Source organism: Pinus tabuliformis, chromosome 3_1 (assembly GCF_031772625.1).
Source record: "Pinus tabuliformis cultivar Carrire ecotype Pingquan chromosome 3_1, CPIR1, whole genome shotgun sequence".
In the NCBI taxonomy this organism is placed as follows: Eukaryota; Viridiplantae; Streptophyta; class Pinopsida; order Pinales; family Pinaceae; genus Pinus; species Pinus tabuliformis.
Window position 1 is genome coordinate 312,712,825 of NC_142301.1, and position 144,179 is coordinate 312,857,003.

General features: G+C 40.7%; 1 pseudogene; it reads right to left on the minus strand.

Moving 5' to 3' along the window:
- Nucleotides 1-34,943: 34,943 nt before the first annotated feature.
- On the minus strand, nucleotides 34,944-116,170 carry LOC149187030 (GDT1-like protein 5 pseudogene; annotated as a pseudogene).
- Nucleotides 116,171-144,179: the final 28,009 nt, after the last annotated feature.

Consider the following 144,179-nt stretch of genomic DNA (forward strand, 5'->3'; position numbering starts at 1 on the left):
CACTTGGGAAAACCAAGGAAATGTTGTGGGCCAATATTATGGACTCCGTCAAGGATATTTGGCCCTCAATTCAAGTTATTTTTTAACAAACAGATTTAGTAAAGATAGCTACATAAGTTATCCAAAAAGTGAAGGAGGAGTTGGGAGATAAGCCAGAGGATGCCAATAGACTCATCCACTTCCTCAACAACAAGAATAGATATGAACTCCATAAGCTAAATATAGAATATAGGACTACGACCATTTTAGAAATAAGGAAGGTCCTCTCCAAAAGGAACCTTATGCTTAACTTAGAAGAAAAGTATTACAATATGCAGGTAGCCATTGATAGGTTCATGGCTAAATTCCAGATTTTAAGGGAGAAAGGTCTGCCTAGTCCTATGGTTATCAATGAAAAACTCATGACATAGTTAGACTATGATACCAGACTCAGATAGTTCTCAAAGGAGCAAGCCAGATCTTCATCCATAAAAGCATTGCCAATAGGCAAACTTCTGTACAACACATTTGAAAACTTGTTTTTCCTGGAGCATGAGATCAAACATTTATTCCTCACCAAGCCCAATTTTTCCAAATATACTGAAGCTAATAAAATTTACAGGAGAATGATGAATTTAAAGTTACTTGATGCAGAATTGTGGGGGACAATGACATATTTACTGGGATAAATTTACTACACAATAAAAACAGAACAACTAGGTAAAACAGGTAAAAACAACACATCAGGGTTAAAGGGTATTGGATGAAAGTTAAAAGTTAAATAAAAATCCAGCGTGAAACACTACAATGACAAGCCAGCATAAAAGGCTACACTTCAACAATAAATGCCAACACAACCATAATAAAAGGAACAACATGAAATAGTTCATTAGCTATCTCTATCTTCTTGCAAGAAGATATTTGTATTTCCTAGATTAAATATCAAATTGTTTTGAGATATTTTGTAATAATTTTTTGTATAAATACTTCACAATTTGAAGTATGTGGGGTGGATTCCAAAACATTTCTATAGACTTCTTGTTCTTAAGTCTGAAATTTTATTGTACTAATGGCTGGATTAGCTAGCTAGATCAAGGAATAAAGATCAGATATTTCACTAGATTCTTGTGAAAAGAAAAGTTCAAATAAGTATTCTCTCACGTTCAATGTTATTTTTCTTTAAGTTTTTTCCACAATCATACGTGTATCTTTAAAAATCTGAATGCTATAACATGGAATGATATCTCAGAAATTGCTTAGTTGCACTCTGTTTTGACTATTATGCATATTTAATATTTTCTTCACTAATCTAAGTTAAGGAATTCTTCATTGCTCCTTGGTTTAGGTAGTTCCTTGTGATCTATAGCAAAGGATTATTAATTTTCCTTTGTTCATGATTATCCTTTGTTCTTCATCTTAACCCCGGTCTGAGGATTCTTAAGTGCTCTCTCACCCTGGTTAGGATCATTTCACCCATTCGACCTAAAGATTTGTGCTTTACTTTGCTATCCTGCCTTGTGAACATTCCCTTTAATGAATTGATCCAGTTCTGCTATCCATTTGTTGACTCCATAGCCCAATGGCTTAAAGACCTTTCTTTATTCATCTATTCTAAGAATTCCACCACCCAACCTTCAATTCAAAACCAAAACCCCAATGAACATTAAGAACTAGCCTAAAATCCCAATAAAACAAAGCTAAATTTCATAGAGAGAGCCCTCTATGAGTCATAGGTTGGCTAGAGCCTATACTTAAAAGATTGGTTTGTGGTTACCTCAATTTATTCCTTCTTCTGATAACTTCCAAGGAAAATTCTGAGTGATAACATAGTGGTGACCATACTGGGGACAACCCTCAGTCCTAATAAATCTTTAAGAAATTTTTAATTCTATATTTTGAGCCTCTTAAAGTAATTTATTAGTAGTGATTCCTCACAAAAAGAAAACAGTTAGAAAAAATCTGAAATTCTGACTTCGAGGAGAACTCATTATACTAGGGCTAACCTAGATCCAATCCCAGCCCTAGTATTTGATAATCCCAACCTGATTTCAAGAATATCCAAAAAACAAGAAAGTTCAGCTAGTCGCACACCATTGATTAAAGCTAATTCATGTCTTGATGAGTGGTTGTTTTTAGAAGATCCTCCCTTTGATGAGAAATTTGATTTGTCATTATTTAAGTCAAAGTCTGAAATTGAAATTCATGATACTGTCCTAAATCCTGAGTTTATTGCAAACCTTGAAGTCCAAAAAGCCAACAAATCAATTGATGAGTACATTCTGAATTCAATGCAATCATCCCTTAGTACTGCCAAGATCCTTGATCTTTCTGAACAATTGTCCACTACTCTTAGTTCACCATTATTCCCTTCAACTTCTGAAGTCCATTCCTCGCCTCCATTCATACCCTTACTCCCTTACCATCCCAGCACTGTTCATTTACCACTCACCAGTCCTAGTTCATCCTTCACTACTGTATCATCTTGCAGTACCTCAACCCCACATCTTAGCCCTTCCCAGCTTATAGCCATGGCAAATAGATATGCTCCTTTTTTCTTACCTTCTCCACTTGGTGCCATGCCAGTAGACTACCAGAGTAAAATCATGCAATTTGATGGCATAGGACACTACACTGCACATCACCATGTTGATAAGATGACAGACTACTTTGAACTTCATGAAATTGATATTGTGGATGTCCAAATGAGACTTTTTTCTCAAACTTTAGCTGGTGATGTTAGGAAATGGTTTAGATCACTACCTGATAATAGTATTGATAGTTTAGAAGTATTTCATCAACAATTTTTGAATAGTTGGGAAATGAAAAAGAATCCTCTACAAATCCTTTCAGAATATCAAAATATTATGAGGGGACCTAATGAAACTGTTCAAGATTACTGCACCAGATTTAACAATATATACAATGCAATTCCAGATAATCTTAGACCCCCACCTCACGTAGCATTAATAAAGTTCCTTGATGATCTTGACATAGACATGGCATTCCATCTTAGGGAAAGAAACCCCCCAACCCTAGAAGATATGCAAAGTGTAGAGGCTAATTTATTAGCTAAAAGAGCTAGAGTTAGGAATGAAAGAAGAGGAACAGCTAAAGATGAGCCTTCACCCTCTAACATTAAAATAGATAGCTTAGCGAAAGGCATGGAAAAGTTAATGGATAGAATAGAGAATATAGAGAGGAAACCCCAGTGGGATAATCAACAGGCACCTCTAGTTAGAAACCCGAACTTTAGGAAAAACCAAAACCAAAACACTGGAAAAAATGGACCTGATCAGAATATTAGACCTCCTTTCCAAGAAAATTATGCAGAAACATCCCATCCTGAAGACCCAGAGCAAGACACACAGATTAACCTGATGGGATTAGATGATGAAGGTGTTGTTTTTCTGACACAAGATGACCAGGAATTGCATATGCTCGAGTAATTTCAAATCCAGTCTGGAGAGTCATTTGATTATAAACAAGGTTATGATTCTGCCATATTTGAAGTGCATAAATAGTATAACCTAAGGAGTAAAAATAATTCTGATATCATTGACCAAACCAAGAAAACAGTGCCAAATCAACCCAAGAAAATCAGGGAAGCCCCGATTTCTAAAATCCTCCAAATTCTACCCAAACAAAACTAGAATCCTTTTGGCCCCACCATTGTAGATATAACACCTAATCAACCTCCTGATGATCATCCCTCCACTTCAATTCCCCCTAAAGAACCACTGAACAAACCTCAAAAAACTAGATCTAAAAATCTACATAAAGAGACCCCCAGTAAAGGAAAAGAAGACCATCCCACTCAAATCCTTGCTGTGAAAATTCAAAACCCTCAAACAGAAAAAGCCCCTTTGCCATTCAATTTGGGAGTAGAGGTAGCTAAGTTAAATATTTTAGTCCCTTTAATAGAACTAATCAAGAATGAAACTTACAAGACACAGATAAACCAGACTCTAAACATTGTTGAAAATGAGGATTCTGTTAACCTGTTTGATGACCAACCAGAACTTATATTTGGTCTAGATGTTAATGGAAAACCACTAGAAGGAGGAATACCACCTTTCTACATTAGCCTTAACATCCATGACAAAATTCTTCACAATGCAATGTTGGATTCTGGGGCCTCCCACAACTTAATGCCCAAATCAGTAATGGAGAAACTAAACCTAGACATTACAAGGCCTTACAAGGACTTATTTTCATTTGACTCAAGTCAAGTAAAGTGTTTGGGGTTGATTAAAGACCTGTGTGTTACCTTAGTTCAATATCCTGCCAAGAGCATCCTTATGGATATTGTGGTTGCTGACATCCCACCGAAGTATGGCATGCTGTTATCCAGATCATGGGGAGCCAAACTTCAGGGATCTTTACAACTTGATATGTCATATGCAACAATCTCTGTTTTTGGGCAACCCAAGAAGCTGTGCTGAGAAACTTTAATGAAATACATGGTAAGTAGCCAGGATCGGCCTCAAAACTTCCCTATCTACTGCGTACATTTAGAAATTGATTCTTTTATATAATAAAATGCTGATCAAATACAAGAAACTCTTTTAGACGATGTTGATGCAGAGCCAAAAGAAATTGCAGTTTCAAAACAAGAGGAAACTCTCTAAACTTTATAACGTTCCACTAAATAAGGTAGTCAAAATGAGGAAAAGTTGGTGGCACCAGATGATGAGAATTATGAACATGAGATATTGTGGCATATTGAGTTTTATGGGCCAATCAATAAGTTTGGAGCAAGAGCAGGAGTTTAGATGTACAATCTGAAGAAAAATCACTCAAAAGGCCATGCATACAGACTAAATTTTAAATGTACTAACAATATGGCCGAGTATGAAGCACTAATTTTTGGTCTTAAATTAGTTAGGAATCTAGGAGCTAAAAGAGTTTCTGTCATGGGAGACTCTGAACTAGTTATAAAACAAATTGTTGCTATATGTATGACAAAAGACCCTAGGTTAAGTTGTTATAGAGGAACCATTGTAGAATACTAAACATTTTCTTAGAAACCAAGCTTGCTGTACTTCCTAGGAAACATAATATGCAGGCTCATAGTTTAGCAATGTTTTCTAGCAACTGCAAGTTACCCTTTCAACCTAACCATCAGTACACCGCTAAAGTTAGGCACAGACCTGCTATCCCAGATAATTTGAAGAACTGGCAAATATTTTCTAATGATAGACAGATAAACAATTTTTTAATCTCAAAAGAAGAATTTGTAAATAGCAACATAGATACTGACACATCAGTAGATCCTAACATTAAATACAAAATAGAAATAAATGAGATAGAAGGTGAAGAGATAGGTAGATTTCATCCCACTAAATTTACAAAATCAGATGTAGAAAACCTAAAACAAGTTGAGATTGACGAAATAATTAACGAAGACACCAAAGTAATCAACCTCAAAGACAATTTCTTTCCTAAGGGATTAACCCCTTTAGAAGATTTTTTTGATTCAAATGATGTTCCTAGGAAGCTAAAATGGAACCTTTGAAATTTGATATAGATGAGTGTAATATAGGCACTAATGAAAATCCAAAATTAATTAAACTTTTGAAATCACTACCTCCAACTAAAAAGGTGAAATACATTGAGTTATTTAAATAATTTTAGGATATCTTTTCTTGGAGTTATGAGGACCTCAAGTCCTATGACACCAACATCATAGAACACACAGTCCTTATAAAAGAAAATAGAAAACCTTTCAGACAAAAACTTAGAAGGATTAATCCTGTCCTATTACCTTCAATTGAAAAGGAAATCTAGGGAATGTATGATACTAAGATAATTGCACTAATCAGATTTTCTGATTGGGTTTAAAACTTGGTGCCAACTAGGAAGAAAACTGGCGAGATCAGACTTTGTGTGGACCTTAGGAACCTCAAAAAAGTATCACTTAAAGATAATTACCCTCTCCCCAAAATGGATCATATTTTGTAGAGGGTAGTTGGATCAACCAGAATCTCATTATTGGATGGGTTTTCTGGTTACAATCAGATCTTAGTTCATCCTGATGACCAAGCCAAGACTACCTTCACTACTCCTTGGGGCACATTCATGTATGTGAAAATGCCTTTTGGACTAATGAATGCAGGAGCCACTTTCCAAAGGGCTATGGATATAGACTTTTCCAAAGAAACTCATGATTTCCTTGTGATATATCTAGATGACATTACTATGTTTTCAAAATCTGATAGTCAACATTTGGATCATCTAAGGCATGTTTTTATTAAATGCAGGAAATATGGAATTTCTTTAAACCCCAAGAAGTCTTTGTTTGGGTTAGAAGAAGGAAAATTACTAGGTCATATAATTTCAAAATATTGTATTAGAATAGACCCTACAAGAATAGAAGCCATCTTAAAGATACAACATCCAAGGAAAATTAGGGAGTTACAAGCTTTCTTAGGGAAAATTAACTTTATTAGAAGATTTATTTCTAATCTAGCAGAATTAACTAGATCACTAAACAATATGTTGAAAAAAGGTTTGTTCATAAAATGGACTATTGAGGCTAAGAAATCCTTTGAAGACATTAAACTAGCCTTAACTAAAACACCGGTTTTGATCAGTCCAAATTTTGACAGAGATTTTATCGTATTTTCGTTTGCTTCTGAGCACACAATCGCTGCAGTGTTACCGTAGAAAAATGACCAGGGCTATGAACAACCTATTGCTTTCTTTAGCAATGCCCTGAGAGATGCCCCCTTAAAATATAACATAATGGAAAAACAAGCCTTTTCTTTGGTCAAAGCTATCAAGGATTTTAGGGTATACATTTTATATTCTCATATAGTAGCCTATGTTCCTAATTCAGTAGTCAAAGACATCCTAACTTAGGGTAGTCCAGATGGAAAGAGGGGAAAATAGATTGCTACTATTCTAGAATATGATATAGAAATCAAACCAACTAAGTTAATCAAGGGCCAAGGTTTAGCCAAGCTCATGGCTTAATCAAACTGTCAGGCCCTGGATATAAACTTTATTGCACAAATAGATAATGAAGAGGAGATGGCGACTCCACTGATCAGCCAGGCATTTATTGAATCACCATGGTATGTTAATATCATTTATGTTTTACTAAATTTAAAAGCTCCTCCTGAATTATCTAAGACAAAAAGTAGATTTTTAAAGATGAAATCCTTAAAATTTTGTATATTAGACAATGCTTTGATTTGGAGAAATCATGAAGGTATTCTTCTCAACTACTTATTAAAAGATGAATCTGACAAATTATTACAAGAGTTTCATGCAGGTGACCTTGGAGGACACATTTACTAGAAAACCACTGCTGATAAGATTCTAAGAGCCGGTTTCTATTGGCCTACCTTGTTTTCTGATGTAAATGAACATGTGACCTCCTGTCACAATTGTAAAATTTTTGAGGGAAAGAAAAAGCTTCTACCTTTACCCCTCAAGCCAATCTTTGCTGAAACACCTTTTAAATAATGGGGTTTAGACTTCATTGGTGAAATTCACCCACCTTCCTCTGCCCAACACAAATGGATCCTCACTGCCACAGACTATTTCACAAAATGGATAGAGGCCATACCTTCAAGGCAAGCCACTGACACTGTTATCATAACTTTCCTTGAAACCAACATTCTATCAAGATTTGAATGTCCAACTAAGCTCATTACTGATGATGCAACAACCTTTAAATCCAAAAGAATGATGGATTTTTGCAGCAAGTATCATATAACCCTCGGCCATTCCACAACCTATTATCCTCAAGGAAATGGACTAGTAGAATCCTCAAACAAAAGTCTGGTGAACATCATCAAAAAGTTGTTACAAGACAATAAGAAAACATGGAATAAAAAGTTAGTCAATGCCTTATGGGTAGACAAACTAACCACTAAGAAATCAATTGGTACCTCTCCCTACCAACTAGTTTATGGGATGGAAGCTATTTTTCCATCCTCCTTAGGAACACCAGTGATGAAGTTGCTTCAAGAGTTGCAGGTTGAACCAAATAGTATCCAAAGAAGAATCAACCAAACAATACATCTTCAACAAACTATGGAGGAAGTATATATCAGGTCTCAAGTTGTGCAGGAAAGGATTAAAAAGATTTTTGATAAGAGAACAAAGGCCAAATATTTCTGCCTTGGTGACAAAGTCCTAAAGTGGGATTAAAGGAGGGAAGATAAAGGTAAACATGGGAAATTTGATTTCCTATGGAAAGGTCCATATGTAATTTATTCTTTTAGAGGTAATAATGTTTTCTTCCTAAGAGAAATGGATGGTACAGAAACAGAAGGTGGACCAGTGAATGGTCGAATGCTCAAACACTATTTTGAACCTAACTACTGATTTTTACTTCCGATTGTACATATTTCATTTTTCTTCAAAAAGTTTAGTCTGGATTGGATGGTGGTTTTTGAAGTTTAAGCCTGAAGAGAAGGCTCTAAGCTTTAAGGATTCACTGTCATAAGTATTAATAATGCAGAGGCATAGAGGATAATTTTGCAAGGTAACATAAATAGCAGTTCAAAGGCTACTAATCTAGAAAGTTCTTGACATTTCACCAGGAAATGCCATCCCCAAGTGGAGCCACTATTAGGTTCCTATACCAATAGGAGTCATAATTTTGAATCACTAAGGTTAAGCCTTGTAATATTGTACATACCTTTTCTTTTTGCAAATGTTTTCAATATTAAAAAATAAAAAAATGTAAAGAGGGTATGTCCTAAAAGAATAATCAAAGGACAAAAATAATGAAAAGGTTAAAAAAAATGAAAATATATGAACCCTAAAAGACAAAAAGAGACCATGAAAGTGTGCAAGTCAAAATGCCACTACTATTTACTTTTTTATGCATAATAAATGATTATGTGCAGCTTGTTACTCATGCCACAATCCATGAGAGTCAAAATGTTTAAACTTCGCTATTTCATACTTTGAATTTTATGTTTATAGGTAGTGAATAAATCTGACCAAACAGTGTAATCTTGGCAGATCATTAGATAGGTAGAGTAAATAAAAGGAGCTCATCAGTTTAATCTGAGCCCTTGGATGATATAAGGTTAGAATTAGATAGTTTATTTTGTAAAGAAAAGAAAAAGATTGATAAGGGTTTGCTAGCCTAAATGCACCCAAATAAAGTGAAGAAAAATGGTAGGATGAGTAAGTGGGTAAGTAGTAGAAAGGTTGCAGAAATATCATGTCATTTGATATAAAAAGAACTTATGTCATTGTTCCAAATTCTTAATTTAAATATGCATAAGTGGTAAACAAAAAAAGCAATGGTTCACAATTTGGTTTACTTAACATCCCCTCATTCATTTTAACCCCTATGACACTCACTAACGTCCCTTTCATAATAAAAATATTAATACCTATACCTTTTTAAGTCAAAAAGGCTCAGAGCATTTCTCTAACTTCTGGTGGGTCTGGACCCTCAGCTTGATGACTTAAGAAGGAAAGGTGTTAAATTCCCATATAATTCATTCATCCCCCTCACAAAACCCTTTTTCCTAAGGTTAAGTTCTCTTGTGTAGAAAAACCCTTTTATAAACATGTTGTATGTACAAAACCCACCAAACATATTTATCCTAAATACTCAGTATATGGAAAGCATACCACATTTCATATACCTAAGGGCAATACCCCTTCCGCTCATTTCACCACATATTAACTTTTTAACTTTATTATTTAAATTTTTGAAAAACCCATTGTCCCATATATATTTAAGTCCTTTATATAAATTAACCCCACCCTTTAGTTTGTTTATAAACTATATTACTACCCCATATCCCATAAATATATTAAAAACCCCGCCCACAAAACTTAATCCCTCATTAAAGTGCCCCCGAAGAGATTAAGTATTATGTTTATCATATACCGCCAGTGATTAGACCCATGGGCCCCCCAAAAACATTTTGTATAAATCACCACACAACTTCACCTCCCAATAACCATTGATTATCCCTCCCCCTCATCCAACAGCCCACAATCATATAGGCCGCACCCGATGTCCATCCTTTACTCGCCTAATAAGGCGGTTTTCCCCCTAACCCCCGACGCTACTTGTCAAACTATAAGTGGAATCGGGTGACCCCTCCTAAATATTGCCCGCACCACAAAAGCGGTGCGATGGACCTCCCAAACCACTTCCCCCTTTCAACTAAAAACCATCACTATTCATCAATCAGTGAACCTGCCAAAAAAGTAACCATTTTTGCTATAAAACCCCATTTACCCCTATTTTCACTCTTTTCACGCAATTGTTATTAAGAATTCAGAAAAACCATTGTGACCCCTCCAAACAACGAAATTGCTCACTGACCTCCTCCATTACTCCAGAGACAATGTAGACATCCCAGCTCATCCATAAGTCCATAACAGAACCGTACAAACCTCTGTAGCCACCATCAACTACCATTTTCAGTAAATTCTGCCCAATTCCAGGTATTTAACCATGGAATTCCAACTCCATTGTCAAATTCGAAGTCAATTCACCCTCTTAACATTGTTAATTAAGTTAAAAACATCAAAATTACTTCCATTTTAACACTTTGAGCCATAACCATTCTGCAAAATCTCCATTGCCCTAAAAACTTTGAATTGCCCCCCACACTCAAATCCACAAGAACTAAGTATGGCTGCCCCAATTGCAATGGATGTAAGGCCCATCTCCACACCTCACTTAGACCTGGACCAATATCCTTTAGCTAATAAATATTTCCAAATAAAAGATACCACTACCTTAGAACCCCTGCTCAAAGTACATTTCCAAAGCAGGGACAGGTATCTCAACCATACTAATGAGATTGGCCTTTGGGAGTCAAATTTTCCCAAATACTAGTTCCCCCAAGTCCACATTTTCCCAGAGATTGTCCACTATTGTCATGCCAATTACATCCCCAATCAGAGAGAAATCATGTCCCCAAACCAAACCATACTTTTCACCATCACTGCTGAGTCTATTAATTCAATGCTGCAGCTCCAACCAGGGCCAAACCTAACACCCCTCTCAATTGGAGACCTGTTGGACTAGTACCCCAAGCTCAGTTCTGCAAAATTGGCCCAATTGTTCCAAACCTTCATTAGAGAAGAAAAGCACATCCCTAAGGACTCCCCTCCATATGTATCAGTAGTTTTCTCTCCATGGGGCTAGAATATTGTGGCCATGATATCTTGTGTTTTGGGTTACTCCACCAGTGAGTACATTGATGAAATAATCATTGCCTTCATGTCCATCTACACTCGAGGTTAGCCCCCTGCTGTCATATATGACTATGCCCAATTTATAGCTAATAGGATGCATGAGCAATTCCTTAGAATGAACAATGAAAGCATTTTCAATTATTCTTCAGTTTTATACCATATGTTCTTATATTACCAACCTAACAAGTCCCCATTCACCCTTCAGAAGCTGGACACCAAAGGTGTTAGGGTCCCACCCTAACCCCCTTATTTATGTCATGGGATCACGTCATAGTCAAGAGTCAATAAAGCCCATATAAATATTTGTAAGTGGTTAACCCGCAATTAATGACGGGACCACAGTTAGTTGCAAATGGGCGGTAGTATTAGATAGATGGTATTAATAAAACCCACGGTATTGGCCCGTGGTATTGCATGTATGAGTCATATATAAAGGATAGAGACTCCCTGCGAGGAGTATCGTGTCTTGTTTTTGTAATCAAGCTCTGCTCTATTGGAGGTTGCCCCCTCGAAGAGGCTTGTGAACATTTCTCTCTTAATAATAAAATCATTGCTATTCTGTGTTCTGGGTATCTTTTCTTCGCATATTCTGTGTTTGGGTATTACTTTGCAGGTTAAGAGCATAACAAGTGGTATCAGAGCACTTTCCAGGGCTCGGTGGGATATCCAATTTTTAGCAAATTTTTTTTTGGCTAGAGACGTGTTCCGGCGTCTTTAAACCACGGGATCTGTCGTTAAGCGCATAAACCTGCGGATTTGGGGAGGCATGCACGCAGGAAATATAAGAGGTGGTCACGTCTGTTGGAATCCCTTGTAACCCCTGTGGGTACCGCTTCAAGTAGTAGCGCATTAGACAGAACCGCACACGGACTGTCTTCCACGTACCCTCTGGGTATATAGGAAGCCCCCTAGCTCCCTTGAAACCTCGCCATAGATAAACCTTCGGCCGTCAGTGGCTACAGTACACCGAGAATAGCACTCGGAGAGATTACTCGCCCGTACGATAGGGTAGTCGGGTTGTACGGCTAAGGGTACGGTCGATCCTCCTTAGTTAGAGCCCTGAAACATTGGGCTGAGTACTACTGTCAGACCCTTATGTATATTGCGATCTGTAGCACCTGACACTCCTCAAGACCATAGTTCCCTTTCTATCGGGGGATCACACATCATCTATTCCAGTTCAGCAAGTGCAGCAGCAGCAGCATCAGTCCCGTAGCTCTATCAGATCAGCAGCAGTAGTTGTTCCACCATTCAGATCTCTCAGATCCACCAGATCGGAGTAGTTGTGAAGGGTTCCTGTACCTGGATATAATTTTCGTAGGACTTTTGGCGGCATTGACATTTTGAGGATTTGGCGACTGCAGTATTGATCAAGAAGGAGTAAAACTCCGTTAGGAGTTTTCCAAAAAAAAACGAGCGCTTATGAGTCTGAGATCTTCCGAAGCGCTTATTTGTGATCTATCCCATCAGCATCAGGACGACGAGCTGAGCACCGTGGTACCATTCAATTTATTAGAAAAAAAAATTTGGCAGTCCCAATTTTTCATCAAGTTGGTGTATGGTAGAAACTAGAGCTCAAGAAATGGCCAATGAAAGGCTAGACAAACTTGAAACAGATATGAACGAGCTCAAAACTATGATTAGCGGACTAACTAGCCAGGTACGGCAAGCACTCGATAAGGGCAAGGAGCCAGCTCTCGAGGAACCGTATAATGACCATGAACACCATGAGGGTGAGTCTAGTCACTCTCCTCACGTCTGGCACACCCATTCACCACCCAGTCAGCGACCTCCCAAGTTGGATATGCAGAAATTTGACGGTTCTCACCCGTCCGCATGGCTAGCACAAATGGACCAGTATTTCAAATTGAATCATCTCCAAGATGATTGGACTAAGCTTGGAGTGGGGACCATGTACTTGGACAATGAACGATGGCAATGGGCGGAATGGCATCAACGTCACAATGGACCTTTTCCGAGTTGGGCCCAATTTGCCAAAGCTCTTCGAGATCACTTTGAACAGGGAGACTCCTTTTTGGGCCGTCTCACTAAGCTCCGACAGACGGGTACAGTGGATGAATATATCACCGCTTTTGAAGCCTTAGCCTTCCGCACTCAGCATCTCTTAGATGAGTTCTACACAGAATGTTTTATCAGTGGTCTTAAAGAAGCCATCAAAGCTCAAGTTCTACTCCACCACCCTCCCACATGGACGGAGGCTTGCCAGGTAGCCCGTAAGGTGGAACGTGCCATAACAGCCCAATACAGCCGCCCCAATTTCCCCACTAAAGGTCGTCCCCCACAAGCTCACAACACGACTCAAACACTTAAGGTCCAAAAGGTGTCACCTCAGGAAATGGCCGAAAGAAGGAAGCAAGGACTATGTTACTACTGTGATGAAAAATATTCCCCGGGTCATAAATGCAAGGAGCCCAAGTTTTTTCAAATAGATGCCACTGACTACAGCTCCACCAAGGAAGATCCACCTCTTGAGGAACCAGAGGCGATCGAGGAAGACAACCAAAAGGAGATTGTATCTGACGAACCAGTTATTTCGCTCAATGCGTTGGCAGGAATCTCTTCCCCTCAAACTCTCAAAATCAGGGGTTTTCTTAAACATCGCCCAGTAATAGTCTTGATTGATAGTGGAAGTACCCATAATTTCATCCATCAAAAAATCGCCGAAGCAGCGCATTGTTTTGTACGGGCAGTTTCTAACTTCCAAGTCCAAATTGCAGATGGGGGCACAATGAAATGTGAAGGCCGCTGTGAAAATGTCAAACTTCAAATGGGGGATTATCAGTTGAAAACCCACATGTTTTCCATACACATGGGGGGATGCGACATTGTCCTAGGCGCTGAATGGCTCCGCACCCTTGGGCCAATCACAATGGATTTCCAGGAGTTATATATGAGTTTTAAGCAGAACAACTCCACACATACCCTCCGTGGCCTCCAGGCGGGAGCCCCCTCTGTCATCAGCTCGCATCAGATGGAAAAACTGTTAAAAAAGGGCCATCATGGAGTGGTAGCTCAATTTAATGCCATCCAGGTAGTCGAAACCAGGTCTCTGCCAATTCATCCTGAGATGCAGCAGATTTTAAATAACCATCGGACGGTCTTTGACAAGCCTCATGAGCTTCCACCCTCGCGAGGGGAACATGATCATAGCATCACCTTGGTTCCAGGGGCCCAACCCCCAAATGTGCGGCCATACAGATATCCGTTCACTCAAAAGAATGAAATAAAAAAAATCATCAACGAATTGTTGGAAGCAGGTGTCATTTGTCCCAGCATTAGTCCTTATTCATCCCCAGTGGTCATGGTCCTCAAGAAAGATGGGGAGTGGCGGATGTGTCCCAACTTCAGGGCCCTCAACAAGTTGACAATCAAAGATAAATTTCCCATTCCGGTGGTTGACGATTTGCTGGACGAACTCAATGGGGCTCAATTCTTCACTAAGTTGGATCTTCGCTCCGGCTACCACCAAATTCGCATGAAGGAAGTCGACATTCCCAAGACGGCTTTCAGAACTCATGAAGGCCATTATGAGTTCCTGGTCATGCCATTTGGTCTCTGTAATGCCCCTTCTACTTTTCAGAGTCTTATGAATCACATCCTCAAACCATATCTCAGAAAATTTGTCCTTGTCTTCTTCGATGACATTCTCATCTATAGTGGCACTTGGGCGACACATCTTCAGCATGTAGATCTACTCTTGCAACTGCTCCGCAAGCACAAATTATTTGTCAAGATGTCTAAGTGTTCGTTTGGCATGGAAGAAGTTGAGTATTTGGGCCACATTGTGGGGCGTGAAGGTGTCAAGGTGGACCCCAAAAAGATCCAGGCAATGCAAGAATGGCCTCAACCTAAGACTTTGAAGAGCTTGAGAGGATTTTTGGGTCTCACAGGCTATTATCGTAAATTTGTCCGCAACTATGGCCGCATAGCGAAGCCCCTCACTCAACTCCTAAAGAAAAATTCCTTCTTCTGGACCGAGGAAGCACAACAGGCATTTACCGCTCTCAAAAACGCCATGTGTACCACTCCTGTCTTAGCACTACCTGACTTCACCAAATCCTTTGTCATTGAATGTGATGCTTCGGGTACAGGTATTGGGGCGGTCTTAATGCAGGAAGGGCGACCATTGGCCTTCACAAGCCAACAACTCAGTGGGAGGAATCTGGGCCAATCTACCTACGAGAAGGAGATGATGGCCATCTTACATGCAGTCGAGACCTGGCGACCTTACTTATTGGGGCGACGTTTCCAAATCCGCACAGATCATCACAGTCTTAAATATTTTTTGGAGCAACGCCTATCCTCCCCACAAAAAAATAAATGGTTAGCCAAAATGCTGGGATATGATTATGAGATAATTTAAAAGAAAGGGAAAGACAACAGTGTAGCAGATGCATTATCGCGCCAATTTGAGGAGGAAAGTACTCTGCTCGCAATTTCCATTCCCATTCCAGACTGGATTGAAGAGGCTCGCAGGGAATGGTTTTCACACCCAGGGCTCTCCCAACTCATTTCTCAATTGCAGGTAGATCCTAATTCCAGCAAGGGCTACTCGTGGCAGAATGATATTCTTCGCTACAAGGACAGAGTCGTAATATCACCAACATCTACCCTCAAAAGTCGCCTTTTGGCAGAATTGCACTCATCTCCCATTGGAGGACATTTGGGCTTTCAGAAGATGTATGCTCGCACTAGAAGTTCATTCTTTTGGACAGGCATGAAAAAGGACGTCCTGACTTTCGTAGCCGAATGTGATGTCTGTCAACGCCACAAAGGGGAAACTGTCAACACACCAGGCACCTTACAACCATTGCCCATTCCGGCCTCAATTTGGACAGAAGTTTCTATGGATTTCATTACAGGTCTTCCAAAGTCAGGGAACAAGTCAGTCATCATGGTGGTTGTGGACCGACTGTCGAAGTATGCTCATTTCTGTGCCCTACCCCACCCGTTTACACCAACCTTCGTTGCTCAAACTTTCATGGATCAGATCTTCAAATTACATGGCATGCCCACTTCTATAGTGTCCGACCGCGACCCGATCTTCACCAGCAATTTTTGGCAGGAACTCTTCAGAATACAAGGCACTCAACTCAAACTCAGTACTTCATATCATCTGCAAACAGATGGTCAAACCGAAGCCGTCAACAAATGTCTAGAAACCTACCTTAGGTGTTTCACTTCAGAAAAGCAACACCTTTGGGCACAGTGGTTACCTCTGGCTGAATGGTGGTATAACACCAACTATCATGCCACCACCAAAATGACTCCCTATGAAGCAGTCTATGGTCAACTTCCGCCTTCCCCTACTTCTTATCTCAAGGGATGCTCCAAAGTACAAGCAGTGGATCAACTCCTACAACACCGCGCAACCATGCTCGCCCATCTTCGCGAGAATCTTCATCAAGCTCAGAACCGCATGAAGCAATAGGCCGACCAACATCGCTCAGAGTGCCAATTTCAAGAAGGGGATCAGGTCTTTTTGAGGCTGCAACCATATAAGCAAACATCACTCAAAGATAAGGGTTGTCAAAAGCTCTCTCCAAAATTCTACGGACCATACCAAGTACTTCAGCGCATTGGAGAAGTGACTTACAAGTTGGCTTTGCCACCTACGGCAAAAATCCATCCAGTTTTCCATGTATCGTGCCTCAAGAAAGTGATTGGGAACAATTGCCGAGTTCAAACCAGTCTACCTGAATTAGACGAAGAAGGGTCAATCTGGCTTCAACCCGAACAGGTTCTAGACACACGAGACAAGCACCTGCGCGGCCGCATGATTAAGGAGGTCCCCATCAAATGGAAAGACACCTCTCTGAAAGATGCAACTTGGGAACCAGCCACTATTCTTCAGCAGTTTCCGCAGCTTCAGCCTTGAGGACAAGGCTAGTCTTAAGGGGGAGGGCATGTTAGGGTCCCACCCTAACCCCCTTATTTATGTCATGGGATCACGTCATAGTCAAGAGTCAATAAAGCCCATATAAATATTTGTAAGTGGTTAACCCGCAATTAATGACGGGACCACAGTTAGTTGCAAATGGGCGGTAGTATTAGATAGATGGTATTAATAAAACCCACGGTATTGGCCCGTGGTATTGCATGTATGAGTCATATATAAAGGATAGAGACTCCCTGCGAGGAGTATCGTGTCTTGTTTTTGTAATCGAGCTCTGCTCTATTGGAGGTTGCCCCCTCGAAGAGGCCTGTGAACATTTCTCTCTAAATAATAAAATCATTGCTATTCTGTGTTCTGGGTATCTTTTCTTCGCATATTCTGTGTTCTGGGTATCTTTTCTTCGCATATTCTGTGTTTGGGTATTACTTTGCAGGTTAAGAGCATAACAAAAGGTCAGCCCAGATCAGTCATTTTTTGGACCCCACTGATCCACTAATACCAGTCTCCATACTATTACTATGATTTCATTGATTTATTTGTACATCCAGTCATGGAAATGTTGACTGGAAGCCCTCCTCCTAGAATCAGTGCAGAAATAAAGAGAGTCCTTCAATTTTCTAAACAGACCAAAGTGGGTGACTGGTACCTTTACCAGAACCATACAGAAATTAGGATATATGGTTGCATTCTTGCACCATATAAGTTGCCAAGCTACCTCCCCATGAGGTTGTTTGCCATAGAATATTACAGAAAAATCATCAATGCAGATGAAGTCAACTTCATCAATGCTAAGAAGAAGGCTTATTTCAAGATAAAAGACCAACCTAGCCCCTTCATATGTAACTCTAGGGAGGCTAGCAAAGAGGTAGATTTGATATTATAGAATATGAAGTTCCAAAGAAGTTTTGTTTGGAGATATGATCCTTTGGAATTCATCACAAGGAAGAGACAAAAGGTCAAGCTAAGACCTTTCATTCACCACCCCATACCTGAAATAGAAGCATATGCAAATCAAACGGAATGGGTGGAAGGTACCCTAGTAGATCAAGAAAACACCAGAGTAGACATAGAGAATGCTCTAATTGATTTAGAAAAGCAACTTGATGACAACTCTTTTCTACAGGCACCAGAAGAACCACAAAGAACCATGAGTACCCCTCTGGTCATGTAGACCCCTCAGAATGAGGAGAAGATCCCAAAAAGAAACAGATAAGGGGCTTCCACTTCAGGAATGGCCACCTCCAATTCACAACAGGAATCAAACAAGAGGCAAAGGCTAAATCTAGCCTCTAACAAGAATATACCAAAGACTCAGCTGAGGTCACAAATACAGAAGTAGAAAAAGGTAGGCATACCACTTCATCTGGAGGCATGCAAGAGCCTTCCACATCACAAAATCAGATGTTGGAAAGGCAACTTAGTGTTGAAGTGTCTTCCTTTAGAATGCCTGCTGACAAACATCAAGATATCAAGGAAAGATACAAGGAAATCAAAGCCAGAAATAAGAGGCTCAAGGCCCAAACATATGCACAATACCTAAAGCTGACTCCCACCAATCAAACAAGGCTAATATCAGCATTTGAAATTAAAAATGGAAAGTTGTAAATGACTTTTTTTAAACCCGCAACTCAACAGCCCAAGACAGCATCAAATTTTAAGAAGGTGGATTTTGAGTGTTGGCAAGGGATATTCATCCCACAGACCAAATTGAACTATACAAACAGGATGGAGAGATGATATACTCCACCCTGACAGGTAAAGCCATAGCTTCTCACCAGCTACAAAACTCTCTAAACAACATTTCAGCGCAATTTCAGTTAGAGAAGGCCTCCTCACAGGCCAAGGATACCAGGATCAAGTCCTTAGAGGACTTAGTGATTGAATTGGGACACGATCCCAAGGATATAAAATCCACAAAACAACTTATTAAAAAGAAGAACGATGATATAGCTGCATTGAAGAAACAACTAAAAATACCTTAGCTGCAACATCCACAAACATTGGAAGTCCTAGAAGCCCAGCAGGGGCATGAAGAACTAATGGACTTAGTCTTAAAGCTGAATGATCAACTAAAAGAGACAGAAAAGGAACTGGATGCTTTAATCTAATGAAAAAAAGTAGATGTGGCCACATCTTCAACAAATGTTATCCCTATAGTCTCCACAGCATTGCCATGCACACTAGCAACATCTTTGGCACCTACAACTCCACTTGCAATAGCCTTGCGAGCAACAACAAAATCTACATCATCATCCGGTGCATCAGGAGAGGAAGCAGTAGAACTAGTCAAAGCCATGGAAGAGATGTCTATCTAGGCTACTGAAATGAACAAGTTAACAGAAAAGGTTGCAAGTTTGGAAACAGACTGCAAAATTTCCCAACTGAAGCAGAAAGAAGAAGCACAAAAATCCCAAAGAATGGGTGAAAGGATCAAAGTATTAGAGAAAGACTTAACACTAGAGAAACCTCTTGGGAAAACCAAGGAAATGTTGTGGGCCAATATCATTGACTCCGTCAAGGATATTTGACCTTCAATTCAAGTTATTTTTTAATAAACAGAGTTAGTAAAGATAGCTACATAAGCTATCCAGAAAGTGAAGGAGGAGTTGGGAGATAAGCCAGAGGATGCCAATAGACTCATCCACTTCCTCAACAACAAGAATAGATATGAGCACCATGAGATAAATATAGAAGATAGGACTGTGACCATTTTAGGAATAAGGAAGGTCCTCTCCAAAAGGAACCTTATGCTTAACTTAAAAGAAAAGTGTCACAATATGCAGGTATCCATTGATAGGTTCATGGCTAAATTCCATATTTTAAGGGAGAAAGGTCTGCCCAATCATATGGTTATCAATGAAAAACTCATGACACAGTTAGACTATGATACCAGACTCAGACAGTTGGCAAAGGAGCAAGCCATCTCTTCATCCATAAAAGCATTTCCAACAAGCAAAGTTTTGTACAACACATTTGAAAACATTTTTTTCTTGGAGCATGAGATCAAACATTTACTCCTCACCAAGCCCAATTTTGCCAAATATACTGAAATTGATGAAATCTACAGGAGAATGATGAATTTAAAGTTACCTGATGCAGAATGTTGGGAGACAATGATAGATTTACTGGGATAAATTGACTACACAGTAAAAACAGAACAGCCAGGTAAAACAAGTAAAAACAGCACATTAGGGTTAAAGGGTATTGGATGAAAGGTAAAAGTTAAAGAAAACTCCAGCGTGAAACACTACAACAACAAGCCAGCAAAAAAGGCTACACTTCAACAATAAATGCCAACAAAACCATAATAAAAGGAATAGCATGAAATAATACATTAACTGTCTCTATCTTCTTGTAAGAAGATATTTGTATTTCCTAGATTAAATCTCAAGTTGTTTTGAGATATTTTGTAATAGTTTTTTGTATAAATACTTCACAATTTGAAGAATGTGGGGTGGATTCCAAAACATTTCTATAGACTTCTTGTTCTTAAGTTTGAACTTTTATTGTACCAATGACTGGATCAGCTAGTTGGATCAAGGAATAAAGATCAGATATTTCACTGGATTCTTGTATAAAGAAAAGTTCAAATAAGTATTCTCTCACGTTTAATGCTATTTTTCTTTAAGTTTTTTCCACAGACTTACTTGTACCTTTAAAAATATGAATTATATAACGTGGAATGATATCTCATAAATTTCTTAGCTGCACTCTGTTTTGACTGTTATGCATATTTAATGTTTTCTTCACTAATCTAAGTTAAGGAATTCTTGATTGCTCCTTAGTTTAGGTAGTTCCTTGTGATCTATAGCAAAGGATTTTTGATTGCCCTTTGTTCATGATTATCCTCTATTCTTCATCTTAACCCCGGTCTAAGGATTCTTAAGTGCTCTCTTACCCTGGTTAGGATCATTTCACCCATTCAACCTAAAGATTTGCACTTTACTTTGCTAGCCTGCCCTATGAACATTCCCTTTAGTTAATTGATCCAGTTCATCTATCCATTTGTTGACTCCATAGCCCAATGGCTTAAGGACCTTGCTCTATTCATCTGTTCCAAGAATTCCACCACCCAACCTTCAATTCAAAACCAAAACCCCAATCAACATTAAGAACTGGCCTAAAATCCCAGTAAAAAAAAGCTAAATTTCATAGAGAGAGCCCTCTCTGAGTCATAAGTTGGCTAGAGCATATACTTAAAAGATTGGTTTGTGGTTACCTCAGTTTATTCGTTCTTCTTGATAACTTCTAAGTAAAATTTTGAGTGATAACAGATTCCATGCCCAACATGCCCCCAACACAAACATCGTGACTCGCCCTCGAGTCACTCAATCGGCGCGAAGATCTTTGCACGGAGTCCCTCCAACTGTTCTCGGACTGTGGCAAGGTCAACATTGCACTGAGCTGCTACCTGCTGGATCTATTGTACGTGTTGTTCTGAGACCGTGGTGTCGGAACTCCTTCTCTGCATCTGTGCCTGTATCCCCTGCATTTGTTTATAGTCTCGTGCCTTTGTTTGGATCGTTGGAGCGCGAAGACTTTGCTTCTGCCAGCTATCTAGATAGTCAGGCCACCTGCGTAGGGCTTCAAGTGGCTGCCACTCACTTTGTATGGGAAAGGCTCTCCATTTAGTTTGACTAGCTATACCGTGCCTCCATCTGTGACCTCCTTAACAATGTATGGTCCCAGCCAATGCATTCTCAATTTTCTCAGGAATTTATCAAACTTACTGTCATACAACAGCACTAAATCGTTTACCTTGAAGGTGCACAAATTAATATGGCGATCGTGCCAAGCCTTCTCACGCTGATTTTGCACCTGTTGATGAAAGCCAGCCAGGAACCATTCCTGCTCAAGTTCTTCCAACTATGCAAGCCTCTCTTCTAAGGCTTCATGGTTCGTCATACCTGTGAGTGCTGCTATGTGTAGACTAGGTACAATATACTCCATTAGCATGATAGCTTCCATGCCATAAACCAACCAGAAAGGTGTCTGTCCTGTCAGTTTCTTGCATGTTGTCCTATAAGCCCATAGTACTGCAGGTACGCACAGGTCCCAATCACTCCGCTGCACGTTGCATACTTTGGTTAGCGCAGTCTCCAGTATTTTGTTGAATGCTTCTATTGTCCCATTGGCTTGTGGGTGATATGGTGTTCTTTTCTAATGATACACCTGGAACTCTTCTGTTAGCACACTGATGGTTTCGTTTAGGAAATGTGTACCATGATCACTCATTAATATTTTCGGACAACCAAATCGAGTCAACACATGTTCAAACAAAAACTTCACAACCATGATAGCCATGTAGTCTTTGACCAGCTACGCTTCCACCCACCGAGTCAGGTACTCTGTCACGGTGGTAATGTATCGCACACCCATTTTCCCCTAAGGTTTAATAGGTCCTACAAAGTTGATTGCCCACCTTTTGAAGGGCTGCAACATCATTTATGGATTCAAAGTCATCTCGTTCCTCCGCAATGGTTTACCTATCCTTTAACATATATCACAGGCCTTATAGTGTGCTTTTGAATCCTGATGAAGGTTTGGCAACCACAATCCTGCACGGAGAATATTTTGCGCGGTCCCTCGTCCTACATTGTGTCCTCCTGCAATGCCCCCATGTGCTTCCGCGAGGATCTGACTTCATTCAAATTCAGGTACATACCTTCGTAGTATCTCATCATTGCCTATTTATATAGGTACCTTGCGATGACAGAAAAATTGATCGTGCGCACTACCAGTTCCTTCTTCTGTTGGACGAAGTATTCCTTCAGTGTAGTCCCCATTGTCAAAAAGTGGATTATATCTTCAAAGTGTCCATCCGCTATGTGTACAACAAAGAGATGTGTGTCAGGTAATCCTTCCTCCAAACTAATAGGTTCCTTTCCTTTCTCAATACGTGACAAGTGATTTGGTCCCGCATTTAGGCATCTAGGCTTCACCACGACCTCAAAGTCATATTCTTGGAACAATAAGAGCCACCTGCATATGTGCCCCCCCAACACAGGCTTATTGACCAAGTATTTTAGCATGGAGTGGTCTGTATACATCTTGAAATGTACTCCTAGGAAATAGTGCTAGTATTTTTGGAGCGCATCACCATAGCCAACCCCTCGTGTTCAGTTGTGGAATAGTTCTTTTCCGCTTTAGACAACCTGCGACTTGCGAACTTGATAGGGTGATCCAAGCCCTCTCTACCCTCTTGTGTTAGCACCACTCCCAGCGTTATACATGATGTGTCAACATGGACATGAAACTCCACATCCCATTTTGGGAAGATCAGGATTGGGGCGAAGGCCAATTTCTCTTTTAGTACATCCAGGCTCTTCATGCAATCATCATTCCACTAGAACGTGACATCCTTTTTCAACAGTTTCTCCATTGGCGCGGTGATGTGGGCATAGCTTTTGATGAACTTCCTGTAGTACCACATATGTCCCAAAGTAGTGCGCAACTGTTTAACACTTTGTGGTGCTTCCAAATTCAGAATTACTGCAATCTTTGTGGGGTCTACCATTAGTCCCTGTTTGCAGAGCACATGTCCCAACAAGTTCCCAAGGGGAACGATGAACTTACACTTTTTGAGGTTCATCACAATTTGCTGTCGTTGGCAAGTATCCAGCATCAAGCGTAAGCTCGCTACATGGTGCTTAACCAATCCAAATACAGTCTAATCTTCTAGATAGACCTCCAAGAATTTGTGGATATATTCTTTGAATGCTACAAAAACTATGCACAAAAAGATGGCCGACGCGTTCTTTAACCCAAATGGCATAACAATGTATTGAAAGCAGCCCTAATCAGTCACAAAGATGGTCTTGCTCCTGTCTTCTGGTGTGATTTTGATCTAGTGGTACCCTGAGAACCCATCAGTAAAAGAATATGCTTCTTGTCTGCAGAAATTTTCCAATATTTCATATGTGAACAGAGTTGGGAATGGGTCGTGCACATAGGCATCATTCAATTTCCTAAGGTCCGTGCATATTCTTATCTTTCCCTTCTACTTCTTCTCCTGCACTACCATAGGGCTTACCCAGTCAGACTCTTCCACTGGTTTAATGATTCTGGATGTGAGCATTTTGTCAAGTTCTATGTGGTCCTTTTCCTTGTACTTCAGATTCAAGTAATAAGGCCTCTGCTTAACCAGCTTCGTGTCGAGTTTCAGCATGATCTTCATCATCCCTAAATTGCCAATGATCCTCTTTACTTCCGTGATCTTGGTCAAGAATAAGTCTTGGTACTCGTAGAGTAACTCATCGACCTTATCCACCGTGACTTCATCCCAGTAGTCGCCGAGCGTTGCATACTTCAGTTTTGCCTCTGTATGTTTACCTTCTTTGTCTTTACCGACGCGGTAATGTCAAGGTCTTCAACTAGTGGCCCTTGAAACTCGCAATAGCCTTCAATTTCTGGAATGTTAACTTTTCGTGGATCTTCGCCATCTTCTTCAATGTTTACAATGTAACACTCCAACACGCAGCTCAGCTGGGTTGGCCATTTAGGCTGAAGCACTTCCATTGGCTCCAGGGGTATTTTAAAGATAGCTTCTTTTACTGCTTGTAGCGCATCGTCAACAGTATCTCACAAATGATCCTCAAACATGAAGGTTAACAGGAATCCTTCGTGCAAGATATCCCATTTGTTCGTGCCATGATGGAGCTCTGTTTCTATATACCAATTCATGGGTATAATATCCAGTGTATGACAGAACAGGTGCACCTAATCAGGTTGTGGCTCTTCCCCATAGACCTTTGTCCATTTTGCGAGGTGTGCACGTGGATCATCTCGTCCATCATACTTGTATTTTAACCGCATCTGAGGCTTCCCAAACGCATGTGCATCATCATTATGTATTCGTGCCAATTCTCAAAACTTCTTTGGTGCGTACCCTGCCATCTTGCGGGCATAGCTCGCAGTACCCATTTTAGAGTGTCGAAACGTTGTTTTTCCGATACTTCTCTTTCAAATTTTTTCAGGAAGTCATCCACCTCACTTAACCGTCATACGTAGGCAAAACTCTTACCTTTGTTTCTACGCAGCACAGCGATCTCGTCATCATGTTACACTTGAGCGTGGTTACCTTGTGTAATCGATTCTGCCATCGTTCTATCTCCTCGTCAGAATATGATGTGCAAGAGCTTTCGCTCTCCCAAGAGATTCAACCATCCGCAGTTGGATTTACCCAATCATGCTCCCGCAAAGTTATCTTGTAGATGCATTCCAGATCATCGTCGCTATCATAGTCACACACTGGCTCCATGTAGCGTGATCCTTCTACATCGTCTAAAGGTACCACTAAGTGCAGTGACTTTTTCTCAAAAATCATCTTGAGCTTCTTTATATTTATCACTCCATTCATGTTAGTGGCCCAATCTATTCCCAATAGTGCGGGGTAGGGATTGTTGTCATCAACAATCTCTATCACTTCGAAATATGATAGCACGCTTGCTCCTTCGATATTTATTGTGATTCCATACAATCTCCCCATAGGTAGGATCTTTTGTTGGTTCGCCATCCACAGTTGGATAGGAGACCATTGCAGTGCAAGCCTGCCCATGCACTTCCATGTCTGCTTTGGCAGGATGTTCGCGTCCAATCCTAGATCTAGAATCACTTGGTCCGTCTCATATTCCCTGATCTGCACAGTCAATCTCATTTCCCTTTCTATTCACATCGTGTGCTTCCCGAGCTTCTGAACTACGCGTGGTTCTCCTGGCGTGGTCCCAACACAGCTAGTTATGAGTTCTTGCAGCCCCTTTACAGCCTTACTGTCACGCAGCCGCTCCATGCATGTCTCTAGGAACATAGTGAGCATCAATGGGTCCATTTCCGGATCTAGTATGTCTTTACTTCCTGAAGTGGAGGCATCAGTGAAGCTCCTCTTAGCTTCCATGAAGGTCTCCTTAGCGTGCTCCAAATCAAATTCTAGTTCCTTCATTGGAGCCTTGAGAACCCAGGTGCTTTCTTTAGGTTGCTTGCCTTTTTCATCCCATGTCGTAATACCACTCCAGAGCACGATATTTACATTATGGTCTTCCTCGTGTAGCTCAGACCTCATCATTTGTAGGTTCTGAGTCGGGGGAGGTTGGAGTGCTCCTTTATCGCGCAACCTCGCTATCAATGTGGGACAATCCTCCGTCTCATTGTCAAACAACGTACAATACAAGCATGATGGTCACGTTGGATTCATACAATCATGGGAATAATGCCCTAGCCCTCTACAATTGTAACCTATCAGTTGTCTACGACCTCTTCCTAGTCCCCCTCCACCTTGGCCCCGTTCGCGCCCCTGAAATCCGGTTTGCGCCATCCCTGCATTATGGTCAAGGGGTCGCGTTTCGGCCTGAAATTTATAGGTAGGAGTATGATCCATCATCAACTCATAATTTATATAGGTGCACTCATCATGTCCTACTGACCTGCAGAAATACAGAACAACTACTGTGAATTTTGCATATACTTTTGTAATAGATGGCAATTATCTATAGCATGCTTTCCTCCTATCTGACAAATTGTGCACCATAGTCCAGGCGCCGCACTTGGTCCTACTTGTGCCTTTGGTCTTAGTGGCATTATCCCTCCTTCCGCAAGGTAATTCGTGAACACCGGGCAGTGATCCTTGTCGTGCCTCTAGCCCTTACATTTTATGCACCATACCTCATTGCGCATATCTGGGTGGGTTGTCTTGTCTTGTTTCAAACTCTACATTTCCAGACACAAGGTTTTCAACTACACGTGAATCTGCTGAACTCCCAAGTTACGATCTTGTATTGGAGTCTCGTGTAATCTCATCGCGACCTCCAAATCCTCAGCCTGAGTGGTTAGCCTTTGTTGCACCAACACATTCCATAGATGCGGCATTAATGATGCTACAAACCATTCGTGGTGTTGCCCATCTGTTAATGTCATGTTCGCTTCACGAATTGTGCACTTCAATATTTGATCCAATTCCCATGGGGTCTCGCCTCGTAGCATTGTGATCTCCTTGAATCTAATGATCGAGTGTGCCTCAGACTTTGGCTTGCTAAATTCTTTGTTGAGTGCAGCTTGGATATCCACGATCCTTGCATTTGGATTGTCTTTGGAATGCTTAATGTACCAAGTCAGCGCGCGGCCCTGCAGAGCGCTGACTAACATTGTCTTCTTTATATTGTTGTCCATCACACCCTGTGCTTCCCATACAACTTTTATCATGAACCAAAACTGGTCCTTTGATAGTCGTGGATTCCTGTTTTCCTGTGCCACAAACTCGTGAATATTTCTGTCCAACCAATCTTCAATTCCTTTCTTTGTCAGATTCCAGTGATACGGCAATAGACATCTCTATTGAGATCTCGATCCCGACAATGGAACCATTTTTTGGCTTGTTGGGGCCTGACCCAGGTTTAGATTTAATTAGCCAAACAAATACCTGTACTACTGGCCCTTTCGGCAACAGTCCATGGAGCGCGAACTGAGGTCTCACCTGAATTAGTATGGGAGGGTGCTAGAACCAAGTTTCTACACCCTTGAGATGTTTGATAGGTTCGCCTGGTCCACTGTTGGTTCCTGCGTGCAAGTTGCTTCACACACTTTCCCATTCCTGGCGGCCTGATATAATGCCTTCACGCAGCCCTAACTAGGGGATGTGGAGCTCCCATGCCGCGCTCTCTACTAATACCCAAGATCTTACTTATCTTCTAGTGTTAATTAATTATCTTCACCTACTTTAATGTCTTAAGTTATAATTAGCAATACAAAACATTCATACATGATCACACAGTAAATAAACATTATACTTGCAAATTATATCCAATCATGCATTAAACTAGGAAAATATACACATAATTATAGCAAAACTTCTCTTTATTGATTCTCCCAATAGTTACAAACTCAACCTGCCCTGCACACTCAGCTGCAGGGGTTTGCGCACTCAGCTGCAGGGGTCTACACACTCAGCTGCAGACTACTAGGCCTCTATGCACTTAGTTGCAGAGCCTTCTCCTACTCTATGACCCAGAGACACACTTTAACATCGACCCAATCACTTAGACTTCTCATGTTTCCCTTCTATTAGTTATCTTTTACACTTAGAGCCTCTCTCTATTTATACAATCCCATAGTCCACGGACCATGGGTAGGTCTATCCAGCCGACATTACATTACAAAAACGAGGGTGGAAAACCCTGTGACTCTATTAGAATTTCACGCCTCGTGCCCGCAATTCGCGAAGCTTTTACAAAAAGATTCGGTCAAAACTTGGGCTTTAAGCCCCAAAACATGCCTTGGGGGGATTCCATGCCCAACGATCTACAACACAAGAGAAGCAGCTAAAGAAGCACACATCCTCCTAAAATAAATTAACTTCAAACTCAACTTTACTTGTTCATATGGCCCCTTGGGAGTGATTTCAAAGATAAGAGTAGAGTAGAAGACTACTCTTGTTGGGTGCAAGATCCCCCAAGGGCAATTTTGGGGCTAAAAGCCCATATTTTGGTCCAATTTTGTAATCCAAGTGTAAAGACTCCGCATTTTGTGGTCGCAAGTGCGTAGGTGTTAAAGAGTCATAGGGTTGTCTACCCTTATTTTGGTAATCTACTGTTAGCTATAAAAGATCTACCCATGGTTCGTGGACCATGGGATTGTATAAATAGAGCTAAGCTCTTAGTAGTTAGGGGGGTCAATCAATAATCAATGAAGATATGATGTATGATAGATAGCTTTGAAGTAGAAGTCTACGTCTTGGGTCGTAGCGTAGGTAGAGGCTCTAAAGCTGAGTGCGTAGAGGCCTAGAAGTCTGCAACTGAGTGTGCGAACCCCTGCGGTTGAGTGCGTAGGGTGGGTCGAGTCTGTAATCATTCGGAATTATCAATAAAGAGAAGTGTTCGATAATTTTTGCATCTTTATTTCCTGTTTATGCATCTATTATATTGGGTATGAATTTCACTTATAATGCTTATAGGATGCGCGAATGTATGTAAATGTGTTGGTTAAGTGAATGCAATTAACAACATCTGTTTATGTGAATCTAATTGAGATCAATTAATAAGATAAGTAAGACACTTAGCCTAGTTTGGTAGATATCAAAGTTCGCCACCCTAGCAGCACGAAGGTCCCTAAGCTGCAGGTTAGGGTTGCACAAAAGCTAATTGTACCCTTTCGTGAAGGTACTTGAAGGGTAGAACAGAGGGCTAAGCAACCTATGTGAAGGTGGGTATAGCCGGAATAAACTAACATCACATCCATATCAAGGGTGCAAAAACTTGGTTCCAGCATCCCCTCATACTGCTTCGGGTGAGACTTCAGTCTGTGGGCTGATGCCGAAAGGGCCAGTAGTGTAAAGATTTGTTTGGCTAACTAATGTTGAACCTGGGTCAGGCCCCCTCAAACCAACAAATGGTTCTGTTGTCGAAATCAGAATCTGCATAAGAGATGTGTGATGTCGTATCACTAGAATCCAACTAAGAAAGAAATCGAAGGCTGGTTGGACAAAAGGATTCACGAGTTTGCGGCACAAGAAAATAGAAACCCACGACTGTCAAAAGAAAAATGGTTGGACTGATATCTGTATATGGAGATCCACGAAATATTTTTCAGCTCCTTTCCTACTAAGCTATACAAGTGGATCGCAAAGCTAGTAGATAGCCAAGGAAGGTGGAAACTTGACGGTCCTATTGTGTGGACTCCAGAGCTAGTGCAAAGGTTGGAAGCATCAGAGCATAAGATCGCTCACGTTGTCGATCATTGGCTTGATCGCGTCATAGGAGGATTTATGATTGAATTCATGGTCGACACCTCAGTTAGTTATAGCGAGGTAGAGCGGTGCTTTTTCAAAGGACCATGAGGTAAGTACGTAAAATCTTTGAATATCTGGATTAAGATGTTGTTGTGCGAAAAACGGGTTATGTAGTTACCTTGATGTTCAGGACTACGTGAAGTGGAAAAATTTACAGAAACAAAGGAAATAAGAGTCGAGAGCATAGCCCCTTGATTTCACCTCCACGAAGGGACAAAGAAGGAATAGAGAAGGTTTCTCCATGAAACACTATTCAGTTAATAAGGCAAGGATTCCCGCGAATACCACCTCCACCCACACCACCTCCGAATTCACTGCCATCGCCTCCAACTTCACCGGTACCACCTCCACCTCCATCGCGATTCAGTATGGCGAATACAGTGAAGTTGCCTTTGTTCAAAGGCTTGGGAAATGAGGACCCTGACCAATTCTGGTTCGTTGTAAGAGTTGTATGGGAAGCTCAAGGTGTTACAGATGATCACATAAAGAAGGCGACACTGGTTAGTGCTCTGCAAGATCATGCACTAACCTGGTACATTAAGTACTCCAATTATAACCCAAATGCTAGAGTAGCGGACATCCAGGAAGCACTGAATAGGGAATTTAGCAGGCCTAAATCTGAAGCACAGTCGATTGTGGGATTCAAAGAGATCACGATGCAAGAAGGTGAGATGCCTTGGGAGCTGGATCAAAGGCTGAAATGTACAATTCGCGAAGCCAACATGAATTTGACAAATGGACAACATCACGAGTGGTTTGTGGCTTCGCTACTACCACAATGAAGGAGTGCGATGTCGCAGCAGAAGATAACCACTCAGGCAGAGGCCTTGGAGATTGCCATGAGACTACATGAGACTCCAATGTAGGACCCTAATCTAGGAGTCCAACAGATCCATGCACAACTGAAAAATCTGGGCATTGAGATGCAAAGCCTGAAGCAGGACAGGACGGTTCGACCAGAGGTACGCGAGGAGGTATGGTACTTGAAATGCAAGAGTCAAGGTCATGACAAAGACCATTGCCTAGTCTTTACAAATTACCTTGCAGGAAAAGGACCGATGCCTTTAAGGCCGGAATCTCGAGCAGGAGCTAGCGCAACACCTTCTTTATGGTGCGCTATCTGTCAGGTAGCCGGAAAACATGCCACAGATAATTTCCACTTGTTACAAAAACATGTACAAGCCCCGCAACAAGTGTTCTGCAACTTTTGTAGGTCAATAGGGCATGATGAGTGTCTAGTCAATTTAGTGTCATAAATTTCTCTACATAAATTATAAATCTGGGTATTGTAAACTGATGAAGTATGGTGCACTATATGTGCTTAGTTAACCTTTCTCTTACTTCGTTGTTTTATAGTTTATGTTGTTTTTGGGGATTTTGTTTCTTATGCTTAAGGAAATTAATCTAAGAAAGAAAAGTTATGCCTCTAAATGTTTGTGGAAAACTAAATGTAATGACTCTTAATGTTAAAATCTAATTTCTAAAGAAATGAGAAAAGGAAATGAACATTAGATAAAAACAAATCAAAACTTTGAACAGTTAGACTAATCTAAGCCGGCAAAATATCTATGAAATGAAAGTAAAAATGATAATGCTAGTTTAAAACAAAAAAAAAAACTATGATCTTCTACAAGCTCAAATACCATTGAGAACATTCAATATAGGAAGATATCGAAATCATCTTCTTGAAATGACTTAAGCAATTGAGTATACAATAGATGTGATCTTAAGAAAACATGGGAAATGAATCTATCACTGTTGCATGAACAAACACCCAAATTCAGTCCAATTTGGAAAATGGTAGAGCCACCTTCTTGAGATGATTTAGTGAGCATAGGAAAATAGTCAGTTATGCTAATTTGAAATGGAAATCAAATACAAAACATGTAAAGGAAAACTAATCTACTGTGTGCTCTAATGCTCCAAGAACTAATTGGAAAATAGGAGGACTACTTTCTTGGACTATTTTGTTAAGCATAGATTACACAGTTAGATAAATCTACAAATGGAAAGAAAATACAAAACATTTAAAAGAAAACTAATCTACTGTGTGCTCTCATGCTGCAAACACCAATTGGAAAATAGGAGGACTACTTTCTTGGACTATTTTGCTAAGCATAGATTACATAGTTAGATAAATCTACAATCAATCGGTTGAACACATTTGCATGAATTAAACTTGCATGAATGGAAAATCTAAACTATTAAACTTGAAAACAATAAAATGACATACTTGAATGAAATCAAAGAAAAACTACAAAACAAAATTTACTCTATCTTATATTCTAATATGCTCCATGACATCTACTTCACATCTCCTTCCATGTTGAGAACATCAAAGCTTTATTCAAATTCTTCAAAATTACAAAGTACGACAAATCTCTCCAAAGCTTTCCAAAGCTACGAAAAAACTACGAAAAGCTCCAAGGCGAAAAAGCTACCAAATGAAGGAGAGAGGTCTCCTATTTATACAAAAAGATGAGAAGTCATCTCATTAATGAGAGTCCATGAATCTCTCCCTCTACCTCTAGATTCCTAATCAAAATAGGAAATGATAAGACACATGTCTTCTTGAAGTTTCAATACAAATAGGAAATGTGACACATATCCTCATGATCCCATGATCCTCTCCACTCAAATTCGAATTTGGCCTTAGGGTGCCACATAAAGGTCTTCTAGAATCCTCCTTTTGACCTACACATGTCAACAATCTCAACCCACTTGTTAGGTATAAGCATATGCACATTATTTTCCAAATTTTAACCACAAATTCACTTAAAAAGGATAAGAATTAATAAAGTTTGGAAAAACATAAATGTGACCCAATGATAATGAAAGTGAGATGAATGTAGTGACATGGTAGCAAAATGAATGTGAAATGGAGGTGATATAATGGACATAATAGTGAAAGTGTAATGGAAATGAATGAAAATTTCAAGACCCAACATACCCCCCAACTGAAGCTATTGCATGTCCTCATGCAATATATATTACACTAATTCTTTTGATCCTTGAGCTTTGGCTTAAATTTGCATGATATCATTTGATAACTTCATTCTTCTGCAAAGTGTTTTACTTGAATTGCAACATGGTTGGTTCTTGTGTGACAACCATGATTGTGTTTGTATCCAATTATCCTTTAAGCACTTTTGAAAAGCCATTGTATGCTCATAATAATAATGTAATAGTTAATATATTTTGGAAGTATGTGGGCTTCTGAATATGATATGAACATGGCAAGATATGAATATGAATGTATTTCCCCCCCCAACTGATGGTATTGTCAATTTTATGAAATGAAGAATAGAAATGTTTTTCCAACAATTATCATTCTAGATTTTTATGGAATTCTATGGTCAAAAGTTAGAAAATGACATACCTTAACTTACCCTTTGAAATGGATGAGTTGTATGTGTGGTGGCTACAAAATTCTGATCATAATCTTCTTCAAGTGGTTGGACAAAAAGAGTCATGGATAAAAGAGTCAAGATGAATTTTTATTGCTTCTACTAGAACTTGCTAAATCTACTGCTGAATAGTGCTGCTCTATTTTATATCTTCTCCAAAAATGCTGGAAATAATAGTCTTCATGTCTTCAAAACTTATTGGCACAATTCCTACTATGTGAAGAGATGTTCTGATGTCGAACATAGCAGGAAATTATTGACTTATTGGCCATTAATGGATTTGACTAATCAACACGAGACCTCTCACCATTGATGACAATGAGAGTCAAGATGCCCAAACACATCTTGCTAGGTACGAATGAATTTTCTAATGTTGAGTCACCTAGAAGATCCGATGAACAAGGGACATTAATGTATTCCCATTATTCGTCGGCATGAGGACTTGCCATTAATGCATGCAAGCCTCAAGGTATTTTTGCAAGGAACTTAGACTCAAAGGACTATGGACTCAATAATTTGCATTAAAGCAAGGCTTATTTGCGAAATGAAAATGATAGGAAAGGGAATATGAAAATGGAAGATGGCAATGGAAAGTAGTAATGGCAATGGGCAATAAGCATGTGACTGAGCCTCTTGCTTTTATTTGTGGGTTAGGAGTGGAAAAACAGTAATGGAAAGTGTATGTGAATGTAAATGGAAAATATGAAGGAAAATGAGGTGAATGGGTTATTATGAAATATGGATGTAATGGAAACAATAGTATCTAAAAGTTTTGAAAGTGTTTGGATCTGATTTTGCATTAGCATGTTTCTTCTTTGTTGATGATCATCCTCCTATGAAACAAATTGGTCTCTTAAGAGAGACACTATTCACTTGTAGTCATTTGTCCTTCCTCCTAGAACCTGAAAAAAACTAATACTTCTTCTGCAATGGAATGTAAGATTATCAAAGGAGAGAGGTGATCAATCTCTCTAGCTATGATATTTACATACAAAACTAAGAATTCATATTAATGAAACAAGTTCACACAGGAAAACCATAAGAATTTATACCTGCTTCGGAATTAGTGCCTCGAGTTAACTGTTGTTTCTTTTCAGCAATTTATTTCATCATTTACTATTTCAAACTCTAATGATGGATTTCTCATTGTTTATATCTTGTCGAGATCTTTCCAATGACACTTGAATCATCGAAATCAGATTTCGTATGAGAAAGTTAGGCTGATTTGAACAATGAGGTTTTTCAGCTGCGAAATGGCTTTAGCTGTGGAATGACTTTAATTGCGGAACGTGCACAGTTTCTGTAGCTAAAAATCTTGAATAAAAAGTTAGTCATTCATTTTTCATCATCAGTCCAAAATTAATCAACACCTTTAGAAAGGTGAGCAAATAAATTACTTATTTCATTGACTCATATTTTTTTTTTTAAAACAAGGCTGGAAAATCATACACATTTTAAAAAAAGTTCTTTGCAAGTGTTTTTTTTTGTTTGTTTGTTTGTTTTTTTTTTTTACAGAAATATGTATTGAATTACTACAACAATACAGCTAGAAATTACCCAGTGAGATGAAAAATGTAGAAATGAAAGCAACAAAAAATCGTGGACATCAGACATGGGCACAAGAAAAGATAATAAAGAAATTTGTAATCATCATTAAATGCTAGAGGAATTTTCAGGCATCCTCCACTTTCATCAGCAAAGTCTGAATGCCAAATATAACAAAAAGAATTCCACCAGAAATTGCAGCCATTCTTTCAGATATTCGAGCTGCCAAAGACTTCCCTCCAAACACAGCAGCAGCCATACAAAGAGTGTGCCCTATAATGCCCCCGAGAACTACACCAATTGGATTTTCATTTGCCGCCAGTCCTATTATAACAAGTTGGCTCTTATCACCCCACTCTCCAAAAAAATGTCAGCGAAAATGCCTCTAGGAGAATTGGTGAAAAATACTTCATAAGGAAAGGTCTCTCTTGTTTTTTTTTTTTTATGACCGTCCACCTTAGATTTTATAGTTGCCTTAGTTGAAATTCGATTTTCTTTCCGATCAGTAGACAGCTTAGCTTCCACCTCAGCCTACTCCTCTGATTCTCCATCCTCTGTGATTCCTTCCCATAATGACCACAAACCAAATACAAAGAACAAGACTGTTGTAACAAGATGAGTCCATTTCCGAGATAAAATATTTGTTGCATCCCAACCGAAAAATACAAAGATCACAGTCATAATATATAGAGCTGCAAGAGATTCAACCAAATAGACCACGACATCCACCTTGGCATAATGAAGTATGAGTTAAAAATGGAAGGCATTAAGTCATGATACGAGGTGGAGTAAGGTTAAATTCCAACACATAATTGATTCCAAATCAGAAATCCTTTGCCAAATTAAATCACAGTCTGTTCATTAATTCAATTTATGTTTTTCTCTCTCATGGCATGCAAAAATGGACTTCAATGAACTGAAATATTCTCCCAAACCACTGCAAATTTATTAAAACTATTTCTGGGTTGTCTAATTTACCCCATCCCCGAAGAAACCCATGTTTTATTTTTCCATAATTCATATTCATTTGACCAGATCATGCAATTGAATTTTGATGTTTTTCATTGTTTTGCGTTTCCCTGAATTGCTGCATTCCGCTGTAAAATTTCGAATCATAGGTAGGACAATACACCTTTGTGCATTCTCCAAATTTACCATACGTGTTAATAAGGTGGTTTTGTAAGAAAATCTCTTTCTTCAATCCAATTTTTACAATGCAGGCGTGGACAGTTTTTCCTTCTGGTAATGCCCCTGTCTTGGCTCATCCCTGCAATAGTGATGAATAAGCTTTGGAGTCAACACACATGAAGTGGCTGTTTAATATTGGATGCCTAATGTTTAGTTTTTCTCCCAAATTATCTTCTTTTTCAGAATCCTTCTTCTCAATGTACTTGAAATTTCGATTACAGGATAAAACGTAGTTGTTGATGGCAAGATAATTTTGTGTGTGATCAAAGAGATGGGCAAGAATATAATGTGAATGGCATTTTATATTGAAATGGGGAAAAAGAAAGACGCTTCATCATATAGCATTGTAAATGTTGAAACACATAATTTGGTTGATCACAACTCAAATTGTTTATATTGTAGGTTTTTATTTTTATTTTTATTTTTTTTAAATGTTTTTGCAGGTTTGTTTCAAAAACAAGAATGCAGGTTTTCTATTGAGGCCACAATGAAAACTAGGATTGGACATAGGCATTGGTTGTTTCCTTTTTTTTATTTGAAATTGTGAAATTTTTATAAAAATGATTAATGGTTCTCAATTTCAGGCAACAAAGACTCCAAGGTAAATGTACTAAAAACAGGACTTTGACTGAGATCTTAAGCTAGTTTTTTTATCAATCTGGGCTGGGTGACTAGGATAGGACCCATGTCAAGACGATTCCGAAGATGCCCATGTGGTCGGTTTCTTCATTGGATGCTTGTACCCTGCTAAACCTTGGAAATAGCTACAGAATTCACAATTACCTGTGGAATAGGGTTGCATTCCGCAACTAATTTGCAAAATCTTATTAAAACAAGACACAGTGTTTTGAGGGTCACTACAAACCATAACCAGTCAATCTTGGATAGCTGAACCTATCAAAGCAGTCGGATTTTATTTATTTTTTATTTTTATTTTTGAATCAAATGAAATGATAAAGTTTATTTTGTCCCTTTTTTTTCTTTTTTTTTTAACACAAAAATTCTTTTTTTCTGATCCTCCAGATCACACAAAGTGCAGGAGGAGAGCATAATCAAGAATTATAAATTTTTCTTTTTAGATGTAAGAAATAAGGTCTCCTAATTGCACTTCCCTGGCAACGACACCAAAATGTCTAGTCAATTTAGTGTCCTAAATTGCTCTACATAAATTAGAAATCCGGGTATCGTAAACTGATGAAGTGTGGTGCACTATATGTGCTTAGTTAACCTTTCTCTTACTTTGTTGTTTTATAGTTTATGTTGTTTTTGGGGGTTTTGTTTCTTATGCTTAAGGAAATTAATCTAAGAAAGAAAAGTTATGCCTCTAAATGTTAATGGACAACTAAATCTAATGACTCTTAATGTTAAAATCTAATTTCTAAAGAAAGGAGAAAAGGAAATGAACATTAGATAAAAACAAATCAAAAATTTGAACAGTTAGACTAATCTAAGCCAGTAAAATATCTATGAAATGAAAGCAAAAATGATAATGCTAGTTTAAAACAAGAAAAACAACTATGATCTACTACAGGCTCAAATACCATTAAGAACATTCAATATAGGAAGATGTCGAAATCATCTTCTTGAAATGACTTAAGCAATTGAATATACAATAGATGTGATCTTAAGAAAGCATGGGAAATGAATCTATCACTGTTATGTGAACAAACACCCAAATTCAATCCAATTTGGAAAATGGTAGAGCCACGTTCTTGAGACGATTTAGCAAGCATAGGAAACACAGTCAGTTATGCTAATTTGAAATGGAAAGCAAATACAAAACATGTAAAGGAAAAGTAATCTACTGTGTGCTCTAATGCTCCAAGCACCAATTGGAAAATAGGAAGACTACTTTTTTGGACTATTTTGTTAAGCATATATTACACAATTAGATAAATCTACAAATGGAAAGCAAATACAAAACATATAAAGAAAAACTAATGTGTGCTCTAATGCTCCAAGCGCCAATTGGAAAATAGGAGGACTACTTTCTTGGACTATTTTGCTAAGCATAGATTACACAGTTATTTAAATTTACAATCAACTAGTTGAACACACTTGCATGAATTAAACTTGAATGAATGGAAAATCTAAACTTGAAAACTTGAAAACAATAAAATGACATACTTGAATGAAATCAAAGCAAAACTACAAAACAAAATCTACTCTACCTTACATTCTAATATGCTCCATGACATCTACTTCACATCAACTTCCATGTTGAGAACATCAAAGCTTTATTCAAATTCTTCAAAATTACAAAGTACAACAAAGCTCTCCAAAGCTTTCCAATGCTACCAAAAAAACTACCAAAAGCTCCAAGGCCAAAAAGCTACCAAATGAAGGAGAGAGGTATCCTATTTATACAAAAAGATGAGAAGTCATCTCATTAATGAGAGTCCATGAATCTCTCCCTCTACCTCTAGAGTCCTAATCAAAATAGGAAATGATAAGACACATGTCTTCTTAGAGTTTCAATACAAATAGGAAATTTGACACATATCCTCATGATCCCATGATCCTCTCCACTCAAATTCGAATTTGGCCTTAGGGTTCCACATAAAGGTCTTCTAGAAGCCTCCTTTTGACCTATACATGTCAACAATCTCAACCCACTTGTTAGGTATAAGCATATGCACATTATTTTCCAATTTTTAACCACAAATTCAGTTAAAAAGGCTAAGAATTAATAAAGTTTGGAAAAACATAAATGTGACCCAATGATAATGAAAGTGAGATGAATGTAGTGACATGGTAGTGAAATGAAGGTCAAATGGAGGTGATATAATGGAAATAATAGTGAAAGTGTAATGGAAATGAATGACAATTTCAAGACCCAACAATGAGCGTACTTGCATGAGATATGAATTCATGACAGACAAAAATCTCGCCTACAGGGTTCAGGCCAAAATGCGACCCCTTGAACAGAATGCAGGGGTGGCGTGGACAGGATTTCAAGGGCGCAGATGAGGCCGAGGTGGAGGAGGACCTGCTAGAGATCGAGGACAATTGATTTTCTACAATTGCGGAGGACCAGGACACTATGCCCGTGACTTCACTAATCCAATGCGTCTGTCGTGCAATATTGCACATTGTTTCATCATGAAACGGAAGATTTTCCTACACTAATAGCTAGGATACATGACAAAGGGGCATTGCCACCTCCCCCGGCTCAGAACTTGCAGATGATGAGGTTTGAGCCACACGAGGAAGACTCGAACGTAAATATAGTGCTCCGGAGTGGAATTACGACTGGAGATTGTTAAGGGAATAAGTCCCCTAGGGCTTTGGGTCAGAACCCTATCAAAGCAGGAGTAATCTACAGCAAGAAACATGCATACAACTCAGGCAACATGCTTAAACAAACTAACTATGCAAGGATGAACATACCCGGATGTCCTTCATTTGGGTAGTTCCAGCCAGGGTTCAAACCCTCTGCAACTCCTAATGATCTTCGAACCTGCAAATCAACCAATTCGAATACACATAGAAACATATAGATAAAGAATTTTAGTGAAATCAACTTTATATCATATAAGTCGATGGTTAGTTATACATTGAAATAATCATTCATATATAAACCATAACAATAACATCTGATACATAAACAAAGTTGATCTCATGAACAAGACAACGTTTCTTTTTATTGTAGAAAACTATAGTAAACATGGAAAGAGTTCACCTGAGTCTTCCTCTTCTGACTCCAAGTGGAACCATCCTCCAAGTCCACCTAGTCCCAGTCTTCAACAGCCTCCTTCCATAACCAATACCATGATATCTTCAACAAGTGAAAGAATATCAAAACTCAAGGAAACAAGGGTTTTCTGAACTTGGGGAAGTGCTTGAAGCACAGGGATACTTCAGACTTGATCAAGGGATAATCTCAATATAGTAATTCTATCATTTCTCTTCTCCTTAAGGCCTTCCCATTGAAGTCTTTTTATACTTCTCCCAAATTAGTTTTTTAGTTGGGAAATAGTTGGGAATACTTGGGCCACGAACACTACGAGGTAATCAACAGGTAAAACCTATGATCTTTGCCCATAATTAAGGAAATTTATTTTTTTAAGTGTTTTAACACATACACGCGGGTTGAGTATGGACTGACTCACGTGTACACGCTTTTATCACAGGGAAAAGTGGCGTACAAGGAGTAAAACATTGTTTTTAAATATTTGGACCAAGTCTAGAAGGAGGGGTTGCCTTAGGCAATAAACCAAGCATCACAAACACCAAGGGTGATATTTGGAGCTATAATAGATGCCCCCTAATATATGATATCAGAAGGGGTACATGATGGCCGAAATGTATTAAGTATATGGAAAGGAAACCTGTCAAAAACTGAGAAGGACTTCACCAAATTTTAGCCTGCCAAGCCATCAAAAAGAAGATTAGAAAGAAACAATTGTTTCAGGTGGGCATACCCATGCTCAGAGAAAGTAAAGCATGTCCGCATTCAAGTACAAGCAAATCCACTATGTATAAAAGTATAAAGAACTGAAAATACATAATGGATCATCTGATCGTGATCGAACAAGTACATGTCTAAGTATCACATATAAGAAGATGATCAATGGAGCTGGAAGATGAAGTTGATCACTGATGTCAAAAACTGATCTCAATAGTACCAAATGAACATGATGGAATAAAATGATACTACATCGCAACTCAGATGCCAGCATATAAGATGTCGTTGTGAAGGACTGCAACATATAAGGTGGAATGGTTTCAACTAGCAGCAACAGGAGCAACTGACAAGTGAACCAAAGAATGCTGATACAACTCGAGGTCTTCACCAATCGCCATGGTACATTTCTGTACAATGGGAATAAATGATCTGAAGTCGACCATGTGAGAAATCATTTGATTATCGATCATTGATGTATACTGTTAACAAATGCGAGGCTACTCACCGATAATGATAATGAGATTTAAGGTACCCAGTACAATCTAACAAGTGCGAATAAACGAGCTGAAGTCGAACACCTGGAAGAATCTATCATTCAGGGGACAATGATGGTTTCCCATTGTCGATGGTGAAGGATCTACCACCGATGACTGCAAACCCCAAGGTACTGCCAAATAGACTCTAGACATTTGCCCCAGAGCAATGAGTCATAGTTGATAGGAAAAGATACGCTAGAAAGAAGGCATTAAGGCATCCTTCATCAATCTAGTGCGAGTGTAACCTATAGGCCGATAATGTGGAAGGAATCAAATGAAAAAACATGTAGTAACCCGACCGAAGCACATTTTCGGCGTACACAAGATGTATCTAGAATACGATAGAATCCCTCTGAAACAACCAATAATGAAAGCTAACACAGAGGTGAGGTATCCACCAATAGGGTCAAATGGAAACCAAGGCACTACAAGAATCCCAATGTGTGATAATGAAAGCTGATGTCGAACACAAGGGAAACCACTCAACCAAAGACCCATGATACTGATCAATGCTGAGCACAAGGTGACCTATCAATAATGAAAATAGGGCCATGATGTGGCTCTAGGCCTGCCCTTAGAGCAATATGTCGTTGTCGATAAGGACAAGACCCACCAACAAGAAGTCAATGGAGACTTTCTCAAACCGGCACGAGTAAAGGACCAATATAACTAATGTGATGACAAACAATACATTGACAACCAGGGATGGCCAACTGAAAAATAGGTCAAGAGACACCACAGAGAGGCCGCTTCAGGCTTACTTCCCTTGAACAAAAGAACAACTCAATGATGACTATGTGGCAGCATATGATAACTCTGTATAATTTCGTCATGCAGGAGGCATGAACGAACTCTCTATATGATTGGAAGAGATAACCAATCACAGGAGAACTGACTCAATAATAAGGTTAAGGCGTACCCAAGTCAAACTAAATCTTGCCCAAATGGAGGAGAGACTTTCTTTTGAGTGCTTTGTTCAAGGGTGACACAACTGACTCTAGCTACCAACAATATATGGAAATGTTCTCCCGTTCCTACTCTTTTTTGGAATATATAATTTTTTTGTCTTTTTCTTTAAGATGGAAAAAGAATAAAAGAACGCTATAGTACAGTGGAAAGAATGAGTATTAGTGAAACAGATGATCTAGTTCCTCGAATAGGAACAATCCTGTGCTCAATGCAGGGAGGTGAAACTGGTCAACGACACTCAAAGGGATGTTCCTTCCATAAGTTTGAGGGTGTGTCAAATTGCAGAAGCTAAGGGATTGCAAGTTTGAGTTTGCAGAAGACATGGTCAAAAGGTGGCTTAAACACGAGTCCAAGTGAAGCCAGCTCAAGGCCAAAAGGTGCAATGCAGTAGCACAACTCAACGAAAAGGAGCCTCTAGGGTAGAAGGCCAGAATGAAGTGAAGAAGCAAAGAAGAATGAGTCTTCAATGCACAAGTCATGGCGGGACTAGAGAGGACTCCCGAGCCTAATCAATAAAACAACATGGGCAACCAATGTCAGTGAGGTGCTAACTATGATACCCATGTAAAGGATGGCTCTACCATCATGTCATGATTTAAAAATCGGCGAGTGAACATGGTTTACTAACCATAATACAATGGGATCAACCCTATGGCAAGTGTATTGACAAATGGAGGCTAGTATGCAAAATGCAATTGAAAAACTGGTTTTCCTAACCTATATGCCAGTGAGTAAACGATACCTGCCATGATGGGTCAGTTGTCATGGAACCGATGTGAAATTTCTGAAGAAGCGTCCAAAATGTCCTAAAAAAACAACCTATTCCCGAGAATACAAGCTCACAAGTTAAAATATTTATGAGACGAAAAAAATCAAGTTTTGAAAAAATTTGACATTTTCAAAGCTTATAAAATGACTTTTTGACTCACCATTTGTACCATTTTTGTTGAGAGCAAAAGTTGTGGAGAAAAAAGAGCAAACTTTCCCCCCAAAGAATTGGACCATTCAAATTGGATCAAAACAATCAAGTAACCCCCAATTCAAGCTTGTATTACTTTATGATTGCTTTTAGAAATTTTAATTAAGATTTGACCATAGGAATTTATGTTAAAAATTTCAACGTGGTGTATATGCGGGTTGGATATTTTAAACCCGCATACACGCAGGCCCTACATGCGACTGTGTATGAAAGGGACCCACATATACACAGTTTGAAATTTAAAAACAAAAATCTAATGGTTGAAATTAAATTTTCTTTCAGGATGACAATCACATGGAGAGAGAGGGAGCATACTACCATTGATAATGAAGTCATGAATGATCAGCAAGCCTTAGATGCATTGAGGAGATGTGGCTTATTGAAATTTTTCAAAATGCCCAATATGAAGGCCAACACCCATTTGGTTGAAATGTTAATCCACTATTGGAGTATCGAAGATGATGCATTTATGATTGATCAAATGCCTTTGAGGATAGAGGTAGAGGATATTTACTTTATCACTGGTCTCTCTCAGAGAGGAGAAGTTGTACATTCGACTGGTCGGACATGAGGTAGTCTTTCAATGGAAGACTACGTACATATATATTGTCCTAGGCATCTAGAGAAAATTGGAAGCCAAATTCCAATAAAACATGTGGAGAGCTTGTCCCTAAGGATCTCACTATTCACCATAGCCAGGATAAATTGATCAGCCTCATTGCACCAAGGATCACAAGTATCCATGAGCTTGGTCGTGCAGTGCCTCACCACTATTTTTGATTGGTGTACACATCTTCTTACCAATATGAAGAGCCAGTTGTCCTCCATTCAGAAAGGACAGACCAAAAATTTCGGATATGGGACCATTTTGTGTTCCTTATTCTTCGAGAAGGTTCTTGGGCTGCACCCTCGAGTATCAGTCTCTATCAGTAGCCCCCGAGATCCTCGGATGGGTAGGTGGGCTAACTTGATGAAACACCTTGGAGGCGAGGACGTGCCGATGACTGCTTTCAATGATGAGTTCTTCTCCTGGTGGGAACAACAAATCATCATTGTGGACGACTATCCCTATGCTGGCATGGACTTCAGAGGAGATCTAGATTTGGTGCTGCCACCAAATGCAGCATGGGGAGAGATGGGTAACCATTTTTTAAGTTTTATCAATTTTAAGATTTTTTGTGTTTTTTAAATATGAAAATTAACTTAAAGATATTTTTGATGGGATTAAAATACTGATATAATGATCATGTTCCAGATGTGGGTCCAGTATGACCGATGGATTTCTGCGGCATAGACATTGCAGAAGAGGTGTCGAAGAGGCAGTTGCTGAGACAGAGAGGGTCTTATATGCAGTCCAAAGAAACTTGGTGAGGTTGACTCACCAGGTACCGATGGTGGCCATAGAAGACCTACCTGAGGAGATGTAGTGCCACATGGTAGGAGTACCACGAGACTGGGTTCACATTCTTCGGCGTGTGGCCAACGTAGTGGTCACCTTCTTAGCCGCTCATCCTGAGCCGGGTCATAGATAGACTGGACATGATTATGGGCATTTAGTCCTGATTTTTTATATTATTTTTGAAACACTTTATGTACACACGAGCGATTTTATGATATATATATACAGTTCCAAATTTTTGATGTTTGTTTTTATCTTGATGAATGAATGATATGCCAATCTAATGCTTGATTAGTGATAGAATCCGCTAATGAATTGTCCGATCGTGGAATGTGCAAATAAGTAATAAAAACAAATGATCTTTGCAACACCCTCACTCTCAAAAATTGGCGGTATAACTAAGGATCCCGAACCTAACAAATGTTATTCAATTGTGACACTACCAGCTGTGAGTCAAGATACACTACCAACGAATCAATTCTATAAGAAATAGCTTCAGATAGTAAATTAATGACATCAGTATATTCGGCAATATCATTTGATGCATAACCAATACATACTCCCCTTGACACCATCAATTGACCAGTTGGATAATAAATCACCCAAGCTATGAAAGCGAGGTTCCGAGTGTGCCGACTAGCACCATCAACGAATCCGAAATAATCCAAGTCATCAATCAACACCTGCCAAAGCAGATTAAAAAAGTGTCGATATCACAAAAACTCCCAATAAAATATGTACAAAAATACAAAATATAAAAAGAAGCCATTTGCTCGGACGTAACCTAAACAAAGTACTTCTTGAGGTAGAGCCCATTTTGGGGCTCCGCCAACTTGTTCCCTTCAAAATCGACTAATTCATAAGCCCCTTTTCCTAAAACTCGTTTCACTATAAAGGGACCATACCACATAAACTTGAATTTGCCTGCCCCCAAGGTGTCTTTATCTTGGTCATAGACCATGACAAGGTCGATTTCAAAAAAGACTCGAGGATGGACAACTTTATTGTACAGAGTTTTAAAGCTTTTCTTATGAGCCTCATTGATTATGGTGGCATCTCGATGCTGCTCGTCGAGATGTTCCAATGAACAAGGTGCTCTTCGAGACTATAGGTCTCTGTAAAACTGGTGGCAGTCTGTACCGAGGTTCGGTACGCCTAGAGAACCGGATACAACATGAGATGCCAATTGGAGTGATTTTTGTCAACTGTCCTTTGCAGGATCATCTTGAGGGACTTATTCATGGCTTCGACTTGCCCATTGGCCTGAGGATAATACGAAGAAAAATGCTCCTGTCAAAAGCCCAACTTAAGAGCCAATTCAGTCTTTAGTTGGTTCTGGAAATGACTGCCATGATCAGTGAAAATCTCTCTCTGGATAACAAAATGAGAAATAATCTGATTGAAGAGGAACAATTCTGTTGTTTCACTATCATTTTTATAGGTGGGCATGGCCTCAGCACACTTCGTAAAGTAGTCTACAACCACTATAATGTACTTTTGATTCGTTGTTGAAGGCAGATTACAAGTAGTAAGATCAATACCCCACTTTGTAAAAGGACCGACAGTGATAAAAGGGAAAAGAGGAGCTGGATGCGCACACATCTTCCAAGTATAGACTTGATAACGGTGGCAACATTTGACCACTTCAATACAATCTTTGAAAAGAGAAGGCCAAAAGTAGTCGACACTCAAGATTTTATGGCCTATAGCAAGCCCTGAAAGATGACCACCACAAGCTCCACTATGGCAATCATTAAGCACAGACTTTGCTTCCTCTAAGTTTGAACAATGCCTAAGGATTGAATCAACCCTTTGGCAATATAATATATCACCAATGATGACATAGTTCTTAGCTAGGTGACGTAATTTTCGACGTTCATCCTTGGAGGAAGCAGGAGGGAACTGTGAAGTTTGGAGATAGATGATGATATCTCCGTACTAGGGGTCTTGTGAAGAGATGAGGAATAGATGTTCATCTAGGAAACTTTCCTCATAAACAATATCTTCTCCACAAGGCAGCTTGGAAATTAATTCCGGAAAAACTAATGATTTCTTAGACTTGGCCGACAAGAACTCGAGATCGAATTCTTGTAAAATAACAATCCATCGATTGTATTTGACCCAATCACTCGCATACTAAGGACAAATTGGAAAGGATTGACCGCCACTAAGACAAATGTTTTGCGTAGAAAAATATAAAGGTGAAGCCACTGGATAGCATGGACGACTGCCAAGGCCAATTTCTCAACCGGAGAATAGCATAGTTTAGGACATACCAAGCCTTGACTCAAGTAGTAAATCACATTCTCTTTGAGAGCATCATCTTCCTGAACCAGAACCATACCTATGGTTGATTCTGCAGCTGCAAGATATAAAAGGAAATCTCTAACATAATCTAGTGGACTCAAAAGCGGGGTAGAGATTAATTCCTGCTTCAAGGCATCAAAATATCATTGTGCAAAGTTTTCCCATAAAAATGGAACTCCTTTCCTCAGCAAACACATAAATCCTTTAGTTATCTCAGGATAGTTTACTATAAACCATCTCAAGAAATTTTCCTTCCTCTAAAGACTTTGAAGTTTTCGAATAGAAGACGGGGGAGGAAACTGAATTATTGCCTCTACCTTGAAGGGATCAACTTGAATCCCTGCAGTTGATACAATGAACCCTAACAACCGACCAGATGTAACCGTAAAAATGCACTTATTTGGATTCAACCGGATCTTGTAAAATCGACATCTCTCAAAAACTAATTGAAGGTGACTAGGATGATCAATCCTCTTTTGAGAAAAAGCAGCAAAATCATCCAAGTATTCTTCGATGACATGCTTGATGTCGTGGAAAGCATAAGACATGGACCGCTGAAATGTGGCTCCAACATTTTTAAGACCAAAAGGCATATTTTTGTATGCAAAGGTACCCCAGGGACATATTAAAGTTGTCTTATGCTGGTCTTCTGGACAGATAGATATTTGATTATAACCGAAGAATCCATCCATGAAGGATAAAATCTCATTACCTGCACATTCATTAACTATCTAATCAATAAACGGTGTGGGGTAATTATCTTTCGGACAAGCTTTGTTCAAATCCCTAAAGTCAATGCACACGTGGATCATTCCTTGTTTTTTATCAGCTGGGATTGGATTAGAAACCCAATCCGTTAGAGGAACAAGGTATATAAAACTCACCTTGAGTAGCTTTTCTACTTCAACTTTATTAGTTGTTGCTTTCCTAGGATTGACCGGCCAAAGCTTCTGAAAAAACGGCTTAGCGTTTTCATATGTCTTGATCTCATGCTGAACGATGGATGGATCAATATCAGACATTTCTTCATAAGACCAAGAAAATGCATCCTGAAACTCTTTAAAGGGGTCGGTGTAAATTTGAATCTCTTCAGGGGAACAATCAGCTCTAATGAAGACATTTTCTATCACATTAGGGTTCCTAGAGATGTTTATCGGAACGGTTTTTGAAATGACTGACATATTAACTTCAGCATGGATGTGTACAGGAGCCAAAGGGTTTGAAATCGTACAAACATTGCTATTAAGCATATTGGAGAACCTGGATTTGACTTCCTACAATGGGGGAAGAAAATATGAACGATGGTGTAAATCTTCCCAAGGTCGATCTACACATGTCATTGCTTCTAAGATTGCTTCTTCAAATGGTAAAACCATATCCAAGTAATCCATAGCAGAAGTAGAGTCAAGGGTCCAAGCTAGGGCCACATCACCATCTAACTCTTCTTTTGAAAAAGGAGTAGGATGGATGTCTACAGAGTTAACAATACACTGACATCTAAGCTCTATTGCAGAGATAGGGAATGCCATTCCACCAACTTGTCCTTCATCTAATGTGGTTGTAGGTGAAGGCAAGGTCCAAGGGTCTGAAAAATAATGAGTCCGCAAGAACTCTTCCCGTGAAGACTCTTTGGAGGATGAAATGGCATTGATTCTAGCTATAGGAGTGGGAAGATCAAATGTACCCATCAATGAAGAATACATCCCAACTCCTATATTATCGATAGTAAGATGGGGGTTACCACAAATAGAACAGTAGAATTCGAAGTTGCACGAGGGTCAACTGGAGAATAATCCAATTGATCAACTTTAACAATTCTCCCCTCATGAGGAAAACAAAGGACACGAAATAGAGACGAAACCACAACATCCATTTCATAAATCCAATTCTGTCCTAAGAGAAGATTGTAATCGAGGTTGGAAACAATGATTTCTACTTCGATATTAACAACCTTTCCTCCAACACATATAGGAAAGGCCAGGATATTCTCATGTGGCCTATGAGAATGCCTGTCAAATGCTATCAAGAGAGTGGGTGAAGGAACAACTGAAGGTGATCCAATGGCCTTCCAACATGACATGGACATTACACATGTGGAAGCTCCCTCATCTATAACTGTTCGAAAAATATTATTTTTCTGGTAAGTAGACTTTATTTGAAAAGCCATATGATGAGGAAGTCTCTTTTTTACATTGAGCATATCAAAAGAGAGCACTAAAGAATTGTTTGGATCCACTACCCCAATCGTTGAAAGCAAAGCACTTCGTTGAGCAGGACACGACTGGAGTACCTCTAAAGTAGACATATGTTATAGACATTTTTGGGCACTACAATCCCAAGCATAAAATTTCCATAAACCAAGGGCTCCTAAGTCCCTAAAAATGTTGTTCCAACCCCTGAAGGAATAAGGTCAACTGATTACAACTTCTCCCAAAATTTCTCCATGAAAAGCACTTAGAACTGGTCAAAACAGGATCATTTCACTTGCTCCATAGGAAAAGTGCATTGCATCTCACCTAAGTACACTCTGTGGGTGCGTTGCATTTCAAAAATCCCTTCTATGGGGTGCGATGGGCGAGAAGAGACAAATGGCAGTGTCAATCCGCGAGGTGGAGAGGCATGGAATCTTCCAGAAACTTCTCCTGTGACACTTGCCTCTCTGAATTCGACCAAGGATGAGTAAGAGATCATCAATCTCCAAGTGGAAGCAAGAACTATTAGAGGGAAGAAACTAATCAAATCACAAGCTGACTCATCTCCCTTACAGATATCTATATATGGATCCCTCATCCCAGAGATCCAGAGGCTGGAATTTTGCATCTTGTAAGGAATTGCTGTTGGTTTCCTGAGGCAACATCATAGTGTTGAGTGATCTAAGCTTTGCATGAGGTGAAGAAGGGCTTACTTGCTGAGAGGATGATGCTAGGTCAGAACAACTGGTTGTAACTCTCTTGGCTCTTTCTTGATTATCAATAAAGCTATTCAAGTTTTCCTCCATACTCTTGTGTAATCTATGTTTTGTGCATTTGTATGGTCAATTTACATCTGATCCTAGATTGTTTATGATAATAGATCCATGTTCTCGTATAGCGTTATGCTGCTTTGATTCTATAGGTACTCTGTAAAGCTGGTTTACAAGGAAGCAAGTAGCAAAGGACTATCAGAAGAGAGAGGAATCGAGCAAGGAACCAAGCGCAAGACAGAGGTTGGTCTCCTTTATTTTTCTCTCATCTATCTTTCATAAAGGAAAATGAAACTAGTTTTACTTTGTTTGTTTCTAAGGTAGCTACCACACCTTAGTGGGATTAGCAATTCTGCATAGACACTTTTCCTTGTAACAAAATGGCAACCATACTGGGGAACGACTAGGTTGTTTGTCTATCTACATTTGTTTACTTTATAAACTTACAGACGGAGCCTGAAGTTGAGCTAGGTAGCTTTCGAACTGATTTACAAACTCTCTAATTGCCCTCGTGGTGGCTCTAGTAACCTCCTTAGATCTACCCCTGTTGTTGATTTACTGATTACCACTTGCTCGGCCAAAATCCCTAAACTGAACTGCAAACTGTGACCTGGAACCCAAGCAAAGTCTCGTCTCTGGCCCAACGCACTCTATGTTCTGTGAATCTGAAATTCAACGCACTTCCCGAGTGTAGTAGGTGCGCTGCATTTCAAATTCACTGTGTTACAGGTGCACTGATCAGACTAGGCATTGTTCCTAGATTTTGGTTTCTGTGTTCACTCTTTTCAGATCTATTCAAGAATTTTGCTACCTATAGTCAATATACCTCTGTTTGAAACCCCTTTCCTTGCTGTTATTCTGCCTCCATTGTGCAAAGAATTGTAAATGTTTTGGTGTATTTGTTGAGTCATTTTCAGTTCTTCTTTGCAAAAAAGTAACGTAATTGTATTGTCGTTTCTCGATTTGAAAGTGTCGCAAGTGTCGTTTTCAGTCATAGAAGAGAGTTTGATTGCTATTGATAGTCGATTACCCTGTTATTGTTGTATTTGATCTGAATTTGTAGTTTTTCTAGTGTCTAAAGCAAGTTTTCATTTCCAAATCGCAAAGTGTTGTCATTGTCTCCATTTTGATTTTGAAAAGAAACTTGTTAGTAATTGTCGCTTTGAAAAGTAATTCAGATTTGCGCATTAGCTTTCTTTTTATCATTCACATATTAAGAAGGCTGAAAACAAATACATGCATGTGCATTTTCATTTAGACTGTTTGATTGGTTTGATTTAGGACAGTGCATATAGTGTGTGCTCTATGCTCTTTGTGAAAGAATACTGTCTCTCTTTCCTTAGTAGCTAGGATTTTCATTGCACAAAGAAGATTAAAAGACTGTTTATCATCTTAGATTGCATTTTATGAATTGTACATCTACATCACACGGTGAACCTAAAAGGCAAATTTCTTGAGCAAGATCAACTATAAAATAAATTTAATGAATCTAATAACGCTTTGGAACCTAACGCACAACATCTAGAAGTCTAGGCTAGAGACGTATTCCGACGTTGTAAAGCCTGGTAACTGTTGTTCTCACTGTTGGTTGGGTGATTCCTCCACTTTGAGATGATAAATGCCAGTATGGACTTGTGCTCCCACATACCATCGAGTATATTTTGAGAGACCACAATAGGCTTAATCCTTTATCCTTAGGAAGCCATGTCTGCCGCCCTATCGATCGCAATGCACTGAACACAACATTCGGCAAGATTGACTGCCATACCGTAAAAAGTATTCTGCAGTTTTGCGATTGGTTTGGTAATCCCTTTGCCTAGATTTCCAGAGCAGTCCCTTTCGTTCCTTTTCAGACTCCTTAATGGAAAAGGTCCATCTGAGCACTTGTCACTTCAAGCTCATTAAAAATTGAAGGCAACTAGAGTCATCTTTTTTTTTTTCTCGACTTTTTAAAATTGAAAAAACAAGTTGTGACAAAGTGTCTAAAATTTATTTTAAACGGAATAATCGTCACCTTTCCTACGTTGGTCTTAGGTTGAGAAAATGGAGTCTACCAACCAAGGAGTTCCCCTTGGAGGAAATCCTAGTCCCTTCTCCTCTTGGGGAGATGTTGGTGCACCCCACATGGCCACATTGTCACTTCCAGGATTGACGATTGGCTTGCCCGTATGGCTTTTCTCAACCTCCATCGTTCAGAACACCGCGATTCCTGAACAATCGAGTCAGCAACTAGACAATTCCAGAGTTACCCCCCAACCCTCTACTTCATCCAATTCTTCTTCTCCTCCTTCCTCTTCGCTTGATGGGGCTGGTGAAGCCAAAAATCAAGTATCTGAGAAGAAGAAGGAAAAGAAGAAGAAAGAGAAGAAGAAGAAGGAGCCAAAAGCGAAAGGGGGCAACCAAGCGTCGTCTAGCGAAAATCCACACACTGCACCGACCAGGCCTAAATCGCCATGTGTCATTTGCAAAGGAGACCACTATCATATAGATTGTCCCTGCATCCCCCGGATCATAAGGGACTGATCTCCTCGTTTGCACAACCCGGTGCCGTCAACCTCTGATGATCATGTTGAAAACACACCGTCAACTAGTGAAAGTGAAGTCCCTGGACAAAAAGGAAAGTGCAAATTTCCTTGTAAATTGTGTGAAGGCGATCATGCCGTCCACCGTTGTCCCTTCTTAGACGAGGCTAAAAGAGTTTTTGACGATCGTCCGGTTTCACCGTTACGACTTCCTCCTGGATATAAGAAACTCTTGCCGAGTCCGTCGCTAGTTGAAAATCCAGCTGACCCACCCAGGTGGTCAGCCGAAGCATCTATCATTGGAGATAAACCTTCCGAACCCATACCAAACGAAAGTCAAAAGGTCGAGGCGGCAGTTGACCCAGTCTTGCCTTCAGAGGTTCCATCTTCAGATGATACGGTCACCGAAGAGAACAAGGATGACACTGTCCAAATTATTTTCGTAAACACAGACTCCGATGAACATGGGGGAAATTTACCCATTCCTTTACCGCAGGAAGGAAGTTCATCAGAGTCGTACCCGGCCATCTATTCGGTCCCACCTCCAAGCAACCTAGTTGTTTCCTTCGATTGGAATCAGCTAGGCAGACCCCATTTACCGGCTAGTATACCATTCCGAATCATTTCTCAAGTATATAGCATGGTTATGGCCGGTACTGTTATAGACAATTTTGTGCCTTACAGCAACAAGCATGAATTGTCAATAATCCAAGGGATCCAAAGTTCCCTAAACATGATGTTCCTACCCCTAGAGGAACAAGGTCAGCAAACCAACAGCTCTCAGATCAGTTCTCCACCTGAAAACACTCAAAAACAAACAATCCTGAAATCAAAGCAGGTGCTCCACTAGGTTTCTGCGCTGAAACTCAGTTGCTCCATGGTGTACCTGCGTTGCAAAGCAAGTGGGACAAAGGCCACCTGCGCTGAGCGAGAAGGGACAAGTGGCACAGTGAGTCATTGCTTTGGAATCTTCCAAAAATGACACTTGGATCAGGTATTTCGCCTTGTGATGAGTCAGAGGCTCTGTTTCTCCAAGTGGAAGCAAAGTTCTCCAAGTGGACTCAAGAACTGAAGATCAACTAAAGATTAACTGAAGAGAGAGAGGACACAAGGCAGCTACACATCAGTTGCAAGCTGACTCATCCTTTCTCAATTCATCTATATATTGAGCTCTCTCCTATGAGCTCAGGAGGCTGGAATTTTGTGCAAAGTAATGATATGCTGTTGGTTTCATTATTGAGTTATTGGGTGATTGTTTGAGAGAGGTGAAGAAGAGCAATTCTTTCTGCTGGGAGGTGTTGCTGGGTTGGAGCCTTCAATGGTTGTAATACTCTCAGAACCTTTATTTCTTCATTAATAAAAGCTATTGAGGTTCTTCTATGTGCTCTTGTTTCAATAATATATTGTGATGATTGCATGTTTGGTTTACACTAATCCATGAACCAGTTATGATTGCATGCCTCTTGTAGTTTCCTTCTTTGTTATTTTACAGGATCTCATTGTAGCTGGGCGAGCAGAAGAACAAAGAGCTAGGAGCAAGCGGCCAAAGAGAAGAGTTTGGATTCGACATTAAGCACAAGGCAACGGTTAGTGCACTTCTCCATTCTCTTTTGCTTTCATAAAGAAGTAAACCTTAAGTAGTTTGTTTTACAGTTGTTGCTAAGGAACTGTCACCCTTAGAGCGGGATAGGGTCATCCGAGTCAGATACTTTTCCCTACAACAAACTGGCGACTCCGCTGGGGAGATGTTGGTGCGCCTCATATGGCAACATTGTCACTTCCAGGTTTGACAATTGGCCTACCTGTATGGCTCTTTTCAACTAATGTAGTCCAGATCGCCACTAATCCTGAGCAGTCGAATCAACAGTCAGAACAGTCTAGAGCTACCCACCAGCCTTCCACTTCTTACAATTCTTCCTCTGATCCTTCATCTTCACAAGGAAGAGCCGGCAAAAGTCAGCCTCCCATGGAGAAGAAGGAAAAGAAGAAGAGAGAAAAGAAGCAGAAGGGGCCTATGGCGAAGGCGACTGGGGGCAAGCAAAAGACAGCTGACAAAAACCCACACACTGCACCAACCGGGCCTAAATCGCCATGTGTCATTTGCAAAGGGGCCCACTTCCATCGTGATTGTCCCTGTATTCCCCGGATACTAAGGGACTGGTCCCCAAGGTTGCACAATCCGGTAGCATCAACCTCTGGTAGTCATGTTGATTGCAGTCCGTCAACTAGCGAGAGTGAAGGACGAAGAGGGAGACCAAGATCACCCTGTATATTGTGTGAAGGCGATCACGCCATCCACAAATGTCCATTATTAGATGAGGCAAAGAGAGTTTTGGAAGATCGTCCGGTTTCACCGTTACGACTTCCTCCTGGATACCAAAAACTCGCGCCTAATCCCTCGGTAGTTGAAAATCCAGCTGACCCGCTCAAGTGGTCAGCTAAAGTGTCGGTCATTGAAAATGAACCTACTGAATCCAGAACAGATGAAAGTCTAAAGGTCGAAACGGCAGTCGACCCCGTTCTTCCTTCGGAGGTTTCATCCTCCAATGACCCCGTCATTGAAGACCCATCTTCAAATGACACCCTCACTGAAGAGGATAAGGATGACACCGTCCATATTCTTTTCATCAACACAGACTCTGATGAGCATCAGGGCAATGCGCCCATTCCTTTATCGCAGGAAGGAACATCGTCAGGGTCGTATCCGGCCGTATATTCGGTCCCACCACCAAGCAACCTAGTTGTATCCTTTGATTGGAATCAACTAGGCAGACCCCGGTTACCAGCCAGTATCCCATTCAGAATCATAGTCCAAATCTACAGAATGGTGATGGCTGGAACTATCATTGATGAAGGGGCATCTGTGAGTATCCTTTCCTCTGTTGCTTGGAAAGCACTGGGTTGCCCGGCGCTTTTACCTGAGATGAGAAATCTATCAGGTTTTGATAAAGGAACCAGTCACCCGTTAGGGATTCTCCCCAATGTTCCAGTTACATTGAAAGGGAAGACAATTCATATGAAAATCACGGTCGTCCAAGGACCCTTGGCATATAACTTACTCCTTGGACGAGACTATATATATTGCATGGAGGCAATAGTGTCCTCGCTCTTTAGAGTCATGTGTTTTCCGCACGAAAGAAGAATGGTCAAGCTCGTAGACCAACTTTCATTTCCAGGATCACGCATTGCAAATAGTCAAATACCATCCCTTAACGGTTTATTCACTCAAGGAATGCCACCGCCCCCGGTTCTACTTCCCGATGAATGCGAGTAATTCGAGAAGAAAAGAATGGGGACCCAGGGGGCATGCACCCTGGCCTGCCTCGGGCAGAGAAAACCTTAGGTATAAAGTTAATTTCCGCAGAAGAATGGACTAGTCCATACCCCGTCCGAAAAAGGAATGGAGGGTTGTTCTAGGATAAAATTCTTTTGTCAAAGTTATGTTGAAGCGGAAGAATCGCTCCCTTTGTCTAAAGAAGTGGGCTCTCCTAAGGAGGGGGTTTATTTGTGGCGGCAAGAAGGCACCATCTTTGAATGTCAAGCCTCACCCATTAAAACAATATGTTTTAAAAGAGAAGTAGGGGCAGTCTTCAAAGAAAGAGAGGAAATTGCTGCAACAAGTAGTCACCATCCTTAGCAACCTAATGATAGACATCGCCGAAAAAAGAGTTTAGTTTGCGGCAGCGAACAAAACCATTTTTCGGATAATAAGTAAGAGAGGCAGAATCTCGAAATCATACTTTATACCTGGGGGCATGCAAACCTTTTGGAGTGCAAGCACGGGACGACTATTTATTTTTTAAATTTTTAGGTCCTCCCTTTAAACCTATAGGTCTAACCCGTTAAACTCGTAGGATTAGCCGTTTCCAGCTTGCATAAAGAAAGGATGAAGGGAAAAAGTTAAAACCTGCCAAATTGGAGTGATTAGTGAGGTATCGCTCCTTAAAAAAGATTACCTCACCTAAAGCATTCCTTGTATTAAGACTGGTATAATCGAGCAGTTTTAGCAATGTTCATGCTCGTTAAAAAATAAACGCAAGAATCGAGCAGTTTTAGCAATGTTCATGCTCGTTAAAAAATAAACGCAAGAATCGAGCAGTTTTGTACAGAGTTCATGCTCGTTAAAAAATAAACACAAGTTGTGAGCAATCTTTCCCTACAGTTCAAGCTCATCCAGAAAAAATGAACCGGTAAACAACCTCGAGAAATGTAACCTTTGAAAGCCATATTAAAAGCCCTTGGTCGTGTTTATATGCCATCACCTCCATCCGTTCATTTGGCCAATCGTTCACCTCCATATGTTTGTTTACCCATTTTGAGGAACAGCTGCGAAGAGTGATTTCACTTAGCCATCCTTGTGACACTGCCGTGATTGGAGAATTCCAACCTGTACCTGGAATCTGCTGCTATCCCTGTTCATCACTCGTTCCTCAAAAGACGAGTCTTCTTTGAGCTCTTTTCACTGACTCGTAAAATATGAAAAGTTTGCCGAGTTTTGGCCTTCCAGCTCGTTAAAGGACAAGAAGAGCTATCCCTCCTCTAGATTTTAATCTTTTTGGACCTAAGGGATTATTACACAAAAAGATCGAGCGCTTGTTTTGTTCGGCTCGTTAAAGAAATCGAAAATTCATCCCTTCTGTATTGTTTTATACTTTTTCGGACTTAAGGGATTAGAAGACGAAAAAGGAATTTTGGAGTTAACTTTTCGTACCTTTTCAGACTCTCTAAAAATGAAAAGGACCGAGTTTTCTTTGTCGTTAGACTCGTTAAAATGATTAAATAGCGACAAACTTGTCTTTAGACGAGAACGAGTTTCCCTATCACTAGGCTCGTTAAAACATAGCGATGGGCTTGCCCGAAGGGCAGGTTATAGAACAAGCATATGTTATCCTCCTCAAGCTTGACAAAAATAAAGAGGTACTGGTCAACAATGACTGGGGAAAATTGGGAGAACCTCACAGCATTAATGGTAGCAAGTCGCTCTTGAACATGACACTTTGTCCTCCGTATCACATCGGGTTGGGTTGTTTCATTCACCGGTCTCATAACCATGGTCTTCGCCACACCATCCACAATTGGGGTAATGCTACCAATCCATCACATCAGTGTCGTTATATGTTCAAGAGATGTGGTTCTATAAAGAGTCAACCATGTTCCACCCACTGCCATACATTATCCTTCATCCACTTCATGACCGCCACCCTGAATCATACATCACAGTTTGTTTTCACCTCATCACAATCACTAGCTCCGTTCCGTGTCACTGATGTGGGATTCATTAAGGCCCTCCTTTGACGGATCGCTCCTTGTCGACATCAGCTCACTATCCAAGGAGTTGATCTAGGAACACCCCCCTCAGTGCTTTGAAGCTTGCATGCCTCAATGGCAAGTTTCTCACTTCCGGCGACAGGTATACATCAATGACCTTCGACCAGAAGATTTTGCATGGTGGTCGACGCCAAGTCCTTTATTCCCACCATGTGGATTGTACTGCCATACCTTGAGGGTCATCATCCTTATCGGTGACTCTTCTCGCGCTTGTTAACGGTTTACATCATTGACCGGTAATCAAGCGATGTCTTTCCATGTTCGACTTCAAGAAATTCTCACATGGATCGACTTGTACATCGAGTGAAGATCGGAAGAGATTGAAGACCCCGGATCTAGTTTCATCCATCCGGGCTGCGATATATATTCAGGACATAAAGACATTTGATATGTACACCATTACAGCAGATGATCATCCTTCTCAAAGGATGATAATTTCAGCAGAGAATTATCAGTCTACAATCAGACGATCGTCTGTTCTATGTACCAAAATGTATTTATAAAGCTGAGCATGGGAATGCCCGCCTCAGCTAGATCATGAAAAATGTATGAAAAATAATGTATTGTATTGTATCTTATTACAGGACACTTCTCAGCAGATTGAATGAACTTCGGATCCTCTCAATAAAGCATTTCACCCGATAAACGACCTCATACTTTAGGGGGCATCTGTTATAGACAATTTTGTGCCTTACAGCAACAAGCATGAATTGTCAATAATCCAAGGGATCCAAAGTTCCCTAAACATGATGTTCCTACCCCTAGAGGAACAAGGTCAGCAAACCAACAGCTCTCAGATCAGTTCTCCACCTGAAAACACTCAAAAACAAGCAATCCTGAAATCAAAGCAGGTGCTCCACTAGGTTTCTGCGCTGAAACTCAGTTGCTCCATGGTGTACCTGCGTTGCAAAGCAAGTGGGACAAAGGCCACCTGCGCTGAGCGAGAAGGGACAAGTGGCACAGTGAGTCATTGCTTTGGAATCTTCCAAAAATGACACTTGGATCAGGTATTTCGCCTTGTGATGAGTCAGAGGCTCTGTTTCTCCAAGTGGAAGCAAAGTTCTCCAAGTGGACTCAAGAACTGAAGATCAACTAAAGATTAACTGAAGAGAGAGAGGACACAAGGCAGCTACACATCAGTTGCAAGCTGACTCATCCTTTCTCAATTCATCTATATATTGAGCTCTCTCCTATGAGCTCAGGAGGCTGGAATTTTGTGCAAAGTAATGATATGTTATTGGTTTCATTATTGAGTTATTGGGTGATTGTTTGAGAGAGGTGAAGAAGAGCAATTCTTTCTGTTGGGAGGTGTTGCTGGGTTGGAGCCTTCAATGGTTGTAATACTCTCAGAACCTTTATTTCTTCATTAATAAAAGCTATTGAGGTTCTTCTATGTGCTCTTGTTTCAATAATATATTGTGATGATTGCATGTTTGGTTTACACTAATCCATGAACCAGTTATGATTGCATGCCTCTTGTAGTTTCCTTCTTTGTTATTTTGCAGGATCTCATTGTAGCTGGGCGAGCAGAAGAACAAAGAGCTAGGAGCAAGCGGCCAAAGAGAAGAGTTTGGATTCGACATTAAGCGCAAGGCAACGGTTAGTGCACTTCTCCATTCTCTTTTGCTTTCATAAAGAAGTAAACCTTAAGTAGTTTGTTTTACAGTTGTTGCTAAGGAACTGTCACCCTTAGAGCGAGATAGGGTCATCTGAGTCGGATACTTTTCCCTACAACAGGTACCATCATAGATGAAGGGGCTTCTGTGAGTATCCTTTCCTCGACTGCTTGGAAAGCGCTTGGTTCGCCATCACTTTTGCTTGAGATGAGAAATCTAACAGGCTTTGACAAAGGAACCAGTCGACCGTTAGGGATCCTTCCCAATGTGCCCATAACATTGCGAGGGAAAACCATTCATATGAACGTAATGGTAGTCCAAGGACCCCTAGATTATAATCTACTCCTTGGACGAGACTATATTTATTGCATGGGAGCCATTGTCTCATCACTCTTTAGAGTAATGTGTTTTCCACACGAAGGAAGAGTGGTCAAGCTCGTAGACTAGCTTTCATTTCCCGGTTCACACATAGCAAATAGTCATATACCATCCCTAAATGGTCTTTTCACACAAGGAATGTCTCATCAATCCCCAGTCCATCCTCCTGATGAGCGTGAGTGATTCGGAGGACATGACTGAAACCCAGGGGGCATGCACCCTGGTCTACTTCGGCAGGAAAACTTCAGATATAGGGTAGGTTTCCGCGAGGGATATATGACTAGTCTGAGGCTCCCATCCATGATTGGAAAAGGGGGTTGGACTGGAATAAGATTCCCATGTCAAAGCTATGTGGGTGGAGGCATCTGCGCCACTCGCCTTTGTCTATTTCGGTAGGCATCGCCGAAGAAGTGTTTTGTTTGCGATCCAGATAAAACAATCTTTGGTAACCTGAAAGAGGTAAACCTTTCCTGATAAAACAAATGTCTTGTCGGTAGAATAGAAGGTGACCTTGAAAATCTATTTTATACCTGGGGGCATGCAAACCTTTTGGTGTTCAAGCGAAGAGCGACCATTTATTTTTTAGATTTGTAGGTCCTCTAACCCTTTAAACCCATAGGATTGGTCGTTTCCTAACTTGCATAAAGAAAGGATGTGGGGCAAAGATTTAAAAAAATGTCGTTTTTATATATGAGACATCCTTATTATATGACTGGATATATCGAGCAGTTTTAATGCAGACTTCATGCTCGTTAAAAAATAAACATAAGCAATGAGCAAATGTTTCCCCCAGCGTTTAAGCTCAATAAAAAATGAACCAATTCCCGGTAAACAACCATCGTGAATGTAATACTTCAGCCTTTAAAGCCTTGGTCGTGTTCCCATCATCACCTCCACTCTGTATTGGCCGATCATTCACCTCCATTTGATTGTTTACCCCTTTTGAGGAACAGCTGCGAAGAGTGATCCTATTAGCCATCCTTGTAACACTCTCGTGATTGGAAAATTCCAAACCTTACCTAGAATCAGCTGCTACCCAATTTTATCACTCGTTCCTCAAAGACGAGTCTCCTTTAAGCTATTTCAAACTGACTCATAAAATATGAAAATATTGCCGAGCCATTGGCCTCTCCAGCTCGTTAAAGGGACCAGAAGTGCTATCCCTCCTTTAGATTTTAATCTTTTTGGACCTGAGGGATTATTACACAAAAATATCGAGCACTTGTTTTGTTCGGCTCGTTAAAAGTATCGAAAATTCATCCCTTCTGTATTGTTTTATACATTTTCGGACTTAAGGGATTAGATGACGAAAAAGGATTTTTGGAGTTTCCTTTATGTCCCTTTTTAGACTCTCTAAAATTGAAAAGGACCAAGTTATCTTTGTCCTTAAACTCGTTAAAACCTAATAGTGACAAACTTGTCCATAGCAGACAAGAACGAGTTTCACTATCGTTAGGCTCGTTAAAACATAGCGATGGGTTTGCTCGAAGGGAAAATTATAGAACAAGAATATATTATCCTCCTCAAGCTTGAAAAAAATAAAGAGGTACTGGTCAGCAATGACTGGGGAAAAATTGGGAAGAAAACTTGAAGAAACTTTGTTGGTAGCAAGTCGCTCTTGAACATGACATTTTCACTCCGCATCCAAGTCGGGTTGGGTTGTTTCATTCACCGGTCACATCACCATGGTCCCATCACACCATCCACATTTGGGGTTAATGATACCAATCCATCACGTCAGTGTCACCGATATGTTCAAGAGAAGTCACTCAGAGAATTCACCTTTGTCTCACCCGCTGCAATACATTTACACTCCATTCTTTCATGACCGCCACCCTGAACCTTATATCACCAGATCGTTTTCACCTCCATTAAAATCATTTGCTCCATTCCATGTCATTGATGTGGGATTCATTAAGGCCCTCCTATGACGGATCGCTTCTTGTCGACATCATCTCATTATCCAAGAATTCGATCTAGGAACACCCCTTTCAGTACTTTGAAGCTTGCATGCCTCAATGGCAAGTTTCTCACTTCCGGCGATAGGTTTACATCAATGGCCTTCGACTGAAATATTTTGCATGGTGTTCAATGCCAAGTCCTTTATTCATGCCATGTGAATTTTACTGCAGTAACTTGAGGGTCATTATCATTATCGGTGATTCCTCTCGCGCCTGTTAACAGCTTACATCATTGGCTGGTAATCAGGCGATGTCTTTCCATGTTTGACTCCAGAACATATCTCACATGGATTGACTTGTACTTTGAGTGAAGATCGAACGAGATTGAAGACCCCAGATCTAGTTTCATCCATCCAGGCTGTGATATATATTCAGGAAAATAAAGACATCAAATGTACATCATTGCTGCATAGATAATCATCCAATCAAAGGGATGATGGCTCTACCAGAATCATCAGTCTACACTCAGACGATTGTCTGTCCTATGTACATGAAAATGAATTTATAAAGCTGAGCATGGGAATGCTCGCCTCAGCTACATCATGAAAATATTATGATGATAATGTATTGTATTGTATCTTATTACAGGTCTCCTCCCAGCTTGAAAGAACTTCGGATCCTCATGATAAAGCATTTCACCCGACATCAAAAAAGATTAACGACCTCATGCTTTAGGGGGCAACTGTTATAGACATTTTTGGGCACTACAACCCCAAGCATAAAATGTCCATAAACCAAGGGCTCCTAAGTCCCTAAAAATGTTGTTCCAACCCCTAAAGGAACAAGGTCAACTGATTACAGCTACTCCCAGAAGTTCTCCATGAAAAACCACTCAGAACTGGTCAAAACAAGATCATTTCACCTGCTCCATAGGCAAAGTGCATTGCATCTCACCTAAGTACACTCTGTGGGTGCGTTGGATTTCAAAAAGCCCTTCTATGGGGTGTGATGGGCGAGAAGAGACAAATGGCAGTGTTAATCCGCGAGGTGGAGAGGCATGGAATCTTCCAGAAACTTCTCCTGTGACACTTGCCTCTCTGAATTCGACCAAGGATGAGTAAGAGATCATCAATCTCCAAGTGGAAGCAAGAACTATCAGAGGGAAGACACTAATCAAATCACAAGCTGACTCATCTCCCTTATAGCTATCTATATATGGATCCCTCATCCCAGAGATCCAGAGGCTGGAATTTTGCATCTTGTAAGGAATTGTTGTTGGTTTCCTGAGGCAACATCATAGTGTTGGGTGATCTAAGCTTTGCATGAGGTGAAGAAGGGCTTACTTGTTGAGAGGATGATGCTGGGTCAGAACAACTGGTTGTAACTCTCTTGGCTCTTTCTTGATTATCAATAAAGCTATTCAAGTTTTCCTCCATACTCTTGTGTAATCTATGTTTTTTGCATTTGTATGGTCAATTTACATTTGATCCTAGATTGTTTATGATAATATATCCATGTTCTCGTATAGTGTTATGCTGCTTTGATTCTACAGGTACTCTGTAAAGCTGGGTATACAAGGAAGCAAGTAGCAAGGGGCTATCAGAAGAGAGAGGAATCGAGCAAGGAACCAAGCGCAAGACAGAGGTTGGTCTCCTTTATTCTTCTCTCATCTATCTTTCATAAAGGAAAACGAAAGTAGTTTTACTTTGTTTGTTTCTAAGGTAGCTACCACACCTTAGTGGGATTAGTAGTTCTGCATAGACACTTTTCCCTGTAACAACATTAGCACAGGGACTTTGAGCCAGATCCTCGACAATGGAGTAGTTCTGGGCTGCCCTAGCGTTAGGGTTGATAGACGTGCACTTAGCAAAACCTCTCGATATCCGAGATATATACTCGATAGAGGGTCGCTCAATAGGAAGTGGATCCATAGTTCTGGGAACAGATTTATCCTTAGATGTTTCAGCTTCACCATAATCTCGTGACAGTGTAGCCACATTGACATTAGAACTCATCATGAAAACATTTGAGGAATTGTCCCCCTCCTGGTTGCCCCCTGTAGAGGTACCCGGATTTGAGTTCACGCCACCAAGTAGCTGCTACCCTTGGGGGAAAGGGTTAGTTAAGACATCTTGGGAGCTAGAAGACCCTTGCTACACTAACAAGTGCTGAGCATCTTGAATTTTTGGTTAGAGATGAGTCAAATGGTCTTTGTTGGGTTGTGTTATATTCTTTCCATGACTAACCTACGTAGTAAACTGGGGGGTTAGAGGGGGGGTGGAGCCCCCCCTTTGTTGCGATGATTGCACAGCAGGGGGATCACAGGGGGGGCAGAAGCCCCCCCTGTCCGGGGGGTTTGAGGGGGGCGGGTAGCCCCCCTCTACGGGGTTCGGGGCAGCGCCCCTGGAATTTTTTTTTTGGACCCTATACTAGGTTGGGGAACCTACCTATGGTTTTCAGTCCATCGTTTTGGACGTGATGGTTTTCAGTCCATGGTATTGGATGCTTCGGCATGTATAAATATGTATTGTTACATTAAAAGGAAAATAATGAAAAATCAAGCTGGTAGTCCCGGTTTTGGGATCCAGGGGAAATCTTTGTGTATATGTGTTTTATGTGTTATGCTCTCGCATTGTTTATTTTATGTGTTTTAGAATTCATATGCAGGTAATTTCTGTACGGGGATAAAACCTACATTTGGTATCAGAGCAGTTTTGGCTTCAAGGGGATGCCTTTGTTGCTGAGGGGTTTTGCTTGGGCCTGTGGTAGACCTTGTTCAGTGGGAGATCTACGAGATCGATTTTGGTGGTGAAAGAAGATGGTGAGCAGTGGAAAGATAGAGATCAAGAAATTTAATGGTCAGAGTTTTGAGTTGTGGAAACTCAATATGGAGGATTTGTTGGTGGATAAAGATCAGTGGATTGCGGTAGATCCAGGTACTAAACCAACAAGAGTGTCCGATGAAGAATGGAAGAAGTTGGATCGAAAGGCAAAGAGAACAATACGATTGTGTGTCTCATATTTAGTATTGCTGAATGTATTAGGGGAAGCTACGGCGAAGGCTTTGTGGGACAAGTTAGGGACTTTGTACCAATCTAAGTCTCTGGTGAATAAAATGTTCTTGCAGAAAAAGCTGTATAACCTGAGGATGAAAGACGGAGACTCGATGACAGAGCATCTAAATGCATTTAATACTGTGGTAAGTTAGTTAGCATTTGTTGATATTAAAATTTCAGATGAAGATAAGTGCATCAGTTTTTTGTGTTCTCTACCAGATTTGTGGGATAGTCTTGTTATTGCAATAGGTAGCAATGCAACTGCTTGCATTTTGATGAAATAGTGTCATCCTTGCTGACGGAGGAGATGAGACGGAAAAATATGGAGAGCGAGAATGGTGATGCCTTGTCTGTATGAGGACGGTCCCAGAACAGAAACAAAAATAAGTCATCGCGTGGGAGATCTAAATCTCCAGGAAAAACTATAAAGGTGGTGTGTTGGAAATGCGGAAAGGAAGGGCACTTCAAAATGGATTGTAAATCTAAAGCTCCTGATAAAGGAAAGGGATCTGATGATGCTCCTTTTGTAGAGGCGAAAACCACCTCAGATGAAGGTGGGGATGTGTACTTGGATTCTTCAAGTACACATGTAGATCATGAGGCATGGTTGATTGACTTAGGTGCATCCTTTCACTTCACTCCCCATAGAGAGTGGTTCTGCGAGTATGATAAATACGATGGTGGTGATGTCTTCTTATGGGATGATAGGAAGGCTAGAATCATTGGTCACGGAAAAGTAAAGTTGAAGTTGCAAGGTGGAAGGGTTAGAACACTTCTGGGTGTTCTACATATTCCTGCATTGGCTAGAAATCTGATTTCTGTAAGCAAGCTGGATGATACAAGTGTAAAGATAGTGTTCAAGAAATATACCTGTAAGATGGTTCAGGGAGCACTGGTATTGATGCAGGGAGTTCGTATTGGAACTCTGTTCAAGCTGGAAGGTAGCACTGTTGTTGATGGGTGCAACAGTTCTATGGTTCCTGAACGTGGAGCAGAAAATATAGTGGTCTCTGGAGAGAAGACCATGCTGTGGCATCAAAGGCTTGAACATATTGGAGAGAAGGGCTTTCGAATACTTCATGGTAAAGGTATGGTAGAAGGTATGAGTAATAGCTCTCTGGATTTTGATTTCTGGGAAAATTGTGTATATGGGAAGTAGAATCAGGTGAGTTTCCCCTCTGGTGGTAAGAGGGCGAAACAGATATTAGAGCTTGTGCATAGCGACGTGTTCGGACCTGTGAAGGTTCCATCACTGGGTAAGTCTATGTACTATGTATCATTTATAGATGACTTCTCAAGGAATACATGGATATATTCCCTTAAGAAGAAATCTGAAGTCTTTGACATGTTTAAAGAATTTAAGGCTCTAGTGGAAACTAGACAGAGAAGAAGATAAAGGTGTTGAGGATAGATAACGGTGGAGATTTTTGCAGTAAGAAATTTGAAGAATTTTGTAAGAATTGTGGTATAGCATGGTAGAAGACTACTCCATATACACCTCAACAAAATGGAGTTGCAGAAAGAATGAACAAGATGTTGATGGAAAGGGCAAGAAGCATGCTCAGTGGTGCCGGGTTAGGATAGGAATTCTGGGTAGAGGCGATAGAGACAACATGTTACTTGGTCAACAAATCACCTTCATCAGCGTTGGAGGATAAGACTCCACAAGAGGTATGGACTGGTAAGAAACCCTCTCTTTCACATTTGAGGGTATTTGGATGTGATACATATGTACATGTTCCAAAGGGGAAACGAACCAAGTTGGATAATAAATCTGAAAAGTGCATCTTTATTGCGTATAAGGATGGTTTAAAGGGTTATAAGCTTTGGAACCCAACAACAAGGAAGGTTGTGTACAACTGAGATGTGGTGCTCAGAGAGGTGAAAGATGTTATTAAACATGAAGTCCATCCAAAGGAACCTAAGAAGATAGAGTTTGAGCTAAAGGATGAAGAATCGGACTCTATAGCAGAGGAGGAATCAGAAGATGAAGAGCCACAAACTCCGAGTGTAAGAAGATCAGTTCGAGAAAGAAGGCAGCCAGAAAGGTATATTCCATCTACTTTCTGTTGAAATTTTGCTTTATCTATTACTAATGATGATCCTAGAACTGTGAAGGAAGCAGTAGATTCAGAGAATGGAAAACTCTGCAAAGAGGCCATGATTGATGAAATGGCATCTTTGCACAAAAATGAGGCTTGGGATCTGGTGGAGTTGTTGGCTGGAAGGAAACCCATTGGCAGCAAATGGGTGTTCAAGAAGAAGACAAATGCAAAAGGAAAGGTGGAGAAATAAAAAGCTCAGTTGGTAGCAAAAGGTTATTCCTAGGTGCCAGGAATTGATTTTGGTGATATTTTTTCTCTTGTTGCCAAGGTAACTTCTATTAAGTTACTTTTATTTGTTGCTGCTGCTTTTGATTTTGAGGTAGAACAGATGGATGTGAAGATAGCATTTCTTCACTGGGATCTGGAAGAGGAGATCTACATGAAGCAACTTGAAGGCTTTGAAATGAAGGGTAAAAAAGAACTAGTATGCAAGTTAAAGAAGTCTTTATATGGGTTAAAACGGTCACCAAGGATGCGATATCAAAAATTTGATACATTTATACGGGGACTTGGCTTCACCAGAAGCAAAGAAGATCACTGTGTGTATTTTAAATTAATTGGTGACCGTGGTATTTATCTAGTCTTGTATATGGATGATATGTTGCTGGTTGGAAATGATTAAGAAATTATCCAGGATTTGAAGACCCAATTGTCCTCCAAATTCGACATGAAAGATCTTGGTGCTGGAAACTATATTTTGGGCATGGAAATTAAAAGAGATCAAGCAAAGAGGAAGCTCTGGTTAAACCAAAGGAAGTATGTCAAGACAATACTGCAGAGGTTTAGTATGCAGGATAGTAAATCGGTGAAGGTTCCTATTCCTGTAGGTGTAAAGTTATCTGCTGAACAGTGTCCCAAGACACAAGAAGAGCAAGAGGATATGTCCCGTGTTCCATATGCAAGTGCAGTCGGTAGCCTAATGTATGCAATTGTCTGTACTAGACCAAACATTACACATGCAATGGGAGTATTGAGCGAGTTTATGTCAAAACTAGGGAAGGAGCACTAGACAGCAGTGAAGCGGGTTTTCAGGTATTTGCGTGGCACTAGTGATTATGGTTTGTGCTACCAAGGAAGACCAGGATTGGACAGAGTTTTGGATATTCGTGGATTTGTTGATGCAGACTGGGCTGGAGATCTAGATCAAAGAAGATCTACAAGTGGGTATGTGTTTAACCTATTTGGAGGTGCAGTCAATTGGATGAGTAAGAAACAATCTGTAGTGGAACTATCAACTACAGATGCAGAATACATGGCAGCTACTCATGCAAGCAAGGAAGCAGTTTGGTTGGAGAGATTGTGTTCAAGTATGGGGCTAGTACAGGGAGCTATAAGGATAGACTGTGACAACCAAAGTGCATTTTTCTTGGCAAAGAACCCTACTTATCATTCAAAGACAAAGCACATTGATGTTCAGTATCACTTTGTGAGGGATATGATAGAAGACAAAATGGTGTTCCTGGTAAAGGTGGACACTTTGAAGAATACTACAGATGCATTGACAAAATCTGTGAGCGCTGAGAAGTTCTCTTGGTGTAGAGAAGCAATGGCCATTTCAGGGTTGGAAAAATGACTAAACTCTCCTGTGGCCCCCTGTGGAAAGAAAACAACAAGGGGGAGAATGTTGGGTTGTGTTACATTCTTTCCACAACTAACCTACCTAGTGAACCGGGGAGTTCGCCTCCCCTCCATTGCGCCGATTGCACAGTGGGGGGGTCATATAGGGGCTGTAACCACCCCTATCTGGGGGGTTTAAAAGGGGCGGGTAGGACCCCCGATGCCCCGGAGAAAATAAAATAAAATAAAAATATGGACCCTATATTAGGTTGGGGGAACCTACCTATGGTTTTCGGTCCATGGTTTTGGACGCGATGGTTTTCGGTCCATGGTATTGGATGCTTCAGCATGTATAAATATGTATTGTAACATTGAAATGAAAATAATGAAAAATCAAGCTGGTAGTCCCGGTTTTGGGATCCAAGGGAAAATCTCTATGTATATGTGTTTTATGTGTTATGCTCTCGCATTGTTTATTTTCTGTGTTTTATAATTCATATGCAAGTAATTTCTATACAGGGTTAAAACCTACAGTCTCCACTGCATAACTTGCATGGAAATTTAACTTTCTTCTTAGACTCTTTTCCACCCTCACCAGCACCATTACCGGGCTTGTTCGCATTACCCTTCCTGTCCTGATTCTTCTTTTTACCTCATCCCTTCTTCTTCCCATCAGAATTTTGATTTCCTTTGGGGTTAGAAGCCTGAACGACATTTATGGAAGAAGGTTGGGAAGGTGAAGCAGTAGACGGTGCAGCCTGATTGGAAGAAGCAGTTTGTAGAGACAACTGCTACAATTGGTTCAAAAGGTTCACTACATTTGCATCAATCGACCCAACAATACCGTTAGCATGTAGACTTGGCTTCGGTTTGGCTATATCAACCATGGATCTAGGAGCATCAGGCAAGATTTTCTGAAGAGTCCCAGACTGAGAATATATTAGTTCTAACTACTGGGCATGAATTCAGGTGGAATTTTGGCTTTGATGAGCCTATTTCTCCGTCTCCATTCCTGGATATGATCCGAAACGTGAGTAGCCATGTCCTAATGAAATCTGGCCATAATTTCAGTTCCGGCTTCGTAATGGACAGGCAACTGAAAATGGTTTAAGAAAATGTTAGCCAAATTGGCAAAAGATGTAAAGGTGCCCCAGGCAACTCTATATACCTCTTAGCCGCATTCCCAGTTAAGATGTGCTGAAATAATCTCAACCTGATCGAATCATCGATCAGGGAGTTAGATGAGCACCATAAATGGAATGTGGTTACATGGTTGCCCAGGTCTTCACCACTCTTCCCTCCAAATTTAGGAATATCCGATGGAATTTTGGTTGGGACCGGAGGCCAATCCGGGTTGTATCTGATTGGATCATTCATCAACTTAGTCAACTCTGGCAGATTAAGCGTGGCCAGAAATGGAAGTCGTGGAGGACCTTGGGGATTCCATCCAGATTAGGCAGGGTTCCCAAAATTTTGAAAAGAATGACCTGGATTTTGAAAGGCACCAGGTTGCCTGAAGTAACTGGTAGAACCTACTGAACCAAAATGTGACCCTTGTGGTCCAGCAAAACTCGGAGTTTGACCAACTCCCATCGAAAAACCTCCGTAATCGGCAAATTTTCCCCCTAATGAATTATTGTAAGGAGCTGACAGCCCCTAGTAAGGGTTCCAAGCATTAGCTAAGGGTGGAAAACTTTGAAATGAATTCACTAAGGAATACGACATATTCCATTATTAGCCAAAAAACTAATTCCCAGTTCCTAACCCACTAACCACAGGGTTTGTCCAACTCTGGAAGGGATTACTACCTTGAACTATGAAAGGAACAGGCATAGACCCCATTGTCACGTTGGAATGTGGTACATGACCACTTCCAAATGGGAAACCCTAAAAAGAGGTCGATCCACTCATCATGGACGTGGAGGCGATTAATGGTACACTTAATGGAACTGAAGGAATACCTTGAGAGGGCATCCCAAAAGGGAAGAATCAGATACTGGATGCATTGCCTTGAGAGCTTCCACTCGTCGATGAAATGGAAGTAGACCCAAATAAGGATGTGCTAGCAATAGACCCAAATAAGGATGTAGAGAAGATGGAAATAGTTCCTCCCCCTTGCACTGACATAGGAGTCTGCACACTCATAGCACTCGTGGTGGATTCCATGCTTCTAGCAGTGGTCATCAGAGGGATAGATGTGTGTGGACCCGGACTTGAAGGCCTATGAGTCAGAGTTCCAACGTATAACAATATGTCTGGATGATCGGGAGGCAAAGGAGAATTCGAAGCCGCAACCAACTCTGAAAGCTCTTCCACTTCAATACTATCTTCCGACTGGAAGAGTACTCGAGAAAGAACTGGTGTGTTCCTCTCTAACTCTATAGTAGTACTGGGTCTATCTTGCAAACTAATGCCCCCAAGCGATGGATCAATCTCTGATGCGCCTGCTACCACTAGTTGAAAACCACTGGCATAATCGCTCCTACGCCTTCTAGGAGAAGGCTCTGGAGTCACAGGTGAAAGCCCACGAAGTCTACGGGACCGCCGAGGTGGTTGGTTAGCCACTTTGAATTATTTTTATAAGATCTACTTAAAGACTCAAAAAAAATTGAAAGCTAAGCCAACTAGGAGAATAGAACAAACACTAAAAATGTCCCTAAAGAATTTAGAAATCAAACAACTTCCAAGTATTTCCGCTTCGGGTGATTAGGACTAGACACCAAAATACAAGAAAGTTAATATAAGGGCCTTCTGAAAATAGACTAGGGTAATTACGCCCCAGGTCTACTAGCGAAGGTATCAGAGGTAGTTACGTTGACCTCTAGAAAGCGGCGCCTACTTTATGGTGCACTATCTGCCAGGTAGCCAGAAAACATGCCATGGATAACTGCCACTTGTTACAAACACATGTACAAGCCCCGCAATAGTTGTTCTGTAACTTTTGTAGGTCGATAGGACATGATGAGTGTACTTGCAGGAGCTATGAATTGATGATGGACAGAAATCCCGCCTACAGGGTTTAGGCCTAAACGCAGCCCCTTGAACAAAATGCAGGGGTGGCGTGGACATGATTTCAGGGGCGTAGATGAGGCCGAGGTAGCGGAGGACCTGGTAGAGGTCGAGGACAGTTGATTTGCTACAATTGTGGAGGACCAGGACACTATGCCCGCGACTGCACTAATCCAACACGTCCGTCATGCAAGTATTGCACGCTATTTGATCATGAAAAGGGAGATTGTCCTACACTGATAGCTAGGATACATGACAAAGGGGCGCTACCACCTCCCCCAGCTCAGAACCTGCAGATGATGAGGTTTGAGCCACGCGAGGAAGACCCAAACATAAATATAGTGCTCCGGAGTGGAATTGCGATGGGAGATGACTAGGGGAAAGTGTCGGAAGACAATACATGGGTTCGCAAGGCCCTGGTAAAAGAGGCTGAATTTTATTTGGAGTGTGCTCGAGAAGCATTCATGGAAGCTAAGAAGAGCTTCACTAAGGCCTCCACTTCAGGAAGCAAGGATAAGCCTAAGCCGGAGATGGGCCCCTCTATTCTCACAACTTTCCTGGAAACCTACATGAATCTACTGCGTGACAGTAAGGCTGTGAAAGGGCTACAAGAACTCATCAATAGATGCACTAGAACCTCGCTAGGTGAACCGCGCGTAGTACGAAAGATTGGCAAGCATAAAATAAGGAAGGGACAAGAGATGAGATTGACCAGACAAATAGGAGAGTATGAAATGGATCAGGTCATTTTGGACCTCGGGTCAGATGCGAATGTCCTACCAAAGCAGACTTGGGAGCGAATGGGGAGACCTGTGCTGCAATGGTCTTCGATTCAGCTAAGGATGGTGAATCAACAGAAAATCATACCCATGGGGTGGCTGCAGGGGGTGACTATGGATATTGAGGGAGCGAGCGCTAGTAGATTTTAAAGTAATAGAGGTAGTAGATGATAGCAATCCCTACCCTTCACTCCTAGGAATTGATTGGGCTGTTGATATGAACGGGGTAATCAATTTGAAGAAGTGAAAGATGACCTTTGAGAAGAAATCACTGTGCGTAATAATACCCCTGGATCATGCTAAAGGATCACATTATACGGAACTAGTCCGCGATTATGAGAGTGATGATGATCTAGACTACATATATAAGATAATAGTGCGAGACCAAGACTGGGTGAATCCCACCGTAGATGGGTGGATTACATGGAAGCACGAGATTTCCTGCACTTCAGACTTGGACGAAGAAATAGAGCACTGGCAGAATCAGTTACATGAGGTAACTACATTGAATTGTAACATGATGACCCAGTCACTGCACTATGTGTCGTCAAAGGAAAGAACTCTACCTATTTATGATGGTCTAAATGAGAGAGATGTCTTTTTGGATGCATTTGAAAGGGAGGTGCCAGAAAAGCAGTGCTTCGAGGCCTTGGACTGGGCACTGCGCGCTACTCCCACAAGATGGTGGGGTATGCACAAGGGAAGCTTTGATGACTGGCACAAATGTAGAAAGATGATGAGAGCACGATTTGGGAAGCCTAAGATGCGGCTGACAGACAAGTACAGTGGACAGAATGATCCGTGCACACAGTTGGCCAAAGTAGAGAATAACTATTCCACCATTGAATGCGAGGGGCTAGCTATGGTGTATGCGCTCCAGAAGTATGGACACTACTTGCTAGGAGGCCACTTTAAGATGTATATGGACCACTCCACGCTGAAGTACTTGGTCAATAAGCCTATTTTGGGGGGCGAATTTGCAGATGGCTCTTATTGTTCCAAGAATATGATTTTGAAGCTATTGTGAAGCGTGGACGATTGAACGCGAGACAAGACCATCATTGATGGGAATCTATACAAGATGGGAATTGATGAGATATTGCGAAGGTATGTACTTGAGTTTGAACGAAGCGGCATCCTCGTGGACGCTCATCAGGGTGTCGTGGGAGGACATTATGTAGGGAGAGCAACCCCGCAGAATATTCTACACGCCGAGTTGTGGTGGTCAACCCTTCATTAAGATTCAAAAGAATATTGCAAAGCATGTGATGTATGTCAAATAACAGGTAGGCCATCATGGATGGATGAAATGCCTTTGAATCCACAAATGACATTGCAATCTTTCAAGAAGTGGGCAATAGATTTTGTAGGACCCATTCAACCATAAGGGAAGATAGGAGCAAGGTACATTATCACTGCGATAGAATATTTGACTTGTAGGGCAGAAGCACAACCTGTGAAGGATTGCGTGGGCATGATGGCCTCGAAGTTCCTATTTGAGCATGTACTAATGCGATTTGGATGTCCAGGGATCTTGATGAGTGATCGTGGTACGCACTTCCTTAATGAGACAATCAACACTGGCGGAGGAATTTCAGGTGTATCACCAGAAGAGCACACCTTATTACCCACAGGCTAACGGGACAGTGGAGGCATTCAACAAACTACTTTAAAATGCACTGACCGAGGTTTTCAATGCTCAACGAAGTGATTGGGACCTACGCATACCTGCAGTATTATGGGCTTATTGAACGACTTGCAAGAAGCTGATGGAACAAACTCCTTTTAGGCTTGTCTATGGTGTGGAAGTTGTAATGCCTATGGAACACATTGTGCCTAGTCTACGCATAGTAGTGCTCACAAGTATGACAGATCGTGGAGCCCTGGAAGAGAGGCTCGCGCAGTTGGATGAGCTTGAAGAAGAAATATTTTTGGTTGTATTTCACTAGCAGGTCTAAAAGAAGAGTGAAAAAGCATGGAATGATTGACATATCAAGCTGCGCACATTCAAGGTAAACGATCTGGTTTTGTTGTGTGATAGTAAGTTTGATAAATTCCCAGGAAATTTCAGGATGCACTGGTTAGGGCCCTATGTTATTAAGGAGATTACTGATGGTGGCACGGTCGAGTTGGTTAAGTTGAATGGAGATCCCTTCCCAGGAAAGGTGAATGGCAGTCGATGAAACCATACACAGGTGACTCAACCATTTGACTATGTGATAGAAGCACAGTCTTAGCACTCTAGGCAACTGAAAGGAGGCGCAAGACTATAAACTACATTGCCCGGGTTGGGGAGCTGCACGACATCAAGACTGCACGAAGCAGCGAAGTGTCACAGGGTCCGCGACTGTGCAAGGAAAATTGCGCTAGCACCCAGGTCCACTGGAAAGTGACCGTTAAAGTCACTATTCACGATTTGATGGTCGATTTGAGGCCAAATGGAGCAGGCAGTAGGCATTTAAGGTGAATTTTATGGATTATATTCTTGAAAATCTACCGCCAATCTAGTATTAATGGGCCGAATGTGGGGGGAATGTTTGGATTTGAATTCAAAAATCCCTATAAATTACAAGTAGATGACCAGCGAAAAACACTTGGCATTTTGAAAATTCAGTTGTTGCACTATCAATTGTGTACGGACCTTGCGAATTTTGAGACTTTGAGAGCAAGTTCAATGTTTGAGAGATTGCCAAAGGAGATGCAGGACCTCCTGAATAGAATGATGTCGACACCTGAGGAAGTCGCGTAGGAAATTGCGGTAGTAGAAGCCCCAGAGAGTGTCGGAGTGATAGTTGAAGTACCTAACTCACCCAGAATACCGAGACCAAAGAAGGATAAACAGGCTATGATCCCGGTGCGCGTCTCACCAAGAAACCCACAAAGGACCAAGCTCACTTTGCAGGAAAAGGGGAAGTCCAATAATTTGGAGGCTGATGAGGAAGAATCTAAAGAAACCCTGGTGGATGAGGAGGATGTGGAAATGGAAGTTGAAACGCAGGGTGCGGACCCTATTACCTAGTTACCAGAATATGTTCCCTCGCGCAAGGGCAAAGCCAAGGTGCCGAAGGACATAAATGAGAGCAAGAGCTCTCTACAAACTCTGTTGCTCCTAGATGACATTATTTTTGAGGGGCCGCAATTAGGGCAAGTTCCTGTACTAAAATTCAAAGATTGGGACCTTGCAGATAATGAGAAATTCTCGCATTTAGCCACTGAGTAGCTAATGCACCAAGAGATTGACGCGACTGCTGGAACAATTGAATTGGATCTGCGAACCTAGCTCAAGGATGTAGAGAAAGCGGGGCTTCTCAACCTACTCTAGGTTTCGAATTACCACCACGCCCCAGTGACCGTCTTCGTCATTAGTCAGCTGCTCTTCTTGGTGCATGATCGATATTTATGGTTGGAGGAGACCATTCCCATCACATACCACTTGATCCATCGGATCACATGGCTGCCTTACTCAAGGGAGGATCTAGCAAATATATAAGAAGGAAAAGGTGGAGAGTTGGCCCTCACAGAAGCTATGAAAAAGAAATTCAAGTTGGAGAAGAAGAAGTGGGGATATGCCATCTCCAACATTAACAACCCAGTCAAGGAAGCGATGCAAATACTAGCAGGGAAGGTGATGTGAAAGTGTCGCACTGATGAGGTGTCTATGCCTGTGATTGTACTAGCGGTCCAATGCACTGAAGGAGTCCAGTTCAACTAGGTGAATTATCTATGTGTTGAGTTCCTTGCGAACTGTCGCAAGGCACAGGAGCAAGGCAAGACGTTTCACTACACATGGCTCCTGCTGTCGATTGTACTAGTGGCATGGGAGCTACCAGAAGACAGCCAATTCCCTTCAGTTGTGTCGAACCTTCTAGAGGCAATGAAGTATGCTTTGCTGTGGGTGACCAAGGACGTGCAGTGCATAAAATAAAGCAAGATCTTTTGGATCTTGATGGAGATGAGTATTCGGATTGGGATCAATCACAAGCTGCGGTTGTCAACCACAATATACGCCAGTTTGCAAAGATTTGCAAAGTTCAAAGCATATTTCCACCATGTTTTTATCATGGTGCGGAAGGACCCTACGAAGACATGGCATAACTTACCATATTTGGCAATTGATGATGTGATCTTTGCAGTCCTTGAATCTTGGCCCCCAGAGTGGTGTGCTCTAACAAGCTTCGCAATGGAAACCAACAAGTCCGCCGTGCAGCTTAAGAAGGAAGAAACAAATCTCTAAATGGTGTAGCAGAGGCTAAGGCCCAGGAAGCATATGATGCCGCGAAATTGGACGAACAACAGAAGATAGGAGGAGAAGAGCATGAAGGACAGAAGTCACCTTTGCCCAGAACTGAAGCAGAAACATAGGAGCCAACAGAACAAGGTGGCACAGACCCGCAGATGATGTCCACCCAACTCAAGCGTCAGCGCCCGTAAGAGAAGGTAGTGCCATGAAAGAAAACCAAGGCTTCAAAGACATGCTTCAACCCAATCACCCTCACTGAGGGGATTTTCACGATATCGAAGAAACGGTGAGGGATGTCACCACGAAGACCCTCCAACAATTCAAAGAGCAGTAGCAGTTGGTATTGGGGACTCTCCTAACAAAGTTGCAGGAGTTGCAGTCTCGCACTCCACAGGCTGGCATAGTGTCCACCAACCTCATGATTGGCACTTCAGCTGTCGAGGAGATGTTGCGCACAAGGGTGACCAACACAATAGTGCTACCTGATGGGGCACTCACTACATATAATGAGGCCGACAGGCCCACGGTTAACAGTCCGAAAGGGGTAGTATTGAATATGGCCACGCTCCCTCAGGAGATGCTCTACCTCTTGCAAGATGGCGTCACCATGAAACTCAAGGCCCGAGAGAGTCGAGCTCTGCAAGTGATGAGCGAGCAACGCATCAACATCAAGTAGTTGGGCCTGCAGTGCAACGAGGCAATAGAACAGAACAAGCATATCATGCAAGTAGTGGAGGAAGCCTGCTGAATGGTCCCAGAGTTTGACATTCATGTAGAAGAACCAGTTGAGGTGCACGTCTGTAAGTTGGCCACAAGGGTGTGCGATGCTCGAACAAAGATGGCTAGGGTTCAGCTAGAGCTGAACCTACAAAGGGCAAAATTGCAGTTGAGGGTTAAACCTTCAACTCCACCAGAAGTCAAGGAACAATGTACCACCATGGTTACAACAGCAATAGCGGCGGTTAACAGTGTAGTAGCATACTACACACAACTCTTTGAACAATCATTCGAGGTCTTGACCACCTTGCAGGATGACCCAAATGTAGAGTGCTTGGAGACAGAGACATGCAGGATACAGCAAAGATATGACGAGGTAAAAGGGACAGCGCAGACGGTTTCCCTTACATAGAGGCTTACATAGATGCAGGAGGCCAAGATGCTTAAGGAATAGGTGGATGCCACTCAGCACAAAGAAGTGGTCTTAAAAGCATGCCTACAACCATGGATAGACAAGGCATACACGATCACAGCTTCCATTTAAGGGAATCTCACGACACTGCAAGAAACTCAGTAGAAGATTCAGGGCAGCAGTCCGGTGGTAGTCACCAAGTAGCGAGAGGAAGAAGTCTAGTAGGCGTCCACTCAGTGTGCTGCCGAGGTTGTGGTTATCCAAATGGAGCTAGGAGGTCTTCGCACTAAGATCTTTGTGCCTGTAGAGTGACTCAAGGGCGAGTCACGATGTTTGTGTTGGGGGCCTGTTGGGCGCAGGATCCCCCAAGGGCATTTTTGGGCCAAAATCCCATATTTTGGTCCAATTTTGTAATCCAAGTGTAAAGACTCCACATTTTGTGGCCGCGTAGGTGTTAAAGAGTCATAGGGTTGTCTGCCCTTATTTTGGTAATGTAATGTTGGTTGTAAAATATCTATCTCTAAGTAGTTAGGGGGATCAATCAATAATCAATGAAGATATGATGTATGAGAGATAGCTCTGAAGTAGAAGTCTAAGTCTTGGGTTGTAGCGTAGGTAGAGGCTCTATAGCTGAGTGTGCAGAGGCCTAGAAGTCCGTAGTTAAGTGCACGGACCCTTGCTATTGAGTGCACAGGGCGGGTCGATTCTATAATCATCTGGAATTATCAATAAAGAGATGTATTCCATAATTTCTACATCTTTATTTCCTGTTTAAGCATTTATTATATTGGGTATGAATTTCACTTATAATGCTTATAGGATGCGTGAATGTATGTAAATGTGTTGGTTAAGTGAATGCAATTAAGAACATCTGTTTACACGAAACTAACTAAGATCAGTTAATAAGATAAGTAAGACACTTAGCCTAGTTTGGGAGATATCACAGTTCATTGCCCTAACAGCGCGAAGGTCACTAAGCCGCAGGTTAGGGCTGCGTGAAAGCCAATTGTACCCTTTTGCGAAGGAACTGAAGGGTGGAACAGAGGGTTAAGCAACCTGCACGAAGGCAGGTATAGCCGGAATAAAACAACATCATATCTAGCTCAAGGGTTCAGAAACTTGGTTCCAGCATCCCCCCATACTACTTCAAGTGAGACTTCAGTCCACACTCCGCAGGTTGATACAGAAAGGGCCAATAGTGTAGGGATTTATTTGGCTAACTAACATTGAACCTGGGTCAAGCCACCTCAAGCCAACAACTCCATACATTCACACTCCCAGGCCAAAGATTGAGAAATGCATGGACCATGATCAATGGCTACAGAACACTCTTTAGGAAGAGGAAGAGCAGGTAATATCAAATACAATAGCACAAAGTCATACACCACAGGAGAAGTAGTACAAGAGGCCAAGGGAAGAGGTTTCTCCCACAGTCATAAAAATTCCACAGAAAGAATTTTAGGTCTACAAGTAGAGGAAAAGAACTAATCTAACAGAAGAAATATTTCAAGAAGAGAATACATAATCCACCATTATTTTGACAGGCCCTCATGCTTCAAAGAGGGCTGAAGATATTTTTTAGGATCCCCATCCTCTTCAGTCTACCAAGATCCATTAGACACCTCTCAGTCAGGGGAATTGGTCCATGACCAAGTTGAATCAAACATATTTGCTAAGTATAGAGAAAACAAGAAGAAAAATGAACAGCTAAAAGCTACAACATATACATAGTTTTGGAAGCAGACAAACTCTTCATAACATAGGTTGCTCTCTACCTTTGACACAGAGAAAGAAAAAATGCAAATAGCCTTCCTGCATGCTGAGGTCCCTTTCCCAAAGACTCGTGAAGATTATAAGAAATCAATTTTTTCTTTCAATACTGATAAAATTCATCCAATAGATCAAATAAACCTGCACAAGCAAACCTGGGAGATGTTGTATTCTACTTTGAGAACTTTAGAAATGGCAGCTTCTAGGCTGCAAGCCTCTATAAATAATATCTAGTCTTAGCTTAAATTAGAGAAAGTCTCTTCTCTAGCCAAAGATAAAACAATAAAATCATTAAAAGACCTTGTAATCAAACTGGGATATGATCGCAGCAATGTGAAAGCAGCAAAAGAGATTATCAAAAGGCAAAATGTTAATACATAGGTATAAGAAGTAATTGAAGAGGTAAAAGCTTATTTAGGGAAAAATCCAGGTGAAGCTACTTCTTTTATCAAAATTTTGAATTCAAAGACTAAGGAAGAATTAGAAGAATTTGAAATTGCAGATAATACAGAGACCATTTTGGAGGTGAGGAGGGTCCTTACAAAAAGAAACATTATGCTTCAATTGGAGAACAAATGTCAAAATATGGAGTCTAACATTCAAAAATTCCACAGAAAATTTAATGTGCTAAGTCAAAAGGGACTGTCAGGTTTGATAGGGATTGGAGAAAAGATAACCAGTTTAGAAGATTATCACCATAAATTATATACCATAGCAAGGGATAAGTCAAAGTTTTATACCATCAAAGGAAGCATCACATGAAAAGCCTTAATGGAAGTTTTGGATTTTGATCTGCTTATCAAACATGAGATAAATCATTTGTTCATTATCAAGCCTACATTTCAAAAGTATGCCAAGATAGATGAAACTTATAGAAAACTAGTCAAATTCACCACTCCAAGTGAAGACTAAAGGGACAAATTGTGCACGTTACTTGGGTAAAACATTTTTTTACCTTCAAAAACAAGGCATCACTTCTTCAAGCCAAGTCATCACCAGTAATCCTCAAAGATAGTGCCAGAGTACTACAACAGTTTTAGTTGCTGCCTTTTTGTACTATTTCTATAATAATTTTTTTTTTTAAATATAGATATTTTCTCTCAAGATATTTTTCATAACTTTTGTATAAGTACTTCACAAATCGAAGTACAAATGTTGGGACTTGTATCAAGAAAGCACATTTTGATGTAAAGTTGTTCACTAAGCTGAAAGTGATCATTTCATTAATACAGAAGATTGTTCCAGGATTCATGTGTCATGCTAATTGGTAATGTCTTTCCTTTTGTAAAATTATATATCTCTCTTTTCATACATTTTCTTGTCTGAATTGTTTAAAAGAAGAATGAACAGTCGAACTTTTTTAATTACACTTTTTCCTAGATTATAAACGATTTATATGTTTTCAAACTGAAGTTAAATATCGAATTTATGTTAAAATGCTCTATGTTTAATGGAATATGAATTTATTCCTCCCTCTCACTCCACAAGGCTTCAAAGATCCAATATCCTGCCTACCTTGCCATGTTCATCTTCGCACGGCCCTAACCATGGGCTGTGGGGCTTCTACGCTGCTGGAGCAGTGATCTGCACTATTTCCCTAAGTCACACCTGAGATGTTACTTATCTTCTCATAACAGTTAGTTATCATCACATAAAAAGATGCCTTGTATTATATTTACTTATATTATGAGTTCACACAGTGAATAAACCGTAAACTTGCAATTCATACCCAATAATACATAAAATAGGAATTGATACACAGAAATATGGTAAAAATTCTCTTTATTAATGCCTCCGACGGTTATAGACTTGACCTGCCCTGCACACTCAGTTGCAGGGGTCCGCACATTCAATTGGGGACTACTAGGCCTCTGCGCACACAGTTGCAGAGCCTTCTCCTACTCTATGACCCAAAGACACAACTTACACTTTGACTCAACGCTCCATCAATCCCTTAGACTCATCATGCTTAGATGGTTTTTCTACACTTAGAGCCTCACTCTATTTATACAATCCCATGGTCCATGGACCATGGGTAGATCTTTCAAACTAACATTACATTAAAAAAACAAGGGCGGATAACCCTATGACTCTATTATGACTTCGCACTCCATGCCCACAATTCGCAGAGTCTTTACAATGGACTTAGTCAAAACTTGGGCTTTAAGCCCCAAAACATGCCTTGGGGGGATTCCACACCCAACAGGCCTCCAACACAAACATCATGACTCACCCTCGAGTCACTTTATCAGCGCAGAGATCTTCGTGTGGAGTCCTTCCAAGTCTGCTTGAATAGCTGCAAGGTCGGCAACGCACTGAGCAGCTGCCTACTAAATCTCCTGTACACGTTTTTCCAAGACTTTGGTGTCGAAACTACTTCCCTGGATTTGTTCCTCTGTCCCCTGCATCTGTTTATAGTCATGCACCTTCTTCTATCTACTTGGAGCGTGAAGATTGTGCTTCTATCGATTAGTCAGATAGCCGGGCCACCCGTGTATGGCTTCAATCGACTGTCATTCACTTTGCCTGGGAAAGGTTCTCCATTTAGCTTTACCAGCTACACTGTGCCTCCATCTGTGACTTCCTTAAGAACATACGGTCTCAACCAATGCATCTAGAACCTCCCTAGGAATTTATCAAACTTACTATCATACAGTAACACTAAATTCTTTACCTTGAAGGTGCCTAACTTAATATGGTGATCATGCCAAGCCTTTTCATGTTGCTTTTGTACCTGCTGATGGAAGCCAGCCAGGAACTATTCCTCTTCCAATTCTTCCAACTATGCGAGCCTCTCTTCTAGGGCTCCATGGTCCGTCATACCTGTGAGTGCTGCTATGCGCAGACTAGGCACAGTATACTCCATTGGCATGACATCTTCCACACCATATACCAATCGGAAAGGTATCTATCCCGTCAGTTTCTTGCATGTTATCCTATAAGCCCATAATATTGCAGGAATGCGCAAATCCCAATAAATTCGTTGCACGTTGTAGACTTTGGTCAGCACAGTCTCTATTATTTTGTTGAATGCTTCTATTGTCCCATTGGCTTGTGGGTGATACGGTGTGCTTTTCTGATGATACACTTGAAACTCTTATGTTAGCGCGCTGATTGTTTCGTTCAGGAAATGTGTACTGTGATCACTCATCAAGATCTTCGAACATCCAAATCGAGTCAATACGTGTTCGAACAGAAACTTCATAGCAGTGGCAGTCGTGCGATCTTTTACCCGTTGCGCTTCTGCCCAACGAGTTAGGTATTCTGTCACAGTGATAATGTATCACACACCTATCTTTCCCTGAGGTTTGATAGGGCCTATAAAGTCAATTGCCCACTTTTCAAAGGGCTGCAACGTCATTTGTGGATTCAAAGGCATATCATCCCTCCACGATGGTTTACCTGTTCTTTAACATACATCACAGGCCTTGTAGTGTTCTTTTGAATCCTGATGAAGGGTTGGCCACCACAACCCTATGTGGAGAATCTTTTGCATGATCGCTCGCCCTGCATAGTGTCCTCCTACAGTGCCCCCATGCACTTCAGCGAGGATCTGACTTCATTCAAATTTGGGTACATACCTTCGCAGTATCTCGTCATTGCCCATCTTATATAGGTGCCCCACAATGACAGAAAAATCAACTGTGCGCACCACCAGTTCCTTCTTCTGTTGGACGGAATATTCTTTTAGCACAATTCCTGTTGTCAGAAAGTGGATTATATCTTCAAAGTTTCCATCCACTACTCGCACAACAAAGAGTTGTGAATCAGGTAATCCTTCTTCCAAACCAGTAGGTTCCTCTCTCCTCTCAATGCGTGAAAAGTTATTTGGTCCTGCGTTCAGGCACCCAAGCTTCAAAATGACCTCAAAATCATATTCTTGGAACAATAAGAGCCACCTACATATGTGTCCCACCAACATAGGCTTATTGACCAAGTATTTCAGCATGGAATGGTCTATATACATCTTGAAGTGTCCCCCTAGCAAATAATTCCGATATTTTTGGAGCGCGTACACCATAGCCAACCCCTCGCATTCAGTGGTGGAATAGTTATTTTTTGCTTTAAACAATCTGTGACTCGCGAATACGATAGGGTGATCCAAGCCCTCTCCACCCTCATGTTTTAGTATCGCTCCCAGCGCTATACATGATGTGTCAACGTGGACATGAAACTCCTTGTCCCATTTCGAGAAGATCAGTATCGGCATAGAGACCAATTTTTCTTTTAGTACATCTAGGCTCTTCATGCAATCATCATTCCAATAGAACGTAACATATTTTTCAACAACTTCTCCATCGGTGCAGTGATCTGGGCATAGCTTTTGATGAACTTCTTGTAATTCCCTGTATGTCCCAGGGTAGCGCGCAGCTGTTTGACACTTGTGGCGCTTCCAAATATAGAATTACCACAATCTTTATGAGGTCTACCATCAGTCCCTGTTTGCAAACCACATGTCCCAATAGGTTCCCAAAGGGAATGAGGAATGTACACTTCTTGAGGTTTACAACATCAAGTATCCAACATCAAGCGTAAGCTCGCTACATGGTGCTTAACCAATCCCAATACATTCTAATCATCCAAATAAATCTCTAGGAACTTGTGGATATATTCCTTGAATACTGCAAAAACTATGCGCGAAAAGATGGTCGACACATTCTTCAGCCCAAGTGGCATAACGGTGTATTGAAAACAACCCCATTCAGTTGCGAAGGTTGTCTTACTCCATCTTTCGGTGCAATTTTGATCTGATGGTACCCTGAGAATCCGTCAGTGAAAGAATAGGCTTCCTGCCCCCCGACATTTTCCAATACTTCATCTATGAATGGAGTTGAGAATGGGTCATGCACACATGCGTCTTTCAATTTTCTGAGGTCCACGCATATTCTTATCTCACCCTTCTGCTTCTTTTCTTTCACTACCATAGGGCTTACCCAGTCAGATTCTTCCACCGGCTCAATGATTCTGGCTACGAGCATTTTGTCTAGTTCTACGCGAACCTTTTCCTTGTACTTCGGGTTCAAGTGGTAAGGCCTCTACTTAACTAGATTCACATCAGGTTTTAAGGTGATCTTAATCATCCCTAAATCCCCAACAATTCCCTTTAAATCTGTGATCTTGGTCGGCAATAAGTCCTAGTATTCTCAGAGTAACTTAGTGACCTTATCCACCATTGTGTCATCCCAGTAGTCATCGAGCATTGCATACTTAGGTTCGGCTTCCATACTAATGTTCACCTTCTTTGTCTTTACCAGCGCAATTATGTCAGGGTCTTCGATCAGTGGTCCTTGAACCTCGCGATGGCCTTCAATTTCTAGAATGTTAATTTTTCGTGTATCCTCGTCATCTTCTTTAGTATTTACATTGTAACACTCCAGCATGCAGCTTAGATGGGTCGCCCATTCAGGTTGAATCACTTCTATTGGCTTCTGGGGTATGTTAAAGATAACTGTTTTTACCGCTTGTAGCACATCATCAACAGTATCCCACCAACGATCCTCAAACATGAAGGTTAACAGGAACCCTTCGCGCAAGATATCCCATTTACTTGTCCCATGATGGAGCTCCATCTCTATATACCATTTCATGGGAATAACATCTAGGTTATGACAGAACAAGTGCATCCACTCAGGTTGTGAATCTTCCCCATAGACCTTTGTCCATTTAGGAAGGTGCGCGCGCGGATCATCCTATCCATCATACTTGTCTTTTAATTGCATATGAGGCTTCCCAAATCGCATGCACATCATTCTTCCACATTTGTGTTAGTCCTCAAAGCTTCCTTGGTGCGTACCCCACCACCTCGTGGGCGTAGCATGCAGTACCCATTTCAAAGCTTTGAAACGTTCCTATTCCAACCCCTCTCTTTCAAATCTGTTCATGAATTCATCTACCTTTCTTAATCCATTATACGTAGGTAGATCCCTCACCTCCGTTGATACACAACGTAGCAATCTTGTCATCATGTTGTAGTTCAGTGTGGTTACCTCGTGTAATTGGTTTTTCCATTGTTCTATCTCCTCATCAGAATTTGATGTACAAGAGCTTTCGCGCTCCCACGAGATTCGTCCATCCACGGTTGGATTTACCCAATCTTGTTCTCGTGCAGTTATCTTGTAGATGCAATCCAAGTTGTCGTCACTTTCATAGTCGCACACTGGCTCTATGTAGTGTGATCCTTCTGTAGGGTCCAAAGGTACAACTATGCACAAATACTTTTTCTCAAAACTCATCTTGCGCTTCTTCCGATTTATCACCCCATTCATATCAGTGGCCCAATCTATCCCTAATAGCGTAGGGTAGGGATTGTTGTCATCAACAATCTCTATCACTTCGAAATCTGCTAGTGCACTTGCTCCTTCGATATCCACTGTGATTCCCTGCAATCTTCCCTTGGGTAGGATCTTTTGTTGGTTCGCCATTCATAGTTGGATAGGAGACCATTGCAGCGTAGGCCTTCCCATGCATTCCCATGTCTACTTTGATAGAATGTTCACATATGATCCTAGGTCCAAAATCACTTATTCCATCTCATATTCTCCAATCTATGTAGTCAATATCATCTCCCTTCCCATCCCTGTCACGTGCTTTCCGATCTTCTGGACTACGCACAGTTCTCTTGGAATAGTCCCAATGCATCTATTTATGAGTTCTTGTAGCCCCTTTACAACCTTTTTGTCACGCAGAAACTTCATGCATGTTTCCAAGAACGTTGTGAGCATCGATGGGTCCATTTCCAGCTCCAGTCTGTCTTTTCTTCCTGAAGTGGAGGCATCAGCGAAGCTCTTCCTAACTTCCATGAAGTTTTCCTTAGTGCGCTCCAAATCAAACTCTGGTTCTTTCATCAGAGCCTTGCAAGCCCAAATAATATCTTCAGGCTACTTGCCTTTGTCATCCCCTATTGTAATTCCACTTCGGAGCACAATGTTCACATTAGGGTCTTCCTTGCACGACTCAGACCTCATCATCTGCAGGTTCTGAGTCAAGGGAGGTTGGAGCGCTCCCTTGTCGCGCACCCGCGCTATCACTGTGGGAGAATCCTCCATCTGATGAACGAACAATGTACAATACAAGCATGATGGACGCATCGAATTCGTACAATCGCGGTCATAATGTCCTGGCCCTCTGCAATTGTAACATATCAACTATCTATGACCTCTTCTAGGTCCTCCTCCACCTCGGCCTCGTCTGCACTCCTGAAATCCGGTTCGCGCATCTCTGCATTCTGGTCAAGGGGCTATGTTTCGGCTTGAACTTTGTAGGTGGGACTCCTATCCATCATCAGTTCATAGCTTCTACAAGTGCTCTCATCATGTCCCACTAATATACATAAATTACCTAGAACAACTGTTGCGAATTTTGTGTGTACTTCTGCAATAAATGGCAGTTGTCCGTAGCATGCTTTCCTCCTATTTGACAAATCTCACACCACAAAGCAGGCACTGTGCTAGGTCCTGCTTATGCCTCTGGTCTCAACGGAATTGGTCCTCCTCCCACGAGGTAATTCACGAACACTGGGCAGTGGTCCTTGTCATGTCCCTGACCCTTGCACCTTACGCACCATATCTCGTTGCACACCTCTGGGTGAGTTTTCCTATCTTGTTTTAGACTCTGCATCTCAAGGCACAAGTTTTTCAACTACGCATGGATCTGCTGAACTCTTAGGTTACGATCCTATATCAAGGTCTCATGCAGTCTCATCGTGATCGCCAAAGCCTTGGCTTGAGTTGTTAGCCTCTGTTGTGACAACACATTCCTTAGATGCGATGTTAATGATGATACAAACCATTCGTGATGTTGTTCATCCATCAACGTCATGTTAGCTTCACGAATTGTGCACTTTAGTCTCTGATCCAACTCCCAAGGGGTCTCGCCTAGTAGCATTGTGATTTCCTTGAACCCAATTATTGACTGTGCCTCTGACTTTGGCCTGCTAAATTCCCTGTTCAGCGCAGTTTGGATTTTTGTGATCCCCGCATTCAGATTGTCATTAGAATGCTTAATGTTCCAGGTCAGTACGCAATCCTGCAAAGCACTGACCAACATTACTTTCTTTATATTGTCATCCGTGACTCCCTGCGCTTCCCATACAGCTTTTATCATGAACCAAAACTGGTCCGGATCTTCATTTCCTACTCCCTTGAACACCAAAAATTTTATCACGCTTGCCATATTAACTCGCAATGGTGGAGAAGGTGGTATGGGCGAAGATGGGGGTGAAGACGGTGAAACTGGCAATGGTGTGGGTGGGGTTGGTATGCACAGAATCCTCTGCCTTATCAAATTGATTGTACTTCTTGGTGAGACCTTCACGAGCTCTTCCTCGTCCCCTCACAGAGGTGAAATCAAGGGGCTAGTTTCTAGTTCTGCACTACCTTCACTTCTGTAAATTCTCCCACTTCACGTAGCCTCAAACATCAATTTATTCACATAACCTATTTTTCACACAGTGCCATTTTAATCCAAGTGTTTAAAGACTTAATGTACTTACCTCGTGGTCCTTTGAGAAAGCGTCGCTCTGCCTCATTGTAGCTGAATGAAGTATCTACCGTGAATTCAGTAATGAATCCTCCTATAATTCGATCGAGCCAGTGATCAATAGCATGCATGATCTAATCCTCTGATGCTTCTAATCTCCGCACCAATTCTGGAGTCCACACAATAGGTCTATCGAGCTTGCACCTTCCTTGGCTATCTGCTAGCTTCGCGATCCACTCGTACAGCTCAGTAGGGAAAGATGCGAAGAAAATTTCATGGATCTCTGTCTATAAGTAGAAATCTAACCACTCTTCTTTTGATAGTTGTAGATTCCTATTCTCCTGTGCCGCGAATTCATGAATCTTCCTATTCAACCAATTTCAATTCCCTTCTTAGTTGGATTCTAGTGATACGACATCAGACATCTCTATGCAGATCTCGGTCCCAGAAATGGAACCATTTGTTGGCTTGTTGGGGCCTAACCTAGGTTCAGAGTTAATTAGCCAAACAAATCCCTATACTACTAGCCCTTTTAACAACATTCTGTCGAGTGCAAATTGAGGTCTCAACGGAAGTAGTATGGGGGAGTGTTGGAACCAGGTTTCGTACCCTTGAGATGTCTGAGGGGTGGATTTGATGCAACTGTTAGCCGCTTTGTGCAGGTTACTTCGCACACTTCCTTAGCCTTCGTGGCCTAATATATCCATCTTCGCGCAGCCCTAACCAAGGTCTGTGGGGCTTCCACACTGCTGGAGCAGCGATCTACACTATTTCCGTAAGTCACAACTGAGATGTTACTTATCTTCTCATAACAATTAGTTATCTTCGTGTAAACAAGCCTTGTATTATATTTACTTATTCATCACATTCATATGAGTTCACGTAGTGAATAAACCGTAAACTTACAATTCATACCCAATAATACATAAAATAGGAAAAGATACATAGAAATATGGTAAAACTTCTCTTTATTAATGCTTCCAACGGTTACAGACTCGACCTGCTCTGCGCACTCAGCTGCAGGGGTCCGTGCACTCATTTGTGGACTACTAGGCCTCTACGCACACAGTTGCAAAGCCTTCTCCTACTCTACAACCCAAAGACACAACTTACTCTTTGACTCAACGCTTCATCAATCCCTTAGACTCATCATTCTTAGATGTTTTTTCTACACTTAGAGCCTCACTCTATCTATACAATCCCATGATCTGCAGATCATGGGTAGATCTTTCAAACCAACATTACATTACAAAAACAAGGGCAAATAACCCTATGACTCTATTATGACTTTGCGCTCCGCACGCACAATTCGCAGAGTCTTTACAATGGTCTTAGTCAAAACTTCGTCTTTAAGCCCCAAAACATGCCTTGGGGGGATTCCACGCCCAATATAAATCTAATAGAGAGATCCCTCTCTGAGTTTAGAAGGGATAGATTCTAAGGTTGAAAGTGATTCCGTGGTTACCTATGGGTTTCTTTCACAGCCTTAAGAAATTATGGAGTGCTAACATCCTAGTGACCATATTGGGGACTTCAAACAAATATGATTTCTATTCAACTTTCCCAGGTCAAATTTTTATTTCAGTGCTTAAAGCTATTTCTAGGTTTGTGGCTGAGAAATAGATCTAATTTAAGATTTTTTTCCACTTATATGTTGTACATATTTTATATCTATAAATATAATATAGTAGATTTGTCTCCTAAGAAGATATATACTAGAGCTAATCTAGATCCAAATCCACCAAAAATTGTAGATAACCCTGAAAAAATTCTTAGAAAGAAAAGTTTAGCTAAGAGCCAGGCAAGTAATAATCCTCTCTCTAGGGTAAATTTTCTACCTGAAAGATTTGAAACAATAGAATACATATAACTTGATGTACCATTTGAACATAGTCTCTTCCAAAATAAATTTGACAATTTTGTAGCTGAAACTGTTTTTGATGAAAACATCTTAAAATCCTACATTTCAAGGCATAAAATTTTCGAATCAAATTATGATGATGATGTCATCAAACAATTTAAAAAACTTGAAGTGTTTGTATCTAAACTATATCAAGCTATACAAAAATCTCTTGAATCACCTAAATCCTCACATTCTTCTTCTATTTCTTCATCCCCAACCCCACCATTAATTCAACCTAGTATCTCTATACCACTTGAAATTCCTCCTATTTATACTACCCTTCCAGACGTTCCTCCTATTTCCACCGTTCCTCCAGAAATTCCTCTTGTTTCTACTATTCCCCCAGACATTCCTCCTATTTCTACTACAGCTCCATTTATTCCCCCTATTTACAGTATACCCATTTCATCTACTATCCCTTCCACCTCTACATCAACAAAAAAAAGTGTAATCTTACCTCCTTTGATACCTTCCTCATCCACTTCCATTATAGTTACCTCCTCCTCTCACACACCCATCATGGCAGGTAGGTATGGCCCCCTGTTTTTACCCAAACAACTCAATTCCATGCCACAAGACTACTAGAGTATAATACCTCAGTTTGATAGCATAGGCCCAATAATTGCTCAACATCATGTAGATAGGATGAATGACTATTTGGACTTACAAGAAATTGATGAGGATGATGTAAAAATGAGACTGTTTGCTCAAAGTTTAACAGGGGAAGTGAAAAAATGGTTTAAATCATTACAAGCTACCTCTATCCCTAGTCTAACACATTTTCATCAAAATTTCCTTGCAAGATGGGAAGTGAAGAAAAACCCTATTTAAATTTTAACTGAGTATGAAAGTATAAAAAGAGCCCCTAGTGAAACAGTCCAGGACTATTATGCTAGATTTAACAAAATTTACAACTCTATCCCAACTACCATACAACCCCCACCAATATTGGCCCTGATCAAATTCCTAGATGGATTTGATCTAGACATATCTTACCAACTCAGAAAAAGAAATCATGCTACCCTTGTGGAGATGCAAAGAAATGCAGTTAGTGTAGAAGCTAATTTGTTAGCCAAAAGAGTTAGGCTAAAAGTTGAAAGGAGAGTATCTATTAAAGAGGAACCTGCTTCTTCCTCATCCGATGCTAAGTTGGATAGCTTAGTTAGGTCTATGGAAAGAATGGTAGAGAGAATAAGTTTAACTGATAGAGATCCTCCAAGAGATAATCAAGGTGGTCCTCAAAATAGAAATCAAAATCTTAGGAGGAATCCACCCTTAATCAAACAAAGAGAACAAAGAGGCCCAAATGATCAACAACAGATCAGGCCTCCCTTCCAAGAAAACTATGTTGATGAAGAAGTTGAGTTGATAGAAGATCCTAAAGAAAACCAAATAAACTTATTTGAAGAAAGTGAGATAGATCATATTTTCTTGACCAAAGAAGAGCAAGATCTATTCTTGTTATCACAACCAGAAGCCCTCCCTTCAAATTTAGATGAGTATAAACAAGGATACCAAAATTCTATAATGTATGTTCATAAGCAATATAATCTAAGAAGCAAAAATACTACTGCAAATCTGTTGTTGGGAAAAGTATCCAATACGGAATGACCCTATCCCACTCTAAGGGTGATAGTACCTCAGCAACAATCAAAGCAAAGCTATTCGAGATTACTTCTTTATGAGATGTAAGAGAGGGGAGAAAGAGATCCACTAACCATTGTCTTACGCTAATGATTGATCCAATCTTCTCTCTTTGCTACTTGCTCCCAGCTCCTTGCTCTTTCACTGGCCCAGCTACACCAAGATCTTGCAAAATGGCAAGAGAGGGAAACTACAAGAAGCATACATTCATAATTGATTCAAGGATTAGAATAAATCAAATACACAAGTATAACAATACACCATTGAGACACATGCATATAGAAGAACCTCAAATGCTTTATTAATGGAAGAAGTAAAGTTCAGGAAGTAATACAACCATAAAAGGCCCAATCCAGCATCACCTCCCAGCAGAAAGAAATCTCCTCTTCACCTCCTTCAAGCAAATCACCCAATAGTTCTATACTCAAACCAACATCACTTCCTTACATTCACAAGATTCCCGCCTCCCTAGACCTCATGAGAGAGCTCTATATATAGGAGTTTTGGAGAAAGGATGAGTCAGCTTGAGCTTGGCATGGAGCTGACTAGTGTCCTCTCCCACTTCAGTTATTCTTCAGTTCTTGAGTCCACTTGGAGGTTCTTGCTTCCACTTGGAGATCTAGACCCTCTTACTCATCACAAGTCGAATTCCCTGATCCAAGTGTCATTTTGGAAGCTTCCTGGGCATTGACACCTTGAGGAATGACTGTGCCACTTGGCCAAACTCGCCCAGCGCAGGTAGCCTTCTTTGCAGTTGACATTCAGCGCAGGTACACAGTGGAGCAGTTGACATTCAGCGCAGATGCTCAGTGGGGCAGTTTACATGGTCCAGAATTAGCTTGTTTTTGAGTGTTTTCAGGTGGAGAACTGATATTCAGTGCTGTGGTTTACTGACCTTGTTCCTCTAGGGGTAGGAACAACATGTTTAGGGACTTTGGATCCCTTAGATTATTGACATTTCATGCTTCATGCTGTAAGGCACAAAAATGTCTATAACAGTTGCCCCCTAAAGTATGAGGTCGTTTATCGGGTGAAATGCTTTATCAGGAGGATCCGAAGTTCATTCAATCGCTGAGAGGTGACCTGTAATAAAATACAATACAATACATTATTTTTCATTCTGCTTTCATGATCTAGCTGAGGCGGGCATTCCCATGCTCAGCTTTATAAATTCATTTTGGTACATAGAACAGACGATCGTCTGATGGTAGACTGATAATTCTCTGCTGAAATTATCATCCTTTGAATAGGATGATCATCTGCTGCAATGATGTACATGTCAAATGTCTTTATATTTCCCGAATATATATCGCAGCCCGGATGGATGAAACTAGATCCGGGGTCTTCAAACTCATTCGATCTTCACTCTAAGTACAAGTCTATCCATGTGAGAATTGCGCTGAAGTCGAACATGGAAAGACATCGCTTGATTACCGGTCAATGATGTAAACCGTTAACAAGCGCGAGAGGAATCACCGATAATGATAATGACCCTCAAGGTACTGCAGTACAATTCACGTGGTGTGAATAAAGGACTTGGCATCGAACACCACGCAAAATCTTCTGGTCGAAGGTCATTGATGTATACCTGTCTCCGGAAGTGAGAAACTTGCCATTGAGGCATGCAAGTTTCAAAGTACTGAGGGGGGTGTTCCTAGATCAACTTCTTGGATAATGAGCTGAAGTCGACAAGAAGCGATCCGTCAAAGGAGGGCCTTGATGAATCCCACATCAGTGACACGGAACGGAGCTAATGATTTTAGTGGAGGTGAAAACAATCTGTGAAATATGATTCAGGGTGGCGATCATGGGTGGATGAAGGATAATGTATGGCAGTGGATGGGACACGGTTGACTCTTTCTGAACAACATCTCTTGAACATATAACGACACTGATGCGATGGATCGGTAGCATTACCCCAAATGTGGATGGTTTGGCGAGGACCATGGTGATGAGACCGGTGAATGAAACAACCCAACCCGATGTGATACGGAGGAAAAGTGTCATGTTCAAGAGCGACTTGCTACCATTAAAGCTTTGAGGTTCTCCCAATTTTTCCCCAGTCATTTCTGACCAGTACCTCTTTATTTTTGTTAAGCTTGAGGAGGATAACATATGCTTGTTCTATAACCTGCCCTTCGGGCAAGCCCATCGCTATGTTTTAACGAGCCTAGCGATAGGGAAACTCGTTCTCGTCTAAAGACAAGTTTGTCGCTATTTAATCATTTTAACGAGTCTAACGACAAGGAAAACTCGGTCCTTTTCATTTTTAGAGAGTCTTAAAAGGTACGGAAAGTTAACTCCAAAATTCCTTTTTCGTCATCTAATCCCTTAAGTCCCAAAAAGTATAAAACAATACAGAAGGGATGAGTTTTCGATAATTTTAACGAGCCAAATAAAACAAGCGCTCGACCTTTTTGTGCAATAATCCCTCAGGTCCAAAAAGATTAAAATCTATGGGAGGGATAGCTCTTCCGATCCTTTTAACGAGCTGGAAGGCCAAAACTCGGCAAACTTTTCATATTTTACGAGTCAGATGAAAAGAGCTCAAAGAAGACTCGTCTTTTGAGGAACGAGTGATAAACAGGGATAGCAACTGATTCCAGGTACAGGTTGGAATTTTCCAATCACAGCAGTGTCACAAGGATGGCTAGGTGAAATCACTCTTCGCAGCTGTTCCTCAAAATGGGTAAACAATCATATGGAGGTGAACGATTGGCCAAATGAAATGGAGGTGGCAGGTGCAAACACGACCAAGGCTTTTTATGGCTAATAAATTTACGATCACAATGGTTATTTACCGGGGTAGGCTCATTTTTTATTTAACGAGCTTGAATGCACCAAAACACTGCTCAATATTATGTTTATTTTTTAAACGAGCATGAACTATGTGCTAAAACTGCTCGGATCTCACTTTTCTATTTTTTAACGAGCATAAATTCCACGGTAAAACTGCTCGATATACCAGTCATAAGATAAGAATGTCTCTTGTGAGATAGCTATTTTTTATGGAGCTTTATCTCACGAAGCTATGCTCCCTCTCATCCTTTCTTTATGCAAGTTCGGAAACGGCTAATCCCAAAAACAGATAAATAACCGCTCTTGGCTTGCACTCCAAAAGGTTTGCATGCCCCCAGGTATAAAATACAATTTCAAGGCTGCCCCTCCTCTCCTCCACCTCTGCTTTTCTTTGGGTGTTCACAGCTACTTGTCGTCTTGCTAGTCTAATGTTAACGATACTTGTCTTCTCGTTATTTTTAAAAGGTCTTATGCGGTACTTGTCTTCCCGTCAGCCTGACTTTTGACAACTCTTTTGCAAGATCGCAAGAGAACAACTCCTTGCGACAAGAGAGCAGCTACTTGCGACAAGAGAAGAACACTACTCAAAGACAAAACATTAATGTTATTGAGGGAGGCTTGCCTCTTTCTGGTTACCCAAAGATTGTTTTGTTAACACCATCAAACGAAAACATTTCTTCGGCACTGTCTACCGAAATAGACAATGGTGAATGACCTTTTTCAAACAAGTAACCTTGACAAAAGAATCCTGTTCTAGAACAACCCCTCTTCCATCCACGGACGGGGTACGGACTAGTCATATTCTTTCGCGGAAATTCTACCCTATACCCAAGGTTTCCTCTGCCCGAAGCAGACTAGGATGCATGCCCCCTGGGTTCCAGTCCCATCTTTCCGAATCACTTGCACTCATCGGGAAGGAGGACTGGGGGTGGAGACATTTCTTGATTGAATAGACCATTCAGGGTTGGTATTTGACTATTTGCGATGCGTGATCCCGGAAATGAAAGTTGGTCCACGAGCTTGACCATCCTTCCTTCGTGTGGAAAACACATTACTCTAAAGAGTGAGGAGACTATAGCTCCCATGCAATATATATAGTCTCGTCCAAGGAGTAGGTTATAATCCAAGGGTCCTTGAATGACCATCACGTTCATTTGAACAGTCTTCCCTTTCAATGTAACGGGCACATTGGGGAGGATCCCTAATGGTCGACTGGTTCCTTTATCAAAACCCGAGAGATTTCTTATCTCAGGCAAAAGCGCCGGGGAACCCAGTGCTTTCCAAGCAATAGAGGAAAGGATACTCACAGATGCCCCTTCATCAATGATAGTTCCAGCCATTACCATTCTGTAAATTTGGACTATGATTCTGAATGGTATACTGGCTGGCAACCGGGGTCTGCCTAGTTGGTTCCAATCAAAGGACACAACCAGGTTGCTTGGTGGTGGGACCGAATACACGGCCGGATATGACCCTGACGATGTTCCTTCCTGCGATAAAGGAATGGGCGCATTGCCCTGATGCTCATCAGAGTCGGTGTTGATGAAAAGAATCTGGATGGTGTCATCCTTATTCTCTTCAGTGAGGGTGTCATTTGAAGATGAATCTTCATTGACGGTGTCAAGATGAAACCTCTGAAGGCGGAACCGGGTCAACTGCCGTTTCGACCTTTAGACTTTCTTCTGGTCTGGATTCAGTAGGTTCATTTTCAATGACTGATGCTTCAGCTGACCACTTGAGCGGGCCAGCTGTATTTTCAACCAACGAAGGACTTGGCACGAGTTTTTTGTATCCAGGAGGAAGTCTCAACGGTGAAACCGGGCGATCTTCCAAAACTCTTTTCGCTTCGTCTAAGAAGGGACAACGGTGGATGGCGTGATCGCCTTCACACAGTCTGCAGGGGGATCTTGTTCCCCCTCTTTGTCTTGAACCTTCACTTTCGCTGGTTGACGGTAAGCATTCAACATGGCTATCAGAGGTTGATGCTCCCGAATTGTGCAACCGAGGGGACCAGTCCCTTAGTATCCGGGGAATACAGGGACAATCTCTATGGAAGTGGTCTCCTCTACATATGACACATGGCGATTTAGGCCCGGTCTGTGCTGTGTGTGGATTTCTGTCAGATGTCTTTTGCTTGCCCCCAGTCGCCTTAGGCTCCTTCTTCTTCTTCTCTTTCTTCTTCCTCTCCTTCTTCTCCATGGGAGCTTGGCTTTTGCCGGCTCTACCTTGCGAAGATGAAGGATTGGAGGAAGAGTTATAGGAAGTAGAAGGCTGGTGGGCAGCTCTAGACTGATCTAACTGTTGACTCGACTGTTCAGGAACCATGGTGTTCTGAACTACATTGGTTGAGAATAGCCAAATTGGCAGGCCAATTGTCAGTCCTGGAAGCGACAATGTGGCCATGTGGGGCGCACCAACTTCTCCCCAAGAGGAGAAAGGACTAGGATTTCCATCATGTGGAATTCCTTGGTTGGGGCGTTCCATGTTCTCAACCTAAAGATCAACGCAGGAATAGGAGGTGATTATGTTCCGTTTAAAATAAATTTTATAACGACGCTTTAGACACAACTTGCTTTTTCACTTTTTAAGAGTCGAGAAAAAGCTAAAGATGACTCTAGTCTCCTTCGATGTTTTAACGAGCCCGAAGTGACAAATGCTCGGATGGACTTTTTCAGTTATAGAGTTTGAAAAAGGCCAAAAGAAACTGCTCTGGAGATCTAGGCAGAGGGTGTGCCAAACTTTTCGCAAAACCACAGAATACGTTTTACGGTACGAGTGGTCGATCTTCGTGAATGCTGTGTTCACTGCATTGCGATCAGTAGGGCGGCCGACACGGTTTCCTATGGATAAAGGCTTTATTCCTATAGGGGTCTCCCAATATATACGCGACGGTACGTGGGAGCACAAGTCCGTATTGATACTTATCGCTTCACCGTGGAGGAATCACCCAACCACTCAACGCTAAGATATCACGTTTAACGACGCCGGAACACGTCTCTAGCTTAGACCTCTATGTGTTTGCGTTATGTTTCAATGCGTTGTTATGTAAATTCAATTTATTTTAAGGTTGATCTTGTTTAGCAATTTGCCTTTATGGATCACCACGAGATGTATAGTAACACTCCTAAATGCAGTCTAAGATGATAAGCAAGCTTTTCAATCTTTCAACCTTGAAAATCTTAACTACTGAGGGAAAAGAAAGACATCATCTTTTCACACAGATCATAGAGCACACACTAATGCACTTTTCCCTAAATCAACATGCAAGCTGTCAAAATGCACATGCACAATGCAGGTATTTCTTTTCTCTTTCTTAATGTTGGTGCAATACAAAAAGAAAGCTGTTGTATAATTTCGAATTCAATTTCAAGTGAAAGCAAACAAGTTTGTCCAAAATCAAAAGACACCTTAAGATTTACTTGTTTCGACACTAGAAATATATAAATTCAAACCATATGACGAAAGCAAAAGCTCAATCAGCTATGAACAGTAAACAAACTAACTCTTAAGATCAAAACGACACTTAACACAGGTCTAGATCTAAGAGGCCACAGCAAGACTAGTTCACTTTCGTTATGGGAAACTGCAAATGATATAAGAAATACACAAAGAACAAATACAGTTTCTTTATACAACCGAGGCGGAATAGTGGCAAGGAAAGTTGGTTTCAGATAGGTACATTGACTGGTAACAGGCTGCAAAAACAAGGGTGAAAACAGGGCAATAAACAGGAGGGAACCCCAGTAGCTCTAGGCAAAACTGGTTCAGCGCAGGTAGTACACTGGCAGTTTGACCTTCAGCGCAGGTAGCCCCTTCGGGAACTGCGCTGAAATGCAGACTGCCTTCACAGTGCCTGCACTGAAGAGATAAACTTTCGTTTTTCTCAGTTTCCGGGTCACAGATTGCTCAAACATTCACAGTTTTTGGCCAAATCAGAAGCTATCAGTCAAGTACACACTAAGGGATGAAAAGGAGGATGAAAAGCTATCACTAAGAGCTATTTAGAGTCCGTGTGGATCAGCTCTTCAAATCATAAACTTGCCCAGAAACTGAGCTAGAGTAGCTGCCCTCTACTTTGCATTTGAAAGATCCAAATGCAGTTCGATTCGGTACTCCCAGTGTTTATGAAATGAATAGCAAAAACACAAACAACCAACAAGATACGATCCCCAGCGGAGTCGCCAATTTGTTGTTGGGAAAAGTATCCAATACGGAATGACCCTATCCCACTCTAAGGGTGATAGTACCTCAGCAACAATCAAAGCAAAGCTATTCGAGATTACTTCTTTATGAGATGTAAGAGAGGGGAGAAAGAGATCCACTAACCGTTGTCTTACGCTAATGATTGATCCAATCTTCTCTCTTTGCTGCTTGCTCCCAGCTCCTTGCTCTTTCACTGGCCCAGCTACACCAAGATCCTGCAAAATGGCAAGAGAGGGAAACTACAAGAAGCATACATTCATAATTGATTCAAGGATTAGAATAAATCAAATACACAAGTATAACAATACACCATTGAGACACATGCATATAGAAGAACCTCAAATGCTTTATTAATGGAAGAAGTAAAGTTCAGGAAGTAATACAACCATAAAAGGCCCAATCCAGCATCACCTCCCAGCAGAAAGAAATCTCCTCTTCACCTCCTTCAAGAAAATCACCCAATAGTTCTATACTCAAACCAACAGCACTTCCTTACATTCACAAGATTCCCGCCTCCCTAGACCTCATGAGAGAGCTCTATATATAGGAGTTTTGGAGAAAGGATGAGTCAGCTTGAGCTTGGCATGGAGCTGACTAGTGTCCTCTCCCACTTCAGTTATTCTTCAGTTCTTGAGTCCACTTGGAGGTTCTTGCTTCCACTTGGAGATCTAGACCCTCTTACTCATCACAAGTCGAATTCCCTGATCCAAGTGTCATTTTGGAAGCTTCCTGGGCATTGACACCTTGAGGAATGACTGTGCCACTTGGCCAAACTCGCCCAGCGCAGGTAGCCTTCTTTGCAGTTGACATTCAGCGCAGGTACACAGTGGAGCAGTTGACATTCAGCGCAGATGCTCAGTGGGGCAGTTTACATGGTCCAGAATTAGCTTGTTTTTTAGTGTTTTCAGGTGGAGAACTGATATTCAGTGCTGTGGTTTGCTGACCTTGTTCCTCTAGGGGTAGGAACAACATGTTTAGGGACTTTGGATCCCTTAGATTATTGACATTTCATGCTTCATGCTGTAAGGCACAAAAATGTCTATAACAAAATCCTCCCAGCAAAATGCAAACGATGCCCCTTCCACTATCCAAACAAAAGATGACTCTAAAAAAGAACCTCCTAAAAAATAGGATTAGAACACTAAAGAGATAGACAAAACTCAAACCTCTTTCACCATTGAGACTAAGTTGGCTAAAGTTAAAATTTTGATTCCCTTAATATAATTAATCAATAAAAATTCATATAGGTCCCAAGTTATGAAAGCCCTAAAAATAGGGGAAGGCACAAACATAGTAAACTGACTAATGACTGGCCTGAGTTGTTATTTGGACCTGAAGTGGAAGGAAAATCTCAGGATGGAACTACGCCTCCTTTCTACATTAGTTTGAATATTCATGAAAAGATTCTGCATAACACAATGCTTGAATCTGGTGCTTCTCATAATCTGATGCCCAGAGCCATCATGACAAAATTGGGTTTAGATATCACAAGGCCTTACAAAGATTTGTATTTATTTGATTATGTTGAAGCCTCGAAAATCAGGTCTACAACAAGGGGGATACCCACCTGGTCTGGACCTTGGTTAGCAGCTCATTTTCCGTTTAGTATAGTGGGTCTGATTGGGGATATGGGACCAGTTTCCCAATTGATGTGTGTGTGTGTGTGTTGAGATTTGATATTTCCTTTCTAAAAGTTCCTAAGTGAAATGCTTTTACTTTAACTCTAATCTAATAACATGCAATTGTATTGTAATAAACTGAAATATCTAATTCTACAGTAACCCAGGGTGTAATCTTTCCGTTATGCAATCTAAAATGATTACAAATAACAAGTGGTAATAAAGATCATTCAATTGTTATAAGAAGATAATTCAATAGAGATAAACCACTTCGTATAAAAAGTTAGATGAAACAGTTGTGAAAAACATATCACATAATAAGCTACTCATACATTAAGCATAGATAAATAGCTATCACCATACAGAAGTGCCAAATGATAACTCAAGCATTCACGCATCAATATATAAACAAATAAACATAAATATCACTTTAACACAAAGGTAGAAAGAGTTAAGAGATATAAGTACCATTTATAACTAGTTCTACTCATGAGCTTCAAGAGATAATGATTTATCTCTTCTTAATCCAACATCCACTAAGAGTACAAAAGTGCAACATCAGTAGTAGATATTAAATGTAGATATCAATAAATCATGTTCCATTCATTCATCAAAACCTCCTCGGAGGGTGCAAAAGTGCATGTTCTGAGGAAAAGATTTTGACAAATTTCAATACCCTTCTCTAAATGCATGAGAAGGGTTTAAATACTACTAACTAAATCTAAAACTAACTTATTACAAAAATGTAGGATACGGTTTAAATGACCGTCCTCATTTCAGGCAAAAATAAAGCAAAATTAATACTAACATTGAATCTAAAATTAAAACTAACTAACTATTTCTGTATATGTTCCTTGAAATAGCAAGCGTTCAGCATTTGTTTGAGAAGATTCAGCTAACCGACTTTCGAATTTCACTGTCCTGCGAAAACGACATCGGCAAGTGCTGGTGCCATCTTCTCGGCAGAATTGATGATACAATTGACAGTCATGCACTGACTGTGTGGTTTTACCAAATGTTCCCAGTAAGAATCCCAATTCAACTTAGTCAATCTTTTGATTGATTCTGCCTTTTCTTGAGCCTTCTATCTCCAGCCTGTCTGCAGTTACTAAGCATATATACATACCATTTTGAAGATATTTCTGACAAATACCATTAGTTTTAGGATTCAAGTTTTACTTTTTTACCTCTAGCATTGCTTTCTTCCAAATTTCTGGGTTTACAGGTGACTAATCAATTAGAGGCTTTCCCTTTCAAGAGGTTTTGCTCAGCTAGGCGCATCAGAAACTGCCTCTGTTTCTTGATCTGGGCTTCCTTGATGCGATTTTTTGCCTCTTGTGTGCTTTTTGTTAGCAGATATAAAGCTTAAATTTTGTGAAAATAACAATTCTGTAAGTTGCTGACACTGAGTCTTAAATTGTCTTTTTGTGATGTTAGTGCTATCGAGTACCCATTTAACCATGTCTGTGTATGGAAGCATTTGGGCCTCACCACTATTCGGTGTAAGAATGAGCAAGCTAGTTCTGTAATAGACGCCTTAGAAGACCTGTGTGAGCCTTCAATAGCTATAACCTCCATTATTTTGGGATTCTCTTCCTCAAGTAGACTATACGTGCCTCCAAGTAGTAATACCAACGTCTCTGTTACAGGTAGTGTCTGTATACAAGGGTGTCATTTCTTGATCTTCAGAACTCGAAGCTTTGCCTTTCTTTCCCATAGTTTCCTGAATACTGCTTTGTATCATTCTCTGTTCTTTGTTCCTACAGTTTACAAATAAGGTGAGAATCATGATAAGGAAAAGGTGACGAGAAAGCTTTAAATGCCGAAGACATATAAAATATACCACCTTACGTGAAATGGCTCTTCGATAAGCACGCAACCCTATTTCATTAATGATTGGCAACTAACTCATTAATTAGCATTAAAGCACGTAACCAGGTCTCGGTTATGGAAAATACTTTTTGAACAATGAGCCCGAAAGATTTGAGATGAAGTGATTTTTTGATTTGCTTCGCAATATCGTAGATCACAACATCACAATATTGCTCTATCGCACGATTGCAATATCGCAATATCACAACATCGCAATATCGCAACATTGCAAAATCGCAATATCACTGGAGCATAGCATATGACAATCATTTGTTAATGTTTTTTCCGCAAAATGTGATTTGCGATATGCGCCATCGCATATCGGAAGTTTGAGGTTTTTCAGCGTAAGTGATATTTGATGCATGCGATGCGATGAAGTTTCGCATTGTGATCTCGCAACCTTAGAATTGTGTTTGTAAGGAGGTATCCATTTTCCTTTTTGCGATGCGATATTTCTTAAGGAGTGATTTTATCCTACCTTATCATAAAACTTAAGCTTTTTATATTTTTCAAGGGTATTCTCCTAAGTTTATGATGGTAAGTTTTATTGAAAAAAGGAAATTCAAGCACTAATTGATTTTTTAAATTTTTTGACTAACGGTCCCCACTTATTTAGTATTAGTAATAACACTAAATAAGAAGGGGGGTTGTTGCTGGCCACAACAGATTCTAGCAAGGTCAAATGCCTAGGTCTCATCAAAGGCCTGTGTGTCACTTTAGCCCAAATCCCAGTCAAAATTCTTGTCATGGACATTGTAGTAGCAAACATACCCCCTAAGTTGGAATGTTACTATCAAGGTATTGGGGAGAAAAGTTATAAGTTACTTTGCAAATGAATATGACCTATGTTACCATTCCTATTTTTGGTCAGTAGAGAATACTATATAAGGAGACTGTCATGAAATACATGGTTAGTATCCAAGAAAAACCAAACAATTACCCCCTGTACTCTATGCATTTAGATTTAGACTCCTTTATTTTATACAATGATGAATCTATAGAGGAGGAAGATTCACATTTTGAAGCTGAGCGAAGCAAGATAGAGGAAATGAAATTTGAAACTGGGAAACTAGAGGAAGAGAGTGAAGCTCTATGGAACATGGACTTTGATGGGGATGTAAGAAAGGAAGGAGTAGGGGTAGGTGTCAGGATTCTAAACTCATAAACTTGATAGCTAAAGGACACTCTTACAAACTAAACTTTCAATGTACAAACAATATAGTTGAATATGAAGCATTAATCATAGGAATGTAACTTTTAAAAAGGTCAAGGGAAAAAAAAAATTGTGCACAAAGATTTGGAACTCATCATTAACTAGATTAAAGGTGAGTATTCATCCAAACACCCTAGATTAAGAGCCTATAGAAATGCAGTTTTAGATTTTCTTTAGTATTTCCCTGAATATCAATTGTCTCTTACTCCTAGAGGCCAGAATATTTTTCGCATGATTTAGCTACTTCAACTATTACTTGTAAGGTTTCATTCCATCCTAACAGAAAATATGAGGTTGAAATAAAACATAGACCAGTTGTCCCGGATAATGTAAGATATTAGCAAGTTTTTGGAAGTGACAAACAAGTAGAGAATTTTTTACAATTAAATATTATTTTGAGTTTGTATATATTGATACAGATAATGATGTACAGGAAAATAAAAAAGAAATAGTGTTAAATGAAATTGATGACAATCAAGAAGAACTTGAGGTTCTGCAACTAAAAGACAATGTGTTTCCAAGAGGATTGGTACCATTGGAAGAGATTTTTGACTTCAATGATGTAGCCAAAAAGCCAAAAATAGAACCAATAGGAGCCGAGGTAGAGGACTGTAACATAGGAACTGCAGAGAATCCTAAAATTGTGAAACTGTCCAAATCCTTACCTCCTAAAGAAAAACAAAAATACATTGAGCTACTTAAGGAATTCTCTGATGTGTTTTCTTGGAGCTATGAATATTTAAAATCATATGATACTAGTATCATACAGCACACCATTCCCATTAGAGAAGATCAAAAGCCCTTCAAATAGAAATTGAGGAGAGTGAATCCAATCTTATTACCTTTGATAGAAAAGGAAGTTAAAAAACTTTTTGATGCAAATATCATTGTACCCCTCAGATTTTCAAAATGGGTCTCTAATCTAGTACCTACCAGAAAGAAAACAGGTGAAATTAGGCTCTGTGTGGATTTTAGGAATCTGAACAAGGTTTCTCTTAAGGAAAACTACCCTCTGCCCAAAATGGATCATATCCTACAAAAGGTAGTTGGTTCCAATAGAATCTCTTTGCTGGATGGTTTCTTAGGATACAACTAGGTTTTGGTTCATCCTGATGATCAACACAAAAAAAACATTTACTACACCTTGGGGGACTTTTATGTATGTAAAAATTTCCTTTGGACTTATGAATGTTGGGGCCACTTTCCAAAGATCCATGGACATAACATTTGTTGATGAAATAGATAGGTTCATTTTGATTTACCTATATGATATAACTGTGTTTTCAAAAACAGATGAAGAACACCTATTGCATTTGAGAAAGGGTTTTTTAAAATGTAGAAAATATGGTATCTTTGTAAACCCTCAGAAAACTCTTTTTGGTTTAGAGGAGGGAAAACTTCTAGGTCATATCATTTCAAAAGAAGGTATTAGAATATATCCTAGCATAGTTGAAGCCATACTAAAAATTGACCCTCCCAGAAACAAGAAAGAAGTTCAATCCTTCATTGGTAGGATAAATTTCCTTAGAAGATTTATTCCTAACTTGGCCAAGATCTTAAAAGCCATTACAAACATGCTAAAGAAAGATATTGAAATAAAATGGAATACTAAAGCCAATAAATCTTCTAGTGAAGTAAATTTAGCTTTAACCACTACTCTTGTTTTGATAAGCCCTAACTTTACAAAGGATTTTATGATTTTTTCTTTTGCATATGAGCATACTATTGCAGTTGTTTTGTTGCAGAAAAATAGTGAAGGATATGAACAACCCATATATTTCTTCAACAGAGCTTTAAGGGATTCCTCATTAAAGTATAACATCATGGAGAAACAAGCCTTTTCTTTGGTTAAGGCACTAAAAGACTTTAGAGTTTACATCCTACATTCTCATATCATTGCATTTGTCCCAAGTGTTGTGGTAAAGGATATTCTGACACAAACTGACCCAGATGGTAGGAGAGGAAAATGGATTTCAGTCATCCTAGAATATGACATTGAGATAAGACTTTCCAAGCTCATCAAAGGATAAGGATTGGCTAAGCTTATGGCTGAGTCCAATTTTCACGCACTGGATATTAATTTTATTGTTGCACTTGATGAAAAGGAAGAGATGGTGACTCCACATGTATTAAAGGCCTTTGCTACATCTCCATGGTATGCAAACATTATCTTTGTGTTACAAATTTTTACAAGATCCTCCTGGTTTAACCAAGACAAAAGCTAGATTTCTAAAAATGAAAGCTATGAAATTCTGTATTTTAGATCAGATTGTATTGGAAAGTTGATGGAAGTATTTTGCTAAACTGTTTGTTGAAATATGAAGCAGACATTGTCATGGAAGAGTTTTATTAAGAACACTGTGGAGGCCATTTTTACTGGAAGACCACAGGCAACAAAATCCTGAGGGCTAGTTTTTACTGGCCTACCATGTTTGCCGATGTGCATAAGAAAGTCACCACTTGCCACCAGTGCCAAATTTTTTAAGGCAAGAGAAATATTTTTCCTTTACCATTGAAACATATTTTAGTTGAGGTTCCTTTTCAACAGTTGGGTCTGGATTTCATTGGTGAAATCCACCCAAGCTCCTCAAGTCTACATAAATGGATCTTGATAGCCACTGACTACTTTACCAAGTGGATTGAGGCTATTCCAACCAGACATGCCACATAAACTGTAATAATTCAATATTTAGAAGGTAACATTATGTCTAAGTTTGGATGTCCACATAAGATTATCACTGACAATGTTGCAGCCTTTAAATCAAAGAAAATGGTTGGTTTGTGCAACAAATACAACATAAAATTAGGACACTCTACTGCCTATTATCCACAAGGGAATGAATTAGTTGAGTCTTATAACAAAAGTCTAGTCAACATCATCAAGAAATTATTGCAGGAAAATAAAAAAATCCATGCATAAGAAGTTGATTAATGCCCTATTGGCTGATAGAATTAGCACAAAGAAATATATTGGGATGTCTCCATTTCAATTAGTATATGGAGTAGATGCAATTTTTCCTACTTCCCTAGGAATCCTTGTGCTAAATCTATTGTAGGAAGCACAAGTAGAAACAAATGATTTGCAAAGAAGGATAAATCAGACCATTCAGTTGCAACAATCCAAGGAGGAGGTCTACAACAAAACTCAACTCATTCAGGATAAAATTAAGAAGATCCATGATAGGAGAACAAAGGAAGATGACTTCCAAATAGATGACCTTGTGTTAAAATGGGACTCAAGGAATGAAGACAAAGGAAAGCATGGTAAATTCGATATTTTGTGGAAAGGGCCATACAAAATTGAGACTTTCAGAGGCAATAATGCATTTTTATTAAAAGAATTAACTAGAGAAGGACTCTGAGGTGGACCTGTCAATGGCAGACTAATCAAACATTACTTTATTCTAGAATAGATCAGTTTCATTTGGAATCATTTTAGATATCATTTTACTCTTTTACTGCAAGAGTGAGGGTGGCTCACATTAGGTGTTAAAGCCTGAAGAGGAGGCCCTAAGATTTTGATGATTTGTTGCACATGTTTTTGAATAACATCAGGTGAATCAGTTCAAGTATAGAATAAGGACAACTCTCCCAATGGATGAAGTCTACTAATCTACAATATTCTTGACACCTCACAAGGAGGATGTCATCCCCATTGGAGCCACTATTAGGGTCCTATAATTTATAGGATCATAAGTTGATTATCTGTGAATTTTCATGATTGTGATTGTTGTAAATAATGTTTCATTCTGCAAATGATTTCCAAAGAAAAATAGAATAAATAGAATAAAAAGAAAAGAAAGGGGATACAAAAGAAAGAAAAAATATATATGTGAAAAAAAAAAGAAATAAAAAATAAGAAAAAATGAAAATACCCCAAAATAAGTGAGCAAGTCTAAATGCCATTGCATTTCAAAAATTAAAAAAAAAATATGCATGAGAAATGCTTTTAGAAAGTTTGAATAATGTGCAGCCAGTTAAAATGCCACATTAGAGTTAGATAAGTAGGATTAGTTAGTTTAATCACATTGTTTAAGCGTGATTAAACTTGTTGAATAAAATTAGATTAGTCAGAAAAAATTGTTTGACCACACAATTTAATCGTGGTCAAAAGTGGTTTAATCAGGTTAATTTAAGGTTAGATTACCACACTGTTTAAATGTGGTTAAATTAGATTAAAATAAAATTAATACAATAGTGTTATCACTTTGTATAAACACGATTTTTAATAGTTATTGAATAAAGTGTTTGTTTTATACATGTTGTCGTTTTGTAAGTAATGTTGGCGCAAAAATGAACAGGCGAGGTCTCACCCACCTGGATCAATGACGGGTGATGAGTTCGGACCCCCCCCCCCCCGACGGTTGACCAAGGGGGGGAGTTCGAAAAGCAGCCTCCCAATTTACCGCTCGTTCAATGTGTTGCCCTCTCGCTCACTGCAGACCCCACCCCTGTCTAAAACTACATACTGTCCCACCCCCCTCCAAAATCCACCTTTCCACTCCTGCCTTTGTGACCATTGACTCAACCCCGCACTCTCACTCCACTGTTATTTTGCCATGTGGTGCGTTCTTTCCCCACTCTGCCCCAATGTAATTATGCCACATGACACTCCCTACTTCGTTGTTATCCCATCACGGTCACCTCCCGCCCCTGCACCACTACCATTCCGACACATGGCACTATTCTATAGTCATTATGTAACCATTCCTGTGATAATGGACCTGCTCCTTTAAACAATTAAATTACAACTGTAATCAAACTTTTGCTAATAAAACAAACCAAAATGCATTCATTCACCCTCCCTTCATCATTCCAAAGCATTTGTAGCTAGAACTTTCTCCAGCACCCAGTCAGCGTACAAAGTCTATATACAGAATGTCTAGTCATCGAACCAACCTACCATTATGACCAGTCAATGATTGAACAACCTCTATATTCCCAAGCACCAGTTTTCATCCAACTTTCTTGAGTAAACTCTAAATTCATAGTTCTTTTCTATCTATTATGGCTCCTAAAGGAAATACTAAGATTACAGAAAAGAACCCTCTCCTACCCCCTATCATTGATCTGGACCAACAACCTCTAGTAGACCAGGAGTATAAAATCAGTGAAACTAGTTGTGAGTTTGACCTTTATGAACTCCACAATTGATTACAACAAAATTTATAGAACTCAACGATGAATTGGGCTTGTGGGATTCCTCCCTGCCACAATTCATTTTCCCTTAGAACTACCACTACCCAAAATTTGTCTCATGGTGAAAATTTCGATATATTCATAGTCAAAGGGAAATTGCAACCCAAAATAATGACATCCTTTTCACCATCACCTCTGAATCCATCTCCCAGATGCTCAAAATTCAAAACTCTGCACCTATGAAACCTTTTATAGTATATTACCTCATGGAACTCTACAAGAACCTAACATTTCCTCACAGAGCAAAGATTTTTGAAACATTTCTCCCTGAGGATGCCCAATTACAAAGAATAATCCCCCTATTCATCCTCCTTTTTCCTTGAGATAACTAAAAAAATCATCTCCATGGGTTACCAATCCGATCAGTGGGTTGATGAGGCCATCATAATGTTTCTATCAATCTTCTCAACAGATGAAAAGGCCCCATTTATCTTCAACTACAGTGAGTTTCTAACAAATGCGATCCATGAGCAATTCCTAAAATTTTCCACATAAGGAACCTTCAAATATGCATCAGTTCTGGTTTATTTGTTTTTATAGCATCAGGAAGACAGGTTTCAGTTTCCATTGCAAAGATTGGATGAACAAGGCAATGCCCAATCTATAATTCATTAGACTTCCTTGGTGAGGAAGCATTCAAGTGAGTTTTCATTCAGTGTCTAAGTTGATAAATTTCTATATACAATTTGTTTCCTATTGAACAGTGAAATTGAACCTAGGATAGGACTTGAAATAAGAAGGATTTTACACCTTAGTGATCAGACCAAAACAGGTAACTAGTACTTGTACCAGAATTACACAAAAATTAGGGTATATGGGTGTGAATTGGCACCTTACAGATTGCCAAAGTTTGTCCCAATGAGAATTTTCTCATTAGAATACATTAAACAGATGATTCATATAGATGATCTCCATTTTGTAACAGTAAAGAGAAAATCACAGTTTAATATTAAAGCACAAGTCGGCTCTTTCATCTGCAACACAAGAGAAACAACTAAAGAAGTAGACATCCTCCTAAAACAATGAACTTCAAACTCTGCTTTACTTGGTCATATCACCCCTTGGGAGTGATTTCAAAGCTAAGAGTAGAACAAAAGACTACTCCATACATTCACACTCCCAGGCCAGAGATTGAGAAATACATGAACCAAGATCAATGGCTGGAGAACACTCTATAGGAGGTAGAAGAGCAGGTAATATCAACTACAACAACACAAAATCCTACACCACAGGAGAAGCAGGACAAGAGGCCAAGGGAAGAGGTTTCCCCCACAGTCACATAAATTCTAGAGAAATAATTTCATATCTACAAGAAGAGGCAAAGGACTAATCCAATAGAAGAAATATTTCAAGAAGAGAATACACAGTCCACCATTATTTTGACAGGCCCTCATGCTTCAAAGAGGACTGAAGATATTTTTGTAGGGTCTCCATCCTCTTCGGTCTCCTAGGATCCATTAGACACCTCTCAGTTAGGGGAATTGGTTCATGACCAAGCTGAACCAAACATATTTTCTAAGTACAGAGAAATCAAGAAGAAAAATGAACAACTAAAAGCTACAACATATACATCGTTTTGGAAGCAGACAACCTCTTCACATCATTGGCTACTCTTTGCCTTTGACACAGAGAAAGGGAAAAAGTAGATAACCTTCCTGCATGCTAAAGTCCCTTTCCCAAAGACTCATGAATATGATAAGAAATCAAATTTTTCTTTCAATAATGATCAAATTCATCCAATTGATCAAATAGACCTACACAAGAAAATAGGGGAGATGTTGTGCTCTACTTTGATGACTTCAGCAATGACAGCTTCTAGGCTTCAAGCCTCTGTAAATAACATTCAGTCTCAACTTAAATTATATAAAGTCTCTTCTCTAGCCAAAGATACAAAAATAAATCATTAGAAGACTTTGTAATCAAACTGGGATATGATCCCAACAATGTGAAATCGGCAGAAGAGATTATCAAAAGGAAAAATGTTGACATCGCAACACTTAAGAAGTAGCTCAAACTTCCCTCCATAGAAGACCCACAGGCTAAGGAAGTCGGATAATTAGAGAAGGAAAAAGAAGATATGTTCAAAATCATTATTGAACAAAGTGGACAGATCAAAGCAATGGAGGTTGAAATGGAGAAATTATTAAAGGAAAGAGAAAAATCCACACTGTTGGCAGCCATTCCACTGACAACAATTTCCATTGCTTCTACATCAGTAGCAGGGGCATCCACTTTAACAACTATAACTGAGGGGAAATCTACATATTCTTCAGAGATACTTATCAAGGCAATAGATGATCTATCAATTAGAGGAAAGGAAATTGAGAAGCTAAAAACTCAGCTAAAGAACCTTCAGGAGAAGAAACTAAAGGTTGACAATGTATACTTAGCTAAGCTACAAAAGACTCATAAATTAACACAAAAGATTGAACAATTGAAAAGTGAGTCTGCAATGGCACAGACATTGTCATAGGCAAAAGAGAGTATATGGGTAGAAATAAATGAGGCCATGACTGAGATATGGCCCTCAATTCAGATTATTTTTTAGCAAGAGTTAATACAGAGGTATAAAGAGGTAATTGAAGAGGTAAAAGTAGATTTATGGAAGAAGCCAAGTGAAGATACTGCTCTGATCAGAATTTTGAATTCGAATATTAAGGAAGAACTACAAGAATTTGAAATTGCAGACAGGACAAAGACCATTTTGGAGGTGAGGAGGGTCCTTACAAAAAGGAACCTTATGCTTCAATTGGAGAACAAGTGTCACAATATGGAGTCCAACATTCAGAAATTCCACAGAAAATTTAATGTGCTAAATTAGAAGGGACTGCCAGGTTTGATAGGGATTGGAGAAAATCTTATCAATTTAGAAGATTATCACCAGAAATTATATACCATAGCAAGGGATAAGTCAAAGTTTTCTACCATCAAAGGAAGCATCACAAGAAAAGCCTTCATGGAAGCTTTGGATTTTGATCTATTTATCAAACATGAGATAAATCACTTATTCATTATCAAGCCTACATTTCAAAAGTATACCAAGGTAGATGAAACTTACAGAAAACTAGTCAAATTCACCACTCCAAGTGAAGACTGATGGGATAAATTGTGCGAGTTACTTGGGTAAAACAATTTTTTACCTTCAATAACAAGGCAACACTTCTTTAGGCCAAGTCATCACCAACAATCCTCGAAGATAGTGCCAGAGCACTACATCAGTTTTAGCTACCTAATTTTTTGTACTATTTTTGTAATCAGTTTAGGATATTTTTTAAAAAATCTTGATATTTTCACTCAAGATATTTTTGATCATTTTTGTATAAGTACTTCACAAATCGAAGTAAAAATGTTGGGACTTGTATCAAGAAAGCACCTTTTTATGTAAAGATGTTCACTGAACTAAAAGTGATCATTTCATTAATACAAAAGATTGTTCCAAGATTCATGTGTTAGGTTAATTGGTGATGTCTTTCCTTTTGTAAACTTGTATAGCTTTGTTTCCACATGTTTTCTTATCTGAATTGTTTAAAAGAAGAATGAAGGGTTGAACTTATTTAATTACACTCTATCCTAGCTTATAAGAAATTATATGTTTTCAAACTAAAGTTAAAGATAGAACCCATGTTAAAATTCTCTTTGTTTAATGGAATTTGAATCTATTCCTCCCTCTCACTCCACAAAGCTTCAAAGATCCAATAGCCCGCCTACCTTGCCATGTTTTAATCTTTTCTAATATTTCTGTTTTTTATCACCTTAAGACTTTGACTCCATTTCCCAATGTCATTTCCTTGCAGTTTAAATGAAAAATTTCAAAAAAAAAAATCTCTGAACCTAATAACTAAACTAAAATCCCACTACAACAAATCTAAATCAAATAGAGAGATCCCTATATGAGTTTAGAAGGGCTAGCTTCTAAGCTTGAAAGTGGTTCTATGGTTACCTCTGGATTTCTTTCACAGCCTTAAGAAATTACAGAGTGCTAACAAGAACCATGAGAATTGAATTTAGAGGTAGGGAGACCATGTATATGCCTTTATTTGAATGGCTATAGTAATTTCTTCTTTCCTGCAGAATTAGTGTTTAATATTTGCAATCTTTTATTTTAGTAGAGTTTTTTCTTTTCTTGCAAGATAGAATAGGTGTGCTTTTAATTCTTTGAAGTTAGAATAGTTTTACTTCCTTTCTTAAAATTAGCTTAATTTTACTTGTTGTCTTTCATTTATTACAATTTCATTTTATTTTGTAGCCTAAAACAATAATATTGGTCTTTGTACAACTATATTTCATCTTAGTACTTCTACCTACATAAATATCAAAAAAAGGGAATAAATAATTCCTGCTTTACATATAATTTTGACTCGTCTTAAGTTTGTATGAAACCTGGGTTGACAATTAAAGTTTAGACCCTTGGGAGATGTAACATTATTGTTGAAATATTGAGGGCCATCACTTTTTGGCTGTGTTACTGGGGAGGTGTCAAAGTATGTATTGCCCTACTCCTTAGTTGATATGTTCTTTCTTTCATTTCATCTCCTATAAAAAGAAAAAAATTACAATAGCAGATTATTTTCAAAAGAATACAAAAAAAAAGAAATTGTTTCTTTTATGCCTCAAAGACTTGGGGATATAATAGGAAAATTCTTACCAAAAACCCCCATTTCCACTAGTAGCCATCCCCTTTTAGCTAATTGTGATCCTCTTTCCCTATCGACAAATTCCATTGAGGCCCTTTTTGGTGGGAAAGTGAGGATATTTGAGGAGCTCGCAGAAAGAGAAATACCTTCACATCCCACCAATACTATGGTTAAATATAAACAACCAGAAGTGTTCATATTTCCCATTAAATAAATAGATGGAGAAGATAAAATGAAAAAACATTAGTCCATCTGTCGTACAACACTTTTGTGGTTTGATTTCAGAAGATCCTAGCAATTTCATTTTTGAGTTTGTTGTAGTATGCAAGACTTATGACTATGCAAATAATGAGGAAAAGCTCAAATTGTTCCCTTTTAAGGATGTATCCTTTTGATGGTTCATGAGCCTAGAAGGAGAAATCATCACCACATGGGAAAACATGCAACAAGCCTTCAACAAAAATTACCAAGATTATTTCATAAAAAGGGATACTAGAGATGAGATATTCATGATGGTCCAAGGAGAAAATGAGTCTTTGGAAGATTTTGAGGAAATATTTTAGTTGAGTCACTGAAGAGTGCATAATTACACCTTGATCCAGACTCCTTGAACCTAGTTCTAGTAAGGGAAGAATTAAAGGAAATACTCAAACTACTAACTAATGGATACATATATCAACTCAGTTATGATGATATCAAACAATATTCAAAAATCATTCAAGGGTTGCTAGAAAAGGAGGTAGAGAAAAAAAAAGGTTTGATAAGTCCCTCTTCCTCCTCCTTGATTACTAGAAGTGAGATAGGAGGTATGATAGAGGATATGAAGATCGAAATATTACATACATCTTCCATGCATATGGACACCCTACATATCAAGAGAAAACAGGAGGAGGAATAAAGGGAATTAGCCATAATCTACCCTCAATGCACTAAAATACATCTTAGGAATGAATTTAATTTGAATGTAATATAAATATGTTATGTGTCCAAGGAAAATAATTCCACTGATAAGTGTCCATTAATTTCAGTTTTGAAGGTTATATACCAGGGATCCCCCCATAGCATGTTTTTGGGGCTTGAAGCCCAAAGTTTTGGTTAATGTAATGTAAAGACCCCGCAAAATGCAGGCGTGGAGCACGAGACTCTAGGGTTGTCCACCCTAAAATAATTTAGTTTAATGTATGGTATGTCTGCCTACCCATGGTCCGTGGACCATGGGATTGTATAAATAAAGCGAGGCTCTAAGTGTAAAATCAGGTCTTAGCTTGGAGAAGTAATATGGGTTTTTGAATGAGGAATTCGCTCTAAGTCTGTAAGTCCGAGTCTTGGGTTGTAGTAGTAAGAGGCTCTGCAGCTGAGTGTGCAGAGGCCTAGTAGAGTCTGCAGTTGTGTGCGTGGACCCCTGCAGCTGAGTGTGCAGGGCGGAGTTGGGATTGTATCTGAACCGAGGATTAATAAAAGATAAGTTGATCTTGGAATATTTTGTGTCTATGCTTCTATTATATTTATGCATCTCTTTACAGTTTATGATTGCGCGCACTTGTTATGAATGTTGAATGATTAATGAGAATGTTGGGCCCACATAATTAAGTTAAGATCTATAATAAAAGCCCAATAAGGAGTAAGGATCTAGACAAGCACCTCTTCGTGCTCTTTACAGAGCTATGCGGAAGCAGTTGCATAAGTCACAAAGGACAGACAGCTGTACGAAGCAGCACAAGCACATAGGATTGGTTCGCGACCTTACCAGACTTCATAATGACATCCCTAGGGTGTTGGAACTAGGTTTCCACACCCTAGGGATGCCTTGATGAATTCTGGGAAGGTCGCAAACCAATCTTGCGTGCTTGCGCTACTTCATGCAGCCATCTGTCCTTCACGACTTGTGCAACTGTTTTCACATAGCTCTGTAAAGAGCACGAAGAGGTGCTTGTCTAGATCCCTATTCCTTACTGGGCTTTTATTATAGATCTTAACTTAATTATGTGGGCCCAATATTCTCATTAATCATTCAACATTCATAACAAGTGTACGCAATCATAAACTGTAAAGAGATGCATAAATATAATATAAGCATAGACACAGAATATTCCAAGATCAACTTATCTTTTATTAATCCTCAGTTTAGAGACAATCCCAACTCCGCCCTGTGCACTCAGCTGCAGGGGTCCGTGCACACAGCTGCGGAATCTACCAGGCCTTTGTGCACTCAGTTGCAGAGCCTCTTACTACTACTACAACCCAAGACTTGGACTTACAGACTCAGAGCGAATTCCTCATTCAAAAACCCACATGACTTCTCCAAGCTAAGACTTGATTTTACACTTAGAGCCTCACTCTATTTATACAATCCCATGGTCCGCGGACCATGGGTAAGCCGACATACCATACATTAAACTATATTATTTTAGGGCGGACAACCCTAGATTCTCGTGCTTCGCGCTCGCATTTTTGCGGGGTCTTTACATTACATTGCTATGGGGGGATCCGCTGCCCAACAAGCCCCCAACACAATCATCGTGACTTGTCTCGAGTCACTCTGCTGGTGTGGTGATCTTCACGTGGAGTCCATCCAACAACCTCTGCGCTTCGCTTACGTCTGCAGCACATTCTTCTATTGTCCGTTGTATCAGTTGTGTACATATCTCTGATGCATTGTTGTCAGGTGCAATTCCTTACCTGAGTGCATATATGCCCTGCATCTATGGCAGCTTTCCCTCGATCTTGGAGGTGACCATGAATGCTTCCTCGAGCCAAGACTAGATGCGTGCTTTAAGCACTACTTCTTTCTGACACACGCATCCACCTGTTCCTTTAGAGCTTGGGCCTCCCTCATCTTAGCCAATCACTGAGTAAGGGTGACCATCTGCGCGGTCCCCCAGACATTGTCATAGGCCTGCTGCAACTCCCGTGCTTCTGTCTCTAACTGATGTAGCATTGGGTCTTCCTGCAATGAAGTGAGGGTGAAGAGTGACTGATCTAACAAACCTGTGCAATCCTGTATGGCGTGCTCTATTTCTTCCAACCCCGATTGAATGGCGTGGTGGCACTGCTCTCTGACTTCTAGGGGTGTAGAGTGCTGCACCTTCAGTCGTAGTTCTGTGATCTGCAAGTTGAGGTCCAACTAGATCCTCGTTGCTTCCTCATTTGCCTCATGGAATCCACTGGCCAATTTGTGGATCTATATACCTACTGGTACGTTTGTTGCAATCTCTAGCTCAGGGATGCAGTGACATGCTTCCTCGATGATTTTCTCCAACTATTGAGTCTGCGCTACTACTTCATTGCGTTGGAGGCTCAGTTGCTCGATGTTGATTCATTGCTCACTGAGCATCTATACTGCGCATCCTTCCCTAGCACGGAGCTCTATCGTCCCTCCATCCTGTAGCTGGTATAATATCTCTCGCAAAAGGGCAGCCAAGTTTAGGCCAAGTCCCTTGAGCCGACCTACCACGGCTTTGTCCTCTGTGTTGTCTACTGTCAGCACTCCTTTCATTAACGCGATGGTATTAGCCATTTTGGCCCACAGCAACTGCTCGGTTGTTGATGTACCCGTAGCCCCGTAGACGGCTACCGTTCCCTGCTGTGGGGGCCGCACCTGAAGTTCTTGGAGTAGCACCCTGAGCACCCCCAACACATTCTGCTGCTCCATCACTGCTTCCTAGAGCGCATCCCTGGTGACTTTGCGAACTGTGTTTCTGATGTCGTATAGGTCACCCTCGGTCAGTGTAATAGGTTCCCCATCTAATTTGGAAGCCTTGGTCTTTTTCCTAGGCCCTGTCTGTTCTGTATTGTGCGGCCACTTTAGATGTGTTGATGATGTGTGTGGGTCTGCACCTTCCATCGCATCATGTCCTGTGGTCAGGTCTAGGCCTCTTTCTTCCTGCGTCATTGTGGCCCCTACTACTGTTGCCTTTTTTGCAGCAGCCTTCGCTACCTCACAGGAAGCCCATACTTCTTCAGCTAGCTACTCGTTCTGCTTTTGTTGTGCTAGCAGCTTGGTGGTATCCTTTTGTCTTTGAATCGCCATCTCATCGCACACCATCAGATCTGGTGCACGCCATTCCAGTGGCCATGTGTCTAACACTACGAAAATAGCGTCATCTATTGCGATGAAGGGGAGTGTGGTCCACTTCTGCTCCGAATCCTTCCGCGCCCTGATATACACATTGTGCATATTTTCTTTAAATTCTGCTAAGCTCCACAAACTATCGTATACCGAGGGGGATAGGCATGGCTGTTTGTTGATCCACATTCGTATGCTTACCTCCATCAGTACCCAAAAGATATTGGTTTCGCGGATTCGCGTGGCATGCTTCGTCGCCCATAGAGACGCGTATTTTGCTGCCTCTGGCCATTCCTAGTCAAAGGGAGGAAACTGACTATCCTCAGGTAGTTCTCCTGCAACCAACAGGATGGATAAGAGCAACCACACATAGTGGAAGGTCTTACCCTGCTCCTAGGCCTCCCTGTAGTTCGTCAGGAACTCCTCGCAGAGGAACTGTGGCCAATTGAACCGTACCCCTTTTGTGCATTTCTTGGCCAGTGCGATGACCGTTGCTGGTACCTCATTGCCACGAAATTTTCTCATCGCTTTTCGTTCCAACAAGTGGGTAGCGACTCAGACCCCTTTGTTTTGAATGCTAGTAATAATGTAACCCCTCTGCTTTTTCTCCAACTTATATTTCTTTTTCATGGCCTCTGCAATCTCCAAGTCTCCACTTGTGCCAGTTATTTCCATGGGGTCCCTTCCCATACAGAGAAGCCGAGAAATCCTATGAATAAGCTCCGTCATGATGGGAATGGGCTCCTCCAGCCACAAGTACCATTATGCACCAGGCAAAGTAGTTTCCTGATGACAAACATCGTGATTGGTGTCCGATGAAAGTGTGGAATTGATAGGAGGTGTAGTAGCCTGGCCTCCTCCACCCCGCACAACCATTTCCATGGCTTCATCACTGTAACTGCCCCCTCCTTGATTTGTTCCATCCGTTGGCTAGTTTCTAAATGAGGGAACTTTTCACTATCCACAAGGTCCCAGTCTTCAAACTTCATCGTGGGTACGTGGCCCACAGCCGAACCTTCAAACACAATTCCCTCGAGGAGGAACGGGGTTTTAAGTGTTCTTTTAACAGCATCCAAATCTTTAGGTACCTTTACCCTCCCTTTCCATGGAGGGACATACTTGGGCAGCTTCGTTGCGACGCGTACTAGCTAGATGTCTTCTTCCATTTCTGCCTCTAGTTCAATCTCTTCTACGAATGCCTGGAAATCCTCCTCCTCATCATTGCTCTTGATATTAACTGTTTTTCCCTTCTCTTCCATCGACAGTTTATTGAACCACGGATTTCGCAGAGACATACGGACTGGTCCTGCTCCCTGTGGGTCCTTTTTAGGCCTTGGCGTTCGGGGCGATTTTGGAATTTTTGGCGCATCCCCCACTAGTGACATAGGGCTCGTTGTGGCTTCCTTGGCGGTCAACATCACTCTACATAGAAGTCCTACATCTCTTTTGGAAATGCTTTAAACACTGAACTTTCTTTCAAAGCCTCTAAAGTCGTAAAGTCCATACGTAATAACTGAATTCTCAAGATGCCAAGGGTTGTTCAGTGGATGACCATCTAGGATTTATAGGCCTACCAGAATTCAAATGCAACCGTTCCCCCCTCATTTGGCTCATTAATGCCATATTAGTAGCAGATCGTTTCAAATCTAGTTCTGACTCTGTGTCTTAATTGCCTGCCATCCGTTCCCTATTTTCTTAAATTAGCCATCTTTTCATGAATAGTGACACCAACGGTCATTTTTGGCCTATCCATGCGGCAGCACAGTCCCTTGTGCGTGAACATGACCTGAGAATCATACTGATCCTGCGCGCAACTCCCATACAGACTCTTTTATAGTCCCGCGCTCTCTTTCAACTGCTTGGAGCACTGAAACTATGCTTCCTACAGATAGTCAGGTGGTCGCACTACTGGTGTGAGGCTTCCAGTCACCTTCCAACCCAATTTGCGAGCCTTCCTTAGTTACTATTATAGACATTTTTGTGCCTTACAGCTATAAGCATGAAATGTCCATAATCTAAGGGATCCAAAGTCCCTAAACATGTTGTTCCTACCCCTAGAGGAACAAGGCTAACAAACCACAGCAATTCACAGAAGTTCTCCACCAGAAACTGCTCAAAAACAAGTCAATTCAGGATCAATTCAGTGGCTCCACTAGCTGTCTGCACTGAAATGCAAAGTCAACACTGGCTACCTACACTGCAACGCAGGTAGAAGCACTACCAGGGTGCGCTGAGCGGGAATTGACAAATGGCAAGTTCATTCCAAGAGGTGTCAAGACCCAGGAAGCTTCTAGAATCTTCCTCAATGACACTTGCCTCAGTGAATTCGACTAGTGATGAGTAAGAGGTTCCTAATCTCCAAGTGGAAGCAAGAACCTCCAAGTGGAATCAAGAACTGACAGAGGGAGAGGACACTAGTCAGGTCTCAAGCTGACTCATCCTCTCTCCAAACATCTATATATGGATCTCTCCTCCATGAGATCTAGAGGCTGGAATTTTGTTATTGCAAAGAATTGTTGTTGGTTTGAGATTGGAATCATTGGGTGCTTAATGATTTGAAGGGAGGTGAAGATAGGAATTTCATTTGCTGTGAAGGAGATGCTAGATTGGAGCCCTCTGGGTTGTATCTCTTCCTGAACCTTGTTATTCATCAATAAAGCTATCTTGGTTTCTCCTATATACTGATGTATTTTTGATGTATGATTGCATTAGTATGTTTAGTTTATTTCTAATCCTGAACTAGTCATGAATATGAATCCATGTCTTTGGGTAGTGTTCTCTTCTTGTGATCTTGCAGGGACCTGTTGAAGCTGGGCGAGCGAGAAGGCAAGTAGCTGGGAACTCCCAAAGAGAAGAGAAACTGGATCGAGAGACAAACGGAAGACACCGGTTAGTCCATCCATCTCTCTTCATTCGTAATTCATAAAGGAAGAATACTAGAATAGCTGTCTCTGTTTGTTGCTAAGGCACTGTCACACCTTAGGTGGATAGGATCATCCTGCGTAGGCATTTTTCCCCACAACAAATTGGTGACTCCACTGGGGAGATCTGTTAGTCATTTTATTTGTGTTTCCATCATTGTTTGTTTCATAGACTCAACAACAACAATCGAACTGCATCTGCTATTCTCAGATGCAAAGTAGACAGCTGCTACTTTGATCCAATCACTGGATTTGTCTATGATCTGAACAATGGACTCGCAAATGATTTGATGATCCTTTGTGATAGATCTTAGCCCTTCCTCAAAGCATCCCTTTGATTGTACCTCGCTTGTTGCTTTGATTTGGCCTGAAAATGTAGATTAAATAGCAAACTGTGACCCAGAACCCAGTGAGAAACTCTCGTTTCTCCTTTAGTGCAGACCCTGTGAAGAGGTTCTGCATTTCAACGCAGGTCCCGTGAAGGCTACCTGCGCTGAATGTCAAAAATCCTGTGTTGAGGGTGCACTGATCCGGTTAGGCCTTGTGCAGCTGGGGTTCTCTGCTCTGTTTTGCCTTGTTTTGATCTCTGATTTTTGCAGCCTGTAACCAGCATAGGTACCTGTCTGATAACTCCTTTTCTCTGCTTAAATTCCGCCTCCTTTTGTACAAAAAGACTGTGATTGTTTTTATGTGTTTGTGGCATCATTTACAGTTTTCCTTTGCAAGAGTGAAATAGTCATCCTGTAGCCCTTGATTTAGATCTGTTGATTATGATCTTAGGAGAGAGTTCATTGGCTGTTTACAGTTGATTATACATTTACTTTTGCTTTTGGTTTGAGTTTGTCTCTTTTAAGTGTCGAAACAAGTATTCATTTCGGAAATCGTTAAGTGTTGTAATCTCTTCTACCCTCTCTGATTTCGAAAAAGTAAACTTGTTTGTATTTGTCATTTAAAAGCAAATTCAAAGTTGTACAAAAAGCTTTCTTTGTAGGCATCAATACCAAGAAAGCGGAAAACAAACACCTGCATTGTGCATTTGCATCTTGATAGTTTGCATGCTTGATTTAGGGAAAGTGCATTAGAGTGTGCTGATTGCTCTTTGAGAAAAGATGGTTTCTTTCTTTTCCCTTTGTAGCTAGGATTTTCATAAGTTGAAAAGATATAAAGCTTGCTTATCATCTTTAGACTGCATTTAGGAATTGTATCATACATCTCGTGGTGAACCTCAAAAGGCAAACTTCTAAAAAGATCAACCTAAAATAAATTGAATGAACTTAACAACGCTTTGTAACTTAACGCACAACATAGAGGTCTAGGCTAGAGACGTGTTCCGGCGTCGTAAAGCCTGGTGACTGTCGATCTCGCTGATGGTGGGTGATTCCTCCTGAGGGATGATAGCGCCAGTACGGATTGTGCTCCCACGTACCGTCGAGTATATATTGGGAGACCCCTATAGGCATAAAACCTTTATCCTTAGGAAGCCGTGTCGGCCACCCTACTGATCGCAATGCACTGAACACAGCATTCAGGAAGATTGACCGCCCGTACCTTAAAAAGTATTCTGCGGTTTTGCGAAAAGTTTGGCACACCCTCTACCTAGAACTCCAGAGCAGTTCCTTTTGGCCTTTTTCAGACTCTATAACGGAAAAAGTCCATCCGAGCATTTGTCACTTCGGGCTCGTTAAAACATCGAAGGAGACTAGAGTCATCTTTAGCTTTTTCTCGACTCTTTAAAATTGAAAAAGCAAGTTGTGTCTAAAGCGTCATTAAAACTTATTTTAAACGGAATAATCATCACCATTCCCTCGTTGGTCTTCGAAGTTAGTCTCTTTTCATTGCAAGTTCTTGTAGAATCGCTAGAAAATCTTTTGGATAGACTAAATATGTCTGAACAACCGTCGACATCCAGGACTGTTTCATCTGACGCAGTAGCGGCAGAGCCTCCTGCTGCTACTCCAACAATGTTCGCTGGTATACCATCTGTCTCGGCAAATTGTCAACAACAAGCTGGAGTCCAATCAGAGACTGTTTCGACGACATGGTTAGTTCCTATTTCTTCATCCGAATTATCATCTGGTATTTCTTATGTTGAAACTCAACAAATTGATCCAATGTGTCTTCAAAGGCCAATCTACCCTTTAAGTACTGGATTGCCACCATATGGAGGGCAGTATGCCTTGTCATTGTTCCCTCCCGGAGAACAACCATATGGGAGTTTACAACAAAGTTCAGGTCAAACTGGAATTACATCCAGCGGTTGGGTACCAATACTGCCTCAGCAACCAAGGGTTGTATATTCAATGCAACCAGTCCACCCTGTGTCGAATATTCCCACTATACCTGCTATGGTGACTGCGTCGCAAGTACAAGCGCTACCTGTTGTATGTCAACCCCAACAGCCTCAGGTTGCAATACAACAGCCTCTTGTCTCAACGACTCAATCACAACCTCAGGTTAGTGACTCCTTATCTGGAGCGACTCAGGCTCAAACAAGTACTATGACTCCTCATCTTGGTCAATCATCCAGTATTGGACAACAGCAAATAGTCCAACAACCAGTGCTGGTTCAATCTCAACAACCGCCATTCTAGCAATCATATCAAGGACCTGAGCAACAAGTCTTTGTAAGAAGTGGGCAACCATACTATAGTGGTTATGCCCATCAACCTTGTCAAAGTTGCCAGCATTATGCTGGTATGCAAAGACCCACTGCTCAGGAAATTCCATCTTATCCTGGGTATGCTTCGCCTAACCTGAATCAACAGTTGCCCTTTGTAGCAACTCTAGAATTACCAGATCTAAACCGGTTGACGAATGATCCAATTGCTTATGCCCCTTGGTGGCCAGCGATTCCGCATAAACTTCCGTCAGATATTCCTAAATTTAATGGAAATCCAGGTGAAGATCCATCGAATCACGTGATGACATTTCATCTATGGTGTTCATCAAACACCCTAAACGATGATTCGATAAGGCTTCGCCTTTTTCAGAGGACGTTAACGGGTCCAACGGCAAAATGGTATATTGAATTGCCTAGAGCTTCGTTCGACAACTTCAGTACCTTAGCCACAACTTTCTTAACCCATTTTCAATTACCGATAAGGTATGAAATGGGAACGGAACTCCTAACCAACTTCAAACAGACAAAGGCCACTCACATATCTGATCATATACATGAGTGGCGACGTCGTCGTAGGATGGTAAAAACGTACGTTCCTGATCAGCTATTAGCTGAATGGTTTATCAAGTCCTTACTTCCTACAATCACGGAAGATGTGGCAAAGGGGGGAGTCGTAACGGAAGAGCAAGTCATCGCTCGTGCACAATATCTGGACTTGGTCTATACTCAGTCTGGCACGCTCTACGACAAAATACCTGATGCCCCTAGACCAGAATTCTCAATTCCTCCTCCTCCTAAATCAAACAATGACTCTCATGCCATCGATGGCGTGATTGGCGTGACAAACACGAAATCGACAAAGGCTACATCTAAAAAGGCCCATAATATTTCCAATCAAAATGCAAATGAGGAACTTCTTGCCTCGGAAGTAAATGCCATGTCGACCGACAAGGGAAAACAACTGAAGCAACCAGGGGGCAAGAAGAAAAAGAAAGGGAGAAAAAGGAAACCCCCTGCAGGGTGTCATATATGCGATGAGGATCATTGGACGAGAGATTGTCCACATATAGCTGAAGTTAAGAAACTCTTTAAGAGTTCAAAAACCCCAGCAGTATTGACTGATCCGTTTCCAAGCCCGGGAACCAAACTGGTTGCTAATCAAAATGCTTCCCGATCCCAAGTGCTTATGTTTTCTATCTCAAAGCAGCAAAATGATTCTTTGGCAAGGAATAAAGATTACGGGAATCCACAGGTGTCGAATAACAAGGCTAATGAACAACCTAGTAGTTCGACAACAACTTTGACCAAAGTTGTGCCACCCACCATTCCTGAACAAATGATAAAGTCGCCAAAGGGAGTAGTATACAAGTCGACATTTAATCCTCGTGCAAAAATAGCACAGAATTATAATATAATAGAGGACCTGGCCCAATCACCGTCCGCTATGTCGACGCTTGAGGTACCACAAAATTGCCTCTCCCAAGAGCAAGCTTTATTATCAACAATAGGTGAAATTGACCCAATGGATTCCAATCTTGTGGCCTTTAATCATAAAGGATATGATCCTCAGTTACCAGCCCAACTAGCTTTCCTTATTCAAGTGAAAGCCCTCAACAAAACTGTTCATCGAACAATTATTGATGAGGGGGCATCTACATGTATTATGTGGATGAGTTGCTGGAAAACTTTAGGATCTCCAACCTTGTCGCGATCTTCGACGACGTTAAAAGCATTCGACGGAAGGACATATACCCCATATGGTATCCTAAATAACTTGAAAGTTGAACTAGAGGGAAAAACAGTAGAAATTGATGTTGAAGTCATCGATGGAAATCTTGATTACAACATCCTACTAGGAAGGCCCTGGATATATTCCATGGCCGCAGTTGTGTCGACCTATTTCAGAAAGATTGCATTTCCCTTTCAGGGAGGGATTACAATCGTCGATCAGCAAAACTTCCTCCCCAATGGTTCTCAAGTTACTGGAAGCATTCCAATGATCCATGGAAGCAATCATTCGCTCCAAAATATCGGAGTAGGTCTCCTAAAAGACCCTGCCTTAATGGGTACTTTTGCCCTACCGCCTCCGAGGAATCTGGCGGAAGTGGCCACAGTGGAATATGAAACCTTCTATATCTGATGGATTTGGACTCCGAGGACGGTTCTTATCTCGTGTCAACCTCGTTAAAAAATGAAACAAGGAGTCATGAGGATAGTTCTTTTACTGTGTCAACCTCATTAAAAAATGAAACAATCTCCTTTTCAAATCTCAAAGGTAAACCTTCATTCCAACCACCAAGTTGAATGCAATGAAGCTTGGGGGGCATGCACCTCGATTTGCGTTGTTATGCTGGGGGCATGCAAACTTATCATCGAGCAGTTTTAGCACACAGTTCATGCTCGTTAAAAAATAAACGCAAATATCCGAGCAGTTTTAGCGCATAGTTCATGCTCGTTAAAAAATAAACATAAGTTTGAGCAGTGTTTTTCCGCGTTTAAGCTCGTTAAAAAATGAACTATTCCGGTAAATAACCACCGTGAATGTAATATCGTCAGCCATTAAAGCCTTGGTCATGTTTGCACCGTCACCTCCACTTTTCCATTGGCCGATCATTCACTTCCATTTGATTGTTTACCCATTTTGAGGAACAGCTGTGAAGAGTGATTTCACTTAGCCATCCTTGTGACACTGCCGTGATTGGAAATTCCAACCCGTACCTGGAATCAGCTGCTAGCCCATTTTATCACTCGTTCCTCAAAAGACGAGTCTTCTTTAAGCTCTTTTCATCTGACTCGTAAAATATGAAAAGATTGCCGAGTTTTGGCCTTCCAGCTCGTTAAAGCGACCGGAAGTGCTATCCCTCCTCTAGATTTTAATCTTTTTGGACCTGATGGATTATTGCACAAAAAGATCGAGCGCTTGTTTTGTTCGGCTCGTTAAAACTATCGAAAACTCATCCCTTCTGTATTGTTTTATACTTTTTCGGACCTAAGGGATTAGATGACGAAAAAGGACTTTCGGAGTTGAATTTACGTACCTTTTCAGACTCTCTAAAAATGAAAAGGACCGAGTTATCTTTGTCGTTAGACTCGTTAAATACATTAAATAGCGACAAACTTGTCTTTAGATGAGAACGAGTTTCACTATCGCTAGGCTCGTTAAAACATAGCGATGGGCTTGCCCGAAGGGCAAGTTATAGAACAAGCATATGTTATCCTCCTCAAGCTTGACAAAAATAAAGAGGTACTGGTCAGCAATGACTGGGGAAAAATTGGGAGAAACTCAAGAAAACTTTGATGGTAGCAAGTCGCTCTTGAACATGACACTTTTCCTCTGTACCGCAATCGGGTTGGGTTGTTTCATTCACCGGTCACATCACCATGGTCTCGTCATACCATCCATATTTGGGGTAATGCTACCGATCCATCGCATAAGTGTCGCCATATGTTCAAGAGAAGTCGTTCAAAAAAGTCAACCGTGTCCCATCCACTGCCGTACATTATCCTTCATCCTTTCATGACCGCCACCCTGAATCATATGTCACAGATCGTTTTCACCTCCATCAAAATCATTAGCTCCGTTCCGTGTCATTGATGTGGGATTCTTTAAGGCCCTCCTTTGACGGATCGCTTCTTGTCAACATCAGCTCATTATCCAAGAAGTTGATCTAGGAACAAACCCTTCAGTACTTTGAAGCTTGCATGCCTCAATGGCAAGTTTCTCACTTCCGGCGACAGGTATACATCAATGACCTTCGACCAGAAGATTTTGCGTGGTGTTCGACGCCAAGTCCTTTATTCACACCACGTGAATTGTACTGCAGTACCTTGAGGGTCATTATCATTATCGGTGATTCCTCTCGCGCTTGTTAACGGTTTACCTCATTGACCGGTAATCAAGCGATGTCTTTCCATGTTCGACTTCAGAACATTTCTCACATGGATCGACTTGTACTTAGAGTGAAGATCGAACGAGTTTGAAGACCCCGGATCTAGTTTCATCCATCCGGGCTGCGATATATATTCAGAAAAGATAAAGACATTGACATGTACATCATTGCAGCAGATAATCATCCTATCCAAAGGATGATAATTTCATCAAAATTATCAGTCTACCATCAGACGATTGTCTGTTCTATGTACAAAAAAATGAATTTATAAAGCTGAGCATGGGAATGCCCGCCTCAGCTAGATCATGAAAGCAGTATGAAAAATAATGTATTGTATTGTATCTTATTACAGGTCTCCTCCCAGCATTGGATGAACTTCGGATCCTCCTGATAAAGAATTTCACCCGATAAACAGCCTCATACTTTAGGGGGCAACTATTATAGACATTTTTGTGCCTTACAGCTATAAGCATGAAATGTCCATAATCTAAGGGATCCAAAGTCCCTAAACATGTTGTTCCTACCCCTAGAGGAACAAGGCTAACAAACCACAGCAATTCACAGAAGTTCTCCACCAGAAACTGCTCAAAAACAAGTCAATTCAGGATCAATTCAGTGGCTCCACTAGCTGTCTGCGCTGAAATGCAAAGTCAACACTGGCTACCTGCACTGCAACGCAGGTAGAAGTACTACCAGGGTGCGCTGAGCGGGAATTGACAAATGGCAAGTTCATTCCAAGAGGTGTCAAGACCCAGGAAGCTTCCAGAATCTTCCTCAATGACACTTGCCTCAGTGAATTCGACTAGTGATGAGTAAGAGGTTCCCAATCTCCAAGTGGAAGCAAGAACCTCCAAGTGGAATCAAGAACTGACAGAGGGAGAGGACACTAGTCAGGTCTCAAGCTGACTCATCCTCTCTCCAAACATCTATATATGGATCTCTCCTCCATGAGATCTAGAGGCTGGAATTTTGTTATTGCAAAGAATTGTTGTTGGTTTGAGATTGGAATCATTGGGTGCTTAATGCTTTGAAGGGAGGTGAAGATAGGAATTTCATTTGCTGGGAAGGAGATGCTGGATTGGAGCCCTCTGGGTTGTATCTCTTCCTGAACCTTGTTATTCATCAATAAAGCTATCTTGGTTTCTCCTATATACTGATGTATTTTTGATGTATGATTGCATTAGTATGTTTAGTTTATTTCTAATCCTGAACTAGCCATGAATATGAATCCATGTCTTTGGGTAGTGTTCTCTTCTTGTGATCTTGCAGGGACCTGTTGAAGCTGGGCGAGCGAGAAGGCAAGTAGCTGGGAACTCCCAAAGAGAAGAGAAACCGGATCGAGAGACAAACGGAAGACACCGGTTAGTCCATCCATCTCTCTTCATTCTTAATTCATAAAGGAAGAATACTAGAATAGCTGTCTCTATTTGTTGCTAAGGCACTGTCACACCTTAGGTGGATAGGATCGTCCTGCATAGGCATTTTTCCCCACAACAGTTACCCTCTCCCCAGTCAGCGCCTTGCATTCTTCCCTATGCTTTGTGCTTCCTTGGTTACTTTGTTTGATAAAGTGCAGTCGCAACCATGGTAGTATAGCCAAAAACTCTCGGTGACAATCTTCTATTGCGGTGGTAGGGCTGCCCATACGTGGCCCCATCCTTTTGTCGATGTGTAATGCTTGCATGATGTTGGTTTCCAATTTTCTGATATCCACATCCATTAATATGATTTTCTGCTTCAGTCGTACTCGATCTTCTTTGAGTTCCTAAAGCTCAAATTTCCCTTGCCGAATGGCTTCTTGAATCTGCATATGTTCGTCTTCGCACGGCTGTATAATCTCTTCGCGCTGGTCCTCGCTTGCTATCCCAATTATGGGAGTTATTGCATGAGGATTCTTTCCCAAAGCTACGGCCTTGACTCTGCTCGTCACCTTCAGAATCATTCCCGCGCTTAGGTTCTTGTGCATGGCCCCATAGGCCCATCGGACCGCTGGCACGTAGGTCCCAATCAATTCGTTCCACCTGGTAAACTCTGTTCATGATTCCGCATAGTTTTGTGAATGCTCCGACATGGAATATTTTTGGTGTGTGTCGCTTTCCTTATTGCTGTGTCGGGTTCTGATTTTTTATCCTTAGTGTGGGATGTGCTTGCATAGCACACATCTGCACCCATTGACATAGGTGGGCACACAAGCTGCTTCGTCCTAGCTTCCTGGCTCTCGTTCGATGTTGGGGACTTCCAAACCATAAGCGCATCTATCTTCTACACTCACGCTAGTTTCCAATAGTATTATGATGTGTACTCCACCATCGTGTGGGTGTCACGCGCAATGCCCATTCTATCGCACCGTACCACTGTTGTTCCGGTATTGCACCTTCAAATTTGTCTAAGAATTCATCCACTGCTGTTACCCCATCAAATGTTGTCAGTTCCCTTGCTTTTGTCGTCACGCACCACAGTGATCTAATCATCATGTTGCAATTCAGTGTTGTTACTTTTTGCAACCAATTCTGCCAGCGTTTTACTTCTTCATCTGAATCCGAAGTATAGGAACTGTCACGTTCCCATGAGATTCTCCCATTTGCAGTCGAGTTCACCCGATCCTAGTCTTGCGCTGTTATCTGGTAAATGAAATCTAGTTCATCGTCGTTGTCCTCGTCATGCACAAGTTTAGTGTAGAATGCTCCTTCGACTGGATCTAGCGAAACTACTACGCGTAGGGACGTTTTCTCGAATATCATCTTCCATTTCTTCATGTTGATGACTCCATTCATATCAGTGGCCTAGTTTATTCCTAGCAACACGGGATAAGGATTTTTTTCATCAACAATCTCTATCACTTCAAAGTTCGTCTGCGTGCTCGCGCCTTCGATATCAACTATTACCCCTTGCAGCCTCCCCATGGGAAAAATCTTCTATTGGTTCACCATTCGCAATTGAATAGGGGACCACTAGAATGCAGGCCTACCCATGCATTCCCATGTCTACTTTGGTAACACATTCGCATCCAAACCCAAGTCTAGGATTAACTGATCCATTTCATATTCCCCAATTTGCGTCATTAATCTCATTTCCCTCGCGATTCGTAATGTATGCTTTCCTAGTTTCTAGATGACGCGCGGTTCCCCTGACCGTATGCACCTAGTTATCAGCAACTGTAGTCCTTTAACTGCCTTATTTTCATGCATAAATTTCATGCATGTCTCTAAAAAGGTAGTAAGTATAGAAGGATCCATCCCTGGCTCTGGTTGATCCTTACTACCTAAAGTAGAGGCCTCTGCGAAGCTCCTCTTAGCTTCCATAAACATCTCCTTTGCGCATTCCAAGTAAAACTCAGGTTCCTTTGTAGGAGCCTTGCGAACTCGTATATCTTCCTCAGGCTACTTCCCCTTATCTTCCCTGTGTTCGCACCACTTCTGAGCATCATGTTCAGGTTGGGGTATTCTTTGCGTGGTTCAAACCTCATCATTTGAATATTCTGAGTTAGATTAGGCTATAGTACCCCTTTCTCGCGCATCTGTGCTATCAACGTAGGACAATCTACCATTTCATGATCAAACTGAGCACAATATTAACAAGATATTCTCATTGGGTTGGTGCAATCTAGAGCGTAGTGCCCTGGTCCTCCGCAATTGTAACAGATTAACTGTCTACGGCCCCTTCCTAGCCCCATTCCTCTTCATCCTCGACCTCGGCCTTGAAATCCAGCGCGTGCCATCCCTGCGGCTGGGTCAAGGCCTCACATTTCTTTCTGCATTCTATAAGCTGGGGTCTGCTCCATCATCAACTTGTAGCTATGAAAAGTACGCTCGTCGTGGCCCACCGATCTACAAAAATTACAAAATAGTTGTTGGGGAGTTTCTGTATACTTTTGCAACAAATGACAGTTATCCGTCGTGTGCTTTCCTCCTATCTGACAGATTGTGCACCATAGTGCGGGTGTCACACTTGGCCCTTCCTATGCCTCTAGTCTCAACGGCATTGGTACCCCTCCTACCAAGTAGTTCGCAAATACTGGACAGTGATCCTTGTCGTGGCCCTGGCCTTTGCATTTTATGCACCACACTTCTTCGCGTGCCTCTAGCCATGGCACCCTATCCTACTTCAAACTCTGCATCTCCAAGCATAGATTCTATAGCTGCGTGTGGATTTTTTGGACTCCCAATCTCGTATCCTATATCGGTGTTTCATGCAATCTCATCACCATTTCTAACGCTTCGGTCTGGGTTGAAAGCTTCTGGTGTGACAGTGCCATCCTTAGGTGTGGTGTCAAAGACGCCACAAACCATGCACGGTGTTGGGCACCCGTTAGTGTCATATTAGCCTCATGGATCGTACTCTTCAGCCTATGATCCAGATCCTAAGGGGTCTCGCCTGGAAGCATCGGGATTTCTTTAAATCTGATGATTGACTATGTCTCTTATTTCGGCCGACTAAATTCTCTATTCAGTGCATTCTGTATCTCTGTTATTCATGCATTTGGGTGATCATTCGAGTGCTTGATATACCATGTCAACGCGCAATCCTGCAACGTGCTTACCAAGGTAGCCTTCTTAATGTTGTCATTCGTGACCCCTTGTGCTTCCTACACTACCCTCACCATGAACTAGAACTGGTCCGAGTCCTCATTCCCTACTCCTATGAATATGATTAGCTTGATCATGCTCATCATGCTAAACTACGGGTTTGGTGGAGGTGGGGTGGGTGAATATGGAGATGAAGTAGGTGAAGCGAGTGATGGCGTAAGTGGAGGTGATAACTGCGGAATGCACTGCCTTATCAAACTGACCACACTTCTCGGAGAAACCCAAGCGAGCTCTTCCTCGCTCTCTCGCAAAGGTGAAATTAAGGGACTGCTTCCTAATCCCTTGGTACCTTTGTGGATCTTTCCGCTTCGCATCGTTCCAAACATTAATGTATTTGCATAACCCATTTTTCACATAACAGCATCTTAATCCAGAAATTCAGGGATTTAATGTACCTACCTCGCAGTCCTTTGAGAAAACGTCACTCTGCTTCATTGTAGCTCACGGTTGTGTCTACAATGAACTCAGTGATAAATCCCCCTATTATTCGGTCGAGCCAATGGTCCACAGCTCACGCAATCTTATCTTTTGATGCCTCTAGTCTGCACACTAACTCTGGAGTCCACACTATCGGTTGGTCGAGGTTACACCTTCCCTGGTTGTCGCCTAACCTCGTGATCCACTCCTATAGTTCGGAAGGAAACGATGTGAAGAAGATCTCATGGATTTCTATATACACGTAGAGATCCAGCCACCTTTTCTTGAATACCTGCGGAGTTTTGTTTTCTTTTGCCATGAACTCATGAAGCTTCTTATCCAACCACTCTTAAATTTCCTTCTTTGTTGGGTTCCAGTGGCACGACATTAGACATCCCTTAGGTAGATCCTAGTCCCAGTAATGGAACCATTTGTTGGCTTGTTGAGGCCTGACCCAGGTTTAGAAGTGATTTAGCTAAACAAATCCCAAAACTACTAGCCCTTTCGGCAATTCTCTGCAGTATGCGGACTTAGGTCTCACCCGAGGTAGTATGGGAGGGTGTTGGAACTAGGTTTCTACACCCTAGGTATATCTTGATGAATTCTGGGAAGGTCGCGAACCAATCCTACGTGCTTGCGCTGCTTCGCGCAGCCATCTATCCTTCGCGACTTATGCAACTGCTTCCGCGTAGCTCTGTAAAGAGCATGAAGAGGTGCTTGTCTAGATCTTTATTCCTTACTGGGCTTTTATTATAGATCTTAACTTAATTATGTGGGCCCAATATTCTCATTAAACATTCAACATTCATAACAAGTGTGTGCAATCATAAACTATAAAGAGATGCATAAATATAACAGAAGCATAGACACAAAATATTCCAAGATCAACTTATATTTTATTAATCCATGGTTTAGATACAATCCCAACTCCACCCTACACACTGAGCTGCAAGGGTCCGTGCACACATCTGCGGACTCTACCAAGCCTCTACGCGCTCAACTTTAGAGCCTCTTACTACTACTAAAACCTAAGACTCGGACTTACAAACTCAGAGCGAATTCCTCATTCAAAAACCCATATTACTTCTCCAAGCTAAGACCTGATTTTACACTTAGAACCTCACTCTATTTATACAATCCCATGGTCTGCGGACCATGGGTAGGTGGACATACCATACATTAAACTATATTATTTTAGGGTGGACAGCCCTAGACTCTCGCACTTCATGCCCGCATTTTGCAGGGTCTTTACATTACATTGACCAAAACTTCAGGCTTCAAGCCCCAAAAACATGTTATGGGGGGATCTGCTACCCAACAGAAGAACTAAAGGAAATGCTCAACCTACTAACTAATGGAGACATATATCAACTCAGTTATGATGATATCAAACAATATTCAAAAATCATTCAAGGGTTGCTAGAAAAGGAGGTAGAGAAAAAAAAAATTGATAAGTCCCTCTTCCTCCTCCTTTATTACTAGAAGTGAGATAGGAGGTATGATAGAGGATATGAAGACTGAAATATTACATACCTCTTCCATGCATATGGACACCCTACATATCAAGAGGAAACATGAGGAGGAATAAAGGGAATTAGCCATAATCTACCCTCAATGCACTAAAATACATCTTAGGAATGAATTTTATTTTAATGTAATATAAATATGTTATGTATCCAAGGAAAATAATTCCACTGGTAAGCATCCATTAATTTCAGGTTTTAAGGTTATATACCAGGGAGAATAAGGAAGCATGGAGCAGTTATGCTTTAACAATAAAAATAGGCCACAAGCCCCTAGGAAGTTCCAACAAGGTATGCAATTCCCCTCTCCTTTCAATGCTAATTTTAATTCTCTTATCAACCTTGTTTTCCTCCTAAGCCTTCACCTTGGCCTATTCCCACTCCTTGGCCATATCCTCCTCAAAATGTTACTCCTCCCTTTCAACCATACCCTACTCAACCTCCTTAATGGGATAAACCATCACTAGGATGGAGGCTTTAGGTGGCCCAACCACCTACTCTAATTACTCCTCCTCAGTAATATCAATCATCCTAAAATGTTCCTCTAAAGAAACCACAAATTCCCACCCAACCAATTCCAAATCCCAACAATAAGCAAACTCAACGAATCTGTAGTGGAGAAAGTAATTACCAAACTTATGCTATAGAAATCTAGGAAATTAACCTTAGGTCTAGGAAGGTCCTTCCAAATAGTCATCTGCCTCCTCCAATAGAGAATATTTAGGAAGAGAAGGAATAATCCATGCATCAATTCACCCAAACAAAACCTTCATATCCTAAAAGGTTGACAACCCACAAAGCACACACCCTAGAAGAAGCTAAACTTCTAGGAGAACTAAAAAATTTGTGTGTCAACATGCCTCTCCTACAATCCATCAAAGATGTTCCTAACTACAAGCCTAGAAGAAGCTAAACTTCTAGGAGAACTGAAAAAATTTGTGTGTCAACATCACTCTCCTACAATCCATCAAAGATGTTCCTAACTACAATAATTTCGTTAAGGAGGATTATTTATAAGGCTATGCAGAAAGAAAATGATGCTCCTACTATTATTATCATAGGGAAAATAGTCGATCTTATGCTTGGGAGAGTAACCATCCCTAAGTACTTAGATCCTGAGAGCTAGTAGTATATGTGCACATCGATGAATTGTAATTCCAAATAATCTCATTGAGCTAGGAGTTGCAATAAATTTCATGACCAAGGAAACAATTCTCAAACTTAACCTTGAAGGATCTCTAAGGAAGACCTCTATTGTGCTACAACTTGCTTATAGATCCATAGCATCACTTTAAGGTATCATAGAAGATGTAATGGTCTCTATTAATTATTTGTAGTATACCACTAATTTCCTTGTCCTTTAGCCCAAGACAAAGTATAATGGCTACCCAATAATTTTTGGAAGACCCTTGTTATCCACTACTAATGCATGCATCAACTGTAGGGCTAGAAACATGACCATCGATAATGTGAAATCAAGAAAACAACTTGTATTATACCCACTAGCTCAGCCTCTTGTTGAGGATGACCTTTTGACATGGGTAGATGAAGAAGAAGAAGAACATGAATCTTGCCTCTCATCATCCTACCCTATATGTACATTAGAAACCACCATTAGCAATAGGAAAATTGATGAAGATAATCTAATTGATATTTTTTTGCAAAACCAATACCTTGTTGCCATGAATGTTGATATCTTAAAAGAAGATTAATCTATAGGGAATCCTATTTGTTCTCAAGATAGTTCATGGGAATATTTTTTAACTTCTGGTTCTAAGAAAAATAATGTGAAAACCATAGAAATCAACCCCTCTAAAACCTTAAAAATTAACCCCTTTGTCTTAGTTGATCACGAAATCCAACTTCTCACTACCTTAAAATAGCATGTTGATGTATTTTCATGAGACTATAAAGAGATGCAGGGAATACATCATTTAGTGTGCACTCACCATATATATATGAAGGAGGATCATAAACCTATTTTGCAACAACAAAGGTGAATGAACCCTGCATTGAAAGATATTGTGAAATATGAATTGCAGAAATTGTTGGATGCAATATTCATCTATCTAATCTTGGATAGTGAATGGATGTATCCCCTAGTAATTATCCCTAAGAAAAATGTTGAATGGATAATCTATGTTGACTACAGAGAACCCAACAAATCCACTAGGAAAGTTTATTTTCCCTTGCCTTTTATTGACCAAGTTCTCAATGTCATAACTCAGAAAAAAAATCTTCTCCTTTTTGGATGGATTTAGCAAGTACAACCAAATCGATATCAATCTTGAGGATCAAGGAAAGACTACCTTCACATGTGCATGGTGGACCTTTTCTTATAAGGTCCTTCCATTTGGGCTGTGCAATTCCCTTTCCACCTTCCAAAGGGTTGTGTTGAGCATATTCTCTGATCTTGCGCATGATTTGGTGGAAAACTATTTGGATGATTTTACACCCTATTGGGATGATTTCCAAGAGGCCCTCTCAAACCTATGCGAATTATTGCAAAGGTGTAAGGAGATGAACCTCTCCCTTAGCCTTGGGAAATTCTTATTAATGATGAATGGAGGGATTTTCTTAGGGCATTTCCTCTCTTGAAAAGGAATCCAATTGGACCCAAAAAAATAGCCATCATAAAAAATCTTCTTGTTCCTAAAAAATAATTTTTGAAATTTTCTAGGCCTTGTTGGATATTATCAAAGGTTCATCAAAGATTTTAGAAAATTGCTTCTCCTCTATTTCATTACTAAAAAAAGATGTCGAGTTTTGTTGGAAAAATTTATGTCAAGAAGCATTTGAGGGCATTAAAGGAAAGCTAATGAAAACATCTATCCTCAAATGCCCAAATTGGACCCTACCCTTCCGTATACATATGGATGCATCAAAAACGGTGATTGGGGAAACTCTAGGACAACTCAAAGGTAAAATACCCTATGCAATTTATTTTATTAGCAAAAATCTATCCAAGTCTGATCTCAACTACACAATAACCAAAAAGGAATTTGTTGCCATTGTACATTCTATAAACAAATTTAGACATGAAATCACTAATTATCAATTATTCAAGCACAATGACCATGTCGCAACCAAATACTTAATGAAAAAACCATATGTGAATGCTTGAATAATTAGGTGCTTATTATTATTACAACAATTTGACTTGACTATTATTGACAAAATTGGAAAGGAGAATGTTGTTGTAGATTATCTATCAATACTAACCTTGTTTGTAGATGAAGAAGTGGTAGATGAATAGCTCACTTATGATCATCTCTTTTCAATATCACTCTTGTCTCCAGAGTTTGTCGACATTGCCAATTTTCTAGCTACTGGCCAATTCCCTGCTCACTTATCTTTGAAGGAGAAAAGGAAGATTGTCAGAAAGAGTGCCTCTTACACTTGGATTAGGGGAAACCTCTTCAAGTTAGGGCCTGATAATATTTTGAGAAGATGTGTGAGGATGAAATTTATGACATCCTCTTATCTTTCCATGACGGACCCCATGGGGGCTATTTTGCTGCAAAGAGAGCAACCTAAAAAATCTTGCAAGAAGGATAGTTAACTTGGCCAGTTCTTTAGAAGGATGCCTAGAGACATACTTTTGAGTGTGTTGGCTTCCAAATGATCGAGAAACCTACTTGGAAGGATGAGATACCCATCTAACCTCAAGTGTCTTTTGAGCCATTTTAGAAGCTAGGCATGGAATTCATTTGTCCCATTGACCCCCCATATGGGAAAAATAAGTACATAATTGTGTGTATTTATTGCCTGACCAAGTGGGTTGAAGTGAAGGAAGTAAAGGAAACAACACAAAAGAAATTTCTTAAGTTTCTAAGGGATAATATCTTCTATAAGTTCAGTTTTCCAAGAGAACTGGTAAAATACCAAGGCTCATAGTTCACCTCCAATTTGATCAAAGGGGATAATGGAGCAATTGTTGAAATAAGGAATTACTAAGGGGGGTGGGGGGGTGAATCAGTAATACTGAGGTTCTTAAAACTTTTTATGAATATGTCTTTAGTTCTTTCATCTATTGTCTATTACTTATCAGAGAATTCATACATAATATAAACAAACAATGAGATAAGACATTTACATGTACATGCAATCCATCACATGAGAATCATACACATATTGACACTGGTATTTTTACATGGAAACCTAAAGGGAGAAAACCACTAATATGTTTTTTGTTATGATGTAAATTAAGAACCTACTTAATTACATCAGTTTTTTTGTGAGCACCCACTCATAAGAGGCAACGTACCCCTTAGGATGGCAAGCACCTACTTGCCAAGAGGCACCAACCTCTTATGGATGTAGGGCACCACCTACTCTATCCATTGTTATACCTTTCATACAATTTTCAAAATTAAAAAATATAAATATAAATAAATAATCCAAATACAGAAGAACACCAATCTAGTTTACTGCAGAATCAACTTCTACTCTTGGTCCTCTACTATTCCATAGGATCTCTCAGTCTAGCACAACAAAACCCTCTCCTCTACACTCTCCCTTCTATTCCATAGGCTCTTTGCAACACTCTTCTCTAGTTCAACACTTGGTCCAGTTGCACAACTCTCACACACTCTGATTTACTCCCTTCGCTACATACAACACTGTTGTGTTCCCCACATTGCTAAATGGAAATCACTAGTTTTGTTCCTTTATTGCACTATGCTCAATGTTGTATCTGGTTCCTATTTCCACATTACTCAAGCATCCCTTTTTATGAAATCTCCATGCTTCTGTAATGTATGTTGCATGAGTTCTTCTGCTACATTAAACATGAGTATGGGCTCCTAAGCTCTTCACCAACTCTCTGTGTGATCCTCCATGCTAAGAATTTAATATAAATCCACCTGCGCACTCCAATGAGACTCCCCGTGCTTATTCATTTCTTTGCAGAGCTTGAATGTACTTTAGAGTGGCTTCTTTGTTCCTCATTTGAGTTTATAAGATGTGCACGGGAGATAAGAGATGAATTTATTCCAACATCAAGACCATCCCATCAGTTCTTCCCTGAGAATCATGGTCCTCGTTGCCTTGACCAAGCGATTTCTGCAGTTACCATTAACTCCATCAACCAACTTCTTTGCACACATTTACTCAGCAATTTCCGACCCATTCATCCTTTAATAATTTGTACAAAAATATCATAGATATAACACTTCATAACTTATATAAAACGAACATTACGAAATCTCACCATTTCGATGCCTTTAGGCCCTTAGTGCTTAGCCCCCTTATTGTTTTCTTTCTCATATGACTACTTCCTAAGACCATTGGCTTAGTGCTTAGGTGTTAGGACCTATAAGTTCCTATCGGGGGGCTATCTCCCTATGTATAGATCTTGTCCATGGCTATTTTGGGTTTCCTTGACCAAGCACCAACACATCGAAGCTCTTGCATATTAGAACTTTCTCATAATTCAATTAGAGAGGTCTCCAAAATTTTGACCTCCGAAATGTACTTTCCACGCATCTTTGGTCCTTTGGATGCAGATGACCAAGTATCAAACATCATCTAAGCTCCTTATTTCGTAACTTCTCTCCAATTTACAATTATGGAGTAGTTCCAAAATGCCTACCTCCGAAATACTTTCTACATGGAATCGCATAACACTTAGGTGATTATTCCTTCTTTGTGTGCTTGGTCCTTTTGATCTCCCATGACCATGTGCTAGTCCACATTGGAACCCTTTATCATATCAGAAATTTTCTATAAAATAACTATACAGGAGTTAGGAAAACTCCAACCTCTGATATGTCAGCCTCTGAGATGACACCTGCTTTCATCATCAATCCACATGGTTCATCCTTAGTGGTGACACGTGTCACCCATATTTTCCCCATTAGGCCACCGAAAATTCCAACTCTGACTGCCACATGTCCACCATACAGCCACATCGTGGTGAAGTCATCTACCTCATCATCTCCTAAGGGGCCAATCAACTGCTACCACGTGTCTATTAGAGGAGAGAGAAAGGGTCTTATTGGCACTTGGTTTTTAACCGAATTCCTTTGTAATTCCTCTCCTTCATAAACCTTGACATTTCCAAGGAAATGAAATTTATAAGGAATTACGAGGTTTCGAGGTTCCGATATTCATTTCTATGCCATATGGTTCGACCTCCGATATTGTGACTTGCTCTGATATCTCGGGTTCTGAAATATCTAGGCTCCCAATGTTTCAAACCTCTGAAAACCAGCTTCAATATTCAACTGCTCCTTTTAGGTTTCTTTTAAATAGACTGCCGATGTCCTAGTGGCTCCTTGCTTCCAATATTCGGCCTTCTAAAATTCAGCTCCCAATATTTTACCTACTTCAAAGGACTCCAAGATCCTTTACTTCGACTATTAATCACTTTGATCATGGTAGCCATTTATGGACTTCCACATACCGTCCAAAAGCTATTTCAGAGAAATTTCTAGTGGAGAAGGTTTGATGTAGGCTTTGAGCCCATATTTTACCTAAAACATTGATGCTAATCTATCTACCTCAATGCTAGTATGGTTGTCATCAATGCCAACATATCAAATTATACATGCCATCCAGAAAATGCCAATTGTCCAACAATCTCCTCCTTTGGCATTGATGGCAACAACATAAACTCCCCCTAAAACTAGGCATGGTCTTATTCTCCCCCTTCGGAATCAATGGTAAAGGATTCCCTTGAATACTCCCCCTAAACCACTACATCCTACTCTTCAATTGATCCCATATACTGAGTAGCTTCCAACACACATTATAGTTGAGTCATTTGGGAGGATGTTATAGACAATTTGTGCCTTGCAGCATCAGGCATGAATTGTCAATAATCCAAGGGATCCAAAGTCCCTAAACATGATGTTCCTACCCCTAGAGGAACAAGGTCAGCAAACCAACAGCTCTCAGATCAGTTCTCCACCTGAAAACACTCAAAAACAAGCAATCCTGAAATCAAAGCAGGTGCTCCACTAGGCTTCTGCGCTGAAACTCAACTCCTCCATGGTGTACCTGCATTGCAAAGCAGGTAGAACAAAGGCCACCTGCACTGAGCGAGATGGGACAAGTGGCACACTGAGTCATTGCTCTGGAATCTTCCAAAAATGACACTTGGATCAGGGATTTCGCCTTGTGATGAGTCAGAGGCTCTGTTTCTCCAAGTGGAAACAAGGTTCTCCAAGTGGACTCAAGAACTGAAGATCAACTGAAGAGAGAGAGGACACAAGGCAGCTACACATCAGTTGCAAGCTGACTCATCCTTTCTCAATTCATCTATATATTGAGCTCTCTCCTATGAGCTCAGGAGGCTGGAATTTTGTGCAAAGTAATGATATGCTGTTGGTTTCACTATAGAACTATTGGGTGATTGCTTGAAGGAGGTGAAGAGGAGAAATTCTTTCTGCTGGGAGGTGTTGCTGGATTGGAGCCTTCAATGGTTGTAACCTTCTCAGAACTTTACTTCTTCCATTAATAAAAGCTATTGAGGTTCTTCTATATGCATTTGTTTCAATGATGTATTGTGATGATTGTATATTTGATTTATGCTAATCCTTGAATCAGTTATGAATGCATGCTTCTTGTAGTTTCCTTCTTTGTTATTTTGCAGGATCTCATTATAGCTGGGCCAGCAAAAGAGCAAAGAGCTAGGAGCAAGCAGCAAAGAGAAGAGATTGGAGCAAATATTAAGCGCAAGGCAACGGTTAGTGCATTTCTTCATTCTCTCTTGCTTTCATAAAGAAGTAAACCTTAAGTAGTTTTGTTTACAGTTGTTGCTGAGGTACTATCACCCTTAGAGTGGGATAGGGTCATCCGAATCGGATACTTTTCCCTACAACAAACTGGCGACTCCGATGGGGATCGTATCTGTTTGATTGTTTGTAGTATTTTGCTATTCATTTCCTGAACAAAAGAGTACCAAATCGAAAAGCTTTTGACTATATCAAAAGCGAAGTAGAGGGCAGCTACTCTAGCTCATTTCTGAGTATGTTCATGATTTAAAGAGCTGATCTACAAGGATCCTTGTAAGCTCTTAGTGATAGCTTTTCATCCTCCTTGTCATCCCTTAGTGTGTACTTGACTGATAGCTTCTGATTTGAGCAAAAACTGTGAATTTTTGAGAAAATTATGACCCGGAAACTGTGAAAACGCAACTTTCGTTTTCCAAAGCAGGTAGTACACAGGCTACCTGCTTTGCAACGCAGGTCCCGAAGGGGCTACCTGCGCTGAGAGCCAGACTGGCTGTGCAGCACCTGCGTTGGCCCAATTTTGCCTTGTGCAGTTGGGGTTTCCTCCCTTTTTCTTGCCTTTTTCACTATAGATTTTGCAGCCAGTTACCAGTCTTGTACCTATTCTGAAACCAACCTTACTTGCCATCATTCCGCCTCTGTTATATAACAAAATTGTACTTGTTCTTTTGTATTTCTTACCTCATTTACAATTTCCCATAACAAAAGTGAACTAGTCTTGCTTTGGCCTCTTAGATCTGAACCTGTGTTAGGCATTTTGCTGGTCTAAAGAGTTAGCTTGTTTGCTGTCCATAGCTGATTAGTCTTTTTACTTTCGTCATTATGGTTTGATTTCATGTATTTCCAGTGATTAAACAAGTAAATATTAAGGTGTCTTTTGATTTTGGACAAGCTTGTTTACTTTCGCTTGAAATCGAAATCAAAGTTATATAACAACTTTCTTTTTGTAATACATCAACATTAAGAAAGGGAAAAGAAAATACATGCATTGTGCATTTTGCATTTGACTGTTTGCATGCTGATTTAGGAAATTTTGCATTAGTGTGTGCTCTATGATCTGTGTGAAAAGATTTGCCTTTCTTCTCCTCAGTAGTTAAGATTTTCAAAGTTGAAAGATTGAAAAGTTTGCTTCTCATCTTAGACTGCATTCAGGAATTTGTTACATACATCTCGTGGTGATCCTTAAAGGCAAACTGCTAAACAAGATCAACATTAAAATAAATTCAATTTACATAACAACGCTTTGTAACATAACGCAAACACATAGAGGTCTAGGTAGAGACGTGTTCCAGCGTCGTTAAACGTAGTGACTGTCGATCTCTACGAAGGTGGGTGATTCCTCCTGAGAGTCGGTGGCACTAATACGGACTTGTGCTCCCACGTACCGTCGCGTATATATTGGGAGACCCCTATAGGAACAAAGCCTTTATCCATAGGAAGCCGTGTCGGCCGCCCTACTGATCGCGATGCAGTGAACACAGCATTCACGAAGATCGACCACCCGTACCGTAAAACGTATTCTGTGGTTTCGCGAAAAGTTTGGCACACTCTCTGCCTAGATCTCCAGAGCAGTTTCTTTTGGCCTTTTTCAAACTCTATAACTGAAAAAGTCCAACCGAGCATTTTTCACTTCGGGCTCGTTAATACATCGAAGGAGACTAGAGTCATCTTTAGCTTTTTCTCGACTCTTAAAACATGAAAAAGCAAAGTTGTGTCTAAAGCGTCGTTAATAAAATTTATTTTAAACGGAACATAATCACCTGTTATTCCCGCGTTGATCTTTCAGTTGAAAAGTATGGAGCCCACCAACCAAGGAAGTCATCTTGGTGGAAGTCCCAGTCCCTTCTCCTCTTGGGGAGATTTTGGTGCGCCCCATATGGCCACATTGTCACTTCCAGGATTGACAATTGGCCTGCCTGTATGGCTCTTTTCAACTAATGTAGTTCAGACCACCACTCCTGAGCAGTCAAATCAACAGTCAGACCAGTCTAGAACTGCCCACCAGCCTTCCACTTCTTACAATTCTTCCTCTGATCCTTCATCTTCACAAGGTAGAGCCGGCAGAAGTCAGCCTCCCATGGAGAAGAAGGAGAAGAAGAAGAAAGAAAAGAAGCAGAAGGAGCCTAAGGCGACTGGGGGCAAGCAAAAGACATCTGACAAAAATCCACACACTGCACCGACCGGGCCTAAATCGCCATGTGTCATTTGCAAAGGGACCCACTTCCACCGTGATTGTCCTTGTATTCCCCGGATACTAAGGGACTGGTCCCCCAGGTTGCACAATCCGGTAGCATCAACCTCTGGTAGTCATGTTGATTGCAGTCCGTCAACTAGCGAGAGTGAAGGACGAAAAGGGAGACCAAGATCACCCTGCATGCTGTGTGAAGGCGATCACGCCATCCACCGTTGTCCATTCTTAGATGAGGCGAAAAGAGTTTTGGAAGATCGTCCGGTTTCACCGTTACGACTTCCTCCTGGATACCAAAAACTCGTGCCAAGTCCCTCGGTAGTTGAAAATCCAGCTGGCCCGATCAAGTGGTCAGCTGAAGTGTCGGTCATTGAGAATGAACCAACTGAATCCAGACCAGACGAAAGTCTAAAGGTCGATACGGCAGTTGACCCGGTCCTTCCTTCAGAGGTTTCATCCTCAAATGACACCGTCGTTGAAGATTCATCTTCAAATGACACCCTCACTGAAGAGAATAAGGATGACACCATCCAGATTCTTTTCATCAACACAGACTCTGATGAGCATCAGGGCAATGCGCCCATTCCTTTATCGCAGGAAGGAACATCGTCAGGGTCGTATCCGGCCGTGTATTCGGTCCCACCACCAAGCAACCTGGTTGTGTCCTTTGATTGGAACCAACTAGGCAGACCCCGGTTACCAGCCAATATACCATTCAGAATCATTGTCCAAATCTATAGAATGGTAATGGCTGGAACTATCATTGATGAAGGGGCATCTGTGAGTATCCTTTCCTCTATTGCTTGGAAAGCACTGGGTTCCCCGACGCTTTTACCTGAGATGAGAAATCTATCAGGTTTTGATAAAGGAACCAGTCGCCCTTTAGGGATCCTCCCCAATGTTCCGATTACATTGAGGAAGAAGACAGTTCATATGAATGTCATGGTCGTCCAAGGACCCTTGGATTATAACCTACTCCTTGGACGGGACTATATATATTGCATGGGAGCTATAGTCTCCTCACTCTTTAGAGTAATGTGTTTTCCACACGAAGGAAAGATGGTCAAGCTCGTAGACCAACTTTCATTTCCGGGATCTCGCATCGCAAATAGTCAAATACCAATCCTAAACGGCTTATTCACTCAAGAAATGCCTCCACCCCGGTTCTACTTCCCGATGAATGCGAGTGATTTGGAAAGATAAGACTGGAACCCAGGGGGCATGCACCCTGGTCTGCTTTGGGCAGAAGAAACCTTGGGTATAGGGTAGAATTTCCGCGAAAGAATATGACTAGTCCGTACCCCGTCCGTGGATGGAAGAGGGGTTGTTCTAGAACAGGATTCTTTTGTCAAGGTTACTTGTTTGACAAAGGTCATTCATCTTTATCTAAATAAGTAGGCTCTGCCAAGGAAGGGGATCCATTTGTGGCAGTAAGTAGTAACCGTCTTTGGATAAAAGGCAAGCCTCACCCATTAAAACAAATGTTTTAAAGGATAAGTAGGGGCAGCCTCCAAAGAATGAGTCTCTATTGCTGCAACAAATTGTAACCATCCTTGTGTAACCTAATGATAGACATCGCCGAAGAAAGAGATTGATTTGCGGCAGCAAATAGAACCACTCTTTGGGTAACCAGAAAGAGGCAAGCCTCCCTCGATAACATTAATGTTTTGTCTTTGAGTAGTGTTCTTCTCTTGTCACAAATAGCTGTTCGTTA